The sequence below is a fragment of the Vitis riparia genome, chromosome 6, assembly GCF_004353265.1.
Source record: "Vitis riparia cultivar Riparia Gloire de Montpellier isolate 1030 chromosome 6, EGFV_Vit.rip_1.0, whole genome shotgun sequence".
Classification (NCBI taxonomy): domain Eukaryota; kingdom Viridiplantae; phylum Streptophyta; class Magnoliopsida; order Vitales; family Vitaceae; genus Vitis; species Vitis riparia.
In genome coordinates, this window is record NC_048436.1 from 15,975,262 (window position 1) to 16,091,734 (window position 116,473).

General features: G+C 35.7%; 12 protein-coding genes and 1 pseudogene across 19 annotated transcripts; 6 read left to right on the forward strand and 7 right to left on the reverse strand.

Annotated features, from left to right (window-relative positions):
• Window positions 1–7,352: 7,352 nt before the first annotated feature.
• LOC117917039 lies at window positions 7,353–8,490 on the reverse strand (annotated as a pseudogene).
• Window positions 8,491–17,832: 9,342 nt separating this feature from the next.
• Window positions 17,833–18,371, forward strand: LOC117915766. Its single transcript, XM_034831444.1, has one exon. It carries the CDS (start codon window positions 17,927–17,929, stop codon window positions 18,191–18,193), a length of 267 nt encoding a protein of 88 aa, XP_034687335.1. The 5' UTR covers window positions 17,833–17,926; the 3' UTR covers window positions 18,194–18,371.
• A 3,712-nt stretch (window positions 18,372–22,083) lies between these two features.
• LOC117917040 (josephin-like protein) lies at window positions 22,084–26,961 on the reverse strand. The gene is made up of 4 exons (XM_034833267.1): window positions 26,734–26,961; window positions 25,837–26,297; window positions 24,791–24,914; window positions 22,084–23,338 (listed from the first exon to the last, which is right to left on the reverse strand). Exons 1-4 carry the CDS (start codon window positions 26,821–26,823, stop codon window positions 22,889–22,891), a joined length of 1,125 nt encoding a protein of 374 aa, XP_034689158.1. The 5' UTR covers window positions 26,824–26,961; the 3' UTR covers window positions 22,084–22,888.
• Window positions 26,962–29,510: 2,549 nt separating this feature from the next.
• LOC117916177 (protein SRC2-like) lies at window positions 29,511–30,783 on the reverse strand. Its single transcript, XM_034832074.1, has one exon. The coding sequence runs from the start codon at window positions 30,718–30,720 to the stop codon at window positions 29,773–29,775; it is 948 nt and encodes a 315-aa protein (XP_034687965.1). The 5' UTR covers window positions 30,721–30,783; the 3' UTR covers window positions 29,511–29,772.
• A 298-nt stretch (window positions 30,784–31,081) lies between these two features.
• LOC117916179 (50S ribosomal protein L4, chloroplastic) lies at window positions 31,082–34,628 on the forward strand. Of its 2 annotated transcripts, none has more exons than XM_034832075.1 (2): window positions 31,082–31,980; window positions 34,277–34,628. In XM_034832075.1, the coding sequence occupies exons 1-2, from the start codon at window positions 31,149–31,151 to the stop codon at window positions 34,348–34,350; spliced, it is 906 nt and encodes a 301-aa protein (XP_034687966.1). In that variant the 5' UTR covers window positions 31,082–31,148; the 3' UTR covers window positions 34,351–34,628. The 2 variants fall into 2 exon arrangements, with proteins under 2 accessions (XP_034687966.1, XP_034687967.1); XM_034832076.1 differs by lacking the exon at window positions 34,277–34,628 and adding an exon at window positions 32,478–32,862 and having other exon boundaries at window positions 31,084–31,980.
• Window positions 34,629–36,241: 1,613 nt separating this feature from the next.
• LOC117916212 (phosphomethylpyrimidine synthase, chloroplastic) lies at window positions 36,242–43,441 on the reverse strand. 4 transcript variants are annotated; one of them, XR_004651534.1, is made up of 8 exons: window positions 43,357–43,441; window positions 41,259–41,562; window positions 40,928–41,055; window positions 39,522–40,348; window positions 38,498–39,174; window positions 36,844–37,002; window positions 36,425–36,743; window positions 36,242–36,347 (listed from the first exon to the last, which is right to left on the reverse strand). XR_004651534.1 is itself a non-coding variant. In XM_034832130.1 (6 exons), exons 2-6 carry the CDS (start codon window positions 41,558–41,560, stop codon window positions 36,993–36,995), a joined length of 1,944 nt encoding a protein of 647 aa, XP_034688021.1. In that variant the 5' UTR covers window positions 41,561–41,562; window positions 43,357–43,441; the 3' UTR covers window positions 36,793–36,992. The 4 variants fall into 4 exon arrangements, 1 of the variants encoding a protein (XP_034688021.1); XR_004651533.1 differs by having other exon boundaries at window positions 36,244–36,743; XR_004651535.1 differs by having other exon boundaries at window positions 36,244–36,743; window positions 38,492–39,174.
• Window positions 43,442–45,862: 2,421 nt separating this feature from the next.
• On the reverse strand, window positions 45,863–65,811 carry LOC117916211 (ATP-dependent zinc metalloprotease FTSH 7, chloroplastic). Its single transcript, XM_034832129.1, has 13 exons — window positions 64,740–65,811; window positions 62,227–62,292; window positions 62,005–62,139; window positions 61,820–61,885; window positions 61,220–61,405; window positions 61,045–61,131; window positions 60,843–60,956; window positions 60,641–60,765; window positions 60,316–60,424; window positions 53,337–53,462; window positions 51,899–52,222; window positions 51,693–51,816; window positions 45,863–46,339 (listed from the first exon to the last, which is right to left on the reverse strand). Exons 1-13 carry the CDS (start codon window positions 65,604–65,606, stop codon window positions 46,212–46,214), a joined length of 2,457 nt encoding a protein of 818 aa, XP_034688020.1. The 5' UTR covers window positions 65,607–65,811; the 3' UTR covers window positions 45,863–46,211.
• Window positions 65,812–68,261: 2,450 nt separating this feature from the next.
• Window positions 68,262–73,849, forward strand: LOC117915915. 2 transcript variants are annotated; one of them, XM_034831661.1, is made up of 8 exons: window positions 68,262–69,677; window positions 69,793–70,352; window positions 70,457–70,873; window positions 71,127–71,444; window positions 71,570–71,896; window positions 72,079–72,546; window positions 72,875–73,057; window positions 73,135–73,849. In XM_034831661.1, the coding sequence occupies exons 1-8, from the start codon at window positions 68,495–68,497 to the stop codon at window positions 73,147–73,149; spliced, it is 3,471 nt and encodes a 1,156-aa protein (XP_034687552.1). In that variant the 5' UTR covers window positions 68,262–68,494; the 3' UTR covers window positions 73,150–73,849. The 2 variants fall into 2 exon arrangements, with proteins under 2 accessions (XP_034687552.1, XP_034687551.1); XM_034831660.1 differs by having other exon boundaries at window positions 72,875–73,849.
• Window positions 73,850–76,363: 2,514 nt separating this feature from the next.
• LOC117916062 (beta-glucosidase BoGH3B-like) lies at window positions 76,364–81,917 on the forward strand. Its single transcript, XM_034831873.1, has 9 exons — window positions 76,364–76,815; window positions 76,909–77,113; window positions 77,521–77,611; window positions 78,697–78,842; window positions 79,141–79,384; window positions 79,648–79,758; window positions 79,844–80,026; window positions 80,630–80,831; window positions 81,088–81,917. The coding sequence occupies exons 1-9, from the start codon at window positions 76,665–76,667 to the stop codon at window positions 81,579–81,581; spliced, it is 1,827 nt and encodes a 608-aa protein (XP_034687764.1). The 5' UTR covers window positions 76,364–76,664; the 3' UTR covers window positions 81,582–81,917.
• Window positions 81,918–84,296: 2,379 nt separating this feature from the next.
• LOC117916063 (transcription factor DIVARICATA-like) lies at window positions 84,297–86,825 on the reverse strand. Its single transcript, XM_034831874.1, has 2 exons — window positions 85,434–86,825; window positions 84,297–85,078 (listed from the first exon to the last, which is right to left on the reverse strand). Exons 1-2 carry the CDS (start codon window positions 85,856–85,858, stop codon window positions 84,583–84,585), a joined length of 921 nt encoding a protein of 306 aa, XP_034687765.1. The 5' UTR covers window positions 85,859–86,825; the 3' UTR covers window positions 84,297–84,582.
• Window positions 86,826–96,188: 9,363 nt separating this feature from the next.
• On the reverse strand, window positions 96,189–99,502 carry LOC117915743 (laccase-4-like). Its single transcript, XM_034831420.1, has 6 exons — window positions 99,377–99,502; window positions 98,349–98,500; window positions 98,008–98,252; window positions 97,773–97,901; window positions 96,768–97,688; window positions 96,189–96,673 (listed from the first exon to the last, which is right to left on the reverse strand). The coding sequence occupies exons 1-6, from the start codon at window positions 99,461–99,463 to the stop codon at window positions 96,543–96,545; spliced, it is 1,665 nt and encodes a 554-aa protein (XP_034687311.1). The 5' UTR covers window positions 99,464–99,502; the 3' UTR covers window positions 96,189–96,542.
• A 6,678-nt stretch (window positions 99,503–106,180) lies between these two features.
• Window positions 106,181–110,627, forward strand: LOC117916630 (protein NRT1/ PTR FAMILY 8.1-like). 3 transcript variants are annotated; one of them, XM_034832756.1, is made up of 5 exons: window positions 106,181–106,398; window positions 108,122–108,359; window positions 108,455–108,672; window positions 108,926–109,479; window positions 109,564–110,627. In XM_034832756.1, the coding sequence occupies exons 2-5, from the start codon at window positions 108,215–108,217 to the stop codon at window positions 110,393–110,395; spliced, it is 1,749 nt and encodes a 582-aa protein (XP_034688647.1). In that variant the 5' UTR covers window positions 106,181–106,398; window positions 108,122–108,214; the 3' UTR covers window positions 110,396–110,627. The 3 variants fall into 3 exon arrangements, with proteins under 3 accessions (XP_034688647.1, XP_034688646.1, XP_034688648.1); XM_034832755.1 differs by lacking the exon at window positions 106,181–106,398 and adding an exon at window positions 107,174–107,450; XM_034832757.1 differs by lacking the exon at window positions 106,181–106,398 and adding an exon at window positions 107,174–107,423.
• Window positions 110,628–111,167: 540 nt separating this feature from the next.
• LOC117916497 lies at window positions 111,168–112,315 on the forward strand. Its single transcript, XM_034832564.1, has 2 exons — window positions 111,168–111,278; window positions 111,664–112,315. The coding sequence occupies exons 1-2, from the start codon at window positions 111,248–111,250 to the stop codon at window positions 112,104–112,106; spliced, it is 474 nt and encodes a 157-aa protein (XP_034688455.1). The 5' UTR covers window positions 111,168–111,247; the 3' UTR covers window positions 112,107–112,315.
• The last annotated feature ends 4,158 nt before the right edge of the window (window positions 112,316–116,473 follow it).

The window sequence follows — 116,473 nt, forward strand, 5'->3', positions numbered from 1 at the left end:
ATGGTATATGGCTAACCGAAATGATGGCCACCCATTCTACGACCATGGTCTCAAACATAGTACATTTTTAGCTGATCCACGTTGGTCGGCTTTGAGAATTGGTTTCCATCTAGATCCATTAACCATGCAGCGCCCTCTAGGGTTAACTCCCTGATGAAATAAGGTCTGCTCCATTTGAGTCTGAACTTCCCTATAGGATCTCCAATCAATCCTCTGATAACTCTCAAGACTAAGTTTCCTCTTTGTAATGGTCTAGGTTTGACTAGCTTCTTGAAAGCACGAGCCATCTTCTTCTAGTAGGCACGAACATGGTCTACTGTCCTCAATCTTCTTTCATCTAGGAGATTGAGCTGATCTAATCGAGCCTGAACCCAATATGCCTTTGAAATCTACTGCTTCAATGATACCCTTAATGAACCTATTTCAATCTCAATTGGTAGCACTACCTCCATACCATACACCAAGGAGTAAGGTGTGACTCTTGTAGAGGTACGAAAAGAAGTTCGATAAGCCCACAATGCAAAAGGAAGCTTCTCTAACCAATCCTGAGAAGTCTTTACCATTCTCTATAAGATCCTCTTAATATTCTTCTTTGCGGCTTCTACTGCCCCATTAGTCTGCGACTTGTATGCAGACGATCTATGATGTTGGATACTGTATTTCTGTAATAAAGTGTCAACATCTGCTCTGAAATGTACTCCTCTATCTGAAATCAGCTCATGAGGGACTCCATAGCGACAGATAATGTGTGATATGATGAAACTAGTGACCCTAGATGATGTCAATATCACATATGAGGCGGCCTCCATCCACTTGGTGAAATAATGAATGGCGACCAAGATGAACTCATGACCACTAGAAGACTTTGGCGAAATCTTCCTAATGATGTCTATACCCCATATTGAAAATGGCCATGGTGAAGTCAGTGCATGTAACTCTGAAGGTGGCACATGGATGAGGTTCCCATGTATCTGACACTCTGGACATATTTGAACAAACTGGCAACAATTTGTTTCCATGGTCAACCAAAAATAGTCAGTCCTCATGATCTTACGGGCTAACATATGCCCTCCCATATGTGGTCCACAGACTTTTGCATGAAGCTCTCTTATCACTTGGTCGGCAAAGGCGCGCTCTAGACACAATAATAACATCCCATTAGCTGATCATCTGTACAATATCTCGTCAAAAATCAGAAATCGGGTGGCCAATTGTCTTAATGCTCTCTTATCTTTGGTCGTGGTGACCTCCGAATATGCACCAAGTCTCAAAAACTGGTATATGTCATGGTACCAAGGCAAACCATCATCTAACTCTGCTTCATCAATCAAACAATAGTAAACAGAAAAAAATCTCGACCCAATCAGTAAAGGGTGAACAATGGTATCGATAGGAATATCAATCATGGAAGCTAGAGTAGCTAAGGCATCAACAAACTGGTTTTGCGCTCTAGACAGATGTGTATAGCTCAAATCATCAAATCTCCCAACCAGCAACTCCAAGTGTGCATGATAAGGTTTAAGCTTCACATCTCTAGTCTTCCATCCGCCCTGAATTTGTCTCAATACCAAATTGAAGTCACCAAACACCTTCATCTGTCTAATCCTGAGCTCAAAAGTTGTCTTTAATCCTAAGATGCAAGCCTCATACTCAACAATATTGTTCGTGGTAGGGGGTCAATCAAAGAATGCCAAACAAACAAAACTAGGAATGTGGTCGCCATGAGGAGATATCAACAAGACACTTATCCCGTATCCAGAATTGTTGGTTGCACCATCAAAGTACATGTGCCAACCTAACAGACTAGTCACAATAGCAACATCTTCATCTAAGAAATCATCGTCAATAGTCCTACCATCGAAAACTCGAAATGAGTCTTAGTGATCTGCAACAATGCTCTATCTGATAGACTTCTGAGTAATATAATGGATATCAAACTTGGTTAGAAGTACCAACCATCTCATGAGTCGATCGACCAAAGTGGGTCTATCAAACAAATATCTCAAGGGATCTAAACGGGATATTAAGTGCATCGAATACTCGATCATGTAATGTCTCAATCTTTGAGTGGCCCAGACCAATGCCAAACAGAAGTACTCAATCATGACATATCTCGTCTCATAATCTAACACCCTCTTACTCAAATAATAAATAATCTGCACATTTCTTGAATCATCGAGTTGTGCCAACATGTAACCCAAAACTATGTCTGAAATTGACAGGTATAGGAGTAAGGGACAACCTGGTGTAGGAGACACCAAGAATGAAGGTGACAACAAGTATTCTCTGATCCTCTCAAATGCACGTTGGCACTGATCATCCCAAACGGGAGGTTGACTCTTCCTCAAAAGTTGAAAAATGGGCACACAGATGTGTGTCAATCTGACAATGAATCTACTGATGTACTGAAGTTTACCCAAGAAACCTCTTATCTCTCTCTCAATCCTCTGTATAGACATGTCAAATATGGCTCTGATCTTATCTAGATCTACTTCTATGCCTCTCTCACTGACCATGTATCCCAGTAGCTTCCCAGAAGTCACTCTAAAAGTGCACTTATTGGGATTCAGTCTCAATCTGAATTGTTTGATCCTCTCAAAGAATCTCTCCAAAGTCGCTAGGTGATCTACTCTATTTCAAGATTTCACTATCATGTCGTCTACATAAACCTCGACATCCTGATGCATCATGTCATGGAAGAGGGTAGTCGTTGCTCTCTGATAGGTAGTTCCTGTATTCTTCAACCCAAATGGCATGACTCTGTAGTAGTAAGTACCCCACTCGGTAATGAAAGACGTCTTCTCCATGTCCTCTAGAGCTATCAGAATTTGATTGTAGCCGAAAAACTTGTCCATTAAGGACAACATTGAATGACATGCCGTACTATCAATTAACATGTCAATGTGTGGGAGAGGAAAATCATCCTTAGGACCGACCTTGTTGAAATCTCGAAAATCAACACAAACTCTCACATTGCCATCATTTTTAGGAACAAGGGTGACATTGGCCAACCACTTGGGATACTCGACCACTGATAAAAAAATCCCACACTGATCTACTTCTAAATCTCCTCATTCACCTACAAACTTCAACAAGGGTGCAATCGTCTCAACTTCTGCTTAACCGGTTTGGCATGAGGTAGAAGTGGTAAACGATGCTGGACGATAGATGGATTAAGGTCCGACATGTCCTCATAAGACCATGCGAAAACATCCAGATATGATCTGAGTTATTGGTCGAGGCTATCCTTCTCATATGTAGATAAATCCAATCCGATCCTCAGCTCCCTAGGTTGATCTACTGTCCAAAATCAACAACATTCGTGTCTCTTGTAGCAGGTGAAACTTTCTGATCAATGGAACTCGAATTAGGAGCAGAAGATGAGTCATCATCTTAATCATGCTGTACAATCTCATCATCTATATCAAATATATGTGATGTGGGTGAAGAGAGTACAGATAAAGTGATATCACAAGAGACATACAGATACTTGAAAAATGCTCAAATCCATAAATGAAGAGTCATGAACATCGTTAGAACGGGAGACAAATCCCGATAAAACATCAAATGAAAGAGATGGGTCCACAAAGTCAAACGCTTTCTCAACTGGGCTAACAATGCCCTCAAACAAGTCATCTATAACCATAACATTCTCTGAAAACTCCAGAGCATGAGCAGTCTGGATCTCCTCAGCAACCTCGATGGCAGACACCCCAAAGAGATCAAATGGCGAAGCAAGCTCAGGCTGAAATATCCTGTCAATCTAACTCATACTCATCGCGAGCATCTCATCAATGTACTCATCATGTGGAACAACTTCATATATCATGTCGTGAATCTCAGCAAATATCTCATGCTCATCTATTTTATTCGAAAAATAGAGTGTCATAAGGCTCATATGATCTAGAGATGATAGGGCGGCCAATGCAGATGCGGAAGTGCCAGGAGCTCCATCACTCAACTACAATTGATGGACAAGACACTGAAGCTCAGCCTCCTTAACAGTGCTAAATCCATCAATAATCCCATCTGACTGCATCTATAGCTATGGTGCCCTCACAAAGTAGTCAGTTAAGCTCATGTTGTATGAGCGAACATGATAGTCAAATGATGTGTGAGTCAATCAGGTATTCACTCTCTCTTCTTGCGCAATCGAGCCATATATTGATAATCGACCTCAGTAGGAATGAACCCGAGTCCAAATGGTACATCATGATCAGGGATAGTTATAAACTCACTGGGCCCATACTAACGTCACCCTAATCCCATGCCAGGAAAATAAGACATGCTCTTCATCATGTCAAGTATCATTGTGTTATCGTGCTGATCAAAAGACATAGCCACGAAGTCTTTGCAAAAGTCTTCAATCTCAAGAGTCTGTACCTCATCAAATGTGAACCCAGTCAGAAACGGGTCATCTTCATTGTGACTGATCTGAAGCACTAGCCCGTAATAAACAAACATATCTCCAATAGACCACACTATGGTGACCTGACTATCATGAATGAATTTCACTTCCTAGGTCGTTGCCTCAGCCCGTCCCATTATAGTTCAAGATGGATTTACATTGCGCATATCAACAAGGACCAGAGCATGAGACTAGCCATTGCACCGCCTTGAGACATGTCATTCAGGACTTGATTGATCAAGGTTTGGTTCACTTAGGTCAGTCGAGTGTAACCACTAACCCATTACCGGCCCATACTACACACGTGGTTCCTTCTTCGACCGATGACATACATTTCATTGAGTTTATTGAGCTTGATTATCATATCCACATGTTGAGTTTGGATGAGTAAAAGTTGGAGCCTATAGTATCAGATGGGATTTATGAAGTAGGTGGAGTGACTTTAGGCCCACGGATGCCCACACCATTCAGATTGGTTCCCAATGTGACACCAGTACGGTTGACCACAACTGAGTCATTGATTTTCCCATGTTATAGTGTTTAGACTCCCTTTGTTTTGATTCCAGATATTGATGAGATGCATACTCTGTATGTTGATGATGTTTATATTCTAGATATACAGTATGTTATTCGCGAAGATAGGGTAGTACGAAAACAACCCCTCACAGTCGCTAGACCCTTGGAGGGTACATCATCTCATGAGGAGCTCATGAGAGATAATGATGAGATCCTGAGACAGTTACAGATCACCCAGGCTCGTATATCTATTTAGAGCTTATTGACATCTTCTAGCACTCATAGAGATGCATCGATTCGATCTTAGAGTTAGATCAGGGTCGAGACTACCACTACTCCTGAGGAATTGATTCACATGATGACGGCTGGAAAAACCACTTAGATTGTGTTTTCTGATGATGATTTTCCACCCAAGGGTTTAGACCATCAGTCTGCTCAGGGTTCCAAACTCAACGGTGGCAACTAAACATGAGGGTTGCGCTTGTTGTGGGACTTAACCCAACACCTTACGGCATGAGCTGACGAAAACCATCTAATGGAGGGAAGAAGGAATGACTCCGACTCTATGAATATAAGGTCGGCCTAATAACAGGTTAAAGGATGTAGGAATCCTTAAAACTTGGAACATAGTAGGAAATGTGGTCAGACCTATCAATAGCTCAATCTCCAAAGTGCTTATTACCTCCCTCTTAGTGCTATCATATGCTTTGACTATTTGAATAAAGAGACCAAAATCTGAGGACGCATAACCGAGGGCGATGGTAGTAGCTAACGGGCAGATGTTCAAGGCCGAGCCATTGTCCAAAAGGACAGATGGGACTCGGTGGCCTAAACAACCAATTGAGATGTACAGAGGAAACTAAAGCAGAAGAGAAAGCATATTGGTTGCACAAATATCCATGAAACCTAGCTTTGGGCTATACAGGTCTTCAAAGATTAGACTCCAGTCAGCATCAATGTGTCGGCCTCCTCTAGAATGCTCCCAAACATTGATATAGCACGTTGCTAGACCCTACTCTTAACCTCTAACTAGGTAAAAAAAATAAGCACACACAAGGCCTCATACCTGCAAAAGTAAGAGCCGAAATGAAGGAAATGATCGAAACCAGAGGGTTGGAGGTAAGTGGATTGATGTGATACTCACACGAACAAGCAACATGCAATCAAACAGAAGAAGAACAGTCATGCAACAGACAATCAAGCGGAATGCAGATATATCACCCATGTTCACACATAAGCCATGACAATCAAGATGAATAGTGACAAATACAACATGCTCAAAGATGATCAAGATAATATACAAGCTAAAGAATCAACACATCAAGTCAAAAAATATACAACAATGAGTCTATACATGTGAGGTGAGCAGAAAAATCATGGCAAGATCGAAGTCACTATGCTAAGATAGGCAAGATAATCAATCAACATAATTAACATGTCAATGTCTTAAAATGAATATAATAACCAAGCATGCATCAAGGATAATGATATCAAGAGCTCTCAATGTGCAATCAACAGTCAAACAAACAAAAACACAAAGAGAGGTGAGTGCCCACTGATTGACCAATCAAACGCCACATTTGCCTCATCTTAAGTTCGAGCTTGACCTTTTTGAGACTTTCCAGTGGAGTCGCCATTTTGTGGACCCCACATTTCTACACATGCGCTTCCACTCGATGGCGAACTCGCTTTTTATTTGAAAAAGATTTATTTTTTAGAAAATGACTTAGAGTCACCACTTACTTTTGTTTTATTTTTAAAGGGAAAAAAAAAAACCCTAAGTGTGACTCCTTATTTGGAAAAGATGGCGTGTGAAAAACCAAATTGGGCTCAGGGATCAGGTTACTTATTGGGAATGTACGATAAAGACTGTAATACCCCTCTAAGCCCTAAAATAGGTCTCTACTAAATAAAATGAAACAAGTATGACAATTGATTGATTAAACATAGATACCAAAAGAACATCAATCTAAAAATAATCGAATGAACAAAAGAGACAAAAAGTGTATCTGATTGATGAACTGATTGTTTCATGGAAAACAAAGGTTAGTAAACGAACATAGAATAATCGCATGTGTCACAAAGCAAATCAATCAAGCATGACAATCAATCAATCAATGAAAAAAACATCACTGATGTTGGGCCCCCACCAAAACCCAATTTATTTTTGCTTGAATCAATTCCATAAATTCCATCATTTGGAATTACAGAATTAAATTCAGGCTTATTTTAAAACATTTTAAAAAAATCAAGGAAAATGCGAAATAATGCTTGTCGGAAAGAAAATGACAACAAATTTTATTGGAAAATGGATTTGTGGGACCTAAAAAAAATCTAAGAATGAAAAATTGAAGAGATGAAATTATTTGAAAAACTAGAATTTGGAAAAATTATTTGCAAACTAAGGTTTGGAAAATTATTTTCAAAATCAGAGAGGAAGAAATGGAAGAATGACACGTGGCCCAAATGTTGTATGCAAAAGGTGGTCATGCATGGAACATTTTCTTCTAGGTGCATTCTGGAGAAGTACTCCTTCTGTTGTTTCTTTTTTCAGTGCAGTGAGCCTAATTTGAAAAGCTGATTCAACTTCTGATCCAGGTCGCCTTGAGGAAAATATCACAATTTGTTTCCCTTTAAATTTTGCCAAAGAGTACCGTGCCTTTGTCAGTAGTTTCAATTCTATTTTGTCTTCACACTCTTCTTTTATAAGTGGTTCCGAGATGGGGTAAACATCAAGCTAGAAATTATTATATACGAAGTTTGACCTCTTCCAATGTGATACGGAGCCAAATGTACATGTGGATTTAAAACTACTTAAACTTTTATAAAAACACCAACTCTAATAATTCCCACACCTACAACATCACCTGTAAATTTTTTATTTATGAGGTAACAAAATGCAATGCGCTCAGTTGACCGGAATGACATTGTTTTTTCACAACCTACATGAACACCATCAAAGCTTGCAATCACGCCCCCTCCTTCAAGACATTGTTTGCATCAGAAGTGGGCTTAACTCTCCACACGAGTACATCCTCATTCGACTGAACTTTTAAGCAAGAACACAATGCAGGATTCTCCAACTTTTGCAACAATATTCCAAGGCAAGGGAAACCAGTGTACTTCCTATTTCTCTTGTAGTCAACCAAAAAAATGAGACACAATTGTAGTTGGAATCACATATCCAATATTCTCAACATTTTTAGATCTGAAAACTTGAAATGCAACTCTAATGCACTCCCCTTGGTCATTTAACGCATGACCACCACTATTACCAGGATTTATTACTGCATCAATTTGAATGCCCAACAAATAAGATGAACCATGAGCATAAGATTTAACCTCTATGCGCGATACCATCCATTTTGTAACCAAAATAGTATCTCCTTCAAGCGGATATCCCACTACAGTTACTGCAACCTGAAGACGTGGCCAGTTTCCTAAATTGAGTGGTTCAGCTCATTCTAGAATTCTTCACTTTCTACTGAAAGTAAAGCTATATCACATTCAATACCTCGTGCTAAAACCTTAGCCACATATTTTATATCATCTCCCATTCTCTTCATTGCCTCATGCTTGACACTGAAGGTGAGTCCCCATTTTTATGAGACGTGGCGATGGATATTCCATTTGTGCCAATGTAACCTGTGAAGCTGCTTCATGTGTGGCTACTCGCTCATTAAAGATATCAAGGATAAGGATAGGGCGGTCACAGACTCTAACATCTCCACCAAAAGCCTTTTCCAAATCACGCAACTGCCTCGCTGAAAACTCATCATAAAATGTTACAGTCTCAACATCCAATGCATGGATTGCACTTTTAATTTATGCAACCTTGCCAGATTCAATATATGTCCTTGGATTTGGAACACTAAGTTTTTGAGATGTAGAACGAACAACCATAAGTCCAACAATGTCAGCTAATTGGGCCAGTTCCTTAAGTGATTCTTCTATGCCAAAGGAATACTCCATGTCACCTTTGTACTCAACGACAACTAGGTATGTTTTTTCCTATAAAAAAAAACCTCTCTTCTATTACATAACTTGAACCCATTATCATCTCTCTCATTCACCTTTATTTTTCTTAACTCTAGTGGGGGCCTTTAAGGTTTTCTCTTCCGCTTTGGTGCCTGTGACTCCATCAACCACTACAAACACCTCTTCTTCTTTCACATCAACCACAGGCTTCGGTAGAGATAGGTCGTCAGAGACACGACTCCAACTCTTTGTTGGAGAACTCTGAAGAGTCCAAAAGAAGTAATGGTATGCATTCTAAAAGTAATAGCGGGATTTGGACAAATACGAACTGGAGGGAATGAAGAGTGAGGCTCGTGGACTAGAGATGAGGAGGTGATGATGGAAAAATGGGTATGGTGACAATTTCAATGGGTATGAATGTTTGGAGGATGGTAAGTTGGTTATGACGTTTCAGACGGGAGTGGTTTGGCCTGAGATTCAGGTTTGATGGAATGGGGTTTCGGTGGAGGGTTTACAAAGGTTTTGGGTTGTCATTGGTGAAATGAATGATGAAGTTTAGTGAGAGAAGTGGGCTTACATGGTATTGAAAGATAGAGATATGGGTATGGTGGTGAGTATGATGGGTATGTGGTGAATATGGAAGGAATAAGTTGAAGGTGGTGATCAAATGAGAAGTGAGTAATGGTATGGATATAGAAGATGACTTAACAACAAATTGTAATGGGGTTTTGCCACACCCATGCATGATGATCACATACGTGTGGGGTTCATGACTTATGATGTGGCAGAAAACAAAGGATGAGGTTCTGGTGGTATTAGGCAGCGAGATGCATCATTCATATGACTTCTCATTCCCAAATCCTGTGTTTCCATGAAACATGAATCACTTTTTCTAGTCTCTCCAGAACTCAATTGACATGATGAACTTGATTTATTGATTTCTGGACCCGTGGAAGCAAAATATGCAAAACTGCTATCCTTAATTGAACTATTACATACTGAAATAGGTTTTTTTGGCAATCTCTCCAAATTTTTGAACTTCTTTTTCTAGTGCTTCCTGAACAGACTGGAGTGTGAGGATGGAGTCGACCAATGGGTCTTGATCTATCAAGGGCTGATCAGTTTCACTTTTTTCTTTTTTAATCTCCCAAGGCAGGTCAACAACTAAATCATCTTGTGAAAGATCTTCAACTTCTCCTACAATTTCTTTACTATAATTCGTTTGAAGTTCCTCACCAAAAAGTCAGCATCTCAATTGCACAAGACCCAATATTATTGATCTTAGTGTCCTCAACAAGTGAAATTCCATTAGGAGCCCAATTGACACTTGTGATAGGGTCGATTTCGTCTTCAAGCATAACAACTTCTGAGGTAGAACCATTTGAAGCATCCCATAGATATTCAGTGACTCCAAGAGCAATTGCTAGAACGTTGCTGCTACCCCAGTCCAGTAAATTCAAGTGATAATCATCTACCAAGTCAGGAACATTCAATATTCTCTCAGATGGTGATACACATACCAGGGCATTCCACAACTAGATATACAGGAGCAGGGAAATACGGAGAATGAAATTGCTAAAAACAGAGCAAAAACGAGAGATCCGAGGAGTTATTAGGCAAAGCCTCATTTCATGAGTGATAAACAGGCTGAAAACTGGTGGGACAAACTGAGGGCAACAATATGACTATCAAATACCCAACCCCAAACCCAAAGAGGAATCCAACTATTTATAGGGGAAAATCAAGAATATGAGAGGAAACTAAAATAAGACATTATATGCAAACAAATCAGATTCAACCAAAATAACCAAGAAACTTTTGATATCCAAACTGAACAACAAAATAATGCTCATAGGTCAGCAGAGAATGAAATAGAACATTAAGAAATGGAAACGTGCCAAGCTCAAAGTGTCCTAACCTAGAAGTCCACAGTACAACCTTCTTCCGCTTATCCTCTTTCAGTTCCTCTATAAGACCATTTTTTTTTCTCAGTCGGTTTCCCCTCAAGCTCCCTTCACTATGCTTCTTTAACCTCAGCTCACCATTTTCACTCACACAAGAAATGATTCCTTCCGTTTCCCCAAAATCTCAGCTCACCATTCTTCTCTTTGTTCTCCTAAGCTTTCTCTTAGTTGATTCCTTCTAGCTTCTTTTCTTCCTAGTCTTTTTTTTTTCTCCCCAGTTATCTCTTTTTTTGCATGCAACCACCACGCACCCTAAGCAACTACTCTTTTAAGCAACCAAAAACACTCTCATCTCTGTAACAGCCTGCTCTCTCTCAAATCTTCAAAAACCGTTTTTGAATATTCCCATAACACGTGTCGTTCTCTCATTGCACCTTCAACCCACTACTGTGATTCCCTAATGGCCTCTCCAAAGGTGACACGTGGACCTCTAAGATTCCACCATATGGCAAAATAAACATCTGCAAAAACAAACCCTGAAATGGGGGTCTACAAAAAGCTTCAAAAATAAAAATTGTCCCTCAAAAAAACTATTTCAACTTTTGTAATAATATTTTTAATTAACTATATATAATTATAATAATAAAACTATTTAAAATATATGTATTATAAATTTAATTAATTCTATGTAACAAATTTAATGCAAAAATAATTATTAATTATTAATTATTATGGTCATATTATTTATAAATAATAATATTATCAATTAATTATTATATATTGTTTTGAATTTAATTAAAGGTTAATTTAATTTTGTTCAATAAGAAGATTAATGATTTGGTTAGTGAATTGATTGATTAATAAATAAAAAAAGTTGATTAGTTTGTTGAAGAAGTCACTCCTAGATATACAAATATAAATTATTAAGGACTTCACTTACTTGGTTATTGGATAGATTCTTTAGATTAACACCGGATTCTGACAAGGAGTCATTGTGATATTATCATATGACTTATATATTACAATTCATTGTTTTTTTTTTTTTTTTTTTAGTCAGAAGTCTAATAGTAAAGTCTATTTCATGTTTTTGCCTTGCCCGTCTATATAGAGAGATATGTCGAGCATCTCAAATCAACATACATGATATATTAGGCCCAATTGTAATGCTATAGCTATAGCGCATGAGATAGACACATGATATTTTCAATACCATATAATAGATAATTACCACCATCCCGTTACGGATATGGGGTATATGCAATACCAACACATCATATGTAAACATCTATACATGCTATATATATTATAATTTTTTTTTTTGAAAACATTTATCAAATATGACCCTAATACCTAAAAAAAGTAGTTGACAAGAAATTCTATCTATATCGTGTCTTAAAGACACAATTTTATTATTTTATACTAAAATCATGTCCTAGAGACATGATTTTATTATTTTACATTGAAATCTTATTATTTTATACTAAAATCATGTCCTAGAGACATGATTTTATTATTTTACATTGAAATCGTGCTTTGAAGATATGAATTTTCTATTTTTAAACTAAAATTATGTTTTTGAAACACAATTTTAATAAAATGCACCACGGTCAGGGGATAATAGTTTCAAAATGCACTACACTAAAGTCGTGTTTTTAAACATAATTTTAATAAAGTACACTAAAATTGTGCCTTCAAAATACAATTTAAGTATTTTACATTGTTTTACAATAGAGTTGTGGCTTGAAGACATGATTTCAATATTTGAAACTCAATATTTGAAACTAAAATTATGTTTACAAAACAAATTTTAATAAAATGCACTGCTTCACATTAAGGTCGTATGTTTGGGACATGATTTTAACAAAACGAACTAACATAGTGTTTTCAAAACATGATATCTATGTGATACTTTATTAACACTAAGTGACATAGATTTGGAAATATTTTTGAAAATATTGTATTTTGAAAAATACTTTTTAAAAGTAAAAGCTTTTCACCTCCTCAAATTTTTAGAGTTTTGAAAATCATTTTAAAAAATACAATACAAATGATTTCATTTTGTATAAATATTCTTATTTCTATGCAAGAGTTGTTATATTTTGTATAGAAGTTTCTATTTTGAAAATAAAAAATCCGTCCACATACATCAAACCTACTTGGTTTGGCATCAATTTAGTTAGGTTCATTAGACTTGGATCAAAATTATTCATATATTTATTTTAAAATGATAATCAAATATTAAATGATTATATGCAAGTTATATAAAATAATTCAAAATTATGATCATTTGTATCAAATATAAAGAAATAATAATTTATAAAAATAAAATAAAAAACTTGTTGAAAAAGGGTGAGATAGAAGCCCACTAAGGTGACCAGTTGATAAGGATTAATGCTGAGATATATTGTAGTAGCATACAATCCCGATATCCGTTGTTGCCATTGGTTGAATGTGTTGGATTACCTCGATGTTGGCCTGGATTACACGTTATTTGGTTATGAAGCGAACCCAAGGTTTGAAATATTTTTTATATTATATAAAATTATATCAAATATAAAAATTAATTACAAAATATATGATATGGATGCATTTATATTTTTATTATTTTTAAAATAAAACATAAATATTTTTAATTTTCAAATATGTTTTTTATTTTATAAATATTACATATGTTTGGAAGTTGTAACTTGTAACATTAAAGTAGCTTACGAGCGCAGGGAACGTAACGGGCGGGGGTCCTGTATCGCCGACGGTGGGGCCGGAAACGGGATTTCCGGCGAAGGTACATCGATGATGATATTCGAATCTGCCGTGTTACTTGAGCACCTGTACTAAGCTGATGGAGTCATTGGAGCACTTCTTATCTCGATCTCTCCGACCGCACCGTCGATATTCGGAACTCCAACCGCTGTGATTCCAAAGATGAGGTACTAAGATTTATGGTTTCTTTTCAAATTGTTCAGAAATGAGAGAGTTAGGGTTTGTCCTGGAACATATTCAATGGAGATCACTTTTGAAGTCATTCAACTTCCCAGGAAAAGTATATTCTATGGAGTTGCATTATGAATTTCTGACTCATCTCTAATCTTTTGTGGAGTTTTATTTTGTTACCATCATTATTTTGTGATGAAAGTTTGCCACAAAATTAAACAGAATATTGTGAAGTATTCTTCACTTGATTGCTTGACATTGATTACTATCATACTATGTTGTTGGCAATTTGGAAGGTGAATCTGAACGAGGTCATCCTTCAGTGATAATGCCTGACTTCTCTAAAATTGCATATTCATTTTTTATTCTATACTATTGATTCAGTCTTTGTGAAAGCCATTTGTATGAGGTTTTGATTAATGCTGTAAATTGGAGCGTTCTTCATGCATATAAGAAACTTATGTGGGATTTAATGGGGCTGCAGACATTAGGAGTTCTTAACTAATGGCCTGCACACACACTGAACATATGTCACATCAATGGTTCAAAATACTTATCTTGTCCTAGTTTTCTTGAGCTAGATTTTTGTGATAGTCCAAATGTTGTTTTGCTAAAAAAATAGGCACAATTTGGAGAAAGAGAAGTGGGTTTTTGTGAAATTTTTGAAGGATTGTGAGTGTGGGGGAGAAATATTGTTTCTGGAGGAATACTTGGTGTTTTTTAGGTGGTCAATAAAGATACAGGGGTAAGGATTGTGTGCTCTGGGTTGGGGCAAAAATGACATGGACTAAGGAGTTTTTTGGAACTCTTCAAGACTAGGAGCTTGAAGGGGCTCTGTCCATGTTTGAGAAGCTCCATAAAGTTAAAATAGCTACACAGATGGAGGTTTAAGTCTGGAAGAAATGCTTAACTTGTCCATCCTTGGTTGTTTACTTTTCTTAGTTGTGGCAAATTTTGGTGAGTAGGTGCCATCTACTGTGGGGTTTTTGTCACGGAAGAACAAGAATAGGCAATAAGAAACAAAACAGAATAAGAGCATACAGATTTACGTGGAAAACCTAAGATGAGAAAAACCACAGGTAGAGGAGAAGAAAAATCCACTATGTCAAAAATTGGTACAGGAGGGAAGAGATGCAACCATATACGTGGGAGAGTAATAAATAAAGCACCATATATGTGGTAGCCCAATCCCCCGCTACCACCACAAACCTCCCAAAAAATCTGATAACTTTTCTTCATCGCATATGTCGCACTGCAAGCTTTTCGGGTCTAACCAAGTAGAATTCGGGTCACCAAACTCTAATAGTTTCTTATATGGATGATGACAATAGATAAGTGTTTCATGATGGATCAGTTTATTGATCGAAAGTGAATGCTTGTGAATACATGTATAATGCCTAAGAAGGTTGTTAGACTGTTAATCACCTATTTTTGTATTGTAAAGTAGCTAGAAATCTTTGGGCTTTTGTCTTCCCCTTTTTGGGGTCCATTTAGTGGTTCCATACTCAGTGTTAGATTTGTTGGTTAAAGTCAGAGACAAGGACATTATGAAATTTTGGTGCATTGTGCCACTGGCCATTTTCTATTGGGAGCATTTTGAAATAGAGGAATTTGAAAATTTTTAATGACATTGAACTTTCTAGTGTGAAGATAAAAGGCATTATAGCATCACAAATCTTTTGTTAAGAGATTTGAAACCTTGGGATCTCAGTCCGTTTCTCAGTGATTTTAAATTTCTCTTGCATTATAAGTTATTGTTTTATTTCCTTTAGTGTATGCTTCATGTCTATGTGACTTTCATTGCTTTTCTTGAATTGATCATATAAGGAATTTGTGTTGCTAATAAGATGATCTAATGCAATTAAGTAAATAAGGAAGATGCTGCTCCTTTTTTTTTTTTTATAGAGATTTTGGCATCCAAATTCAAGAATATTCATATGTAGGGTTGTTTGTCACCAGGCCTCGGTATCTAGATTTGTAACAGGCAGTGTTGGATGTAGATCAGATGGTTAAATACAGGTAGATGAATACTTGAGCTCATTTGTCATTGCTGGCCTTCCTGGTCTGCATTTTAGAGTAAACTTTTGAGATCTTAGAGATTAGCTCCAAGCTTATATGGAATGCACTGCATCCAAACCCTGATATACTTCAGAAATTGGCTAAGCTGTTCAAGTAACTCCTTTTGTTTCTTTGGTTATAAGGCATCAGTTGAATCACATATCTTGATCTTAGAGCATCAGACATGAACAAGTCAAAGATGATGTTCAAGGTTCTGTGTATTAATCAATGTTGTATTTTCATTAGATTCACACTGTTCTTGATTGAATGCACTTTTTTGCTTCATTATGTAGTGCACTTGGTTGGATTCTTCTGGTATTGTTAAGAAGAAACATTTCCCTTAATATTTCATCGGACAACTCCTTCATAAAACATTTAATGAGTTTATCAGGTGAAAATGTCATAAAACTAGTTTTTTATTACACCCTCTTTCCCTTATATCCAAGGTCTACTCATTTCCCCAATCTACTGAGCTAAAAATTAAGCAATACTGGCTATTGTTCTCAGCTTTACTCTTCATTATTTACCACCGAAAACACCCGTTCCCAACCCACCTGCCCCCAAGGTAGCCCCCTTCCCCCACACACAGATAGACATATGTCCGTAAAAATTATCAACTATTTTTCCAAGGAGCTTTCCGAACTTAGTGCATGATACATTGCTGGAGGGCCAGGACCCTGTATCCTATTGGTCTTCTTGATTCCCATCTGTAAAGAAAAGGACAAGAATATGCTATGAACCTGGGCAGAAAAGTTTTGAAAAAGAAAATGAAGGTTTTGTTCAGGATCTGCTTACATCTATTTTCCATTTTTTTATGTGCTCATAACTATTTGCTACTGATCTATCTGTTGAAAATCACAAGGACACAGCTCAGTGTGTAGCAAAAAAGTTAAACACAGCCGCTCAGTTCTTAGCTAAGAAACAGTAAAAAGGTGCACTTTTGGTCTGTTTGGTGGCTGCTGTTGCCGTAGTTTTTGACCAAATGCAAGAGACTTGTTGTTATGTTCTTGAGACAGGTGGTAGTTCTTCACATGATTTTAGAACGCTCGCTGGATACTTGGTATTTATTTAGATGCTATAGCTCTCTAATGTTTAAAGAGATAATCCATTGTATGAATGATTTGCCCTTTGCCAAACGCTAACACTTTCTGACGTTAAGTGGATTCCAAAAGTAGAAGCGTTTTTGCTTCGTTTCTTTGAATTGTTAATTGCAATTTCTTCTACACTCAAATATTTTTAGACACTCTTGGGTGTCGTGTGAAAATTAAACTGTTTCAGTTTTTTTTCATAGCATTTGAAAGCATGGATTCATCCTTCAGAGATGGAAATTGATGAGGATGTCCACATACTGTTCTCAACTGATTCTGCATTAGCTAATTTATGCTGCATGAACTTTGCTCACTTAAGACTAACGTAAGTTGGTTGGTTCTGCTGCAGGAGATCAAAACATTAAGACCCGGTCCATGGCATCACTGGAAGCTGGAATTCACTTCTCACAGCAAAAGTAGTGCTGAACCCTGTTTCTAATTTCCTTCCTGACACCAAATCTCAGTCTTGTGTGGTATTCTTACCTGCTATTTGAACACGAAACGCTATTTCATTTTAGACTCCTCGCCAATTATCCTACAGCTAATATACATACAAAATAATTCCCTCCTGGAGATTTTTAATGAACAGTTTGAATTGTATTTAGGTCCAAAGCCAAGGAGATTTTGATGATTCAAGCAGCTCTACATGAGATGGTTAGTCCTCTGTTCAGATATGGTACACATATTGATCCCTGAGGTAGAGTATACTCCAACTATATTGTCCAGATAAGTGGTTGGGCTAGAATGGTGCCACGTGTTGAATTCGTAGCCATGCCTGCCGAGGATGAGCCCTCATCTTCATTTTATTGTTCCTCCTTGTAAAATAAACATACCAATAGAAAGGATAAGCCACTTGTGGAGAACTCGTGTTATAAACACTCTTGTAATTCCCTCATCTCAGTCTCCAACCCATCCAACGGCTCACATTCATGCAATAGACCCAGTAAGGATATATTATCTTGGGCCGTATTGTTTTCTCCTTCAATTCCCACATTCCCAAGCTTCACACTAGGATAGAGAGAGATATAACATTGATAGCTAAGATGGCTTCTCTAACCATAGCTTTTGCTCCTGCAGCTGGGCGGGTGTTTGCAGCAACCGCAGAAAAGAGCTCTGGTGGAAGCGGGGAGAAGAGTATTCTTGACTGGATCCTTGGAGGGTTACAGAAGGAGGATCAGATGCTTGAGACAGACCCAATTCTGAAGAAGGTTGAGGAGAAAAATGGTGGCAGCAACGGCGGCCGGAAGAATTCTGTGGTGGTTCCACCAAAGAAGAAGGGTGGCTTTGGAGGCCTTTTTGCCAAGAAATGACTGATGCCCATCAATGTAATGATGCTCAGAATTGGTCTGTTCTATGTTGTTTGGAATCTTTGATCATAATGATTTCTCAATTCTTAAGCCGTGTTACCTTATTTCATCATTTCTTCCATAACCATGGACTCTCAATTCATTTCTGATATCATATCATCAGGTTATCTGAACTCAGTTATCTTCTGTCTGCTGTTGTGTGGTTTTCTCTTTTGGGTTATTGATTGTCTGAAAGTTAAAATGTAACAATAGAACTACCTAGTAGAGGGAAGGGGAAAAAAATGTAGAAAAGGATTTGGAACTTTTTATTTACTATGTTCTTTTATGTTGATTTAAAAAACTGTTTTAAGTTAAAAAAAAATAGATATTTTTTTTATATTTTATAAAAATAAAAGTGTTTAGCAATTTGTTTTTAAAAACAATTTCTCAAAAAAAAAAAAAAATTGTTTGAATAAATTGTTTTTAAAAATAAATTTATATTTTGATTTTGTAAAAACATTATAAATTTAATTTATATAATATTAATTAAATTTGATTCAAGTCTTATTAAAAATGAAAATAGTTTTGTAATTATAAATAAATTAAAAATAAATAGTTTTTAGTAAAATATGAATAGTAATATTATAATAAAATCATAAATTATATTTTTATAAAAAATTAGAAAAATATGGATATTAACATCTTCTATAATTATTTTAAAAAAATAATAATAATAAGTTAAAATAATAATTATTAACAATATTTATTTAGAATGAATTAAAAAATAAATAATTTTTTTTTTTTCATATGTAAATGAGTCAAGTTTTTCATTACATACACACATTTGATACTCAACATAAGATTTAAAATGCTTTGATAAGTAATTAATTAGATTTTTTTTAATTATTAAATCATTCTTACAAATTAGAAGATTTATTAATGAATTTAAAGTATTAATGATGTCTTGCTTAATTTAGAATCTATTTATCTAATAAAAAAATTAGAAAATATATATAATTGTATTTATAGGAGAAATAATAAATTCATGACTTACAATGTATCGGTTTTCATCTATTATTTTTTTATTTTAAAAAATTACCAAAGTCATTAATAAATCAAATACAAAGTATCACTTAATTTGAAGCTCATTTTCTAATAAGAAAATTTATATAAAAAAAATACAATTATTAAAGAAAATAAATAATAGAGTCATTGTAAACCAATTTTTATTTATAAATTTCTACCATTAATTATATCATTATTTGTGTTTCAAATTATTTAAAAAAAAATATTAGGCTTGTTAATAAATTTAAGGCGTCAAGTATTATTTTATTTGGAATTTATTTATTTAGGGAAAAATTGGAAAATATAGTTTCATGTATTATTTTATACCCATTTTTATTCATAAATTTTTTGTATTAATTGGACCATTGTTTAAGTTTTGGGTTATTTTTATATATTATCAGATTTATTCACAAATCAAAAGCATTAAGTATTGTTTAATTTAAAATTTATTTGTCTAATAAAAAAAATATAATTTTATATATAAGAGAATAGAGTCATTCAAGACCATTAAGTTTTACTATTTTCGGTATGAAAAAAAAAATACAAAAATATGACTACACTCAAATGATTTTCCTTATGTGAAATTGGTGAGTTTATTTTTAATTTATTTATTTATATTAAATATAGGATCTTAATGCCTAAATTTATTTGGAAAATAGATAATTATAAAGAATAGAATTGATATGGTAAAAAAAAAAAAAAGCTTTTATCATTAATAAAATAAGGAAAAAAAATGATATCTTAAACATTATAATTGTTAACAAAAGAAAATAACATAAAATTTAATATTATTTATATACATAATTTGAAAATTTTATAGAACTCATTATTATCATTTTACAAAATAAAACTTTCTAAAAATATATTAAAATTAAAAATACTATGACATTCAAAGAAAATTAACAAAAACATTAGGATAAAAAAAGGAAACAAAAATAGTATGATCAAACATAGAAAAAAATGGCTTTTTAAGTTATAATAATAATAGTAATAAATGACTAATATAATACTAATTAAATTATTAATCAAAACCATGTATACATAAATAAAAAATAAAGAAAGAGATAAGATTTTTAATATGATTCGATCATAAATATGATTTCTATGTCCACGAAATACACCAATATTAAATAATTAATAAATTAAAACAAATTTAGAAAAAAAAAATCTCTTAATTACGATGGCATATTTGTCAATCAAACATGTCGACCCCAGAAGCTAATGGGTAGGTCAACCGTTGGTATCCTAATCGATGCACAATAATACTAATTCAGGGTCACAATCCAACATAAATTAATGGGAGTGTTATATTTATAATGACTTTTTAATTATAAAAATATGAGATAGTATCCAATGAGATGTACTCTATGACATTAGGGTATGTGCCAGAAATGTTTTAGGATCAGATATTGTCACTCACGTGACATGGTAAATACCTAAATTTTCACTAAAAAAAATTAAAAATAAATAAAAAATGTAAAAATAAAAATGATAAATTATCTGCTGCAACTGTAGGCTAGCTGTTGGATGGTGGACCAGTCTGTGGATTGCATCCTCCACACCCCACGTGGTTCTGAGATCTGATGAAACTGCCCCATTTTCCTACAATACCTTCAATTTCCTCTTGTACCTTTGAATTTTAAATTACTATTTTCTTAAACACCCAGAGTACAATCCATGCAGCACGGATTTCACGGATGGGATAAAATCAACCACTCAGTGCTGTCAGTGCCATAGATAGATCATATATATATACATATTTAATTTTTTATTTATTTTTATTTTTTTGTGGTAGGTTTATAAACATATGGTGTGCATCCCACCGTACTTTCACATGGACTGTATTAATGAATTAAATATGAATGTCCAACCCAAAGAATTTCTACAAATTTGATCCTAAAATAGAAAGCTAAAATGACAAAAATAGACTCATCTGTTAATATTTAAATTATAAAATATTAACAAATTTATTCCCTTTTACATGTGCATGGAAAAGGAAGGTAGTCTTGGTCTCTCCTCAATTCTATTAAAATTTATTTATATTATTATTATTACTTTTTAAAATTTACCAAGAAAATTATAATATTTAATAATTTCCTTCATTTCATTTAAAATATTTTTTAAATCATAAGTTCTATAAATAAAATTAACCAAAACAATTTTAAAAAGGTTATTTGATTTAAAAATCAATAAAAGTCCAATTTTTGAAATATAATCTTTTGTCTTTTTTTAATCTTATTTTGATAAAAATACCCTTATTATTTTCTTATAAAAATAAATTTTTATTTAAAAACATATATGTAAATATTTGAAATAGTAAAAGATATTTATATTAAAAATGGATTACTCATCCCTTCTAACTAAATATTTCAAAAAAAAAAAAAAATCAATTAAAACAGGCCTCAATTGATATATTGAGAAATTTTCTCTTTCCTTATGTTGTGGTTATTCCTAAAATAGTAATAATTAATTAAGGATATTAAAGTTATTAAAAATATCAAATACTAAAATTGATTCTATTAATTAATTTTCTGTCTTATTTATTGTATGTTTTGTGTTTATCTTTAAAAAAATGACTTTAAATCACAAATCTCCTGTGTCCATTCCATGAGAAGAGAGGACTTAATCTACAAGTACAAATCTTTTCCATATATATGCATCTTACCATCCATAATCATTCAGATATGATTGAATTGGTGTGGCCTAGAGTGGAAACTTGGTCTCCCTGACTCTCTAACACTAAAAACCCAAATGTATACTGACAAGGCTTATATAAAATGACCTACAAAACTCTCAAAAAAATCAATAAAATTTGCATCTTTCTTGGGTTTTTCTTCCTTTGGCTGAAATTAAAGGCATAGATCAATAATTTCTCATAAGCTCAACCTTGAGAAGTATAAAATATGAATCTCCCTCTCATCCAAAAGGAATAAAGGATCACTAGAATCTAGCAAGAAAGTAGATCAAAGACTAGCAAGAGGTTGGGCACATGCCCGAGAAGCTTAGAGAGCGATTAGAAACAGGAGAAGCATGATGTAGAAGAAGACTCAAAATTTTCAAACCAATCCTCTTTTGCTAGGCCCTGAATCACTTGAGAGCTTTTGTTGGTTGCAGACCCAGATCCAAAAGGTGGGTGACCCTCAAGGAAACACAAAAGGACCAGGCAGATGGGGGCCGTGCCTTCCAAAATTATGGCACAGCACAATCACACTATTGTCTTCGCCCTACATGGTACCTAAAAAGCTATGCTTACAGTGTCTGCACCTTTTCAACATTCAGAAACAACCCCATGTGGCTGCTTAATTTGCAGAAGTTTGGAATAGTAATCTTCCCCATGAATTCTTCTTCATTGAGAATTCCAGATTTGTTGCAGTAGGAATCAGTTCATGTGTACAGATAACAAGAAGGTTAGAGTCAAACACTGATCATGGCATGATTGTAAAGAAAAACAGAGAAAAAGAAAAGCTCGTATCAGACAAGTTGTATATCTGCTTATTCAATGATGCAACCAACTGAAACATGAGTGTTCCGAAGTAAAATTATGCCTAGCCTCACTGCAAAGAAACAATGATGGATGCATGTTTTTAATTTTGTCTTTTATCTAAAGAAACAGAGAAAAAAAAATGCTATGGTTGGTGACTTTGCAGTGAGAATCTAGTGAGAATTTGCAGAAACAGAGTTTGATCTGTTGAGAGCGGAGGAGTTGATGAACTCGATGCAATCAGCTATGGCTTCACTTCTGTGAGAATCATCAGGGGCGATGAATTTCTTGGATTTCCCTGATGAAGCAGTCCTGGCTGAAAGCCTCTTCTTCTTCTTCTTCGTGAACACAAACCGAAAGGCTGCGGCCATCTTATCACCAAGGCGCTTGAGAAGTCCCATGGGTGAGAGTACTGGTGTTTTGAACAGCCTGAGTCTGTTATTCCCAGAAGCCCCTTTGGCCTCCTCAGCAGCTCTCTTACAATCCAAGGCAGACCCTCTTTTAGAAGCAGACCCTTTTGGCTTCTCACCTCTCTCACCGAAGAGTCGTCTTTGGTATGTGATGATGGTGTGGTGACTAACAACTGGGCTGTAACTCACTCGTTTGCCTATTATAGCCGACATCTAAAAACTCCTTCGTGTGTGTATGAGAGAGAGAGAGAGAGAGAGAGAGAGAGAGAGATTTGGATGTAGAAAATGTAAGGGGTCTTAACACAGATATTGAGCAATGAATTTGTAGAGGTATTAATGGGAAAGGGAATGAGGTTGATACGGATATAGACAGACAGATATTGAGTTTGCGGGTTTATCAACTCTAAGTTTATTGCACAAAAATAGAGTTTAACCAAAGAGAAGGGTGGGGGGGAAGGTAAAATGAATTTATGAGTGTATTAAATGCCATATTTGACCCAGATACAAAGGGATCACCAAAAGGGGGGAGTGCATAAATGTATTTGTCAATGTATTAAATTTGAGGACACCCAAAACCAAAGAGAATACCCAAAGGGGACCAGATGGGCTCCACCTTTTTTATGCATGCATTCTTTTGGATCATAGATTCAAAGGCAGATGGAGTGTGTGGGAATAAAAAAAGGAAAAATGGGAAAAGAAAAAGGGGAGAAAAGATGAGGGAGGAGTCTGATTTGATGGATTTTGCAGCAATCATTCATGGATTATGGAAAGAGACTTGAACAGAGAAGGAATGAGTGGCTCAAAACAAGGTTAGCAGACTAGGTCTTTGTATGCTATGTAGTCTAAATCTCAACTACTCTTGGGAGATTACAATTGGCATTTGGAGTAATGACCCTAAACAGAGACCTCTTATACATGTGGAAATGTCATTGGAGACAGGGGCTCAAACACACCAGTACCAGACACATTAAAGGCCCTGCAAGAAACAAATGGCAATCCTCTCCTCTCGATTTCATTGACTTATATCATCACTAGAAACAGCTAACACCATTAAATTTGTCTCTCACTCCCTCCAAAGCAGGGCTTGAAAACCAACCTCCGCAACAGTACAAAATTCATAGTAATGACCTCTGAACGTATAGGAGTCTGTTGATCTCTTTTTGTTTGTTTCTTTAGCAGTAAAACAGAAACAATGACAACCCTTTTTGCTCCCAATTAAACATCCAGAGCTGAAGCCTTTTCTTTTGAGAAAAATACTTAAAAGTGACAAAAGAAATCAAGGAGCTTCTCTGCAAGATCACGGATGAGAGAAAGACGGCTATTATTGTACGTTGTTGTGGGGAACAATGGACTGCCGAGTAAGGTGCAAGTTTGAACAAATTTGGAGGAATGGGCCTATCTGAGGATTATTAACTGAATCAAACAAATGTATCCAGAAGAAAAAAAAATCCAAAAGAAATAAGAGTTGGTTCAAGAAAGGAAAGTAGGAAGGATCCATTAGAAGACAAGGAGGTAAAAGGTAGACGACAAACCTGTCCAACCTTCTGTTTGTGTTCATTGCTTTTTCCTTGCTCTTGATTCCCAATTAGATACCAGAGGTGGATGGTCCACCCAGAGATGAGGTGAATATTTTAGGGAATCGATCTCTTTCCTTGAGTAAGTTACCTTTTCCTTTAGCAAAAGGGGGGTTGTAAGTGAATCATCTTTGCAGTAATCTGTTTCAGAGATAACCCAAATGCATATAAAATCTACTGTATCTGGATCTTCCACGCTTAAAGTCATGTATCTCCTGAAATCTCTATGCAAAAACTCTTCACCTAGGCTAACTTATTGGTACAACTACATCACTATCAATGGAAATTCCAAACAAGAAAAGGGGGAAAAGGACAATATAGCAGTAATTGAGCTAGGATGAAATACTTCTGATTGTGCCTTTTGAGCTTCAAATGTTAAACTGTAAAGCATAATGGTATGGGCTTTCTTCCAACATGTTTCATACAGATCAAGAGAACTAAAGGAAGTAAAAGGCCATCTTAAACCAATTTACTTCGGAGACTATACACATAATAAATCCTATACAACACCATATGAAAATTGAAGTCAAAACACAGCAAGTAGAGTCTAATTGAAACAAAATTGTAAGGACCAGAACTGTACCAAAACTAGAAGCCTTGTCATGGTGGCTCGGAAAGAGGACAACAGGAGCCAGTTTCATTTTTAATTTGGCGGAGGAAAGAGGAGGTGTCAGCAGTACTCTTCTGGAAGAGCTTCTTTACATCATGTGCAACATTGAGGATGCCAGAGTAATTGATGAGATATGGCCTTCCACATTGGAGTTTCACCTTCTTCTTCTTCACCCAGTCATTATTTGCTTGCAATTTCTACCTGCACCAAAGTTCTAGTAGAGGACAAACTATAATTGCACGATTGTTACACAACATCACCACTCCCACCCCCCAACCAACTCAAAGAACTTTACTCATTTCAAAGCAATGCAAAACCCACAGAATTGCTTCCTAATAGTGCTTCATGAATTTCAAGTATCTCAATAAAAATCAGAAGTATGAGTAAGCAGAGAACAAATGAATGAAACTGAATTCTCTAGAAACTTCTTCATTCCTGTATACTATGGTTACTTTTACAAGCCAAGTATATAAGATACAAATTTGAAAGTTCATCATAGCCCACATCTTAAAGAAACTAAAACTCACTCTTTACAATTCATGACAAGAAAAATCTCTCCACCACCATCAATGATGCAATCCAAGAATTTCTTAACTTCTTCAACATCTTTAAAGGATTGAGGAGACTTCAGATCACTATCCAAATTATACCAAACCCCACCCATCTTTCTCAATGTAAACCAATGCCTACCATTCCAAATCCCACCAAACCGTCTAACTGAGATGTTAAGCATAATACCCATTAAAGTATCTTCAGCACCATCAAGATCAATCGAAGAAGCACCATTACGGCGATCATGCCAAATCACACTTTTCCCTTTCCCTTCCAAGGCTGCAGTTAGAACGTTTATGTCGTAGTTTCCAGTGATCATATTGTGATGAGGCTTGAATAACACAGATAATGGTGTCCATGTTTCCTTATTTGGGTCATCAAGACTGAGCTTTTCGGCTATGGCATTCAGCTTTGCTCTAGTGAATATGTCCTTCTCCTAAAGTACCATGCATTTGTTAGAACCATGTAAAATCATGAAACGAATAAGGACAAGCTAATACAAATTTGATTGAGAATTTTGATTTTGTGGCAGTAAGAAAATATCTCCTTTACTGTTCATTTCATCTGTCTAAAATTTTGGGTTCATGCAATTTCAATTCAGTATGAATTCTTGGTATATAAAGCAATAAAACAGTGGAATTGGGAACTCCAAGACTTCAATTCTGTACTAACACGACCTATGTTTGGTTTCTGAGAAGAATGGAGGAAGTAAAGAAAAAAATAATTATGAATACAATCAGTAGGGTGGGTTCAGTGGAGGGTTTTTGTTTTAATTCCCCAAATTTTTGTTATTATGCTTCATTCCCCACTGTTTTCCCTGCAGCCAAACGGACCAAGGAAAAAAATTAACAGAAATAGGTTTGAAAAAACACCTGAAACAGGTTATTGAGAGCATGCAAGAGGCAGTACTGTAATCTTTGCCTTTCGTGATAGATCTGCGTCGTGTCCTCTGCCGCCGCCATTTTCAATTTCCTTTGAACAAATCGCCGAGAAAATCGGGAATTTGGATAACACCGAGAAAATTAAGAAATTTCCAGTCGTTCAAAACTGGTCCTCAGGGAAAAATCACCATTTTCTAGGGCTCTAGGGTTTGGGTGGGTCCGAGGAGCGATGATGGAGTCCTCCAGAGTTTGCAGAACTCAGGCCTGTCTTAGCTGATGGGCCCAATTCAGAATAAGCCCAAAATTCGGCCCAACATTTTTGCCTACATAGTTAGCATAGCCCAATTGAGAATCCTATGACCCACTAAGGAACACTTCCTTTTTAACATCTTTAACTCTTTATTTATTTATTTATTATTTTTATTATTAAAAGAATTATAACTGGAATTTTTTTTGAAAATTACAATGACACCACCTTACCAGCATTATCACCATTGTGAATTCAACTTAGGACCATTCTGCTTGTCATCATTGCGACGGGGAGTAGAAAACTTTTCTAAACCCTATATCACCATGATTCATCACAGAGAGCAGCTCTCAAGGGAGAGTCAAATGGAAAACCCACTTGTTGGGGGACCCACAAGGTAGTTGTGTTTCAACTTACACTACGCCATAATTAGAAGGTTGATTGGAGTTATGTTTGTTTTAGGAGCTACGTTTGTTTTCAAATGAATAGATGTCATCCACTGCAGTCTGCACCACACTCATCAACTTTTCTTCACGTTCACTTTACCTTGTCAGTACAATTGTCATATCTGTTCCCAAATCTTCCACATTCAAGACAAATGAATTGAAATCCTCCATACTCCATCACTGCCAGCCATGTGGTTTGAATAATTTCACTATGGAGAATGCTATCTGCTGACAGCTACCCAAGGAAAAGTTCAAATATATATTAAAGCAGAGAGAAAGAGAGAGAGAGAGATGCAAGCGTAGCCGTGTAGGAGAGGATTTGGGCATGTTTCAAAATTGTGAAATCTGATTTTCTTCATGACAATGATCCCCTCCCTTGCTTCCAGAGAAAGAAAGGGAAAAAAAAAAACATTAGCTCTCCTTGTTGTGGAAAACCTTAACCAGTGCTATCCAATGGATTACAAGTCCATTTGAGCAAAAGTTTTTAAGTAATATGATCAAATAAAGAAGCCCAAGCTTCTATGATGCAGATATGATGCAACATCTCTCTTTGCTTCCAAGTAGGTTCCTATTTGTTGTTACTTCAGGTTTAGGCGAAATTCCAAAATAGAAAAGTTTTCCAAGGTCGAATGACAGGAGTGAAATCATATATTTTCATCTTAGTGCTCTTATCTCAGGCCCAGCACCTTCAACCCAAGCTACAGGGGCTGTTCTATCCCCAAGTTATCAGGTATTAATCTTAACCACTAAGAAAAAACAATTGTCTTACACCAGCATAATTTTCAACCCATCTAAAAGGGTCCTCTTCTATCATTCAATCATTCAACCCTTCCCCACCCAAGCCTTTATGATGCCTAACTATTGCAATTTCTGGATTATTATATGATGATTTTTTAACTTTTCATATATAGAAATAGATAAACTAAAAACGACATCTCTTGTGCCTCCCCACCCAAACCTTTATGATGCCTAACTATTGCAATTTCTGGATTATTATATGATGATTTTTTAACTTTTCATATATAGAAATAGATAAACTAGAAACGACATCTCTTGTGCCAATGACACCGAAGGAATACCAAATGAATGGAATTGGGATATGGATGAAATATAATAAAATAGCGTCACTTTAAGGTTCCTATGAAAGGGGGAATGGAATGGAGCCGCTACAAGGAAGCTCTGGGAGTTGGCTCCATGAGAATTGCTTCTGCACTTGAAAATCACGGCTCTTATGAGCTAATCACCAGTATCCTGTCCAGCCATTGACAAACAAAATCCAAATTTGTCAAAACAAACTTGTTAGAAGCCAAAAATTCACTTTTTTTTCATCATTCTTCCATTCATAACTCCTTTATCAACCCCAACCAGCACCAAGTTCATCTTCTAAACACCATCCTCTTTTTTTTTTTTGTTAGAAAGGACCATCATCTTTCTTCCTTGAGCATGTCTAAACCTTATCTTATATACTTGCTACTGATCACAAGCTATGAACAAAAAAGGAATGTGCAAAACAATCTAAAGCACATTGGATGGAGTGGAAAGGAAAGCTTATGATACAAGGTCTCCTTTTAGCATCTTCCAATAGCCACTGGCTCCAGAGAATCTTAAAAACCACAAGAGAATCAACTACGAGTGAAATTCTAAGAACACAGATTGTAGCTCTAAGGGAATAAATTTGACCTAGACAAGGTGGAAAATGTTCTCATAAACTTAAAATGAACAACCAAAAGGCTAAACTTTCACATACCAAACCTGAAGTTAATTCATCAGAAGCCTTCTCCTAAGCTGCAAATCATGAGAAAATCTCCAGTCTCTTGCTCACTCCTCCAGCTCCAAGGACATAAGAGAAATGTTTGATCGGGCATTGATCCATCCAACAATAAACCAATCCTATTAATTTGATCATAAAAAACTCCGAGCATTGACCCACTCAAACAATAAGATTACTTCTGCATACTGCATAGACAATTGACTGGCGATCACTGACAACAGACGGCACCCCAAATTCAAAGTAAATGCGTGTCAATCACAAAATTCTCCATGAACAATTCAAGAAACTAAAAAACATAACGAAATACAATCAAAGCAGGAAATTTTAGTAAACCAAATTCATTCCTCTTAGAACATGAAACACGCACATTGCAGAGGTTCTCAGAAGGCCCAAATTCTCCAACATCCATTAGAAGAATAAAGGATAACCGACAAGAAGATAGATAATCATAGATTATGTACAAATATATATTCAGTAAAAGCCACAAACCCAACACTGTCAACCAATCATTTGCAATTTATCATCTCATCAGAGTCCAAAACCCGATAATTCAGTTCCTCCTTCCTTCAATACTCACTGCGATGATAATCACTGTAATCATCCCTTGCCGCCAAGTCATTTTCCACTCTATCTGCAGCCTTCTCCTCCTCGTACTTGATCCCTTCCTCCAAAGCTAGCCCCCCGAGTGCACCGGCAACAGCGCCGACGGCCAAACCAGTGCCGAGACCCATCTTCCCACTAGCCTTTGGCTTGTGTTCGTACGCCGAGTAATCCACCGGCGCCGATGGCCCACCTGGAACGCCGTAATTGGACGGTCGATCGAAGAACGGCCTAGGCGGCGGTACGGGTGGCTGCTGCGAATAATAACCATAGTACCCAGAATATGGGTCGGAGTACCCGCCGTACGAGTACGGCGCAGCGGAGGATGGGGCCGGCGCCGGAGGGGGAGGATGGGTGGTGTAGGGCGAGGACGAGAATCCCCTGTAGTCGCGCGCAGGAGGGGGAGGGGGAGGGGCACTGGAGTAATAATAGCTCGATTGGGGGGCAATATGGTAATCTGGCGTCGGTGGCGGCCTCTCACGGAGGGCGAGCTTTATCCGGATCTTGCCGTTGGGACGGCCGGAAGGACGTCGAAGTTCAAGCGTCCTTATGGAGTTGGCTGACTCGTCCGAGTCAACCAGGTCCTTGATCGGAAATCGAAGAACACCCACAAGCGGTTTGGGGGTTTCGGAGGGCTTGGAGTGAAAAATCTCGAGAGTGAAGACGGAGTCATAGGGAGGGGTGTTGATGGGGATGGAGAAGTGCTCATTCCAAACCGGCCGAGTTGATCCACAGTCGTCGGGTTTGGTAGCAAATCGGCGTTCCGGGTCAACCCAGAAGATGGCGTAGGGTTTGAGGTCCCCGTTGCGCCAGTTGACGTTTTTGAGATGCTTTGCGGAGACGATGGTGACATCGAGGTCCATAAGCTTCGACTGCGGCGGCGGCGGCGGAGGCTGAATTCTTGAGGTGGCCATGGCGGGATTTGGTGGTGGCGCTGTGGTGATTAATTCGGAGAGATTAGGAGAGAAAATCCGAGTAAAAGCTGAAGCAATATAGCCTTATAGGTTCAGAAACATGGTAAAGTTTTTCACCCTCTGAGGCATGTAATATCGGTGCCTTTATTTTTTGTGACGACGCGTGGAAGTCCGTAGGGTAGTTTTGGTTTATTGTAGTTGTTTACAACAGAAAAGGATAATTCAGTTTATTCACAAACCATATTGGGCCGAAAACCTATAACTGGACTGACCATCTTATCAATAGTAGCTGGATGGGCCTATCAGAAAGAAAATAGATTATTTTTATTTTTCAAAAACAAAAAAACAAAAATATTTCGTTAGTGCCTTTTGGAACGGATAACAATCGTCTACACCTCTCACTCTCAGTCTCTCACACATCTGTAAAAATGGCGACCACGGCAACGTCGCCGTCGATTTCATTCTTCTCATCCTCAATCTTCGGAAGCTCCTCTCGCCAGAACCCTAATTTCCTCTCTACATTCAAACCTAATTCTTTTCTCAAACCCCTCAAACCTCTCTCTGTTCGCTCCGACCTCGTCGCCATTCCCATACTCTCTTTCACAGGAGAAAAAGTTGGCGAGACTCAACTCAATCTCAAATCTGCTCCTCTCGACACTGCCCGCGCCGTCGTCCACCGTGGCATCATCACCGACCTGCAAAACCGCCGCCGCGGCACCGCCTCCACCCTCACCCGCGGAGAGGTCCGGGGAGGCGGCAAAAAGCCCTACCCCCAGAAGAAGACCGGCCGCGCCCGTCGTGGGTCCCAGAGGACCCCGCTCCGGCCCGGTGGTGGGGTTGTCTTCGGCCCCAAGCCGAGGGATTGGAGCATCAAGATTAATCGGAAGGAAAAGCGGCTGGCGATATCGACAGCGATGTCGAGTGCGGCAGTGAACACGATTGTAGTTGAAGATTTCTCAGATAAGTTCGATAAACCGAAGACCAAGGAGTTCATTTCTGCTATGAAAAGGTGGGGGATCGATCCGAAAGAGAAATCAATGTTTCTGATGACAGAAGTTCCGGATAATGTGAGGTTATCGAGTAGAAACATCGGAACTTTAAAGATGTTGACGCCAAGGACTTTGAATTTGTTCGATATATTGAATTCAGACAAGCTGGTGCTGACGCAGGAGACAGTGGATTATTTGAATAGAATGTATGCGGTTGAAGCCATCGGTGAAGAAGCTGATGATGAAGAAGAATATGAAGATGGTGATGAAGGTTAGTCTTTTTCAATTTAGTATGCAATTATATCTGCTTCACCTATATATTTTGGGGTATATGATCACATTGCCTGTTTGAGATTCAAAATTTGTTCGAATTTTTTCTTCTGTAATTGGATGCAGAATGCTACGAACTGTGAATTTTGAACTTGTGAGTCTTCTGTACTGAACTTGAGAATTTATATGAGAATCCAATAAAAAGAGACATGGAAGCATTTTTGGTTGAACTATAGATGTGAACCTGCATTGCTGCAGACATTACAGACTGATTTCGAGTCATTTTTTGAGCATCTAACTCCATGTTATTTAAGCATTCTTGTCACTACTCTGGGGTTGGCATTGTGTTTGCCATTAAAGATTGTAGATTGGCCCTAGCTGTTTATTTCTTCATATAACCTTGAAATTAAAGAGTAGTTGCTGTTTCTTGGAAGGGAATACCCTCTTTATGATTGGCTATGGTTGATTTCCTTCATTTTCATGCGGTTCGATGTACAGGGTTGGAGGCAGCAGATGAGAATTCTGATGTAACAGAGTGATGCTGTAAAGTCCCATGCCTTCCTTTTGCTTGATTCTCTTTGGAATTCATTTTAATCCAGATAATCCTGAAGAGGGTCTTGTCCTGGGAGCTAGTTTTGGCAGTCTTCTGCACATTATCATCATCTTTGTATGAATTGCAAATTATTTTCCATGAAAATGCTGCCATTTGTATGTCCTTCTTGTGCTCATGAGCACTGCTTTTTTTTTTTTTTGTACTCTTCTTTTTTCAGAATATTGCAGGTTATTGTTCTGTTATAATTATAGTGTAGCTTATGTTGAGAAAATTGTATCGTAGCACTTTTCTCTTCTACTCAACAAACAAATTCTCCCTTCCCCCTCTATCTGTATATTTGTGTGTGAAAAATGCTAGTTGACATTAATGAGTGCATAGTTTAGAACCAGTAAGCAAGTTTATCGATCAGAATGCTAGCAGTCTGGGTTTGAGATTATCATACTGCCATAAATTCATGTTAAATCCTTGGGAGGGCAGTTGGTGGCTTGAAGGATATCATTTTATTTGGTTAGAAATGACTATAGAATGGATATAACCTGGTAGATTGAGGTGTTGGTGATGATGCTGAGAAGAAGGTATATGTAGTTGATGTGTTGGTGATGATGCTGGGAAGATGGAAGATGTAGAGTTTTGAAAAAAAGGGTGTGGACATGGCTTCGTGTTAAAGTGTTATGCATTTCTTAGGCGACTAAATTTACAGCTCAGGCAGCAGGTATACAAGGTAATGTTAAGGGAGGGAATGGAAATGTCATTGCAAAAAATTGGTAAATTTAATATGGGAAATTGGTCCCTGATGACAAAAGCCCTGAAAATAAAAGTATCAACACAGAAGCGTTATTATCTGCTTTATTGTTACCCTGCATCAATGTTAAGAGCCTGGGACTCTGAGAATGTATCACAGATGTTTTGTTTAAATTTTGGAAGCAAATCACCATGAAAATACAATAGTTTTCCTCAGAATTTGGTTATGGAAGTCTAGGACAATGCACCCCCCACCCCCCTTTTTCTGGTTCTTTGGAGCATTTTAAGTCCTGCAACTTGCTTCTTTTTTTTAATTATTATTATTTTATTTTTAAGCTGGTTTTGGTAGTCCTTTTACTCTTCATCACTTTTTTCCTTTTTGGTGGCTCATAGATTCACTGATCATGATGGGATTCAATTCAGGTATTTAATGTGATCTCCAAACACCTATTGACTGGCTAGCAGGCATTTTCATATCTCTGCATAGTCTTCTCATTATCATCTTCCACTTTAGCTATTTCACAAGTTTCATGCAATGAATTTGACTTCCTCAGTTGCTCTCATCTCCTCTCCTTCTCGGGGTTTTTGTTTGTCCCTTCTTTTTTTTTTTTAGTTCCAGCTAGACCAGATTTGTGGTTATTGATTGTAGTGATAACCCAAAACTTCACCATCTGAATACTTAGCCTTGCATTCAACGGTGAGAATGCATACACCAGGACCATGACGGAGTTCAATATCTGTGGCTATGGGTTTGTCAATCATTGCGATGCAGAAACTATACTGCAGGATGACGTTAAGTGGAGAGATCCCTCTGACTAAAAATGCCACTGTTCTTCTATCACTTTAACAGTGGTGTTTTGTTCTTGATGTTAAAATTTATGATTTTAGAATGCGTTTTTTTTTTTTTTTTTTTTTTTCCAGGAATGAAATTAACAGTGTCAATGTTTAGAAGCGTCATTTATAAGCCAATAACACATTTCTTTTCCCAATGATTGCATTGCAGTTGGTCAATGCGGATTATTTGCTGCTACTGGAACCTGCAATTCTGCACATTATCTTGGACCAATACAATTCTAAGGGGACTAATGTTACAGCTCAGGCAGCAGGTCTAGAAGGGAATGTTAAGGGTTAGGGAATGGAAATGCCATTGCAAGGAATTGGTAGATTTAATATGGGAAATTGGTCCCTGATCACAAAAGCCCTGAAAATAAAAGCATTGACACAGAATTGGATGTCTGCTTTATTGTTTATCCTGCGTCAATGTTGTGAGCCGGGTACTCTGCAAATGGATTACAGATGTGTTGCGTAAGTTTTGGAAGCAAGTCACCCTGAAGATATACAATAGTTTTACACAATTTGGTTATGGAAGTCTAGGACAATGCCCCCTTTTTTTCCTGGTTCTTTCAAGCATTTTAAGTCCTGCAATTTGGTCGGGTTTTTTTTTGCTTTTTTCTCTGAAGCTAGTTTTATTAGAGTGCGTTTCATAGGAATTATGAAAAGTGTTTTTCGTCTTTTTAATATTTAAAATTTTTTATTTAATAGTGATTATGAAAATTATTTTTAATATTTTAGTCTTTCTAACATTTGAAAATTTTTATTTTTTGAATATTAAAAATACTATAAATATTTCTGAAAATCATTACCAAACACTTTCTTTGTCTCCTTACTAACACTTTTCTTACTGATCATGGTGATGTTGGGATTCGATTCAGATATTTAATGCGATCTCCAAACAAACTGTTGACTGGCTAGCAGGCACTTTCATTTCTATGCATTGTCTTCTAATTATCATCTTCCAATTAGAACTTGTTTATTAGTAAGCATTTTTACCCTTTTTAATACTTGAAATAACTCTATTATAAAAAAAATTTAAGTATTAAAAAGGTTAAAAGTGCTTCTTAAAAATACTATCAAATGGATTCTTGAACTATTTCACTAGTCCCATGCAATGAATTTGACTTCCTCAGCTGCTCTCAACTCCTCTCCTTCCCTAGGATGTTTTTGTTTGTCCTCTTTTCAATAGGTTCAGGAATACCGGATTTTGCTGTTATTGCTCACAGTGATAACCCAAAACTTCAGCATCTGTAATACCTTGGCGTGTATTCAACCTCGAGCATGTATATACCAGGGCTATGACCATGATCATTACCATTACGATGATGGAGTTCAATATCTAAGCCTATGGATTTGTCAAGCATTGCGATGCAGAAGCTATATATTGCAGGGTGGAGCTAAATGGAGATCATCAAGATACCTCTTACTAAATGCTACCGTTCTAGAAATTGAACAGTGGTGTTTTGTTCTTGATGTTAAAATTATGATTTTAGAATACGGAAATTCAATATCTAAGCCTATAGATTTGTCAATCGTTGCGATGCAGAAGCTATATATTGCAGGGTGGAGTTTAATGGGGACCGTCAGGATCTCTCTTGCTAAATGCCGCCGTTCTAGCACTTGAGCAGTAGCGTTTTGTTCTTGATGTTAAAATTATGATTTTAGTATGCATTTTTTTCTCTTCAGGACTGGGATTAACCCAACATTGTCAATGTCCAGTAGCATCAATTATAAGGGAGGAACACATTTCTTTTCCGAAGAATTGCATGGCAGTTGGTCAATGCCGATCACTTACCACTTTTGGAATCTGCAATTCTGCATTTTCTTGTACCAAGACAATAATTCTGTCGCACTGTTGCTGCTTATTATTGATCCGAAGGTAAATCTGAACAAAAAGAGAAAATGACACTAAAAGCTCACTTTGTGGATGTTGTTCTCAATCTAAGATAATGCATCAATAAAGGATACTAGGTACTCAGGTGATTAATCAAAAACCAAATATGAAGCCTTGCATTCCTGCATTGTTAGGTGCTGTTCCACACCCAACACTCTGATCTCCGTGGATGAAATCCAAAAATTTGAGGATGTCATCATCTTCATAATCCAGCAGTAACAATTTCCAAAAAAAAAAAAAAAAAAAAAAACCAAATCTCTTTAACCAGTGAATCACAATCTCATGATTTATGAAAGATGACCTTGGTAACAGTGGGTTCAAATAGGATTTTCCAAGAAAAGGGATGCTGTATAAAGATTACAGGATAGTTCAGTACCATATGGAAAGGATTCCATTGATGTAGGAGTAACTAAGTTATGTTACCTCGATATATATGCACACTTGGTCAATAAGTGGCTGCTGATTAGTGAAGCAATCATGATTAATAAAATTGTCAGTTCTAGTATTTCCAAGGCTCGCGATAAATATGCCTGGTCATGAGCTCGAATCTGCCCTGACATGGAACAGGTAGCCTGAAACATGGATGGATTCTCCCTCCCTGCGCAAGCACAGAAAAAAATGGGAAAAGAAAAGCACACTCCCTACGCAGGCATTATCCTGTTCAGGTTCGAAGGGACTTTCTCAGCCTGATCTGCTTGCATCCTTGGCCAAATTGCCAGTGCAAAAGCAGATGCAGACACCCCTGGTGCGTTTCTTATGTCAATCGCTAGATTCAAAAGGAAAACTTGATATACAAGAACATGAAGAAAAAGAGCTTTTATTATTGAGACTGACATACTAACAAGAAGCAAAATAAAGAGATGTCTCTATTTATTTGACACTGCAAAACTAAGCACTCGCCAACAGCTAAAAATGATTGACTTCAAATCACCATTCTTGACCAGCCAATATCACACTGAGCCCCCGAGAATTTCAAACAGGTTCTTCAAATTCACGAGTTCCTGCAAGAACATTCCCAGAAAGTATTTTCCGTTTTAACTATGATAAGGTGATCTGTGATGAAATTGAGTGTCATGTGTCTAAATAACAAAATCCATTTACCAAGGGGCACATTGTAAGAATGAAAAAGAAATAGAATTAAAACCTTTCTACCTGCTCTTATATTCAAAATATAGTCATATATTCATCTGTTAACCCTAAATCATGGTTATACAACAGGATTTGCTTTCGATTGATGTGTATTTATTATGCTGATTTATTGACCTTGTTCCTTCATTTTGTCTTTTTTTTTTTCTTCTTATTTCCTTTTTTCTATGACTACATTTCAATTCTTAGATTATTAACAGTACATCAAAGTTTTCATCTGCTTCAACATTTGTTCAACAAAATAGTGTAGAGGACATTAGCATTTCCCTAAGGCTACATCTGGTTTCATGAAAGTTCGAGAAAAAGAAAATAGGAAGGAAAAACATAAGAAAAAGGAAAAGAAAATTTACAATATTTTTACGTTGTTTGGTTGTCTGGCAAAAAGTTTTAGGAAAACAAAATTAAGGTTATATTTGGTTTCTGGAAAGTATTAAGGAAAAAAAATGTTAAGAAAAATGATTTTTTCATATTCGATCGCATTATTGAATAAATGAAAGAAAATCAAATATCATTAAAATTAATTAGAAACTTTACACATATCCAAATTATTTAATCTTTATAAATAATAGTTATAATAAGTGAAATCGGTTTGAAGTAGAATATAAAAATAATTTATTAACTTCAAATCTATTTTTTATTTTTTTTTTCACTTTTTTCTTTCATTTACTTTTCATCTTTATTTTCTTTCCCCCCACATTTTCCTTCAAATTTTTCAGGAACCAAACACAACCTAAATTTTTGAAGAATTTACTTTCCCCCAACTTTCTTCACCTTTCCCTAAGGAAAATCTTTTATGCTATGGTAGGTCCTAGGAAAGTACAAAAGAAGAAAAAAACATATTAAGAAAAATGATTTTTTTCATGTTTAATTTTACTATAGAAAATATAAATATATATGTGTAATGAGTTAAAAACTTTTGAATTTTGAATTTTCCTTTTTAAAACCAAAGAACCTCCCATGATCGAGCCTTTTGAATTCTCCATGGGGCCCAAATTTTACAGCGCCGACTACACAGGCCACAACCAACACTGGGTAATCCAAGACATTCAAATAAGTGAAATGAGTTCAAAGTAGTATATAAAAATAATTTATTAACTTTGAACCTATTTTTTGTTTTCCTTCTACTTTTCCTCTTTATTTTCTTATTCTCGCATTTTCCTTCAAATTTTCCAAGAACCAAACATGGAATTACGATTTCCCTTTTTTCCTTAAATATTTTTTTCCTCACCTTTTTCCATGGCATCCAAACATACAAAAATCACTTTCCTTAGCATTTTTTTTTTCCTTTTATTAGTACTTTCTAAGAACCATACATTATCTAGGAAAAAATCCAATATCACTAACCTTTACCTCTGCGAGGAGCTATTTGCACTTGTTGGCAAGTAGATTTCTCCACCAATTTCACCATATTGTTCCCCACTGACAGTTTTCTTAGCAGCAAGAAATTCAGCACTCATAGCATCCATTCCTTGCTGCACAGCTTCCTCAGCACTTCCATAGCCATGCTCCTCAGCATATTTGCGCACATCCTCTGTTATCTTCATTGAACAGAACTTAGGCCCACACATAGAGCAAAAATGTGCCACTTTGGCACCTTCTGATGGCAGGGTTTCATCATGGAAGGCCATAGCTGTCATGGGGTCCAATGACAAAGCAAACTGGTCCATCCATCGGAACTCAAATCTTGCTTTGCTTAGAGCATCATCCCAGGCTTGAGCATGGGGGTGACCTTTGGCTAAATCAGCTGCATGAGCAGCTATCTTATAAGCTATGACCCCAGCCTTGACATCATCCCGGTTTGGCAACCCAAGGTGTTCTTTTGGTGTTACATAACAGAGAAGTGCAGTACCAAGAGCCCCTATGTTGGCAGCACCAATGGCAGAGGTGATATGATCATATCCTGGAGCAATATCAGTTGTTAAAGGGCCAAGAGTGTAGAAAGGTGCTTCGTTACACCACTCCAGCTGTTTTTGCATGTTTTCTGGGATTTTATGCATTGGAATATGTCCAGGCCCTTCATTCATCACCTGAGATGTACAATATACAGCATGTCAAAATGATAAGTCAAAAGCAAGCATTAACTCAAATGAGTTTCCAAGAAAAAAGAAGAGCAGTGGATGCAACTGATGATGCTAAGTGATGAACACATCTGCTAACCCTACACAATTTTTCTTTTGGTTTTGTTCTAATACTATGTGCATTGTTTTGATTTGACAAAAAATTAAGTACTAAATCAAGAAGTTACTGTTGCCAAGGCCTCTATGGCAGTTCCAACTGGCTAACATTAATAACAGCTAACATACTAAATTAAGAAGTTTGGGGAAGTTTCCCTATATTGTACAAGCACCATGCTACTAGCATTTAATGTAATTACCTGTACATCCTTTTCCCATGCTCTGCGAGTTAGTTCTCCTTGAGTTAAAAGCTCTGCAAACTGAGCAGGATCGTTGGCATCATAAATGGACCCGGGTCTGAGCCCATCACCTATTGACAATGAGATGTCATATTGATTACAGATGTCAAGTATTTCATCCCAGTGCTCATATGCAAAGTTCTCCTTATGATAAGCTAAGCACCATTTTGCATGAATTGATCCTCCACGAGAGACAATTCCAGTCATGCGATTTGCTGTTAATGGAATATAACGAAGCAGAACTCCAGCATGTATTGTGAAGTAATCAACCCCCTGCTCAGCTTGTTCAATCAGGGTGTCTCTGAATACTTCCCAAGTAAGATCTTCAGCAATTCCATTCACTTTTTCAAGTGCTTGATAGATGGGAACTGTCCCCACTGGTACAGCAGAGTTACGTAGGATCCACTCACGGGTCTCATGGATGTGGCGCCCAGTAGAAAGATCCATAACAGTGTCGGCACCCCATGTTGTGGCCCATTGAACCTTGTAAACTTCTTCCTCAATGGAGCTAGCAACAGCAGAGTTTCCAATATTTGCATTAACTTTGACCAAGAAATTTCTTCCAACTATCATAGGCTCCAACTCCAAGTGCTTTTTGTTGGACGGGATGATTGCCCGCCCACGGGCAACCTCAGATCTCACAAACTCTGGCTCAAGCTTCTCACGGGCAGCGCAGAACAACATTTCCTCGGTTATAATTCCTTGCTTAGCATAGTACATCTGTGTGTATCGTGGTCCACCCAATTTCTCTCGCCTGTCAATCCATTCTTTTCGCAATTTAGGGAGTCCTGTTTAACAATGCCAATTGTTAAACTAGGCAAGCCAAGTGGTGGACAAGTAACATAATCTCAAGGAACAAGCAGCAGAAGGCACCAAAATATCAATCTGAATTCATCTAACAACCATCAAGAAGAGTCAGGAAATGTTCTACACAAAGAAAATAAACCATAAGCCAAAAGAGGTGTTTCAGAAGCTTCCTAGACATTTTTTCCCCAGTTTTAGAAGCAATATTAACTAAGGAATATGAATTGCTGTTTAAACATGGACTTCTAAAATACTGAAAATGAATTACATCACCAATAATTTGAACTAGCTGGAGTCAACTAGCAGGTTGCAGAGTACTAAAATCTATGGGATCAAACTGAAGTTCCTAAACACCAGCCAAAATTATACATAAAAAAATAATAAAAAATTAAAAAATCTTCTATAAGTAAAAAATAAAATAAAATAAAATCATGGAATACGTTTCAACATACAAGTGTTTAAGATATAAATAAGCATGATAAATAAAAAATCATGACACCAAGAGGAAAGAAACTATAGTCTTCAAAACAGTGTATGTAAAAATAAAAACTTGATGTGCATACCAGCACGTGGACTAATGTCTTGAGGACCACTTGTGTCATAGGTGTCAAAGTTTGGTTCATCCCCACTCAAATGAATTCGTCGAAAGGGAACTTTGAGTACATGTCCAGATGGTTCATGAATAACCTCCCTGCAAATTAGATCAACTGTCAAACTGTTGAAAAGTTGCAAACAAATGTATCTCAGTGCATGTCCGTCTTTGCATGCTTGGACAGGATGAGCATTGGTGTCCTCATGCACCTAGCCAATGAAGAATATATGACAAGCTATATCCATGTCAACAGAGAACCACAACAAACATATAAAGAAGTAGAAGACGACCCAACAGCACACCTGTATTCTTTGGAACTCCTTGGAAAACATTGCTCAAAGGTTGGATGAGGCTCAAAGTCAGGAGCCGAAGGATCAACTGTGCCCTTCCTTTGTTTGGTTTTCTCTGAATTGGTTTTTGGGGGATCAGATGTTAAAGTAGCCCTAGGGCCAGAGCTCATGAAAGTGAGGCATAGTCCTTTCTTTGAAACATGCCCAACCCCATCAAACCCAGGCAAGAAGGCAGTGCCTGGAAATTTTGCAGGAGCAGAATGGTTTCCATTCTTGCACAAAAGTGATGTCAAGGTAGTATGCACCGATGCCATATCTAAAATGAGTTAACACAGAGTAATGTATTAGAAAAAGGTAAACTCCTATTAACCCATACAAGCCCTAGCATTTATAACTAGCAGAAATTAAAACATTTGACAGCAGAAGATTAGCATACAATGAGAATACAGTTTCTTGTTTCCTACTGGAGAAAAAGATTAGAGTATTGGAACAGGACTGCATGACTTCACAAAATGGCAAGAATAAGATGTTCCATTTAGCAGCCATTGTTTGGACCGAAAATTCAGTTCACTACTTATCCTAGCTTCCTAGTGATCTGAAGAATCATCAAACAAGATTAACCAATGTTATTGGCTATCCAAAATAAAACCAAAAATATATGTTGACAAAAGTGTAACCTTCATCCAACAGAATTTTACTCATACCCATAATAGAATATGTAAAATTAACAGTTTAACAACATAACCAAGGTGAAATCTCGAACTAGTTTTTCCATAGCTTGGCATGTCAACAAACCTTTAGATGATGGTATTTAATTTGAACTTTCTAATCAATTGATTAAAAAGGTTTTATTTTTGTAATAAGAAAACTACATAAATCTCATAAAAAATTAAGAAAAAAACATTTTCCCTTTCCATCTCAAAATTAGATGACCATCAAGGTCTCATTATTTAGAAAGTCTACACAACCACAAACTACATAATAAATTGTTAGAAGCAGAATTTCCTATGCACTTATGACACGGAACCAGATTTAATTTTGATCACAGAATTCAAACAAAAGCTGCAACTGCAGAAGCAATTTAATTTAAATCACAAAAAGTGACAACATAATTCAAAATTATACAAACATGCACAAATACTTGAGAAGATTTAATTTTGAAAGCATAAATCAAACCCACTAGTTTGCTTTCTCTGATGCAGAAACAAATTAATTTTAATTGCACAAAAGAAACAAACAAATCCAAAATAACACACATATACTGTGACGTAAAATCTAGTCAAAACCATCCTTGAGTCAGCTTATGAACAAGGCTAAATTCACGACTTCAGCATAATATTTCTGCAACCACCCAAAAATATGGTTAAGAAAATGACTTAACGCTCACGACAGTCAAATTAAAAAAATTCTTTATAAGTGAGCTTATGATCCCATTGGTAGCTGAGATAATGCTGAACGCACATCTCAAAAATTCATAAGAAATGTTTTAGGGAATGAGATAAAGCTCAAAGCAACCAAATTGCATATAATTAAAACAACTAAACAAAAAGAAGAACATTCAAAACAAAACTATTATGATCCGTTGGATATCAGCGAAAATGTAGGAACCGAAGGAAATGAAACTAAGTTTTAAAACCAACCAAATTAAGTACAGCCATTCAGCTTACTAGAAAAAATATTTCCATTTTTCGCTCTTCAAATCGATACCAAAATTTCAAAAAGTTCACGAAATCAAGCTTGAGACAACGAGATAAAGCTCACACGTCACAGCAACCAAATTACACACTGATTCAGAAAAACACAAAATTCAACAGACAACAAGCCTTATGATCCCTTTGGCAACACAGAAAACCGAACACAACCATTCGGCTCGCTTGAGAAACAGATTTTCATTCTTCGGACTCAAAATCACATTTTCCTTTCATGCCTCCTGATTTTTCTTGGTAACTAAACGGAAGGCTATGATTCGACCGTAAAAAATCTTTTTCTCAAGAACCAAACGGAAGGCCATGTTTGCACGGACCGCGAAAATGAAAAGTTTCCGTAAATGCAAGACGCTAGGGTTTGTAGATCTTAGAGAGAGAAATAGAAGTGAGAAAGGAGAGAGAACCTGGTCTTATCCCTTCGCTGAATCGCTCACTGAACTGAAAGCACAGCCCAAGATTACGTTCACAGGCTCTAATTTATAGCGGATGTGTCACAGGCTTTCACTCTGGAAAAGCGAGTGCTTACGTGGCGCTCTCGTCATTGCTTGGACAGATATTTCTGAACAGTTTATACACAGTAGTTATTGTCTGAAATGGGCCTAACCCATGTGTTGCCACGGGACTCTCCTGAGTCGTGACAGGGTCAAGATTCTTTTCGGTGATGAGCTTGGTCTTCTTGATGTGCGGCTGAGATGTCGTCATCAGCTTTGAGATCCATGTGGGACCCGTCGAAAAGGTGGACTGAACCCTTGTAACAAATAAGATAATTCATATCTCACAGTATAACATTATTGTTTGAATTTTAAATATTTGGAAAAAATATTTTTTTTCATTTATTTCTTTTTTTCCCCCTTTATTATTATTACCTTTTTTTTTTTAATTTTTTCTAATTTCTTCACTTTGTTCCTTATCTCTCAAAACATCCAATCACAAATATACCTTTTTTAGTATTTACCAAAAATAACATGCTTTAATTTTTTTTAATTATTTTATATTTATCTGATTTGTTTTTTAATTTAATTTTTTAAAATAGTTTCTCAATAATAAGTTATTTTTAAAAAAATGAGTTTTGACCTACTAATATAAAAATATATAATAAAAAAACTCCAAATTTATAAAATTAGTATTATTTCATCCATTCAAGAATAATTTAAAATATAAACACTTTTCAATGAGTTATCTAATTATTTTATAAAATATTCCTTTTATTTATCATATCATTAATATCAATTGACAATTAAAATCATCTACATAAATATTTTCCTTATTATTATTATTTAATTATTTAAGATTTTTTTCCTAAAAATAAATGCTTTTGGAAAAAGTTAAAATGAAGTACTTTGAAAGAGCATGAACATTATAAGTAGTGAAAAAATCCCAAATAAAATAATAATAATAATAATAAAAGAAAAAAAAAAGAGTTTAGTTATTAATTAATATTAATTATATAACAAGTAAAAAAATAATAAAATATATATATATATATATATTTAAAATTATTTTTAAATAAATAAAATAATATTGATTTTAAAATTTTAAGATTATTTTAATATATTTTTATATTAATGAATCAAAACTCTTTTTTTTTTTCTTTTATGGAATGGCCTTCTTTTCAATACCATTAAAGAAACTCTTTTGTGAAGGGGGTGGGGGGTGGGGTGGGGATGAATGAAAAAAAAAATATATGTGAAATAATGTGACAGTGGATAGCGCACTAGGATGGTACCGATATGATGATGGTTGGAAGGAAGAATGGTCCTGGAATAAGACATGTGGCAGCGGTATGGCCCCAAAGGGCAAAGCGACATTTTTACCCGCCACAAAGAGACAAAAAGGAGTTGTCATTTTCTGAAGGCAACAGTGATATTTTGGTCTCCATAATTTCGAAACATCAAACCGTTACATCATCCACCCCCACCCCCACCCCAAGTGTGAAAATACAGATATTTTATGAATAAAGTTGGGGGATTTTCAAGCAAATTTACCGATTAAGGTAAAAAAATTATTCTAGCTATCTTTTTTTGGTCAAATGTTTATAACTTTGAACAACCTCAAATTTAGTATTACTTATGATCTCCAAAAATAATTAAAATATATTCACGAGTTTAATCTATTTTGAAAAAAAATTTCTCAATCTAAACTTATATTAAAAATATCTATCAAAGTAGTGCATTCTTACAGCAATAAATTCTATTTTTTTTTTTAAAACTATAATTAATAATTATGATTTTAATTCTAAATTTAAGGATGATTTTTAAAACCAATGTTAATAATTATGGTTTTATTTTTTATTTTTTAAAAGTCAAACAAAGATTAGATTAGTAAATATTTTGAAGGGGATGTATTTTGATTTTTTTTTTCTTTAAAAACACCATTTTGGCATTGTGTGGTGCTTTTCTAAAAGCAATCTCCGTAATTGCCCAAACATCAAAACCTTACATCAACAAGGTCTCCACACCCACACCCCAACTAAAAGTATGAAAATAAAGATATTTTGCGAGTACAGCAAGGGATTTTCAAGCAAATTTACAAACTAAGATAAAATTTCTTATACTTGCTATCTTTTTTTGTATTATGTTTATGAATTTGAACAACACCAAATTTAGTACATTTTTCGATTTTCTTATAATCTCCAAACATAATTAAAATATATTCACGGTAAAAGCTATTTTTAGAATCCGTGTTAAAAACTATGATATTTAAAATAATTACTAAATGAGTTTCCAAAATAAAGTAACTTGTTCTGTATGTAACATCAAATTCAATTTTATTATTATTATTATTTTTTTTTTTTAAAACCATAATAAGTAACATTGATTTTAGTTTTAAATTTAATGATGGATTTTAAAACCATGGTAATTGTGGTTTTTTTGCAAAAAAAAAAAAAATTCATGAGATGACAAATACTAGTTGGGTAAAGTAGTATTGACTTTCATTAGATGTTAAAATGGTGGGAGACTTGACAAAGCTCACGTAGTATTGACTCTAGAGCTGTTCCTCCCCTTCTTTCCTTTTTTTTTTTTTTTTTCTTTTCTTTTTTCAGGTTTTAAACCTTTGTATTACGAGGAAGAAGAGAGAACCGGGTGGCAGATGTTAAGACAAACCCCAACATCTCCTTTGATGGAATATACATTGATAAGGGTATGTTGGAGTGAATGAGAAGTTCATCTTTCAAAACAGTGTGGAGATACTGACTAAAATGGAACTCCATACCCCACCGATGTTTCAATGCACACTGAAAGTAATGTATGCAGTAGCATCATCCAGATCCTATTTGCAGTGGGTGAATAGGTTCTTGCTTGCCTCTAATGAAGATTGTAAGCTCTGCAGGTGCAACAACCATCTTCAACCATTCTTGTAGCTCCTCACCTTCCACTTTCTCATTTTCTGAATCAAAAGCATAGTTAGGATAATGTGAAAGTAAACTTTATGATTAGAACAACCCCCATTTTTATATCTCAAGTTCTATATAAGCCGTTTAATGTAAAGATATTTGAATCCAAAGGCCTTGCCCTGTTGGGATGGGAATGAAATCACTTCATTTGAACCAAGCCTTCCAAGACTTGTCAGCTCATTGATTAAACATAAGTTTTGATGACAATAAAATAAAGGCTTGTATTTAACATTCAACTTGAAATGCCATACGCAAGAAGATCACCTTGGATCAATCAAGAAGAATCGATGCAACTTAATGCAATGAAGCTAAAAAGGAAATTTATAGAATGGTTTTTTCAAGATTATATTATATAGAATGAGTTCTCCCATAAGACTAGGTCAAGGTGCTACTCAAAGAGGATAAAATATAGTTTCACATTGACCTTTAAAAGCTAAACCTTTTGAATAAAAAAGAACCGCACCTCTATGAAGGTTTTTAAAAAGGAAAAAGAATTAAACTGCTATGAAGGTTTTTAAAAGAACTCATTTATGCATTATTGATGATTTTTATGAAAAAATAAGGTGGATTCATGCAAGATTAAAAACTCATGCTTGACAAACTTTTTGATGATGTGGTGGATTGAGTATATAGTTACAGGCACTAGTAGTCATTGCCTTGCCAAGAAGTTGAAGGCTCTTAAAAATGATCTAAGAAAGTGGAATACAAAAGTTTTTGGCAATGTCCCTGTTAGCAGATCAGAAGCCTTTGCTCGCATTTAGTTCTAGGATTCGAAGGAGAGGGGCAACCCTCTTTCTCTTGAGGTAAAGGCCAAAAAAAGGGCTCTGGAGGATTACAAGAAATGGGCTTTGTTGGAAAAAACTTCGTGGAGACAAAAGTCTAAGAAAATTTGGTTAAAGGAGGGAGACAAGAACACCAGATTTTTTCATAAGATGGCTCATGCCCGTGCGAGGAGGAATTTATTAACCAAAGTGAAAATCAAAGGGGTTACACTGACCGATGAAAATAAGATTTGGGCTGGGGTATGCAGGGCTTACCAATCTTTGTTGTCAGAATCAGGGAATTGGAGACCAAGTGTAAGGGGTTTACAATTTGGAGTGTTGGGGGAAGAAAAGTCAAGAAAGTTAAGAGTTGCCTTTTATGGAAAATGAAGTTTTTGAAGCCCTTTGCAGTCTCTCAGGCCACAAAGCACCAGGCCCAGACGGATTCATTTTGGCCTTTTGGTAGTTTTGCTGGGAGTTCACCAAATTTGAGATTATGACCTTTTTTGGGGAGTTCTGTAGTCGTGGAACTTTCCAGAGAAGCCTAAATTCTACTTTCCTGGTTTTGATTCCAAAAAGTGGGGGAATTGTGGATCTAAAAGATTTCAGACCAATTAGTTTGGTTGGGGGTTTGCACAAGTTGTTAGCCAAGGTGTTGGCAAATAGGTTGAAGACGGTTGTGGGGAAGGTGGTTCGGAGTTTCAGCAAGCCTTTCTTCAGCGTAGACTAATATTCAATGTAGTCCTCATTGCCAGTGAGGCCGTTCACTCAAGATTAAAGAGCAATATCCCCGGTTTCCTCCCAAAAATGGACATTGAGAAGGCATACGACCATGTCAATGGGATTTCCTCCTTTTTGTTATGTCTAAAATAGGGTTTGAGGAAAAGTGGATTAGTTGGATCAAGTGGAACATTTCCACAGCTAGTTTTTCAGTTCTAATCAATGGCACTCCTTCAGGCTTCTTCCATAGCTCAAGGGGTTTGAGACAAGGCGACCCGTTGTCTCCCTACCTATTCATTTTGGTCATGGAGGTGCTTAGCTAGCTGCTGCTCAAAGCCAGAAGTGGGGGTTTTATTTCGTGGTTTGAGGCGGGAGAAGAGATGGAGAAGGGCGGGATGTGTCCCACCTGTTGTTTGTCGACGACACCTTAATTTTTGGTGAGGCCAATAGTTACCAACTGAAATATTTAAGTTGTGTGTTTGCATGGTTTGAGGCACTTTCTGGTTTAAAAGTGAATATAGATAAAAACGAGATTATTCTCGTCGAAAGGGTAGAGAATATGGAGGAGTTAGCTGTGGGGTTAGGAAGCTTCCCACTTCTTATCTGGGTCTTCCTTTGAGTGCCTCTTTCAAATCCCTAAGGGTATGGGACATAGTGGAAGAAAGATTTAAAAAAAGATTATCTATGTGGAAGAGACAATATCTCTCTACGGGGTGGGAGGCTTACCTTGATCAAAAGCACCCTTTCTAGCCTTCCGATTTTTTTCATGTCCATCTTTGTCATTCCTCGGAAGGTGAGTGCAAGACTTGAAAAGATACAAAAGGACTTTCTTTGGGGAGATGGAGCCTTGGAGAAAAGGCATCATTTGGTGAAGTGGAAAGTTTGTTGTGCTAATAAGAAAGAGGGAGGACTAGGAATTCGTAGCCTTGTGGGGGTGTGGAAAGCCATTAGAAGAGAATGAGAAGGCATACGAGGTAGTTTCCGCTTCCTAGTACGAAATTGGAAAAATGTTGAGTTTTGCAAAGATTTGTGGTGTGAGGATCAAACGCTGTAAAAAAGTTTTTCCAAATTTATTTCTCTTGGTTGTTGATAAAGATGGTTGGGTGTTAGATGCTTGGGAGGAGGGTGGGGAGTTGGGTTGTTGGAGTCCTCGCTTCTCAAGACGCCTTAATGATTGGGAGATGGGAGAGGTGGAGTTTGTTTCAGAAGCTTCATTCTTTGGTTGTTAGAAAAGATGTGAAGGACACTTTGAGCTGGAGAAAAAGTGGGAATGACTATTTTTTTTGTTAGTTCTCTCTAGCATTCCTACACAAGGGCTTCTAGTGACCCTTTCCCTTGGTGCATTATTTAGAGGTCTTGGGCTCCAGTGAGAGAGTTTTTTTGCTTGGGAAGCGTTTTGGAATGGAGTCTTGACTACTGACCAGCTGAAAAGAAGGGGATGAAACATGCCAAATAGATGTTTCTTGTGTAAAGAAGAAGAGGAAACTAATGACCATCTTGTTTTGTTTTGTAACAAGGCCAGCATGTTGTGGAATCTGATCTTCTTCTCCCTTTTCGGTGTGCATTGGGTTTTGCATTCCACCGTGAGGGGGAACTTGCTTGGGTGGAAGGTAAAAGAAGAGCAAAAGCGTGGAAAGCTGCACCTTTATGCCTAATGTGGGCTTAATGGAAAGAAAGGAATGGGAAAGCATACAACAACGTCGAACGGACTGACCAAGCTATTAAATATTCTTTTGTGTATTATTTTTTGAATTGGGCTATGGTGTATATAGAGGATCACACTTTGTATTTGGTTGACTTTATAGATTGGTTGTTCGTTAAGGGGTAGACTCTTTTGTCTATGTGATACCTAGTTTTTTGGGCATTTAGTGTATACTTCGTGTGTACTGTTTTTGTCATTTCTAGGTGTTCCTAATACATGCTATTATTTACCTATAAAAAAAAAAGAACCAAATTGAGGCATTGCAATTTGTCACTAGTGCACTTTTTTGCATTTCCAATTTTGATGGTTGACCAAGTGATCAAATCAGTGATTGATAGTTCATTAGGACTAAGTGGTTAACCAATTCACCAGGGTTGGATGCTTAAGTAGTATATTTTTTGTAGTGTCTAGCAACTGACTAACTAACTAAGCAACCGGGGTCAATCGACTGAGAAATGTGAGTCTCAATGGCCACCTACAATGAAATTAATACACAACAAAAAATATGGCTAACGACTATATTGAATAAAAATCTCATATAGAAGACTTTTAAACCTTATTTATTAATGAACTACCACTTACAAATCATTATATTGATCAAATCTTAACTCTTTAGTACACTTTTAAGTGCAATTATTTCTCAACTTGTAAACCACATTTATTGCACCTTAGGACTAGCTATCTTTCTAATTGTACTCATACTTGTTAAGCTAATTCTTATGTTTTTTTTTTTTTTTTTTTTATTCCAAATTCATTGTACTTGGTTAGAGAGCAATTCTAAGTGTTAGAAGAACACTAGTGGAGTTTTAGAAGCCCATTGAAACCTAAAAACCAAGTGTAAAGTTGAAGGATTTCTTAATTTGGATGGTCCTTAGTATAATGGATTACCTCAAGGTTTGGATTAAAGCTTAAGGCCATTGACATAGACGAGATTGTGCCAAACCAAGTTAAAATCATTATTTACCTTTTCTAACCCTTGCTCTTAATCGCTTACTTATTCTCATTATTCATTATTGTATCTTATTGTAATTCTAGTTAAATATATTATATATTGGGAAAAAAAATGGAAAGTACCATCACCCCATTCTCTTGGGTGATTACCTAGGTTTGCTAATTAAATTGACTTCACAAGATTAAGTCTATGGTCTTGGAAAGATAACCACATGGCTTTCATCCACTATGTTGAGAAGGAAAAGAGGAAAAGTAAGACCATACCAAACATCCGATTCAAGATTGGAAGTACATTGAGAAGCAAAAACGTTGAATTTACTAAAAATCTTTCCCACTCCACACCACCCCCTCAACACCAAACCAGCCCAAACCCAAATCAAATCAACGCCCTCCACCCTCTTCACCAAACATAATAAATAAATAAATAAAATAAAACAAAAGCATCATAAAACGAATATCACTATTTTTTTTAAAAATGACCATCACCCCATTCTCGTGGGTGATTCCCTAGGCTTGCTAGTTAGATTGACTTCATAGGACTAAGTCTATGGTCTAGGAAAAGATAACCACATGGCTTTCGTATACTATATTGAGGAGGAAAAGAGGAATAGTAAGACCATACAAAACATTTGATTCAAGTTTGGAAGTACCTTGAAGCGATAATGTTGAATAGACTCAAAATCTTTCCCCACTCCACACCACACACAACACCAATCCAGCCCAAACCAAAATCAAACCAACACCCCTCCACCCTCTTCATCAAACATAAAAAAATAAAATAAATAAATACATACATAAATAAATAAATCATAAAAGGACTTCACCATCTCTCAAAGCTATTGCAGAGAATATCAATGCTTTGTACTTGGAGAGTAAAATATATTTATACCAAAATATCAATGTTCTTGTGCTCCAAATCCAAGGGCAGTGACTCTTCTCTAAAAGGTTTCAGGTGTCTAATTTTCGAGGTTCTATCAGACAAAATATTCTAACCTACAAACTAGAAACTTTAAATATAAGTAGGGCAACCAACTCAATTTTGATGCATTTCAAGGCAGCTTGGAAGATTAAACTCTCCTGTCCATGCAACTTTACTAGTAATTTGTCTGCCCATCCAATTAAATAGTCCTAGATAAATCCTTGAAAGAATTATAGTACCATATAGATGCACTGAAACATAATTTAAAAAATAAGAAAGCAGTAATTTAGTACCTTCCAAATGAGCTCCAAGCCCCTCCAAAACAGTAGGGTTAGCACGCACAACAGAGAGTGCTACATCAAGTGCAGATTGCAGCAGTACTTTCACCTCTCTTTGAACAAGATCAACAAGATGCCCCTGTTGTGTAATCCAGGATCAAACTTCGCAGTAAATGGTAGAAAGAAGAAAATGTCCACTAGAAAAAAGAAAACAGGATGACCTGATCCCTTCCCCAAGGCATGGACCCCCCTGACTCATCGATCCCACCCCCAGAAAGTGTTGCTAAGGACACTGGGCCTATGGTCTGATTAAGACCATATTCAGCTACTGCTTTGTATGCCATGTCAGTTGCTCGCCGGATATCATCAAGTGCACCTGTCGATACACGGCCAGAATATACAACTTCTTCTGCAGCACGTCCTCCAAGAAGAGTAACCAAGCGCCCACGTAACTCATCAATGAACAGCAAATATCGATCCTCATTGGTGGGAGGAGTATATGTAAAACCCAATGCCCCTCCTGATCTTGGCAATATGCTCAACTTCTGTGAACACAAAATACAGATAGCATTGGACCATCTAATGTTATGTGGACGATTTAAAATGACAAAGCATGTATGCATGTGATGGACTCACATCCTAGTATAATACTTCTACTAAATTTTTTTCTGCACAGTAGTGGTTGAAATTTCCCATATATTTTTGGTACCAAATATTTATCACATAAAATACCTAACTTCATAACTTCTCTAAGCCATTAAAACATATGGAACTCATCAAACCTTTACGAACACAAAGATGACTGAATCCTCAGATGAAGGATTTCTTGACATAAGGGTCTGTCACAGCCCACAAATATGACAAGCAAACGTGCCCAACATAAGAGTAAAAGCCAAACCAGTGGGGAAATTGACCATCTAATGAGTGGATTTTTCCAAGACCCCTGTCGCATTATTTGATTTCAGAAAGAAATCTAAAGATCTGGTACTACCTATGTTGCATGGATTTGGTATAAGTGTCAGACATGAGTATGTGTCAAAGTGTCAAAGTGTCAAATCCTTCACAACTCAAATTTTAGATAATGGAAACTTAGCTAAAAAGGATCCAAAAAAAGGGCATGAGTACTTGGATATGGCTTAATAAAAAAAAGGCAATTAAAAATAAATCGGAAGCAAAGATATCATTTTTAAAGGCTCTTATCTTTTCCCTCTAATCCCCTTTTTTTCCTCATATCTCTGTGTTTACAAAAATTCACTTTTCAGCTAACTCTTCGTATCTTTTAATGTAATTATTACTGAGAAAGTTGAAAAAACAAAAGGATATTAATGAAAAAATCAAACAGCCACACCGAAAGGAAAATAGGAGTATCGAACAAGGATCCCATACCTACACCCAAGTTATGTTGTGCCAATACAGATACATTAGATGAAATTGAAGGATCTGGGTAGCATAGGCTACTACTATTATTAACCAGAAAGAATGATTTTAAGCACCAATTATCTCCTAGATGGAATTTTTTGGGCCTAACACTTTTTGCACATCTGGCATAAGAATTAGTATCTCACGTGTCTTCCAAATTCTCCAGGGAGGTTAAATAATTTGAAACTTGTTAAGCAGTAAAGGAAAATATTTATTGTAAATAAGGTCCTAATAACTTACCTCAACACGTGGCTGTCCACAAAGAAGATTAGCAACAGCAGTTCCCACTACTGCATGACCAGCTTCATGCCGTGCAACAACAGCCTTCTCACTTCCCTGCAACTTGGTGGTCTTCTTTTCTATGCCCTATAACAAGACAGTTGGTTGAGCTATGCAGTCAGTCTAACAAGGATTCAAGACATGATAATTGTATTAAGAAAGCTTCGCTATGACTTAAAACTTGTCTGCAGAACAAAATCAGAATCAAGAATGAAACAGCAATGCACTAATAGTAAAATGAAAACAACCACAAACATTCTTATAACTACAAAACAACAAGGGAAAAGGCATTTTAGATCACAAGAACACTCAAGCAAGCGTGTAGTTTTAGGAAGTTCAAATAGTAAACCCCCTACTAAAAACGCATGGATAAGGCAAGTGCAGGAGAAACCACACAAAACAGAGATAGGAACATTGCTTAAGCATTCTGCTAAAAAATTGGGGTGGATTGTTGTTGGAATTTGGCATTCAAAGTTAGGGTTTTTTAATTTAGGAAAGTATTTTAGGAATAAAGAAGGAGAGATCATTTAGGATGATTCAGTTTCCTAATTTTAGGAGAGAATCAAGCTAGATTGATTTTTCTTATTCAATCAGTTGTGTATATATATGTGTATGGTGTGTACCTAAAGAATCAATAAAGGAATTCAGAAATTCTTCATGGTATCAGAGCCAGTTTTCTGAAACCCTAATCCCTTCTGGCCACCTCGTATTCAGGCCATCATTCATTCCGGCCAAATCTCTCTGGCCATCTCTCAATCCGACCATCTCTCATTCCGGTCATCAGTCCCTGTTCTCAGAGCCAAGGGAGAAAACGCTTTCCAATCGGTAATCGTCGTCAGAAAAACATTCACCGCCGGCGAACTTTTCCGGCGAACTTTTCCGGCGAACTTTCCGGCGACGGTTTTTTTTCACACCGCAAGGAGCGTCTGGAGGAGATCTACAACTTTTCCAAAAACACCGGAGCCAGAAAACCATCCACGCGCCGCCCATTTGCGTTTTTCCGGCCGGCGACTGCATCTCACGCGCCGGCGCGTGAGGGCGCGTGAGCCACTTTCCGGCGACGCGCTTCCTACTCCAAGCTCGCCTGACGCCGACCAGCCACCCTACGTACCTGTTTCTGCCATCCAAGCCCTGCACGTGCCTCTTTTGGGGTCTTTTTGCCTCCGCGAGCCCTCCGATCAGCTTTTCCGACGTCCTCCGGCTATTTTTCCTCAACTCCAATCCCTGCACGTGCCTTGGGAAGTGTTCTTCTACCTTTCCGGTCCATGACGAAATACGGAATGGCATCATCACAAGTATCCAGCGTCACGTCACCAGAATTAGGAGGCAGATCTGAAATTCCAAACCTTGGTGGTAGTGATTCCTCTCCTATTCTCATCACAGGACACAAATTAAATGGCCATAACTACTTACAGTGGTCACAATCTGTGTTGCTGTTCATTTGCGGTAAAGGAAAGGATGAGTACCTCACTGGAGAAGCAGTCATGCCAGAAACTACAGAACCGGGTTTCAGGAAGTGGAAGATTGAAAACAGCATGATCATGTCATGGCTTATCAATTCCATGAATAATGACATAGGTGAAAATTTCTTGCTGTTTAGGACTGCAAAGGACATATGGGATGCAGCCAAAGAAACTTACTCAAGTTCTGAAAATATTTCAGAACTTTTTCAGGTTGAATCAGCCCTACATGACTTTCGCCAAGGAGAGCAGACAGTTACTCAGTATTACAACACACTCACAAGGTATTGGCAGCACCTTGACTTATTCGAGACTCACTCATGGAAATGTCCTGATGATGCAGCAACATACAGGAAAATTGTGGAACAAAAGAGACTGTTCAAGTTTTTCCTAGGACTAAACAGGGAATTGGATGATGTTAGAGGCCGAATCATGGGCATTAAACCCCTGCCAAGTCTCAGGGAGGCTTTTTCAGAGGTTAGGCGTGAAGAAAGTAGAAAGAAAGTGATGATGGGATCCAAAGAGCAACCTGCCCCAACATTGGATGCCTCTGCCCTTGCGACTCGGTCATTTAATAGTAGTGGTGGAGATCGTCAGAAACGGGATAGGCCTTGGTGTGATTATTGTAAGAAACCAGGCCATTATAAGGAGACTTGCTGGAAGCTTCATGGCAAACCAGCTGATTGGAAACCAAAGCCACGGTCTGACAGAGATGGCAGAGCACACGTGGCTGCCAACTCTGAGAGCACCTCTGTTCCCGAGCCGAGTCCATTCAACAAAGAGCAGATGGAGATGCTACAGAAACTATTAAGCCAGGTTGGCAGTGGCAGTACTACCGGTGTAGCCTTCACTGCTAATCGAGGAGGAATGAAGTCGTGGATAGTGGACACAGGTGCTTCTGATCACATGACAGGAGATGCTACCATTCTTCAAAATTACAAGCCAAGTAATGGTCATTCATCCGTCCATATTGCTGATGGTTCAAAGTCAAAAATTGCCGGGACAGGTTCTATAAAACTTACTAAAGACTTGTATCTTGACTCTGTTCTCCATGTTCCAAACTTGGATTGTAATCTTTTGTCCATTAGCAAATTGGCCCGTGATCTCCAATGTGTTACTAAATTTTATCCAAACTTGTGTGTTTTTCAGGACTTGAAATCGGGGAAGATGATTGGCAGTGCTGAACTGTGTTCCGGGCTCTACCTCCTCTCATGTGGTCAATTCTCAAACCAAGTTTCTCAAGCAAGTTGCGTACAGTCTCAGAGTATGTTAGAGTCTTTCAATTCTGTGTCAAATTCTAAGGTCAATAAAGATAGTGAGATTATAATGTTACACTATCGCCTTGGTCATCCTAGCTTTGTTTACCTTGCAAAATTGTTTCCCAAATTATTTATCAATAAAAATCCAGCATCTTATCACTGTGAAATTTGTCAGTTTGCAAAGCATACTCGAACAGTCTATCCTCAAATCCCATACAAACCTTCGACTGTTTTCTCTCTAGTACATAGTGATGTGTGGGGTCCCTCCCGGATAAAAAATATTTCTGGCACTCGATGGTTTGTGACATTCGTTGATGATCATACACGGGTAACATGGGTTTTCCTTATGAAAGAAAAGTCAGAGGTCGGGCACATTTTTCAAACCTTCCATCTTATGGTTCAAAATCAATTCAATTCCAAAATTCAAGTCCTCAAGTCAGATAATGCAAAGGAATACTTTACTAGTAGTCTCAGTACTTATCTTCAAAATCACGGCATTATCCACATAAGTTCTTGCGTTGACACCCCACAACAAAATGGGGTGGCTGAACGCAAGAATAGACATCTCTTGGAGGTTGCCCGGTGCCTTATGTTTTCCTCTAATGTTCCAAACTATTTCTGGGGGGAAGCTATTCTCACAGCTACTTATTTGATTAACCGTATGCCATCCAGAGTGCTTACCTTTCAATCCCCACGTCAACTTTTCTTAAAACAATTTCCTCACACCCGTGTAGCCTCTTCTGATTTACCACTCAAAGTATTTGGTTGCACGGCATTCATTCATGTGTATCCTCAAAATCGTAGCAAATTTGCTCCTCGAGCGAATAAGTGCATTTTCCTAGGGTATTCTCCAACCCAAAAAGGGTACAAATGCTATTCTCCAACCAACAAAAGATTTTACACCACCATGGACGTCTCTTTCTTTGAACATGTATTCTTCTATCCCAAATCTCATGTTCAGGGGGAGAGCATGAATGAACATCAAGTTTGGGAGTCTCTTCTTGAGGGTGTACCTTCTTTTCACTCAGAGTCACCAAATCCTTTTCAATTCGCGCCCACTGAGTTGTCCACACCCATACCGTCATCAGTCCAGCCATCTCCTATGACCATCCAGTCTCCCATGCCTATTCAACCTATAGCCCCACAACTTGCTAATGAGAACTTACAAGTTTACATCAGGAGGAGGAAAAGACAGGAATTAGAGCACGGATCACAGTCAACATGTGGTCAATATATTGACTCCAATTCAAGTCTTCCTGAAGAGAACATAGGTGAGGATAGGGCTGGAGAGGTGTTAATTCCCAGCATTGATGATTCTACTCTGCCGATTGCATTGAGGAAGGGTGTTAGGAGATGTACAGATCACCCAATTGGGAATTATGTTACATATGAAGGGCTATCACCATCTTACAGAGCATTTGCTACTTCTCTTGATGATACTCAGGTTCCCAACACAATACAAGAGGCATTAAAAATTTCAGAATGGAAGAAGGCAGTACAAGATGAGATTGATGCACTTGAGAAGAATGGGACGTGGACTATCACAGATTTGCCGGTTGGGAAGAGGCCCGTGGGTGCAAGTGGATTTTCACCATAAAATACAAAGCAGATGGATCAGTCGAGAGATTCAAGGCTCGTTTGGTAGCTAGAGGGTTTACGCAATCCTATGGGATAGACTATCAGGAGACTTTTGCTCCTGTTGCAAAACTGAACACTATCAGGATTCTTCTCTCATTGGCTGTCAATCAAGATTGGTGCTTGCAACAACTGGACATAAAAAATGCGTTTCTAAATGGTGACCTAGAAGAGGAAGTCTACATGGAAATACCACCTGGTTTCGAAGGAAGTATGGCAAAGAATCAGGTTTGCAAACTCCAAAAATCCTTGTACGGCCTTAAACAATCTCCCCGAGCCTGGTTTGATAGATTCACAAAAGCAGTCCTGAAGCTGGGCTACAAACAAGGTCAGGCTGATCATACTCTATTTGTCAAGAAGTCTCATGCCGGGAAAATGGCCATATTGATAGTCTATGTTGATGATATTATTCTATCTGGGAATGATATGGAGGAATTACAGAATTTGAAGAAGTATTTGTCAGAGGAGTTTGAAGTTAAAGACCTTGGAAATTTGAAATATTTCCTTGGTATGGAAGTGGCTAGATCAAGGAAGGGAATTGTAGTCTCTCAAAGAAAATACATACTCGATCTTCTTAAGGAGACCGGTATGCTTGGATGCAAACCAATTGATACTCCTATGGATAGTCAGAAGAAACTTGGTATCGAGAAAGAAAGTACACCGGTAGATAGGGGGAGATATCAGCGGCTCGTCGGGCGCTTGATTTATCTCTCACACACTCGGCCAGATATTGGCTTTGCAGTGAGTGCTGTAAGTCAATTCATGCACAGCCCCACTGAGGAACACATGGAAGCAGTCTACAGGATTCTTAGATATTTAAAAATGACACCAGGGAAAGGTCTATTCTTCAGAAAGACAGAGAACCGTGACACTGAAGTATACTCAGATGCGGATTGGGCAGGAAACATCATTGACAGGCGGTCCACTTCTGGATATTGTTCTTTTGTTTGGGGAAATCTTGTTACCTGGAGGAGTAAGAAGCAATCCGTTGTAGCCAGAAGTAGTGCAGAAGCTGAGTACAGAGCTCTTGCACAGGGAATCTATGAAGGGATTTGGATAAAAAGGGTTCTTAGTGAACTGGGGCAAACGAGTTCATCTCCAATTCTGATGATGTGTGATAATCAGGCAGCTATAAGCATAGCAAAGAACCCCGTGCATCATGACAGGACCAAGCACGTTGAGATTGACAGACACTTCATCACAGAGAAGGTGACTAGTGAGACGGTTAGATTGAACTATGTTCCTACCAAGCACCAAACCGCAGACATCCTCACCAAAGCTTTACCTAGGCCTAACTTTGAAGACTTAACTTGCAAGCTGGGATTATATGATATATATTCTCCAGCTTGAGGGGGAGTGTTGGAATTTGGCATTCAAAGTTAGGGTTTTTTAATTTAGGAAAGTATTTTAGGAATAAAGAAGGAGAGATCATTTAGGATGATTCAGTTTCCTAATTTTAGGAGAGAATCAAGCTAGATTGATTTTTCTTATTCAATCAGTTGTGTATATATATGTGTATGGTGTGTACCTAAAGAATCAATAAAGGAATTCAGAAATTCTTCAATTGTGTATGAATCAAGTCCATTCTATGTCAAGCACAGGATTTAGTGAACAACTCTTTTTATTTTCAATATCTGTTTCTCCAAAAAGTAAATCAAACTGAGGTTATATGAATTTATCAATAGCTTCAATGAAATGTCCTCAATTTTCAATGAAAGAAACCCTTGCAATCACATCTACATCGCACCATCATTACCTCGTATTAGACTGCTAAAAGCAAAAGCTGCTATACGCCTATAACAGAATCAAAAGGTTGAAAGGCAGATGGTGCCTTTTATATATATATATATATATATATATTGTTCAGTATACCCCCTGTATACATGCGGCTTCTTAGCCTTTTCTAATATATTTGATTGTTCATCCATCAAAAAAAAAAAAAATATATATATATATATATATATCCTACAATTGACTACTAAAAAGAATGAAAGAAAGAAAGAAAGAAGGATTGTAAGACAGACCATAGAGGTGAGATAGTAGAATTTACTACACACATAAGAAAAGTCCATTCTAAGGAAAGAACTTCCTTGCTGCCTCAAATATGACATATGTTTAGTCCCTAAAACAAAGAGATAATAGAGATATACACAACAAATGCGTCTACACATATTTATGGCTGGGGGGTACCCACTAGGGTAGCCCAATTGGTAAGGGCAAACACTAGGAAGTGTTGTCCCAGTAAGTGACACATGGTTTTGGGTTCGAATCCTACCCCTAATGATACCCTGAATTTACTTGGTGCCGGTTGTTGCGGGGCGGTCAACACCACAAGATTTGGGTCCCTATGGAGAGTCCTAAGGGCTTGGTCATAAAAGGTTCCTCAGTCATCACCAAAAAAAAAAAAAATTAAATTTAAAAAAAAAAGGGGGTGGGGGGGGGGCGTATTTTCTTCAAAAATCAAGCATTGTAACTTGTGATAGAATAAGGATTAATACACTTCAAATTAATTATCACCAAGAATAAATAAATAAATCCATCAGGAACAATAGAAGAGTGAGGGGGTGGCTGGGATTAGAGAGTTACAGCTATTGACCGCTCTACTGCATGAACAAAATCAATTTTCTCCACGACAACTTTATTTTGTCTTCCAGCTAACAAAGCAGCTTCATTCACTAAATTTGCTAGGTCTGCCCTGCACAGCATCCAAAATCAACAAAAAATTCTCTATGTTAGCTAGAAATTAGGAAAACACACACACGCACACACATATATACATATATAGAACCTGAATGGGATTAGAAAAGAAAGCTATTACCCAGTGAAGCCAGTGGTCATAGAACACACACACACACACACACATATACAGCAGTCATAGATCCTGAATGGGATCAGAAAAGGAGGCTATTACCCGGTGAAGCTAGTGGTCATAGATGCAATATCACTGAGATTAACATCTTCTCCTAGAGGAAGTTCTTTCTTGGAAACATGAACTTTTAGAATGGCTTCTCTTCCGATCCTATCAGGTGTTTCCACCTAAAAACCCACAAGGGAAAAATTATTCCAAAGAAAACTGTAGTGCAGAAACCTGCTCAATGAACCAGAATACAAACCATAACTACACGATCAAATCTCCCAGGGCGGCGAAGTGCAGGATCTAAGACATCTGAGCGATTAGTTGCTCCAAGAACAATAACAGCAGAGTTGCTATCAAATCCATCCATTTCCTGCAGCCCAATTTCAATCACATTAAACTAACAAGGAAATGGTTAAAACATTTCAGAAGCTGAAAGATAACTTCCAGGAGAAACCTACAGTAAGCAACTGGTTCAAGGTTTGCTCTCGCTCATCATTGCTAACAATGCGAAATCTACCATCACGGCTTTTTGCTACAGCATCTATCTGCGAAGAAGAAAAACATGACTAACAATGCACCAGGAAGCTCAAAATGCTGAACATGAATACACAACAAAAATTCCACGGTTCTAACCTCATCAATGAAGATTATTGATGGTGCTTCTTTCTTTGCCCTTGCAAAGAGATCTCTCACGCGGGAAGCTCCCATGCCAACATACAATTCTACAAACTCACTTGCAGAACAACTTATAAAAGGCACTTCAGCCTCCCCAGCCACAGCCTTTGCTAGGAGAGTCTTACCTGTCCCAGGAAGACCCACCTGTAAGATAGCCAAAGCCGTACTTACAAATCAAAGCCATACATAAAAACTTACATCCAAGAGCAAATTATGGAAACCACTTGTATCTGTTCTTTGGTAGATCATTTTAAGGTGTGGTATAGAGGAAGAAACTAGTCCATTGTTTTGATGAAAATCATCTCAAAAGGCTTCTGGATTCTCCTTTAGTAACCATAAAATGGTTAACAGATTGGGCAGAAGTCACCCAATATATTAATGTAATTTCTGGAGCAGGTGTCTCCTTCAAGGTAAAGATTTAGAATAGTTGATAACATCCCTGCGTGCAACTCAGATGCCAAAATGTATCTGATTGACCAGCATGCCTCAGTGAGACATGAACGACACTTTGTTTTTTTCATGTGGTAGCTTTTATCCCCAATCTTTGCTTAAACTCACCAGGAGAACACCTCGAGGAGGGCGAGCACCAACTCGTACATACCTGTCCGGATTTCTGAGGAATTCCTGGCCAATAAACATCAGTGCATAAAGACCGTTTCATGGAAGAGTAGAAATCCTTTATGATTCCCCAGAAATTTAATGATCCAAGAAGTAAAATTAATATTGAGGAATGTCTAACATACTACAATTTCTTCTAGCTCCTCCTTAGCCTCATCAACACCTGCAACATCAGCAAAGGTAACTGTTTCCCCTTGTTCATTGACTTTAGTTCCACCAGAAGCACCAGACTTGCGGCTCCTAAGCTGACCAGCTGTATGCTGTGTAGGTAGGCATTCACTCACTCAGAATTCCTTGCAAATTAGCATTAGTTTCAAGGTAAATGAAAGCAACACACTCATACACACCTGAGAAAAGCTTACAGGAAATCGGTGGAGAAGACCTGCAAGCACAGCAACATAGAACAATGCAATCTGCAAAGACGAGTGTCAAGATAAGCAACAGTGGGCAAGGTTGATGCATGATCCAGATAGAGCTGATTGTTCAAAACTCCCCAGATAAACAATTTCCTTCTGACAACCAAAATATTCCTTATTACTAAATTTATAAATTTCATTTAATTTGCAAAAGCTGATCTAGGTAGTTGAAAAACACATCATTTGAATATTGTCAGACATTTCCTGATAGAGACATGTCATGTGATTCACTGCCCCATGTTGTGTTGTGGTTCACACATCCAATGGTGTGTCACTGATGAAATCCAACTGAGCCTCAGATCATCCTAATGGACCTATCCCTAAAGGATTGTGGGATCTCATCCTGCTTAGATGGATTTTTGGGACTACCTCATTGATGGAAGCCCACCATGGTGATTGTGGTTGTCACCATCAAAGCACTCCTAGTTGTGCCTAAGGCACACACCCTAATGCTGGTGCAAAACTCTGTATTAAAGTTCAATAAATTCGGTATATCTCTGTTTTACGGTTCTACCTTCCTCTCTACCCAGTTGCATGTACCTCACATGCCTTGCCTTTAGAGGAAAGGAAGACCCACTCTTAGGGCAGTGTATCATGTGCCAACATGGGCTAAATTGGTATTGTGCTGATCACAACTGTAGACCAAGGCTCCAAGCTCATGCGATGTGCAGACTACAAGGGCTGATATTAGCCCTAGCCCTATAATAAATTCTTTCTTTATAAGACTTGAACTTTTGAGGTCAAAATCATGACATGAGCCTGGTTAAAAACTCAATCCAACCCAAATCAAAACTAATGGAAATTAAATCTAATCTAGTGGTAAGTAGAGTAGATCTAGGAATGGTATAGCAGAGGATCTCTGGGTAAAAGAGGCAAGTCAGCATCATTGGAGTCCTTGTTATAGAGAACTGTTTTACAATTAGGAGGTGCACTGGGTGGTTGTTTAGTGGAATGTATTCGCTTTTGCTTAGTAATAAACACATTGAGGGTAGAATGGAATGCAGGTGTGCAAAGACTAGGAGCTTTCTGTTAAAATCTTTGTACTATTCCTTGTCCTCGAGGTGCACCTTCACTTTCCCTGCCAATGAGGTGTGGAATTCCAGGGTGTCTCTTAAGGTGTCTTTCTCTGTTTGAAAGCTAAATAGGAGAAAATTCCGGCTATTAATCAACTAAGGGAGAGGGGTAGTTGTTGGCCAACAGATGATGTTTGTGTAAGAACTAGGAGAACTCGACAAATCATATTATTGGTTCATTATAGTAAGGTTTGCTGGCATGTTCCCATGATCGGTTCAAAAGTAACTGTTAGGGTGAGAAGACAAAGGAGTGGACAAGTGGAGGAGGAAATTATGGAAGTTAGCCCCCTTTATAGGGGCTCATTCACATGGATCTAGGAATGACATGTGTACAAACCAGTGTTAAAAAAACTAAAATCCTTGGTAAACAGTAAGTTTCATTGTGAATTGCAAACATTATCAACATTGTTAAATATGCTTTTCTTTTCTCCCCTTTTTTTTTTTATACCTAATGTAGCAAAGCACCAAAAAAGAAGTCTTCTTTTTCCATATCCAATCAGGGTTCTAATAAAATTATAGAAATAATATCCCAATATCAATATCCTCTAATCATAGTTCAAAAGGATGAGAATCTCAAGTGCATATGGAGAATATATGTAATTCATGAGTATGCCTTGAAATTCAGACTCTTGGGATCCATTGCCAGCACCTTCAACCCTGAATTTTTCGTCAACAGCTACACTACCTTGGGCTAAAACAATTTAACAATGGTGTGGCAGACCTCTAAATGAAACCTAAAGTAAACAATATTTATTTGGAATTCCATGGTTACATTGAAAAATAGAGAAAATATATTTCGGTTTTGTTTATATTTGATAATAAGTTTATTATTAATCTGTTAAATGAGTACTTTGAGACTTTTCCCCCTATTTGAGTTTAATCTAAGGCTTGGTGAACATTATACATATTTGAATTCTTTGGCTTAAAAAGTGGCTCCTGCTTTTATTTACTATTCAAAATAAATAACTCAACCTTTCACTTAATAAACTTTAAAATTAACTATTAGCATTCCCAATCTTTAATCAAGGCTAACATACTACAAGCATTGGAGGAGTAATATACTGGTTTGCTAAAACTTGTCAGAATCCAGTTTTAGGGTTCCATTTTAGAAGCTTTGGCATGAAGAAATAGAGTTTTTTAGCTGATAAAAAAAAAACACAAAAACAAAACAAAACCCCAAGTACAAAGCCAAGTATCTCGAATTGCTAGAACTTTCTTTGTAATAAGAACCAAAAACCACATTTTTCTTGGTCTTGAATTCAATGTTCAAACTTCAGAAGCAAATAGAAATACGCAGAATGCAGAAAATTACATTTCCCAATATTGCTCTTTTCATGAAAGACCTTATCTAGAAAAAGGAAGAAAACTCACTAGTGCGGAGTTTAAGAAGCCCCCGGACCGCTTATCCGGAGAACCGAACTCGACCTCATTCTCGAGCATCTTCTCGTACGGCGTCTTTATATCACTCGGCCTAGTTGTGGTATAAACAATCCTCTTTGTCGGAGCCACACTCCTAATCAACGACTCCGATTCCTGCAATTTACTCATCCCTCCCACTTCACTCTCTTGACTACCCTGTTCCGATTTCAATCTAAACATAATATGCACTCCATCAACCTCAACTTTCTGCACCTGATTACTATTAATCTTACTCAAAAAATCACTGTATGGAACGCTAACAAATGACGTCGGCGTCCTCGGTTCAGACCCCGGCAACGGAATCCCAGGCCTGAGCAGCCTCATGACGAGCATAACAATTCCCAATTGCAAAAGCAATATTCCAATTTCCTGCGCCTGAATAATCGGCTGCCACCGCCACTTGCCTCCCTTCCACCACCCACCTTTTCCTTGCTTCTCCCTCCGCGGCGTTTTCGAATTTGAATTGGACGAGCTCTTAGAACCCTCACTCGTTTTCGCTTCGCTTTTTTCGTTCGAACTTGCCTTTGAATCACTGTCCTGGCAATTCGCTCTGATTCTACTCTCTCTCCGCCATTCCTGATTCCTCAGAAAGCTTCTCCGAATATCGAACCAATCCAGATTCCTCGAAACCCTAACTGGTACATACGTATTGGTTGAACGGCACGAAACCGAATTCCATATAATCCGACTGAATTTGTAGTGAAAAACCCTAGATTGACCATGAAACAAGCTCAATCCGCAACAGTCCTTTGGGTTATGATTCAAATTTGAAGCGAATTTTCTCGGAATTATTGGTTTCAGAGGTTCAATTGTCGCCATATATTGAAACCCTAGAAATGAAATGAAACCGAAATGGGAAAAGCACGAACCGTACGTTTGAGACTTGAGCACATGGGCTGTGTTAGAGGTGAGACCAGAGAGATAGAGCCATAGAGGAAGAAAAAAGTGGAAGGGAAGGTAAGGAGAGATTCAACTGGGAATATGGAGCGTTGGATTCGGCAGGGTGTGTGTGGATCCTGGCCGTTTGTTTTTCACACAAGTGTTTCTGCTTTATCCGGTTTTCTATCATCCACAGTCTTGGGTTGCGATAGAAATTCGAGGAGAGATTCTGTGTTCCTGTCTCCACGTGGGCGTCTATTGTGCGACTGTGGTACTCGACACGTGTCACGACGTTCATTAGGTCCCACATTTTACTTTGGGCCCGCCAGGCCCTTCAATGCTTGTGGGCTTGGGCTTAAATTTGCTAACTTTACATTCCGTTTGATAAATAACTCCCAAAAATATCTCTTTATACCTTGAAAATCTTTAATATGTCTCTCCATTTCTTTAATATGCTTAAAATGCTATTTTATATATTCAAAATTCCTAATATGTTCTATTCGTTATCGATTTTTATAGAATATTGTTTCATCTATTAATATTTTTTAATATATTTTGTATATTATATAACCTTCAATTTCTTCATTTTAAAGTTTCAAGGGGTGTTTGATACACGAGAATATGGAATAAAAACGAATTTGGTGATTTCATTTTTAGCATTTGGATGAACCTAAATGATTATTTATTTCTATTCTAATATTTGGTAATAATATGAATGAGAATTAAAAATAAATAAATTAACAATAATACCTTTACATATAATTTGAAATTGAGATTTTTTTTGTTATTAAATAATAAGACTAAAAATAATAATTTTGTTATGATATAAAGAGGTATCAGGGATTGATGAATAAAATGTAGGGTAAAATAGTAATTTTAAACTATTTTATATTTTCTTAGAAGATTAATGAATCAAAATATCACCTACTTGCGATAAATTGAAATCTCACTTTCATCGAATTCCTACTTATAAATGGGATTTGATTTCTGTATAAATCATTTTTTATTTCATTCGTATATTTATAAAATTTATCAAAATATGGAAATGAGTGAGGGAAGAAATGAATGTCTATTCCTACTCCTTATTCCCACATGTCAAACATCCTCTAAGAGTATGTTTGAAAGTGAACGGGTGTTTGACAAATCAACTTAATAATTTTATTTAAGTCATTAAATAAGTTAAGTAAATTTGGTAAAATAACTTAAGGATACAAACAACTTTAAGTAATTAGTATAAATAATTAACTTATTCTTATATTCACATTTTTATTTTATTTTTGTACCTCTATTTATCTTATTTACCTCTATAATCTCTTTTATTACTCCACGAGACTTCCATTATTACTTGATCTCCTTTATTATAATTATAATATATAAGAAATTAAAATAAAGGTTTTGTTTGCAAAGTGTTTTTGAAAAATATTTTTTGAGAATTTTTTTTTTAAATATGTTTTTTCTATTTAAAATTTGGCTTTAATACCATTGATATTATCAGTTTCATATCATAATTTAGTAAAATTAGGATAAAATAATACTTTTGATTATAAAATAAATTTTTATCTTAACGAGATTTTTATTTTATCAATAGATAAATTATCAATAAATAAATATTTATTAACTTATAAACAATATTATGTTTTTAATCATAAAAAATATAAAGGCTACTAAATTGAAGAGATGTAGTGTTAAATAAAAATTTATTTAAAATTATGTTATGAATTTTAATAATAAGGATTTCTAAAAATATTATTATTTTATACATTTAATAAGATTATTAATTCAATACCTAGACTTGAGTTGGGATCAGAAGATTTATTTATTTATTTTTATTTAAATAAGATTATTAATTTATTGAACATTCATTTATTAAGATTTTGTTGTACTATATAATACGGATAATAACGAAAAATAATAATAATGACGAACAGGAAACCTACACACCTACACGCTATATTTGGTTCTCAAAGATGAAGAGAAAAAAAAGTGAAAAAAATAAAAATAAAAATAAAAATAATTATAAAAATTAAATAATTTAAAAATATATAAGTTTTTAATTAATTTTAATTATATTTAATTTTTTAAAAATATATTTTATTAGATAATCAAACATAAAAAAATTAATATTTTTTTTATTTCATAATTTTCAGGAACCAAACATAACCTAAATCCCGAATTCTTCGGGACATTATTTATACTTTGATGATGTTAGTTTTTTTTTTATTAAATCTTATTTATTTGCACTTTAATCCATTATTTTTAGAAGGTTGACCACACGAGAAAGGGTACTTGAAGGGTCAAATGTAAAACCATGTCTTCCCAAGTAGAAATAAAGAGAAGCGTGGGAGGAGAAGCTAAATTTAACGGTAATAACTACCGCATCCTCTGAAGAGACCAATATTCAAACAATAGAAGAAATGTCCTGAATTCCAGGATCTAACAAAGCTATCGGCCAAGCAAAAAATTTCCAAAAATGAAAACCCAAATCCACACACAGAAACCAGAGAATTTATCGGTAAAGCTCTTCTCTCTCTCTCTCTCTTCAATCTCCCTCTTCATTTCCTTTTCGCAAACTCTTCAATCATTCTAATTATCAAGTAAAAAACCCTCTTCATTTCTGAAATTATTGTTTTCTTCAATGATCTCTGCATCTGGGTTTGCTGAATTTCTTCATACTAGTCTCATTTTCTAGCTCTTCATTGGATTCCCATTGATAGAAAATGAATGTTTGCGTTTGAATGAGCTTTATGTATGGTTGGTCTGTTATGTTATTTTCTGGTTAAGAAGTAAAAATCAGTACATGAAGGATTAGATTATTTGAAGAAGTTGAGATGGGGCTTGATGCAAAAAATACTCGAGTTTGTATATGTAAAACCCTTAAATTTTGTTCAAACACTTGTGTATTTATAAGAAACAATCCATTTATTTTGGGTGTTTCTCTGTTCGTCTTCCTTGTATATAAATACTTTCCTTCAGTTTTCAGTGTTTTGATTTACTCTTCGCCTGTTCTTGCCTGCACAATAGTTCTTATTAAATTTCTTTTGTGTTTGGAACCCTCCAAAGACCAAAATCCAAAGAGGAATGAGTCCGTGTCTGTTCAAGATGATGATGCCAAAAGAAATGAGAAATCCTCATTGCACACACAGACAAGTAAACGACGAAATGCCAATGAGAAGAGCAGAGAATGGGATAACGATAATTTGATTGGTAGAAGTGTTCCCAGAGGGGGAAAGCTGAATGAAATTCAAGAGGGGAAAGGGGAATCTAGTTTGGATGGAGGAGACAGCTCCTCTCTCAGTAGTTATGATGCAGAAAAAGTCCAGAGAGTTGATGAGAAGCCTGATTCTGAATTGGGTAATGGCTTTGATGAACGGTGTCGCAAGTTTAACGATGGTGGCGGCAGTGAGTTGGAGGCTGAAAGTCCAGAAGAAGCAGAAGATGAAGATGAAGAAGGACATGAATATGGGCATAAGGCTGTTGAGTGGACAGAGGATGATCAGAAGAATCTCATGGATCTTGGGACTTCCGAGATAGAAAGGAACAAAAGGCTAGAGAGTTTGATTGCAAAAAGAAGAGCGAGGAAATTAATGAAAATGCGGGTTGAGAAGGATCTGATTGACTTAAACAGCAAAGAGCAAGTGGGTCAAATTGCTCCCATTTTGATTGCAAGAAACAACCTTTTGCATCTTCCCAATGATTCGGGCGAGGCTGAAGATTTACCTGTTCCTGGCTCAGCTCCCTCTGTACTGTTACCTGGACGGAACCCATTTGACCTTCCCTACGACCCGCAAGAAGAAAAGCCAAATCTCCTGGGAGATAGCTTCCAACAAGAATTCACGATGCCTCACCAAAAGGAAATGTTCTTCTGCAGGCATGAGAGCTTCACTTTAGGGTCCTTTTACTCGGGTGAAAACAAGCAAGAACCACACAGCTCTAAGCGGTGTCCTGATTTTATTGGTACCAAGACACGGGCATTGGAGGGGTCAGGATTCTCCAGATTTAAATGGTCACCAAGTAAGATTAAACTTTCTAAATTTTTGTTACTTTCAAGTTCTTCTCTCTGTTTAGATGAGGATGTAAGGCACGTTCTGTTCCTAGAAATGAATCAATGTATTACTTTCCCCTGCAGATAATGAGGATAAAGAAAAGATTTTTGAAGAAAAGTCATCCCAACATGATGAATCCAAGTCCCATATTGAAAGTGATCAACAAGGTGGCGAAGTTCCCAAACCAGCTGTAGACTCGGTAGGAACCTTCCATGAAAAGGATAGAGAAACTGACCTCAGCATGATCAAGACTGAAGGGAAGGACGAAGCAAATACCGGTGATATGGAGTCAGAGCCATCTGAGAGAAATGATACTCCCATGAAACCAGAATCAGTTGAAGACAAAAATGATGAGTCAAGCTCATCATCTTTGTCAGCAGCGAAAGAGCACAGTGGTCAAGAAAATGAAGTTTCACCGCATTCCAACCCTTCTCCAAATGATGGAGACATGAACAACGAAGTCACTTCTGGCAGTGAAGAAACATGGGTGGCCTCATCTCATCTGTCTGGTGTAGAGGAAAACGAATCAAGCTTGAGAAAAGTTGATGAGATCAATGAAGAGGATATTATTATACAAGTAGGATTCTCAGGAGTTGACCAGGATTCTGAAGACTCCATTCCCTTGGCTGTGCATCCTGGACAGGTAGTTAAACTAGAGTCAATCCACAAAAGTTCATTTCATCTCCCAACACTTCTTGTTCCCCAAATAGTTGGACTTACTGTTGCACCCCTTGTATCCTTGAACAGGAAGCATCTAGTCCTACCGAGAAGTCTGCCAGGGAGGCAAGCAGCATTTACAATGTGAGTGATCCAGCACTGCATGCAAGTGATGGCATGGAAGACCTAAAGTCCATCAAAGGCATAGATGATGAACCCCTGGCTGACAAAACTAATCCAAAATCCATTGCAAATATTGAAGATGAACCTGAAAAGCTGGCTGTTGAGGAAAATGATAATTCAACAACTATTGAAGATCTTGTGCAAAAGCCTGGAAAATTAACTACACAGGAGAGCAATGTGGAGGAGGCAGAGCCAATTGAGGACAAGGACAACTTGAAATCAATTCAAGATAGTGAAGGTGACCAAGGAAATGTAGAAGCTGGATCTTTTGGTGGTGACCAGAGTTCTGATGCTTTTTCTTCATCAGCTCTGGAGCCAGAAAGGGTAATTGAACAATCCGTTGCTGGGTTGAGTTCATCATTTTCTCATCCTAAGCCTGTATTACCAGAAAGGGTCCCAGTTGATCAAGTCTCATCAAATTTTTATCAAAATTTACATATCTAACATTCTCAAATGGATAATAATTTTTCAAATGATTTATGGATTGAAAATTTAAATATAACTGTTCTTGAAAATGCAGTGCTTGATTGAGGATTCAGTAACTTCTCATCTAACAGTAGATTTTGAAATATTACAGGTGTTTAACCAGGGATCTGGTGATCTCATTGCATCAGCTGTGCAGCCAGAATCGGCAGTCGAACAAATTTCTAACAATTCAAGTTTATCCTCATCTCCAAAGTCTGTATTACCAGAAAAGGTCCCAGTGGATCAAGTTTCTTCATGGAGTTTTAATCCAGAGGTACATGTAACTGTCCAACAAACTGACATGGAGGATAATTCATTGCATGAATTGCTGCCTCAAAATTTTAGTCTGACTATGCCTCCAAATGCCCAGCATTTGATGGAGGATTCAGTTGCTCACTCATCTAATAATAGTGATTATGAAGGGCAGCAGGTTAGTAAATACCTCTCTGTCTCTCTCTCTCATACACACACACACATCTTTGTTTCGATTTTTTGGTTTTTGTTTCATTTGGAGTACCAACATCAGGACTTATGGTTGCACCTCTTATTGGATAGGAACCATCCAATCCTTCAGAGAAAACTTCAGGAGCCAACATAAGCTACAACGTCAATGAATCTGTAGTCCATGACAAGGAAGGCGAGGAGAAAAAATCTATTGAAGACAATGAAGGCGAATCACAATCAGTGACATCAATCAGTCAAGAGGCTGCTGCAGAATCTTCAAGACCAGATGAGGAAATAAGTTCCAAATCTATTGAAGATAATGACGATGGGATGGAAAGAACTTCTGCACATGGAACCAATATTGGTCCATCATATGATTCATATCCAGCTGAGGAAAATGCTAATTCAGACATACCTGCAACCATGGCAAACGAAAAGGTACTGTTTTGTCAGATAATAATCTTACCCAAATAGAAAATCATATGTATTTTGGTTAATTTGCATGCATTCATACTATTGTTGACCATATCTGCATGTTTTTTATGATATAAAGGAAAAGAAAATAGAGAAAAATTGTATACAGAATGACTTCAAATTCACACCTTGGTGACGTTGAACAGGAGCTATCCAATCTTCCAATGAAGTCCACTGAAGAAGCCAATATCATTCACAACTTGAACAGGTTAGAGATCAGTGGGAATGCAACATTAGCAAGTGAGGAGGGAGACAAGGCTCTAGAGGGGGTGCCCAAATCACATGAGACAACTAGTTCTAGGTTTATCACAGATATTGAAGCTGAATCCAATACAGTGACTGAAGACAAAGCTATTAATGGCGCATCAAAAGCTATGGGGGAGAATGAGAATTCAATCTCAACTCCAGATACTGAAGATATAACAACATCAATGGAACATGGGGTCACTATATTCCCAACAAAACCAGACAACGTCAAAGATAATTCAGAATCCATTACAGATGTTGAGGGTGACTCCAAAAATTCGATGGGATATGAAGCTACCATTTGCTCACCAGAACCAGGAAACCTGAATGACAATTGGAACATCCCCATAACTGTTCCAGAAGGAGAGGTAATATTAAAAAGTATTTTTCCTAATGCTCCCTTTGGCTGCTGAGAAAACAATGTAAATGAGGAAGACTTGGAATCTTAAAACTAACAATGCAGCCTCAACTAGTTAAGAATCCAAACTTCATTTCTTTTCCTTCATCTTCTTGGAAACCAAATGAAGCATTAAATTCTTAGATAGTAGGGCACTTCACTTATGTTCTCTTTTTCTCTTACTCATAAAGTGAATGTGTATAACTCAATTGCCATCAGAGCCATCAGCAATCACATATGGTTAACTCTTTCATTTAATTTCTCTTGTAGTTTTCAAATTTTTTTATGACATTGAGCAGGAACTATCAGATCTTCCTCCAGAGAAGTCTATGGAAGAAGCCAACATCATTCTGAGTGAGAATGAAGCAGAAGCAGGTCAGATGGACATAAAACAAACTTCAGAATCTGTTGGAGACGGTGAAGGTGATTCCCAAAGTTCCATCAGACAATTTGCTGTTGTTGAACCATCTGAAACTACTGAGGTAACTAATCCAGTAACCACCCAAGATACTGAAGGCAAATCTGGAAACTTGATACATGATAATAATGTTATGGACACACCAGAGCCAGTTAAGGACAATGCTACTTTAGACACCAATGGAGATGTCAAGGAAACAAAGGTGAAACTGCAGATTTGAGTCAAGATGATATTGGAACAAACAAATAGGTCAACCACAATATTGTGTGGAACTCTCAAAATCAGGGATTTAAACTCTAGTTTTCCAACAACATGAAATGACTTACGTAAGGAAGTCTTGAAGCCATCCAATTAGAAGAATATAGTTCTTTACTGTGCAACTTCATATAAGGGAAGATGAAAAGCCCATCTTTCTTGCTTTGGGGTGAATTACAACAGAAGAAGTGGAACATAAGTTCAAGGTGACTAGCCTAGAGTACATTTTTGGATAGAGTGGTCTACAGAACTGCTGAGCTAAGGAGCTACATTTTTCAATCCGGCAAACAGCTGGACAATGAGCATCAGGGATTCTCGGTTTTGGTTTGTGAATGGTAGCCAGAGAGCTTTACACTATTGGATGGTGGGTTGAACAGCAGTTTGAAGAGTTCATTTTCCCTGTTTACCTTTTTTGTTCTTTGATATATCACTTTGTCTATAGTAGGAAAAAGAAAATTCGGCATTGTTATCCAAAGGCTCCTTCTGAAAATGATATCGTTTAGAGGAAGGAGGGTGGATATACCATGTCTAAACTGTAAATGTGATGTTGTGTGCTATGTAATCAAAGTATTTGCATAATAAGAGATGAAATTGAGGTGTACCACTAGTTAAATTCTTTCATTCTGAAAATTCATATTATTTGTTTTATCATCAAAGTAACAATTTGCTGTTGCTGCAAACTGCATGATCCCTCTGACTAATATGAAGTGAACCATTTTAGGACCAAATTTAGTTTTCCCCACTGCCAAACAGAATCAATTATGCCATAAAATGGGATAAATGATTACCCTTCTAGGAAACTTGTTCCAGAATAGTGGAAATTCTGTAGGGTACTTCCATGCATGTTTTATGAAACTTCATAATACAATTGCAGAAAGAAAACATAATGGAAAAAACATGGTCATGGGGTCCCTTGGGTTGGTTGATAGAAAGTGAGATCTTCCCACTGGAGACCCAAAACACAGGTTATTTCTTTGCCTCAAGCATTCTTCAATATGCTATGCCACCTGAAGTCAGGATCTTCTTTTTCTTTACTGTTTGGCTTATTACAATATGCTCTTTCACCATGTTCATGCTGCCTCAAACAAAGGGAATCCTGATCAATGAAACATATGAAGGAGAACAGAAGAAACACTGGCTCTGGAAGAAGTATTATGATCATGATCCTGTGAAAGACATCAAAGCCCCAGCTAAGCAAAGTTCAGAGTAATTTGATAAACTTTCGTTGTTTGTTTTTTGACTATACTAGTTTCATTCCAGGGCAATCTTTCACTGTCCATATGTTTAACTAGATCCGTTGACTTTGTAAAGAAATTGCTCATTCTAGTTCGAGCCTTTCTGGTGATTTTTTCCCTAATTTTTTTGCTTTTGGGTAATGAATATTTCGATTGATTGTCAACGGTATTGAAGGGCTACTCTTATCTTGCTCCCTCTTTTTCCCTCTCCAGTTATAGTTACCAACTCCACAGTATAAGGTTTGATCTGAAGTTATAGAAAGAGAAACTGCTGTTTGTGTTAAAGCTTACGATACGACACATTAGGAAATTACTGGTATCAAAGCAGTGTTAGTAAAATGACTACACAAATGGAAAGGTTTGACAACCCAGTGGTTATTACTAGTTGAGCTCAACTGGATTATAAGCTGGTGGCTCTCACCTCATCCTTACTCTACAATGATTAACGACGCATACTAAAAAAATTAAATGAAAAATAATAAAAATAAGGGTTTATTACAATTTACCCCCTCAACATATAGCGAGTTTTACACATTGTCCCTCGAGTTCAAAATCGAGCAATGTATCCTCCGAACTTTATAATTGTATGCAATGTGCATTTTCTAAGTCATGACGTTACATTTTTTTTATAGAATGACATGTGCTCTCCATGTGACTGAAGGCAAAATGATTATTTTTTTAAATAAGTGAGGACAAAAGAGTCATTTCATTTTAAACCCTAACAACCCTCCTTCTTCCTTCCTTCATTTTCCAGAAACCACATTTTATCAACAACCAAATACATTTGCGGTGTCTTAAAAAAACAGATAAATTCACAAAAAGAAAACATTACCAAACAAGTTGTTTTACCTAAAACCCTAACAACCCTCCTCCTTCCTTCCTTCGTTTTCCAAAAACCACATTTTCTCGGCAACCAAACATATTTGTAGTGTCTTAAAAAATAAACAGATTTACAAAAATAACATAACCAAACAAGTTATTTTACCAAGCAATTAAAGCACTGAATCGAAACACCTTTACGATCCAAAATAACCAAATTCAAATTGTTAAACAAAAAATAATTGAAAAACAATATAAAAATCCAAAAAGAAATCAATTCAAAATTCAAATGATAGCCTTACCAAATCCAATGAAAATGTTTGAAAGAAATTTTTGGGATTTAAAGAAATTGGAAAATACAGGATTTGGCTAACTTGAAGCAATTGGTAGCTTTATCGTGGCAAAGTAGGTTTCATAATTATGGGCAAAATTGGGGTGGAATTTGTCTGACCTAGTTGAATATTTGGAGGGTGAGGTTGAGGTCAAGGTTTTGCTAGCAATTGATCATCAAAATGATGCATTTGGAGAGTGATGGTGTAGGATTTGAGGAGGGTAGAGTCACGATGGCAAAGTGGTGGTGTGATGGGTGGTCAGTGAAGAAATCCACGACGGCGCCGACAACGGCTAAGGGAGGACAATTAGGGTTTTTAAAATGAAATGACCATTTTGTCCTCATTCAAATAGGTCACTTGAAGGACACATGCATCTTTCGTTTAATTAAGTAACATTGTCATTCTAAAAATACACATTGTATGTAATTATAAAGTATAAATGGTACATTAGACGATTTTGAACTTGATGAGACAATGTGTAAAATATGCTATAGATTAAGGGGTAAAGTGTAATAAACCCTAAAAATAAAAAAAATAAAAATGTTGGTTGAGACTTTTTGGGCAATTATTTTTTCGAGAGCTGACAGGAGATGAGCAGATTTTAATAATAAACTATTTATGAGAATCCAACGACCTAGGTAAGATGTCACATTATTTGTATAATTGTATATGCTCCTCTCACTCAGTGCTTTTTCAACAGTTCATTTTCCCATCCAAAACTCTCCAATGTTTTTCACTGCAAAATCACTAAATGAGTGTTAGGTTCAAGATTATGGGTGGTGAACATAAGATAAGATAAATGTATGGTTCCTAATTCCAGTGAAAGTTAGCTTTGACTGGGATGGCAATTCATTAGGTGAGAACCAACAATCAGGTGACCACCTAAGCATCAATCCCTTCAATTTTCCGGCTATTTAAAGGCCCTGCAACTGCCCCTTTCTCCCAAAGATCAAGAAAGGTAAGCAGGGTAGAAGTGAAAATTTTGAGGCATTTATCAGTCTGTGTAGTTGCTGAGAGCAAAGTACAGGACATGGATTGCATATACAAAGATCCGAATCAGCCCATTGAAGTAAGAATCAAAGACCTTCTGTCAAGGATGACTTTGAAAGAAAAGGCTGGACAAATGACCCAGATCGAGCGACGTGCTGCCACTCCCTCTGTCCTTAAGGATCTCTCCATAGGTACCATCTATCTGATTATGCAGTATGCACTTCTGGATTGTGTTCTTTTGTGCATCTTTTTCATTCAGTTGGTGGTGCTGATACTTTTTTCAGGAAGTATACTTAGTGCTGGTGGGAGTGGACCTTTTGACAAGGCATTATCAGCTGATTGGGCTGATATGGTGGATGGGTTTCAGAAGTCTGCGCTCGAATCGCGACTTGGGATTCCCCTTCTTTACGGGATTGATGCTGTTCATGGCAACAATAGTATCTATGGTGCCACTATATTTCCCCACAATGTTGGACTTGGAGCCACCAGGTTGGTTTGGTTTGTTGTTGTTCCTAATATCTTTCTTGGTGAATATTATTGCTCTGTTTGGTTGCTTAGAAAAGGGAGGAAATAAGAAAAACAATTACAGTTTAGAATGCTTTTGTTCTCAAGTACTCGTTACTGATGAAAGGAAAATGCATCCTCAAACTGCTTGAATATATGCGTCAATGGCAGCTTTGAAATAAAATTTGTTGTTCAGGCTGTTTTTTAGCACGATACTTCTCTCAAGGAAAACTAGAACATTCTATCAAGTGAGTTATTATACTTTCTGAAGCCAAAATGACAAGAACCATAGGAATCAATTTTGTTTAGATATTCTCAGCAACCAAATGGAGAGTGAGGGTTAGGAGTTCTATATTCGCTGCAGGACCCTAATTATCTAAAATGTGTGATAGAGATGCAGATTTGGCTCAAAGAATTGGGGTTGCAACAGCTCTTGAAGTTAGGGCAAGTGGCATTCACTATACTTTTGCTCCTTGTGTGGCTGTAAGTGATTGATTGTCAATGTAAACATTCCCTCCATATAAAAATATATTCATCTTAGCTTTCTTTTATAGTTATCGCATTATTTGAATTGATCATTGATATAACCAGTAAACTTAACAAGAGAAGGCTCAGAAAATTACAGTAGCTTCTTATTTTAGTAATATCATGCTAAATTCAAGGTTTCTTCTAGTTTGCAAGTGTTTAAAATTTTGGAAGAGCAGTGCAAATTTTCAGTTATGTGGAAACTCTCTGTTGGTGTATAAGCAGGGTTTTGTGAATTATTCTTCAAAATTCTCCAAGTGCTGTGATTTCTGGATAATCTTAATATGACATAGATAGAGAATTGTTTATATCTTGAAGCTTTTTCTTGGCACAAAGAGATGGAAAAAACAGAAACTGGGGTTCTTCAGAGAAAAAAATTCACATTTGATCTATTTGACCAAAATATTTTATTCTTTTTTCCTTCATGTTTGTTAAGGTTATTTAACTACCCATGGGATCCTATGTATTTAGCAACAACATCAAATAGGATTTTGGGGTTAAAACTCTGTTCATGGGAAGTGAACAACTTCTAACACCTCCTAAGCAGTCTAAGGATTTGGAGAAAAACCCCTGTTCACAGGGAGAGCACCTGAGTTCCAACCTTCAACTGCTAACTTGACAGGCTTCTTGACTGCTATGGGTGAGTAGTTTTGCTCCAATCACTTCAAAAGGGACCAAGAATAGGATTGACTCGAGTAAACTATATGCTAAAATGGAGTGTCTGTAGTCCTGATACAACAATTGAATTCTTATGGAGAGGATAAAATATTAAATGCTTGCATAATCTTAATGGTTAGTATGGGATAATTGATGAGCTTGTTAGACAATTTTATTGATTATCTAGGTACATATTACCTTCAAGTTTTCATGTTGCTACTAAGGTTTCTCTTGTTTAAATGGAAGATGGGTCCATTTGTTCATACTGGTCTTGTTGATGGCTTTTATTTTTGGTTTTTTATTTTATTTTCCATTCTTTTTCCCAACATTCCTTTTGTCTTGTAGAATTAGTGTCTCAAGCAATTCATTCAGATTGGTTCTGACAGGTCTGCAGAGATCCCAGATGGGGAAGATGCTATGAAAGTTACGGCTCAGACACCGACATTGTTAGAAAGATGACTTCTGTTATTACAGGTTTGCAGGGAAAGCCACCCCCAGGACACCCAAAGGGCTACCCCTTTGTAGCAGGAAGGTAAAGAGATTGGATCTATTTCTGTTCACTCTGCTCTCACATTTAAACCAATTGCATCTTTAATTAAGCTTAAAAATCCAATCTCCATTTCACATCTTCACAACAAGAAATTCATACTGATTGGAGGAAAATGAATCTCACATATTACTACTTCTTGGAAAGGGTTGTCTCCATGGTTTAGTCCTGTACGATACATCTGAAAATGTAATTCTCTTCTGTTTGTATCTTCTGATACTTACAAGTTGCTTGTTCTTATTCCTAAGAAATTGTATTCATTGATTTATTTATCTGATGGCAGACACAATGTTGTTGCCTGCGCCAAGCATTTTGTTGGAGATGGAGGAACTGACAAAGGTAAAAATGAGGGCAATACCATATTGTCCTACGAAGATTTAGAAAGGATTCATATGACGCCTTATCCAGACTGCATTTCTCAGGGAGTTGCCACTGTCATGGCTTCTTATTCTAGCTGGAATGGAACACAACTGCACGCTCATCGTTTTCTCTTGTCAGATGTTTTGAAAGATAAGCTGGGCTTCAAGGTAAACAACCATGATCTTACTCATTACATTGCGTTTAAATAATGATCAATGTTCCTCATAATGCATTCAGTAGGTGAAACTTTTCCCAGCAGTACAGTGATTCAGAAATCTTCTGCTTGTGTTCTCTTTCTTTATTCATGGGTACTATACTAAGATCAGCTCATGGTGGCACACCTGTTGATTTTTTTGTTAGTTTTTGGAAATTTGCAATGGCTGCAACACTAGCACATCTAGCTGAATTCCTATGAAATCTTCTGCTGCAGGGCTTTTTGATTTCTGACTGGGAAGGACTTGACCGGCTTTCCAAACCCAATCCTCATGGTTCAAACTACCGCACCAGCATATGTACTGCTGTTAATGCAGGCATTGACATGGTAGAGCTTAAAATCAAACTCCCTGAAGCTTAAGCTTTAGATTACATAATTTGTATCTCCCTTTCCCTGACTCAGAAAAATGCAGGTGATGGTGCCTTTTAGATATGCCAAGTTTTTGGAGGATTTGATAGACTTGGTGGAATCAGGGGAGATACCAATGACTAGGATTGACGATGCTGTGGAACGGATCCTGAGAGTGAAATTTGTTGCTGGGCTTTTCGAATATCCCTATAGCGATAGATCTTTGCTAGATACGGTTGGTTGCAAAGTAAGTGTACAGAACTCAAGACATATCTGATAGGCCTTATAGCAAGCTTTTGATGCATGTCACTGGAAAACACCAAAGGGTCCCCATTTCTCACTGAGCTGAATTGATTTGGCCATTTATTTTTAGGATCTTAAGATTGATATTCACTTTTTCAAAGTTCTATCTCAATATTTTTGTGAAATCCTTTATGTCATTATCTTATGATTGATGAATTTAGAGTAAGGTTCTCATCTTGCTTTAGACTAGGATATTCTTTGTTTTGCCATTGCCGGAAAACTTCAATTATCAATAGCATCACCAGATCATACATTCATAAAATCACCATTACCAGCAATCTGATTACCATTCAGGCTGTATATACACATGGGAGACCTTTTGTTAGGGGCATCCATGACTGAAATCTCCCAACATGATGACACAAGGTAAAGAAATAGCCTGTCTTAGAATGAGGAATCCTAACCAAGAGCTAGAAAGTAGTGCTTCTAGTATCATTTTTATAATGCATTCTACCTTGTGGCACGATTATAGAAACTGTTATTTGTCAATAATCCAACTCCAGTTATGACTTGAGATGAAGTTTTACCCATCACAATGTTTCTTCAGCTGCATAGAGACCTAGCACGTGAAGCCGTTTGCAAGTCTTTAGTTCTGTTAAAGAATGGAAAGGATAAAAAGAAACCATTTCTTCCGTTAGACAGAAAGGCCAAAAGAGTTCTTGTTGCTGGATCACATGCTGATGATCTTGGATATCAGTGTGGAGGATGGACAGCTACTTGGCATGGAGCCAGTGGAAGAATAACAATTGGTATGTACTTTATGTTACAATTTGCCCCAAAGCTGAATGACTAATAGCCATATCTCAATATTCAAGTGCCAATCAATAATTAGAATGGCTTCAGTGGATATGATAATCCAAAAAAAATAAAAATAAAAATGAAGAAACAAAAAAAATCAGTGTCTCATGATTTCTTGCCATACATTTGTAGATCTCAAATATCATTATTGTACTGATATCTGCCCTGTTTTTGGACATCAAACTGATTGGATCACTTGTATTTTAGGCACGACAGTCTTGGACGCCATTAGAGAAGCAGTGGGGGACAAAACAGAAGTGATCTATGAGCAGAACCCATCACCAGCCACCTTTGAAGGTCAAGATTTCTCCTATGCCATTGTAGTTGTGGGTGAGGATCCATATGCAGAACACACCGGCGACAATTCAGAACTCATAATCCCCTTTAATGCCAATGATGTGATAAGTCTAGTTGCTGACAGAATTCCCACATTGGTAATTCTCATCTCTGGAAGGCCCTTAGTTTTAGAGCCATGGATCTTGGAAAAGATGGATGCTTTGATTGCTGCTTGGTTGCCTGGAAGTGAAGGAGGAGGAATTACTGATGTTGTCTTTGGGGATTACGATTTTGAAGGCCGCCTCCCTGTGACATGGTTCAAAAGTGTTGAACAACTGCCAATGCACCCTGAAGATAATTCATATGATCCTTTGTTTCCATTTGGTTTTGGATTGACATACAATAAGAAAGGGCCTCTGAACTGATTAGATCAGATGATAAGGATGGCCAAAGGTCTAATTTTCTTGACCTAATGCAGAAACAGCCTGGATCATTGTCTGCATTCCTCAGTGTAAGAATTCACCCCATGTTGTTACTTATTCCCTGGAATTCCCATGCCCACTGGTTCCTAATTGTAATGATTTCAGAGGCCCATGTCTCCTTTTTCCAGGAAGTTGATTGATAATTTGTTGAATAAGTGCAATCAATTTGACAATAATCATCTGTCTATTTATGATATTTGGTCTGAAAATGATTAGAAAGAGACTGCAGAAGTTCACAGTAAATATTATTAGATATGATATGTCCCTTCTGTTTAACCATTTTCTCTTGTCCAAATATGCCTAAGAATTCTGCTATCATAGTATCAGCTGTTTCACTCGTGAAGGTGTAATCATTTCAGTTGATGGAACTGTGATATATAATACATCTTCCCAACTCCAAGCCTCTATATTCTTCCATCTGATAGAGAACAAAAGCTCCCACAAGAGATTCTACTTAGATCTCTCTGTGGGCCAGTTACGAGCATACAGAATAGAACTTCCACATACATAGCCCCTCATAAGCTTCTTTCATCTGTTCCTTTCTAGAGCAGCAGCACATACAAACATCATCTCAGATATGAACTAAAAGAATTTTCGAGAGAAAAGAATCAGAATATCTTTGAAAAACAGAGAGGAAACGAGGTGACCGAAAGCATGAAGTTGTGATATTATGTATGTGGTGGTAGCTGGTTAAGGGATTGATCAAAATTAGAATAAAGCGGACAAGGTGCTTTCTTATGCAACTTGAAGAAAGGTTTCTCCTTTTGATAAAGAAAGTGGTTAGTTTTGTCACTTACCGAAAAAGCTAATTGGAATGCCAATGGTACTGCTCATATTGGTTTTGAATGCTTTGCTTGATGGAGTGGGACTGAATATACTATATGCAAGTGACATGGGTGGTTACCAGGCTTTTCATGATAGTTGCTGCAACAACAACAACAATACTAGCAGAAAGACGATATCAGAAACAACAAAGAGGGAATAAGTTAACAGTACCACCACCCTACAAATTAAAGTTTGTTTTTATTTACCTTTTGTCATTATTCTTTGGGATACCAACTCTTGAGGATGTGATCCAACTGAACCCCCAAGTAGAGCCAAATGCAAATGCAAATGAAAATGAAAAAAGGGACAAAAATTATAGTTCATGTTCAGCAATCGGCCATGGTGGAAGAGTTCGTTTAACTATTAAGTATTAAGTATTAAGTATACGAGAGAGACGGGAGAAAGAAGTGACCATGGAGTTAGTAAATCATTAGTCTAGCGGCAAAGGAATGGAGTAGGAAGAAGATTCTTGTTGGTGAGACTGGAACTTTATGGGGTTGTCATTCATCATTGTTTCATTGTCTTATTGGATAATGAAATAATTAGTTCAACCGGCACTTGATTAGGAAGGAGATTCTTGTTCTGAAAGGGTTGAATGAAACTTCCCCACCAAAGGCGGGAATCTCAAAGCCTGCTCAGGGGGTATAAATTTATAATCCACAACGACTAAGAAAAGGTCAAGAGCTCTTTCTGCCTAATGAAAAGTTACCTAGATGGTGCTTGTCTCCATGAACAGGGTCACACATTGTGCCCCCTGATATAAAAGAAAAGCAAAGAAAACTTTTTTGATATTTCATTCGGCTGTTGCTACCGTACACCTACAATTACAAAACAATGATGCTTTCATGGACTCACAAAGCGATAGCGTGCTTCTGCAACAGTTCCACCAGCTCCCCTGTGTGGTTAACAACATCTTAAACAAAAAGAAAACATAAATCACATAGATAATTTGTCGTGAATCTTACTTTGTTCCAATCCTCTTAGTTTAATCATTAATTAATTCATTCACATACGAGGGATCTTCTTCTTTGTCAAAAGGATCTCTTGCAAAAGATCCTGTAACCAAGAAAGCTTATCAAAGGGGCAAAAGGGAAAGGTACTGAAGCATATGATACTTCACATAGTGGAATGTAGACTCATCCTCGACTAAGCCTTCTAGGTCAAGCCTAGTCAATTAGGCCATTTTGGATGTGTGAGTAATGGATACAAGGTCAAAAAAACAAAGAAACGTCACAATTACATACCTAGGAATTCAGAGGAAAGTGCTCTATGACTCCATCTCTCTGAAGTTAGCATCCAATGCTTAGGCCTAATCTGCAGAAACTGGGTCTAAGTGAATTTTAACTTCTGTTATTGTTTTCAGCAGTGCTTTTTTCGTGTCCCACCTCATAGTTATGGATGAAGTACAGAAAGTAGAAGGAGTAACAGTTTGAGAACAAGCAAAGCTCAAAGGGGCATATGCATTTTTGAGATCAAATATGAAAGGGGTCATGTTTCACGAGTGGCGTGCTAACAAGCTTATTGCCAGCTATTTAAGTAAAGCCCCTGCCCCGAAAAATGCTAAGCTTTCAACTCATTATTGAAGATGCTTAGCTCACTCATTGTTGCATTTCCGTCCTCCACGTGAACTTGGAATCTCAATATGCGTGCATCACTTTCTGCCATCCTAATCTTCATGGTGGAGGAAACTTTTCCTAAGGTGTGAAACTATGTAGTCTACTATGTTGTCCCAAAGCCATTTCTGGAATTCTAACAACAACAATGCCCATATGTAAATTCCCTTTGGATAAACCTCAACAGTCCCACCTTAGCCATGTATAATATGGTATCTGATCCGGGGGAGAAAGTCTCAAGAACTCCATTGAAGCTGCAGAATCTTAAATACAAGGAAAATCCAAGTATGAGAACCTTCCTATTTGGTTTCACATTTCATGATTTTGAGATCTCAAGAAGAAACATAATCCCGTCACCCTCAAAGTTCAAATACTATGGACTAGCAAAAGTCTCGAATAACATATTCACATAAAACGGGGAAAAAAAACACAAACACAGCTATTCTAGTGAACTGAAAAGAAGATGTGGCATTCTAAGCCATGTTGAATTCAAAACAACTGCTACCTCATCCATGAGGAAAGTGCGGGGTGGATTGCATCTGAAAAACCATACTTTGAGGTCCAATGTAGGATTCATTAAAGGCTCTATGCAGATTTTGGCCCTGCATTTTAAGCCCATATGAGTTCATTCCATAAGGAGAGGACATGAAAATATTTCCATGCGTCGGATTGAATGCCATGGGTGCTCCACTATTTGGTTGACTCCATTGAAAAGTTGTTCTATTCATGGGAGCAGAATTGGGCTGCTTGGGAACCCCAATGGACTGATCTGGCGAAGGAGGTCTTTTATTTTCTGGTGAAGGTGTTCGAGTGTCGGTGAGATTGACTGTTGTTATGTCATGGATGCTGGCTCTTCTCTTATCTTTCCCTCCTGAAAGCTGCCTGATAAAGTACTTTTGAGCATGACTAGCCACTTGAGTTGGCGTTCTGGAGATAACGAAATTGCGCGAGATATTTCTCCAGTCCCCTTTGCCATATTTTTTAAGGCCCAACAGAAACAGCCTGAAGCAAATAGTTGAAAACCCAAGTCAAAAAACCAGCAGAAAGGCTAAATTAAAGCATGAAAAACTAGAGAATCTCCTAACAAACAGAAAGGAAATCATCACAACAAAGCTCTAGCAGCAGGCACATTTATAACACAAGCTCCTAACAAAACCAAAGGTGGATTGATTTGAAGAACCATCCCAGATACCCTTATCCATAAACTACATGGAAAACAATTCCCTTTTGGATCAAAACATCCTCTACAAATGAAAATCCTAGTTCAGGCACAAATTTTTGGTTTATTCAAAATAATTCCAACAGTCGCAGACAGTAAAATTAAGAAAGCAAATGAATTATAATCGAAAAAGCTTACTTATGCTCCTCTTCTGTCCATGGAACCCCTTTCTTCCTTTCCTGATCAGTTGGCCTGGTGGATGAAGGTCTCTTTCCACCAAGTCCATAGGGCTGCTTCAACCCTTCATATCCATGATTGGTAGTCCACTCCAATGTGAAAGGAGAGGTGCTATAACCAGGAATTGGGACCAGCCCAGCTTCTATTTTCCCAACATCAAGCTCCAGTTCTTTGTACTGCTTGAAAACATCTCCAACAGTCTTTCCTGGGATCATGGCAGCCACCTTCTGCCATCGATCCGGTGTGTCCCTATCGTAGACTGCAAGAGCATTCTCAAACGTCTTGTTCTCTTCTGGAGTCCATCTTGGGCTCTTGCTCTCTTCTAGGAGGCAATTGGAGTTGGAAAGATAGGATGCTGGGGAGAGAATTTCCATTTCCCACTTCATTGCATGGAATTGAGAGAGGAAACTACAAAAGCATACCAAATTCACAACTTTCTCTTATCCCTTTCCTCTGCTATTTTTCTTATGGAAGATTTTGCTGGATTTGGGAATGATGAAAACAGAGAAAATACAGAGAACCCAGATGGGAAATGGAGAGGTGGAGGGTTTACAAGGACAAAACCAGCGTTAAATTGAGAAGCATTTGTAAGGAATCAGAATACCTTTTTTCACACAGGCATAGGCCTGAGGAATCTAGAAAAGACCCACCTTCCAAAATCTTTGAAATAAAAAAGAAAAAAGAAAAAAATCACCCCAACAAAAAAATAAAAATAAAAATGTAAAACAAAATCCCACTGCTCCAAGACAGAACCCTAGTAACCCAACTGAGATCTGAACTTTCCAGGAAAACAGAGTCCAAGAAAATGGAACAGAAACCTTCCAGAATTTTCACAACTGAGAAGCAACACTTGAGTATGCAACTGCCGACGTCTTCAAATCCCAATTAGGAAAAGAGAAAAAAGGAGCAGAGAATTCAAGAATACCTGAAGAGCTCAAGCAATCCAAAAAGGCCGAAAATGGAAAGCCCAAGTGAGAAAACAGGGGAAAGTCTGAATTCTGAGAAATTGTGGCAGTGAAAAAAAGTGGGAAAGATCTGTTCTTTCCTTCCTTTTCCTTGCGCCCTCAGCAACAAAGAAAAGAAAAGAAAAAGTATCCACTGAATAGCCAACAAAATAAAAAAGATAAGTCGAAAAGAAAGTGAGGGCTCAAGGAATGAATCTCCAATTTGAATACCAAATTCAAAAAAAAAAAAAAAAGAAAAAAAAATCCCCCCAAAAAAAGGAAAAAAAAAAACAGAGCAGAAACAGAGTTGAGAAAGAAAAAAAGATAAATAGAGAAACAGAGCAGAAACAGAGAAAGAGGTTGAAGGTGGTGGGTTGTGATTGGTGGGTATGGTGTTTGTGGATACTGCAACTTATTAAAAAGTTAGCTTCTTATTATAATACTAGGCACACTCTGTTCTCTCTCTATCTCTCTCTATCTATCCATCTATAATTTTAAAAATAACTACAAACAATAAAATAGGAATAAAAAAACCAACACTATTAAATGAATTTCATTATTATTTTTTTTGGTTTTGAATTATGGAAAGCAGGGGACGGCAGCTGATGATGAATGATAGAAGCTCAACTGTGCAGCACTACTGAGGTGGGTCCCATCATTTATCTGGACCGTTGGATGGGGTGTTTTAAAACACTATCATATGGGGTCTTTAATGACCGATGATCAGAGAATGATCATTTTTTATTTTTTTGACCAGTAGCCGCCAAAGTAACGGTCCAGATCAATGGTAAATCCCATTTTGCAACTTGCCGTGGTGGGCCCACCGCACGGTTACAGAGCTCCCATTGGGCAGTCTCCCACATAATTGCACGCGTCGTAATCCGACGCGGTACTGTCCTTTATAAAAAGCCTGGTTCTGCACACATGTTGGAATTCGATTGGAAAAGATCAGCTGCCGATGGTGTAGTCCAACACGCTAGGAACCAATAATTACTCAACACCAATTACACAGCTCCACGTAAGGGGTTCAGGCTCTTTGTTCAGTGAGACCAGCCGTAGATAATTGCAGCCCTCTCGCCAGCCAACCACCGCCTCTCACATCTCTCCTCTTTCCTTTTTTACAATGTTGGTTAGTGGAATTGAGTTGGAGAATAATTCCACACTCACCCTCTTCTTAGCGCGTGGGATACACTCTCCAGCGGATAACCACTTCTAGTTTTCGATTTTTTTTCTTTTTTCTTTTTTTTAAAAAAAAGAATATTCTCTTTTAGGCTGTCCCATATTCCCCATTTTGGGAAATCCCATTCTGAAACTGTTTTTCAAAAAGCAATTCTAAAAATTTTTTATCTGACACTCACCTAGAATTTGAGGCTTATTTGGATTCATACCTTAAAAAATCAATAAATTTTAGGTGAAAATTTTAAAAAATCAAATTTTTTATCCCAAACTATTTTTTAATAATCATAGTGCAGCTCCCCTAAAATTTTCTATTTAGTGGATGAATGAAAAAAAATAAGATATCATTTTTAAAATAATAATATTTTTATTTAAAAATATTTTTAGTAAAAATATTTGATTTGGAAGTGTTTTTAAACTCTAAAATATTATAAGTAATTTTTTAAAATTACAATGATAAAAATATTATCTAAATTTTCCAATATTTTTAATAAATAGTTGTTGGATAAAAATACTTCTAAAATATTTTCGAATGGAATCTAAATGCTGATAAGTGATAACAACAGGAACATAACTTTTTCCAAGACCCAAAAGTCCAAACTAAAATCAAACAGACAGAGCCGGGTTATTTTCCACTGGCCGTGGAGCGTGGCCACCACGCGCCGCCGTATTTGGGGGAGGCAACCACCCCTCTCAGAACCCAAAAAACAGCCAAAAAGACGGTCCCCCAGGGTGATGTGACCAACTGCTCCACTGCATTTGTCACTGTCCCTTCTCGCCATTTTCTTTCTCTCTCCCATTGGAAATCTACACGTCTAGGGCTCCCCGCAACCGCCCACCTCAATCGCCACTCGCCCCCTCCCCCCCTCCCCCTTTAATTCTCATTTTTATTTGTTTCTTGCTTTTTCACCCTACCCTAGTCCTGGAAAATATGCGATTCGCAAGGGCATTTGGGGTATTTCCTCAGAGTGAATTTGGACTGACCCCCTATTTAATGCTTTTTACCTTTTCACCCTACCTCGCTTCTAGAAAACATACGCTTCAGAAGGGCATTTTGGGTATCTGTGATACTGAAGTCGGGCTCACATGGGCAGTCTCAACTAAAGTCACCCATGGAGCCCATCCTCTTTGCGTAGAGTTAGCCTTTTGTGGGCCTGTATTTGGTCTCTTTCTATTATAGGTAAAGTACCTTCCCTAGTCTCTAACACTCTTTCCATTATTATTATTTTTTATTTTTTATACTATACCAAAGTCAGGACACGTGGCACCTTAAGATTCAACCAACCAAAATTGATTAAATTAATTTGATTTTCAATACATTATATTCGGATTTGAGAATTTTAAAAATCGATCTTATCCATTCAATTACCACTAATTGGCATGTGCTTTTAATTTGAAAAAAAAATTGAAATCAAGATAAATTTGTTTTGGAAGACTGGAAATCAATTTATTTGGTAATAAAAACAAATACACTCATTTCAAAAATGTCTTTATTCTCAAATTCAATTGTGTGAATTTATATAAAATATTTGTTCACTAATATTATAATATTTTCTAAAATGACCAATTTTCAGAAAGTGCTTTTAAAAATATTTATTTTTATATTTTTCAACGACAAAATACAATTCAAAAAATAGAAAAAGGAAAATTTAAAATAAAAATTCCGTAGACCATTCATTTCCGACCTTTTTCATGCAAGTCAACGCCGTGAATGGGAATCCACACATCCAACGGTCCTCCCGAAACCATCCACCGTCTAGACAGCGTGTGGGCCTAACGGGATGGGCTTGGACAGCTATGAGGCCCGGCCCAAGCAGAGAAGCTTTGGATCACATATAACATGTTGCAATGTTGAATGGGAGGGCCACCAATCCTCTTTATTGAGGCCGCCTCGACTCTCGCACCCCTATTCAATGGGACAACGTGTCCATTAATTGGCTCAATTTGCAACCTAAATTACCAATTTGCCCCTTCTCTATTCAACATTTTCCATATCACAGCTATCCTTTATGGGGATGTTTTTAAAATAAATAAACATAATAGAGTAAGGCTTCAGCTCGATGAAAGACAAATGCACATGTGGGAGTTATTTATTTATTTATTTATTATTTTTAAAATAATTATATTTGAAAAATCAGCCTTATAATTTTGAATGTCCTCTCTGGCTCTTGAGTTTGTTGGAGCGGCATGTTTGGCAGAATATTATTATATTTTTGTAATTAGTTGTTTAAATGCGTTTTTCGTCTTTTTTTGACCTTTGCATAATTTATAAATATAAAACTATTTTTTAATACAAATTTTAGTTGAATGTTGACGTAGAATTGAGAAACCATTGAGAATCAACTATGATAATAAAACTGTAGAATTGTATTCTAAGAACAACCGAAGTTCGTCAAAGTTCAAACACATTAACATCAAGTTCTTGATTATGAAAGAAAGAGTTCAAAGTCTTCAAGTATCGATTGAACACATAAGTACAAACTCCATGATTGCGGATCCACTCACTAAGAGTTTGCCACCTAAAGTATATCATGAGCATGTCATACATATGGGTGTTGTACACATTGATGATGTGCTAGTATAGTGGAAGTTTGTATTTAGATTTTGTATTTGTTTTCTTGATGTGATATTATGTTATGTTATCTGTATAGACTTTGTTTTTAAAAGACTATTGTGTTTGAATACTCTGAATTAAAATGATGACTTTCAGAAGTAGTTTAGTATCAAGTGTTGAAAGTGGAATTTGATTATTTTTAGTCATAAAGTAAGACCAATTGGAAATAGACATATTAAAGATCACATTCTATGTAATTTCCATGCTACACATCCATACTTGATCCATGTTGCTAATTTTTGTTAATGTTGTGATCATTGATGGGTCTAGTTAAATTATGATTAACGAAGGCTGCTTTAATCCTATGTTAACATAATTAGTAGATCGGATTGTTTAAGGATATTAAGATAGAACAGCAAGATGAGCTCAATAAAGTACTATCATGAACATTGTTTTGTAATATATGTGGTCCAAGTGCGAGATTGTTAAGATATGGACTCACATATCTAACAATAATTCATGACTAAGCTATTCACCTCTTGTATTTGTTTTCTGTTCATTCAAAAGTATGGGCCACCTATCTGTAGAGCCCAAACGTCATCACGAACCTTAGATGATGGGTCTAAGACTCGTGAGACCCAATAGCCTAATGGGTATGGTCCATAAGGTAGGAGGGTATAAAAGGTTAAGGGTCTATTCATTTTGTAATATCACATCTTTGAATAGAACATAACCCTAATCTCTCCCGCTTCCCATTGCCAGAGAGAATCCAGTGATGATGGTTCCCCTCCTCAACCTTAGAAAATCCATACATCTTCAACCAAAATTCAAAAATGGATTCGGGTATTTTCCATGTGAATAAATGCATGTTCTAAATGAATTGATAAATATATCCTGCATATGTTTTTGTGATAATGAAGATCAAAGATAAATAACAAGAATAACTTTTAAATAAAATTTAAGTCATATTTGATAGCTAAAAATGAGGATTAAGAATAAACATTTAATTTATTTTTTCATTTATTTTCGTATTTGGATAATTGAAATGACGATAAGAATGAAATCATGAATAATTTCAAAGGAAATGAAATCCTATTTATAATCGAATATTTAGATTTCTTAGAACAACTTATTTTTAAAAAACATCTTTTAAACATTTAAAAAAAAAAAGTGGAGAAGTTATTTTTAAAAACAATTTTTTATTTTGATTTTGTAAAAAGAAAATTGTAAATTCAATTTAAATAATACAAATAAATTTAATTCAAGTATTATTAAACATAAAATAATTTTGTAATTATAAATAAATTAAAATTTTAAATAGTTTTTAATAAAATATGAATAGTAATATTATAATAAAATCATAAATTATATTTTTTTATAAATATTATAAAAATATGAATATTAACATCTTATAAACGTATAATTGATTTATTTTGTTAAAAATAATTAATAATTACTAATATTATTTTTAAAAATCATTAAACTTATGACTTTGTTCTTAAAAATCATTTACCAACCAAACAAAAATAATTTTATTTTTAAATCATAAGCCCGAAGAGTCTTTTATTCTTTAGCTAAAAAAAAAAAATAAAAAAAAATGAAACATTTCAAAGACGTTTTTCTTTTCTTAAATGAAAATAAAAATTATTTAAACTGAGATTTAAAAAAATAAAAATAAAATATTAGTTTAAATTTTAAGAATGAATATTGTTAATTTATTTCTTTTTTTTTTTTCTCACTCTCGTTTCTGTTATTAGTTAACATTGAAATATAAATAAATAATTTATTTTAATCTTGCATCATTATATGCATCAAAATATAATAATTAAAATCACCAAATTCATTATCAAGGAGAAATAGGAATATAAAGAAAATTTTGATTTTGATTCCTTATTTCTATGTACCAAACATGTCATAAGTTCTTTTAAAATTATCAAAACTTATGAAAACCTTTATGCTATATTTGGTTTCAGGAAATTTGAGGAAAAGTGTGAGAGAATGATAATATAGAAAAATACATGAAAGGTAAAAAAGTGAAGAAAAATAAAAAAAATAAATTTAAAATTATAAGACATAAGATGCTATCAACTTTCTTAAAAACAATTACTGTTAAGAAAGATATATATTCTAACTTTATAATGCATTTATTCAAACGCATACTTTATAATACATTCACTCAAATATCCACGACATTCGAATATAAAAGAGTTAATGGACACGATTAACCTCCTATTTGCCAATAAAACTTAATAAATTATTTTTATATACTATTTCAAACTCATTTAACTTGTTTTAACCTTTTATATAAATATTTTAAAAATATATAAAATTTTTATTAATCTTAATTATATTTGATTTTTTTTATGATATTTTAACATTTTTTTTTATTTCTTCGATACTCATTTAGGAATTAAATATAACATTAATTTAATGCATTAAGGGGATTTGGTTTTTATTTATCAAATTTAATCGTAACGCAAAAAAATAAATGAAATCGATATTTTAAGGATAAGGATTTAAGGTAGTACGACCAAAATATTTCTCGGAAAGAAACAAACAAAGCCTTTGTTTTTAATGCACTGCGCATGTCATTCTTCAAAGGTCAAGATTTTTTTTATGTAATTAATTAAAGTGAAAAAATTTTATTTAAAAGCCCTAAGTGACATAGAAATTTATAAGGGCGTGTTATTTATTAACTTTAAGATAAAAGTTCTATAATTGGTGATTGTACTTAAGACTTAAAAGGATAGGTGGATCAATGATTTAGGATATTGGTTATTTAAGAACATGTCTCAATGTTTCCAACGTGTGATCCCACATCGGGAATTTAAAGTTTTAAAAAGACATTTAAATATAGATATGATAGAGGACTATTATTTAATTTATTTGAATAATATTTTTTCTAAGTTGAAAACACACCTAAGAGGAGAGAGAGAAAAAAAATTAAAATTAAAAAAAAACGGAAGTAGGTATGTAGAGAGGTCAAAGTTAAATAAGTTTAAGTTATATTGAAAACTATTATTATAAATAAATTTTTAATTTAGACATAAAAAAATTTAGAAATTTTTATATCATATCTCATAGGTAATTAGTGAAACAAAATGTTTTTTATGTTTAAGTTTTTAAATAAGTTAGAATCTTATTCATTGTGTAATTCAAAAACAGTTTTCTCTTTTTAAAAAATAGAAAATTGTTTTTAAAAATTTAAACTGTTATTCACTTAAAAGAATTTTACAAAATAAAAAATAAAATAGATAAAAAATTTTAGATAATAAGAAGAAGTTGTTTTTATTAATTTTTAAGAACAAAAGAAAAATATGGACTCGATTATTTATATTTTCCAAAACTAATTTTAAGTAAAGAATTAAAAATAAATTTTAGAAAATACTATCAAACCCTATGGTTAAAAATAATTAAAATTTGTTTTTAAGAATGGTTGATTTGTTTGTTACTGTTTTCCATGCAAGGATTCTGTCGTGGAAAAAAAAAAACAAATTGAAATCAAATTTCAAATTAGCCCCATTGTTTTCTTTGTCTTTTTCTATATATAAACGTAGAAGAAGGTGGGCAATGGCCATTAACGGTATTTCTTGGATGGGTGTATTGACTCTTGGTGCATCTAAGGGGCTAGGAGTGGAGGTGGTGTTGTTGGGAATGATGGTGACTGCACATTAATCATAAAAAAATATTAAAAAAATAAAAAAATAAAAAATTAGAAGCATGAAAGCTAATAGTAGAAAGGGGAGTGGCACTACCACCGATTTATTTCCATTAAAGGAAAGATTCCTTTAATTTGGTTCTTTCTTTATCAAAAGGTCAAAAAGTCAGGCAATTGTTTGATTATGATTTGCGGGCACTCCGATAAGCGTGTGCATCAACTCATGTGCGGGCGTGCATTTTCTCATTACATGTCGTCACCCACAAAAATAAATACCACTTTTTTTATTAAAAAAATATTTTTTTTATTATTTTTACATAAATGGGCGAGATTCTCCTCCTCTTCCAGCTATCATGTCTAATAAAAAAACAAAAAAAAATGCCACGTAAAAAGAGGAAAAAGGGTCATGATTGGCTCCATTTTATTAGTATTTTTGGTTGTTAAAAATTTAAAATAAATTTTTGGAGATTTGTTTGACTTATTATTGGTAAATAATTAATTTTAAAAGTAGAAATAAATATGTAATGTTAAAAGGACAAAATTTATCATTGGATTAGTAAAATGGAGATTGACTTTGATTTAATTATTTAAGATTAAAATTAGGGAACACAATCATGAGTTGCTAATAAGTTCATTTTTAGCCCCTTTTTAAGTTGAATTATACATTCCTTAGTGAGGATCATGATATGTGATTATATTTATTTTTAAAAAAAAAATTATTTGTTTAATAATGATTATACTAAAATGAGGATACAGGGTTTATATTTTTTTTTATATTAACATTTAAGGCATCATTAAGCTAGCATTTAGCCCTAATAGAAAAGGGAAATTTTACAATATGGGGTTTTAATATCAAACATTATTAGGGGTATAATTCAGATGAGTTGACCCATCCAACTTAAACCTAACCCGATATTTAGATTTGAACAATCATTTTCAATATTTGGGTTGGACTTAAAGTTAGATTTTTTCAACTTAAACTCAATTTAGGTTAAACTTGAATTATGTTTTTTCAACATGAGCTCAATTTAAGTTAGACTTGGGTTAAAGTTTCGATAACTGTGTTTAACCCAACCCGATTTAATGTTTTTATAATATTTATAATGCATTTTATCATATTTAATAATGTTTATTTTATTTTTCTAGTTTTAAGAAAAAATATTAAATTATATTATATCATATGTTTTTCATTATTTTTAGAAAATATATAAATTTATGTTTATTCTTTTGTTGTTATTTTGAAAATTTGTCTTATTTATTATTTAAATTTTCATATAAATACATTGAAATAATATTATAAATAGATTTTGAATTATACAATCCGACCAACCCCAATTTAACTTGAATAACCCGAGTTTAGAAAAATGAGATTGGGTTATGCTTGAGTTGAGTTGAGTATCTTAGTTTAAAGTTGAGGTTGATTATTTCTTAATTTGAGTTAGGCTCCAACTAATCATCAACTAGACCAACCAGTTCAAGTTGTAGCCTTAATAATCATGGAATTTTTTAAAATTCTTCTTTTTTTAGACTTTTTTTTTTCCTTTTCAACTCCTAGAAAAAAAAAAAGGAATATTCTTTGTGAAATTTGAGATAAATAGAACATAAATTTTCAAAATGTTGACTTGCTGCAAATTGGCCATATTCTCTGCAACTTGAATATTGGTTGATTCATTTGGGCCCAGCCCTGAACTTTGGGCCTAAAAAGGCACAAGTTGCTACTAGATTAGGAGAAAATGTACCCATTTGGCCATTTATAGATGCGAAACGTTTTTTTTTAAGAAAACGTTTTTTTGTTTATGTTACACTTTCTAAAAGAATTGTCAAATAAACTCTCAATATATTACCATAAAACACTTTTAAGTAGCAAATGTTGAGAGGGCTTTTGATAAAACTTAATATTAATTATTTAATGATTGAAGTTTAAATTATTCTTTTAAGTTGTTGAATTAAAACTTATTAAGTATTACTTAAGTTTTACTTTAAGTATAAGGTTATTTGATAAAATTAATTTATTTTTTTTAAATTATCAAATTAACATATTTATTCTCATTGGTTTTTATTAATATTTACCTTTATTACTCTTTAATTATAAACTTGTTTATTAAATATTTATATTAAAAATATTGCAAACATATAAAATACTACAAAATATTTACGGTAAAAATTAAGTCATAAATATGGAGTTATAGACATACAAAATAATTACTAAATGTGGATAAATAAAATAAAAGAGATTTATAATTAATAATAAGTTAATCATTTTAATTTAATATTTAATATTTAATATTATGGTATTAAGTTATCTTAACGAATATGCTTAATCTATTTAATGAATTAAATAAATTATCAAGTAAATAAATTCTTCACCAAAGTTGGAGAAGCACTTCAAAAGAGAATGGCCCATTATTTTTCCTACACCCAATTTACACCAAGGCAAAAATTTCAGCTAAAACTTGTGCTCATACACTGCGAAATAACCACAATTTAAGTTCAATACATTGGAATTTTAATGGGCATTATATGCATAATTACATGTCCCCAAACGTACATGATACCAGCCCATGAAAAGAGCAACACTGTATAAACTAAAAAGAAGCTTGGTCTGTTTTATCCAACCCTGAGCAGAGCTTGGCTTGCTCAAAAATAAACTCTCTTTATTATCTAGATTTGTCTTTCTTTCTTTCTTTCTATTCTCTTTTTTCCTCTGATGTTAAGCTTCTTGTTTTGAAGTCTTTGTATTAGCATTTGGGAAGGTCACTTGGAGGTGGTAGAACTGATTCATTGGGGCCTTTTCCATTGTCAACCACAAAGGCCATTTTCAGACCCCATGTTGTGTGGACTTCCAAATGGCAGTGCATGAACCAGACCCCTACAAAACACAAAGTGAATCAAGTTTAGGCATGTGAATTAAGCTATAAACTTGTATGAAAGTTCAGTGATAATCAGGCTTTTTCGGGATTTACCTGGGTTATCTGCTCTGAATCTGATGGCAGTCCATCCACCAGAGGGGACTCCAACTGTGTTCCTCTCAACAGGGTCAACCAGGTTGAATTTTTTTGGGTCCTTCTTTGGGTTATAGTTCCCTAAACCACTTCCAATGACGAAGAAATTGAAGCCATGGAGATGGACTGGATGTCTTTCGGGCGCTATCATACCGGTGTCTTGTAGGACTAACTGAACGGTAGAGTTGTATGCCAGTCTATAAAGCCTTGTCCCATTCATGGTCTGGAAGTTTGTAGGCTGTGTGCCTGTATAGTTGAATGCAATTGGGGGGTTTCCAGGGAAATCATCAGTGAAAACTCCCTTCATTTTGAAGTAATGGGCTTGAAGAAGAGCAGTAGTGGGCATTACAAAAGTGACATTGTTGATATTAGCCACCACTTTGCTGCCATTAACGCAAGTAGCACAGGGGTTAATCCCAAGTCCAACAGTGAACAGAAGGGAGTGATCGATGGCCAATGGAACTCTGGCTGGGTACTTTTTCGAGTTCAGGCTTCTGAGGGAATCTGTGAACTTTGTGGCTACTGAGGTGGCGTTTTGGGGAGGTGGGTTGGTGATAGTAGTCGGAGTACTGGAAAGGGGGCCGGAGTATTGAACGGTGGCTGTTGCAGTCATGTTGTCGACTGCAATGGGGGAATCCATGAAAGAAGACGCTGTAACCAAGTAATTTCCAACACCGAGTCCTGCTGTTAGGAGTACATTGGTGGTCTGCCCCGGAGCGATGAGGATGGTGTCAGTTGAAAAGGGTTTAGTGTAAGTGGCGTCGACCTCAACCACAGTCAGATGATGGCCTGCAATCTTAAAGAAGAGCTCTTCATTCAGCGCAGCGTTGATGATTCTCAGCATGTATGTCTTGCCTGGCTCTACTGGCAGTGTAAACCCACCTGGACAAAAACCCGAAAACAAGAACAATCAATCCAACTCTGCAAAAAAAGTAGCGTAATTTCATGTTTGTGATGTGCTTGTACCCTGTAAGGAGCAGCTTGAGAATGGCCCAGGATGGCCATTAATGGTGTGAGCATCAGACACATTTGGGGCCAGGCCAGACTTCATAGCTTCATTGATCACTGCTTCCACATCTGATTTCCACCATTCACCTGCAAAGAATTCAACCAAAGGTTGCTTAATTCCTTCAGATGAAAAATGACCAAACATGAGACTTGGATCATCATTTTTCATGCTTATGAACTTGAATATTCTCACCCAAAATAACAACAGCTTCCTTATGGGGAGTGGGAAATGGATAAGGAACACCAAGCTTGGGCAAGATGACGAGGGCGCCATGGACGGTAGCCCTGAGCCAGAGGATGTGTGCATGCCATAGAAGTGTTCCCCTTTGGCCTGTAATGGTGAAATTGTATATATAGCTTTGCCCCGGCTGAATCGGACACTGTGTTATATATGCCGGCCCATCCGCCCAACCTGTCCTAAGCTGCCTGATCCCATGCCTGCACACCAAAATTTAAGTACCCCCTCAAAAAACCTCCATTCTAACAATGGGGTATGCTGAAAATGGGGCCAATTCGCAAAAGTGCTGAACTCACCAGTGAATGCTGACATTATACTTGACATGGTTCACAACCTTGATCAGCACTGTATCATCCTCCCTAGCATAAATGGTAGGCCCAGGGAAGTTCCCATTCACAGTGACTATAGGTTTACTTGAACATAACCTTGTGGCCTTTCTCAAAACCACCTGCATTCATTGCAAGAAATCCAACTTCATATTTTCTTTTCATTATTTAACTCCAACCACTTTCTTAATAAAAACCCACAAAAATTGTATCCCACAATGACTTCAAGATTAAGCAAGAATGATGGTAATAGTAGATGGTTTTTAGTTTTCAATATGAAAGCTGTTGTTGTCTTGGAGAAGATTTTCAGTTGGGCAGTCACCATATACATCCGAAGACTCCATCATATAATATATCTGCACTTTTCTTGCCAAGTACAGCAAGCACAACCGCAAGGACAAAGCAGAAGCAGCAAAAATGGAGAAAGCGACGCGTGCATGCATGGCCCAACAATTTGGGATTCCAGCTATTGGAAGAAATTAATAAGCTGATAGCAACCATTTACCAAAATTATATGTATGGAAGGCCAACTGACTTCCACTAGGGAAATTTTCTAGCTGAAACCAATCAACTAAGTAGTCTGGTTACTTCTCCCAAATGCTTCTTCTGAGTCTATGAAAAGCAATCCTAATAAGGATTTCAAAAAAGGCAAATCATTCTTCTAGTAGAAGTAACTGAGTAGCAGCTGCAGCATGCCAACTTCAGAGCCAGAAACCAGGTTTTTTCTATCCTAAGAATGCAGCCCAGAACTAGCTTTTGGAACCTGAAAGGTTGAAAAAAAACTCAATGCAGAAATCATATACAAGGAATTTTTTTGGTCATGAACGGCTCCTAATAGTCTGCAGATCTGGTTCTAGCTGCTGTGCAGGCCTTAAGGCCATGTTTCCTGTATCGGTTTATCAATAAAATGATGAATGAAGCTGTTCTCTTATACTGCAACTTCAACAAATATTAGCTAGCAACAAGGGACTAATGATCAAGAAAAATGTTGTACTTACATTGAACTTGTAGTGACGAGTCCGGCAATCGACTAAAATCGGAAACAGAGAAGCCACCAGAAGCAAGACCCGAATCCACTGCGCCATCTCTCTGTGTCTCCGTCCCAGAAAATCTGGTCTAGGCACTTCTTTTCTGTGTACTGAGGTATGACGGACCAAGTCAAGCTTAAATAAACAACAGGGGTCTCTGCTGCCATGTCGTTGTAATTGGTTAGGTGGTGGAATTGAAGGATACTTGAGAGGCAAGATCTACGTATAAAATCGAAAGCAAAACTCCTGGGTTATCTTGTATATTACATAAAGTAGTATCTATCAACCGAAGCCCGTTCAACCCACTTTCAATTTACTAGCCCCATTTCAGACCAGGGTTGGTCCAACCGTACCAGTTAAAGCTACAACGAACCCGAGCTAACATGACCAACACAGTGGATAGTTTTTCCACCCGGTTAAGGTCAAGAAGATGACATACACACATTCATCTGCAGTTAGTGAAACAGAACCACCCATCCTCACTTTACTCATAATTTATTGCAATTGGGATTAGTATCAAGCACTTGAGTAGTAGTTGGTTGCAAAGGAAATTTTCATTTAGTGTATGGGCCTTCTGGTCTCAGTTTCATTGGAAAGACCTTCACTTTAAGGCTCTTTTAATGGTTAAGGAAAAGGGTTTTAATTTGTGCCTTCAAAATTTTAGGCTGCACCAAACAGGGGACTTCATGGTTACAAATCCAAGTTGTTTGACTGCCATTGTAGACCCTCAATCAAGCAATATGTGGATTAGATTTTTTATGCCAAAACAAGGGTATGCGTTAATTGTTTTCTTCATCAGTGATGTGGGGTTTGTTTCTTTTTTTCGTTTTTGTATTTATATTTCTTGCATGGAGAATGATCCTTCCAGAAGAGTATGTATCGAGCAGATATGGTGGGTAGAGGGTATATACAGAGGATGTTGACCGAATGAAACCTTGTAGTTGAGGGATGCTTTTCATGGGGTGGGTTACGGCACAAGACATCTCCCAATTAGCCCATTTTTATTATGGGTGTATTTTCTTCCTCATGGCGGCAGCGACCCCTGTTAGGTGACAATACGAACTCAAGAAGGAAGCATTGTTTACGAAAATAATTTTGAAAATCAGTTTTTGAAATTTGTGCTCTAATTTTCTTAATCTATTTTTTATGTTTTTAAATATGTTTTTTATACGAAGTGTTATATTTTTAATCATGTCCTGTAATTCTATAATTACTTCTTGAAATAATACCTAGAAAATGAGTGAAAATAACCCAAAAATTTATCTAAAAAAGTTTTTTATTTTTTAGTTGTCAAACTATTTCCTTACTTTTTATAATTATAAAACATAAAATTGTTTTAAAAAATAATTAGAATGCTATGACCCTGTTTGGTAACTATTTTTATAAACAGTTCTAAAAAAATGGTTTTTGAGAACTATTTTTAAAAACTATTCTTATTTATTTTGTAAAACAAAATTCTATTAGGAAACTTTGAATGCTTTTAACTTATTTTTAATATTTTTAAAATAATTTTTATATATAATGTTTTATTTTTAATCATTTCTATAATTATTTTTTAAATAAAAAAAAGTGAAAACAAGTAAAGTCAAACTCTTTATTCTTAAAATCATAAAATAGAATACAGTTTTTAAAATGTCAAATGTGTATTTTTATTTTTATTTTTTTGTTTTGAAAAGTGGAAAAGTATTCTCCAAAAAAGCTCTATGATTGGTTTTTAAGTTTTGATGATTTAGTAGAAAAGAACAAGCGGAGGCGACTTCAGGCTCCATCCAAACTGTTGTTGGTCTTACGATGATCAGGACATGCATGGCGCTTTTTTCTTTCACCGATTAAAAGGGTTAAGTTGTTAATTGGCCAGCACCGGATCAATAATCCACTTCATGGCTATTCTTCTTGTAACTTAGAAAAGGACATTGGATTCCTGCAAACTCTTATCAAATTGTTAGATAAGGAGTCAATATATATTAGTAATCTTAGAAAATATAAGAGAAAAAGTATGTTTTGGAATTTACTTTAAAAAAAAAATAGAAAAAAAATCTTAAAAGTAATTAAAATTTTATACAATTATGAGCTTAAAAATAGCATTATTTCGAGTTAAGATTGATATTGATATCATTTAAAGGTAATATTTTCGTTGCTTCCCATGACCTAAAAGTGTATAAATTTATAATTTTGAATTTTTCTTTGGGATGATTGTGTTTTGGACCTAGTTGGGTCCAAAAATTAAGATTTGACTCATAAAAGTTGCATAATTGATAATAATGATATAAAATGTGAAAAGACCAATATACCCTTCAAAACTATTTTGAGTATTTTCTGCCATAATATTTGACAAATTTTTTTATCTTAATTTTTTTAATAATTACTCTGAAAATTTATTATTTTTAAAAAACTAATTTAAAAAAAATATATATTCTAAAAATATGTTATTTAAAAAAAATAATTTTGACATATTTTTAGTTATTTTTTATATACATAATTTTAAAAATATATATTTTCCAAGATGTTTGATTTTTAAATAATAATAATAATAATTTATTTTTATTTTTTTTGGAAAAATGTGTATTTTTTTCCAAATCACTAAATTAAATTAAATTTTATTGAAGTTTACAAAAGAAATAAAATTTAAATTAATCTTTTTTTACTCTTTTTTTTCATAGTCAATCAATGTCATTTTTGAAAAGATAAAATTTTTTTATCTTTCTTCTCAATTTTCACAATTCCTCTAAGTCTTGGCTTAAATAGTGAACTTATATGGACCAAAACTTAATTTTTGGACCCAACTAAGTCCAAAACACGATTGTCTCTTTTTCTTTTTAAAAATATGTACCAAAATATATTTTTTCCAACTAATTAGAGTTTTTTGTTGTAGTTTAAAAAACGTTTTTGAAAGAAATTAAACACTTTAGCAAAATTTTAAAAATAATTTTAAAATTTAAAAAATCACTTATAATATTTTTTTTAAAAACATATATATACGATGCTGATAAAAACATTTTGAGAGACTACATTTCCAAGTGATGTTTGTTTTTTATACTTAAATTTAAATAGAACCTAAAACTAAAGCAATGCTGAATAGTGTTGATTGTTTTTTAATATTTTATTTTTATTAAATATTAAAAAAATAAAAAAAATCAATATATTATTTTTGGTATTTAGAAAAAGTTATAGGTGTATTTGGTAATTGTTTTTTAAAATAGTTTTGTATTATTCATAACAAGAAAATTAGAAAATATGTTTGATAATTAAAAATTATTTTTTGTTTACGAACATGGTACTTTCATAACATCTTTTAATTGTTTTTTTTTTTCACTTGTTTTTTAGGACTATTTAAAAAAATAATTATACAAATAGGTAGAAAATTAAAAATAAAACACTAGATATAAAATTTATTTTTAAAGCATATGGAAAAACATTAAAAATAGATTAAAAATATTTTAGGTTTTTAAATAGATTTTTATTCTATAAAATATAAAAAACAATTTTCAAAAATTATTTATAAAAATTATTTTTTAAAACTGTTTTAAAAAATAGTTACCTAACAAGCCTAAATATTTTGAAATTTTTTTATTAAATTTAAAAAATTTTAAAAAAATAATAAATTGATAAAAGATAAATAAAAAAACAAATAATTAAAAAAAAACAAACAAACAAACAAACAAGGATATTCGTGGGTCACTATCCAGTATCCAAATGGGAGGCACCACGGTCCGTACAGGACAAATCTAATGACAACATTTAGATAATACTTAACTTTTAAAGAAGGCGGCAATTGATGTTCGATAATTTATTAATCGGTGTTGAAAGCCCAGAAATCCATATCCTATTGTTAGTAGCCCCATAAAATTTGACTCTTTGTCTCATCTGGATATGTCTGTTTCATCACATATCTCAAACTTCATGTCAGCATGCATGTATCAGTATAACATTGTATGAATCTGGTGTTTGAAAATTTTAATCTTACTTAATTCTCATGATAAAATTAGATTTTTATTGATTCCAAAAAATAATATAGATATAATATTAATTGAGGATTAGAATAAATTTGATCTTTATACGAGTCTTTGGGTTAGAGTGCTTTTATTCTTAAACCTTCTTTCAATCCTTCCTCCAAGTAATGTCACACTTGGCAAAAAAATTGGCATCATCTTTTCCATTTGTATACCATAGAAACAAAAATAAAAATGCTAAAAGGTTTTTCTCTTCTATTTTCTAATATATATTTTTTTTTAAATGGAAATATTTAGGAATTGTTTTTTAAAATTATCTTATAAGCTCTTGATAAATTTTAACTAAAAATAATATTTTAAAAACAATTAAAAATACAAAGAATATTTCAAAAAATATTATATTATATATAAAATGATATCATCGTCATCGAATAAAAGGAAAGTTTTTAAAATTATACTGAATTCTTCTTAATATTGTAAAAGTCTTTTGAGTTCATAAGGGATAATATTTACACTTTTAAGCTCATAAGCGATAATATTTACACGATTCTCAACCCGAGATTTATTTAACTCATAATAGATATTTATTTATTTGATTTCGTGATTTTGTATTATACAACGACATATTTGTGGAAGTATTGTTATAACATCACCTACCCTTATTTTTTACTCCTTCCTCGTAATAATGATTGAGAACAACCACCCATGTGGATTTAAAAGAAAAAGAAGTGCAAAAATATATATTATATATAACTGGTCACGAGTGGAAGGGAAAGTGGAATGATGGCTATCATTGCCGAGCTTCTACGTTAGGGTTGAAACTTGAAAGAGACCGGTAGAGAAAAGCCACCTCATGTCCTTAGCGCACTTTTCCCAAATCAAAACTTTAGTGGGGAAAAATTAAAATAAAATAAAATATATTATTAAATAAGATTCTCCTCACTTTCAAGAAAAAATTAAAAATTAAAAAAAAATTGTCCTATTGGAAAAGATTTCAAGGTGGATTAGCTGGCATTATTTTTGTTCACACTTCCACGCTGTGATCATAACGTCCACGCTAGTGCCTCCAAGCGTGTTCACACTTCCTATTGGCCCCAACCGGTTCCTCCCCATGATAGGGATTTTTTATTTATTTAAATTTTTTAGTTATGATTGAATATAATCTCCATTTTTCTTTCTTTCAAAATATTTTTTTTATATATAAAAATAGAAGATTATATATATAAAAAAACAGATTTATTTTATGTTTTTTTAAAATTCAAATTTAAGACGGTAAAACATTTTTTTTTATATACTTTTATTTTTTAAATAGCTTTAAAAATAATTACAAACAATTTTTGTATCTTATATAAAATTTATTATCATTTTTTATTTTAAAAACAAGAAAAGAAAAATTATCCAAAAAGTCACAAAGCATTGGATTGGATAAAATTTCTATTTTTTATTTTTTTAAATATAAAATAACAATAAGTTGTATATAAAATATAACACTTATTCAATAAAAAAAAGTATAGACTTACTTTATATCTTAAAAATGATTTTTAAAATTTTAAAATTAGAGGATAATTTTTTTTTAATACCTCAATTTTTGAGCAATTTTTTAAAAGTTATTATTTTTTTTTAAGGTAAGTTTCAAAGAGTTCCTAGATTTCACTTCAAGTGTTTTTTTAGGGAAGCACTTGGGAAATGTTTTTTTTTTTTTTTTTTAAAAAAAAAAAAAACTTCAAAATTATCAAATATTTTAAAAATGCCTAAAGCGTTTCCCGCTACCCTTCTTTCATTGCTTGCTACCCTTTTTTCCCTTCCACTCTCTTCAATTTTTTATGAAAATTTATCACTAACAACCAAAGAACTAATATTCAAAAAATAATTTTGAGACTTTTTACAATTTCATCGGAAATCTCACTATAGGCTTATCATGTAATAAGCTCAATGATATCAATTTCTAATTTTTCGTGTACTCTATATTGTTTCTATTTTCATAATCATAAAAATATATTTTTTGAGCTTTTTTAAAATAATATAAATGTTTATATATTTTTTTAATAAAAGTTTTTGATTTATTATAATATTTTTTATTTTGTAATAAATGTCCTTTTTAGTAATTTATTAATATTAAAAATAATTTTATACTTAATAAAAAATACTATTAAAATTACTTTTTCAAATTCTCGAGTTTTTCACAAAAGTATTAAAAAAAACACACTACCAAACAGATTATTTGTTTATTGAATCTTCAAATAATTTTATACTTAATTTCACATTTGTTTTATTTTTGTTAATACATTACTTTTTTAAATAGATTTTAAAATTTATTTTTTATTTTTAAAAATAAAAAAATATTGAATTTTTTATTACTGAAAAAAGTTTTAATTTTTTAACGAAAACGACCTTATGTTGAACTTTTATTTTGTTTATAATTTTAAAACATTATGAAAGTTAGAATCAGGGGTTTATATTATTTAATTAATATTTGACAAAGGACAAAGAGATGAAAATATTTATTTATTTTCTCTTCTCGCTTCAGAATATTTCAAGATTTTTAAAATAAGAAGAGGTCGGCCGGCGTTACATGTCACGATCTGCTTCCATGATTTCATGTGCAAGGTGAATCTCTTCTCTTAGTTTTGAAATTATAGTTTTAATATTTTTAAAATATGATTTTAAATTAATTAAAAATAAAAAAAATTCATACATTTATCACCATCCCTCTGACTGTATTTTTGATGTAGAATTGGATCCTCGGGGCTTTGGAAAGGACAGCAATGACCGAAAGCCAACGCCACCAAGATGTAATAACCAATAACTCTTGAGTGTCTCTTGAGCGCTTCCCGCGGGCCACTCTAAGCTCCAAAGCATGTGTATAACAACAAAGAAACCACCCTTGAACTTGACGTCCTCAGATTTTGGAACCCAAACATAACCTTCTCTACTCTCTCCGTCCATATGGATAGATAAAGACTGCTAGTTGGCTTCCCTCAGAACCAGAGATTTCAATTCAGAGGCAAGCCTTCTCCCAGCACTTCTCCCATTGGATTTGAGGTGGGAATTTTCGGATTTTTACACACCCTTTTTGGGTCTTTTAAGTTTCTTGCTTTTCTCATACTTCTATCTTTTCCTTTTTGCCAAACTTTTTTTCATACCAGAAGTATGCGAGATTAGACACACTGTTTTGTATTGCATCTCCTTTTCATACTGTTGGATTCTTGATTCTCACTTTTGTTGACCTTTCCGCACAAATTTTGGGTGGCTACGTTGGAAACCCTTTTTCCTATTTGCCCTTATCTTCGTATTTTCAACTTTAGCTTTGGTATATTTGTTTGTTGTAGGACGAAAAAAGGGACCAAGGAAAAAGAAAAAAGACTTACCTCTTCACACCTTTAGTTTTTCAGGAACTTCTGCAAGTGAGGATTCATAAATGTAACCTATGTGATTTGTTGGGGTTGTTTTGGATATAGAAGTTGATGATCATAGTAGAAGTGTTTGTTGAAAAATCTGTTTTTTCTACTTTCCGTTCGGGGTTGGGAATCAAGTTTCTCAAATGTGGAGGTGGGAATCCAAATCCGGAGACACAATATTTGACCTTGTTCGCTGGGATTTTTTTCTTGTGAAAGACTGAAAATCCAGCAATCCAGTCAAAGAAACAAAAAAAAAGTTCGACCCGTTTGCTTACTTTTGATCTATATCTTTATCTCCTGATATTCTAATTTCTATAGTTAGAATTTTTTGAAGTAAGCATGTTTCCATAGAAAGTGTGAACTGTCTTAGAAAAGTAACCCTCTTGGTGCCCTGTGGCCCATAGTTTTGTTGACTTCGACAGTACTTCAAAGTCTTTGCTTGAGAATCTTTTAGTATATTGAGAGCATAGGCGGCCACCCACACTCTTATCTCATAAATATCGGTGCATAGTCAAAGAATCATATGTGCCTTGTATTTTTATATAGGATCAGGCCATCATCATTTAGATACTATCTTTTGAGCAGCTTGTGCTGCTTGACTACACTTCTGGATTAGGGTTGTATGCATGGGTCAATTCTCAAATCCGCAAAGGCATATTGTTCTTCCGGGTAATGCATAGATTTGTGGATTATCAGGTTTGGATCTTTTTTTTTTTTTTTCTCTTTCAATTCTAGTTTCCAAATGGATTTTAGGGGCAATCGGAATTTTTATGTTAGTGTACTTGTTCTTTAGTTTTAAGTTGGATTTCGTTATCTTGTATTTGTTCAGATCTTTCCAACCCATATGTTGAAAAACATTTCTCAGGAGATTTTCTTAAACGGTTTGATTTCCTTGACTCTCTGAGATGATCGTTTTTGCTTATGAGCATTCTGTCTTTGGGGTAATGCTGTCAACATTGTTCCTAAGCCCAGATCTTTGAAATAAGCTTTTTGGGTTGTTGTTTTGTGTTTGAGAACATTTGGTTGCTGAAGAGGAAAATGAAAGAAAATCTTGGAAAATTTTCTCAGTGACTATAAACTTCTCTCAGCAATCAAATGGCACCAAGATCTCTAGTTATTTTCTTCATTGTTTCATTGGGATTTGTCGATTGGAATTCCAGGAGCAGAGTACTCGTGATGCATTGATAGCCCATGTGTCTTCAGTCTCCTATGTACAGAACATAATTTTCTTTCCCATGAATCAAATGCCTAATATACCTTTCTATCGTGGACTGGCTTTAATTCCCCATCTCACTACTGATGGTAGTTCCGTATTTCTCATCTATATAAAGTAATTTCATGCTTCTATGCTTTTCTGTTTGTTGCAGTTTCAGCACATCCTCAAGTTCTGTGTTCTTCGGCCTCTGAGCCAATCATCAAACATTTGAGTAAACTAAGCAAATACCAACCTCCAGGAATCCATGGCAGAAGCAGATAATTATACAAAAGATGGGACAACCATGGCAGAAGAAGATAATTATACAAAAGATGGGACAATAAATTACCAGGGAAATCCCGCCAACAAGAAGAAAACTGGAACTTGGACAGCCTGCCCTTATATCCTGGGTACTTTTTTTCCCAATCTCTATCCCAGATGATGGGATCTGTTTGTGGAGGGATGAAACTGATAGCCTTTTCTTTTTTGGCCTTTTTGAACACAGGAAATGAATTCTGTGAAAGATTGGCATACTATGGGATGAGCTCCAATCTGGTGCTTTATTTCAAGCATAAACTCCACCAGGATAGCGCCACAGCTTCTAAAAATGTGTTGAATTGGTCTGGAACCTGCTACATCACACCATTCATTGGAGCATTTCTGGCTGATGCCTACTTAGGACGATACTGGACAATTGCCAGTTTCTCAATTATCTACGTCATTGTAAGTTCTGTTCTCCAAGAAATCTTATACTCTGTATACTCTGAAGTTTATCTTGCTAGAAATCATCTGGGTTAATTGTGGATTGAATCCAATTAGATCCAGTATGAGGCAACTTCTATGGGAGCTGCAGTTTGTACCTTGACTCATGAACTCAACCCAAGTTCTCCCAATGCTTGACCCATTTCAGAAACATGATTTTATTTGAAATATTTTGGCTTTGATTGGGAAACTGAGAGGCCTTAATTTTATGCAGGGGATGACTCTGTTGACAGTTACAGCATCGGTTCCTGGACTAAAGCCGAACTGTTCTCCCAGTGGAGCTTGTGACCCAACAGAGACACAAACTGCAGTGTGCTTTTTGGCACTTTACCTTGTAGCTCTAGGCACCGGAGGAATTAAGCCTTGTGTCTCATCTTATGGAGCAGACCAATTTGATGATACTGATGAGCATGAAAAGACGCACAAAAGCTCTTTTTTCAATTGGTTCTATCTTTCAATCAACGTTGGCGCTCTCATTGCTGGTTCTATCCTGGTCTGGATACAAGAAAATATTGGCTGGGGAGTGGGTTTTGGCATCCCTGCAGCAGCAATGGCCATTGCTGTAGTCAGTTTCTTTTCGGGCACTCGGTTGTACAGGAACCAGAAGCCTGGCGGCAGCCCCTTGACGCGAATGTCTCAGGTGGTGGTGGCATCCTTGAAGAAATATAGAGTCCAAGTGCCTGCTGACAAGTCTCTTTTGTATGAGATTGCAGATGGAGAGTCTGGCATCCAAGGAAGCCGAAAGCTTGATCACACAAAAGATTTAAGGTGAGCTTCTCAACTGGGCTAGCTGATCTTTTCCCAGTTTTCATTTTCTGTGGATTCCCTTTCACCAAATATTGTGATTTCCAGTTTCTTTGACAAGGCAGCAGTGGAGATACAATCAGATCATATAAAGGACTCACCAGACCCATGGAAGCTTTGTACAGTCACCCAAGTTGAGGAGCTCAAAGCTATCATCCGCTTGCTTCCTGTATGGGCCACTGGCATCATCTTCTCCGCTGTGTACAGTCAGATGGGCTCATTGTTTGTGGTGCAAGGCGAGTCCATGGATCCCCACATGGGTAGACACTTTGAGATCCCGTCAGCATCATTATCAATCTTCGACACCATCAGTGTCATTTTCTGGGTGCCCATTTACGATCGAATCATCGTCCCGGTAGCCAGAAAATTCACAGGCCGCAGCAATGGAATCACGCAGCTCCAGCGCATGGGCATCGGCCTCTTCATATCCATTTTTGCTATGCTCTCTGCAGGCATCTTGGAGGTAGTTAGGCTCGGCATAGTTAAAAGACACAACTACTATGATCATGATAGAATTCCCTTGTCCATCTTTTATCAAGTTCCGCAGTACTTCATCATAGGATGTGCGGAAGTCTTCACATTCATTGGGCAGCTAGAGTTCTTCTATGAGCAGGCTCCGGACGCCATGAGGAGCTTCTGCTCGGCCCTCTCGCTCACCACTGTGGCCCTTGGAAATTACTTGAGCTCTCTGCTTGTGACCATAGTTACAGATGTGAGTACTAGAGGTGGGAAGCGTGGATGGATACCGGACAATTTGAATCTTGGTCACCTCCATTACTTCTTCTTCCTCTTGGCCATCCTCAGTGTTCTGAACTTGGTAGCTTTTCTCTTCGTGGCCAAGTGGTACACGTATAAGAGGGCGGTGGGGACTCTCCGCTAATTGAGAGTATATAGCAGTGGTTTCAGCTTCTACCATATGTGGTGGTTCCAAGAAGCTGTAAATTTGGTATGCTGCAATAATGGCGTCTCCTCATATCTAGGAATGCAGTACAGCAAATGCAATACAGTTAGAGGTGAAAAAGATGGAGTCTTTGTATTTTGTGTTCTTGAATAATGTAACAGAGAATCAAATTGGGTGAAATGAAAGTGAACGAAAGTTTGGTGGAAGCTAAGTTTACGTTTGGAAAAGGAACCGGAAGCGTGATTAAAAAATAGATTTTTTTGGTAACTGTTTATTCAAAACAGCTTTAAATAATTATTTTGAGATTAATTTTTAAAAACTGTTCTTTAATCTATATTGAATACGGGACTCTGTTTGAAAGAAGCGGAGTTTATTTTTAATAATTTTTCATGTTTGTATCATGAAACAAAATATTATCTAAAAATTTATAATATAAAAGTTTGTTAAATATTCTTTATATTTTTTTAATTGATGGTTAGATTTTATAAAAATTAATTAAAAAAGTTTTTTTTTTTTTTTTTTTTTTTTTTTTTTTTTAATTTAGGGATTATTTTTATTTTTAAAATCAAATTTTAGTTTAACTCTGTTTTTCATTTTTTTTCCTCAATTTTTAATAAATTGAATCCAAACTTTAATTTTCATATAATTTAATAATTTATTGTTCACATTATTTAATCATTAATTTAAATAAAATAAAAACTTGCATACACTAAATTAGAAAAAGCAATTAGATATCGCTACACGAGCTGATCACCAGTCACCACTCACATACCATTTCATTTTTGTCTGACCTTTCAAAGGTCGCCGCGGGTTCGCACCTTCTTTCTCTCGATGGTTCGCAAAAGCCAACAAGTAGCCAAAGGTATTTTCTGAAACCTCAACCTCTTGCTCTGGAATTTTCCCAGAAACAAAGGAAAGGATGAATAAAAAAAATTTCTTCCCAATTTATGCCTCAAACTATTTTAGCAGTTTTCTTTTTCTTCTTCCTCTTTTTTTTTTTCGCTTCAGATAGAAACGAATTTCTGAACCCTAATCGGGGCCTATATTTTCGTTCTCTGAATGGGAAAATTTTGGCCCCCAAAAAGAAAATCTCAGCCACTTGGTGAAATTTTCTGACGAAAGGAATGGATGCAACGTTTAGGTTGGGGAAGCCTTCCAAGTGTTCGATAAAATGTTTCATTGAACCAATTTCTTCACTTTTCTTTTACTTACTTTTTTCCAACCTTCTGTCTTTTCATCGTCTTAAGGCTTCCAATGGGCCAAGGCTCAGAAGTTTCTCGCGAAAGTGGGATTTGTAAAAGAAGATTACGTCCTGTGGAAGCACGTTGGGAAATGTTTGCTATATGCCTACACGCTGTGCGGCCTCGTGTGGCTCTACAACGAGACGTCCCCGCTCGGTTGGTTTCAATTAAGGCATCGGCCGAAAGAAGAGAAAGAGCTGGCCCACCTCTATGAGCGAAGGCAGTTTCCATACCCGGGCGACAAAGAAGCCATGGAAGAGTTCATTGCCAAAGGAGGCATGATCGGCACGACGATTGGTCCCAAAGGTGATATTGAATCCGATGGTTCGGATGATTATCATGCGCAGTTACAGAGGCAGAAGTTGGGACAAGAGGCACTGAAGCTGTGGATGAGGATGAGGAACGAAGTCATCTCAGAGCTTCAGGAGAAAGGGTACGATGTTGAGTGAATGTTGTTCATTAATTTTGTTGTTTGATGGAGTTTGGGTTTCGTTTGGTCGTTGAGAAAGCTTAGGAAAATAAGGGAAAGAAACTTCTGAACCTTATATTTTTATGATACTGTTTCTAATAAATTGCTCTGTGATTTTCGTGAAAATAGGCAAACTCATGTTTGTACTGTTCAATATTTTGTTTGATAAGGAAATAGGTTATTTAGACATCCAATTATCTATCAAATTGTAAAATTAATCACTCCTTTAATTTCATCAGCAAACGACCCTCTTTGGATCCCATCGGAGCTATATTTAAAGTACGTGAGAGTGATTTTAAAGACCCTCTTTGGATTTCCATTGGAGCTATATTTAAAGTACGTTTGAGAGTGATTTTAAAAAGCGTTTTTAGTAGTATTAAAAACGTTTTTTTATAATTACTATATAAAAAAATCTTGAAATAATTTTTAATAATAATGATAATTTAAACTATATTATAATTAAGTTTTATTTATACATTTTCATTTAATTAAAAAAAGCATTTGGATATGAGTGATAAGAGATAAATTAAAATTGAGAAAAATAAATTGGGAAGGAAATAAAGAAGGATGGAAACATTTAAAATGAGCATTCAAGTAAGAAATGGGACTCATTCTCTCGTATTTAAATCTTTTAATCAAATATTTATAAGAAAATTTAAACAAACGTTTCTGAATAATGTCCTTATTTTTTATATTTTTAATTTTAATTATTTTAAATCATTAAAATATCGAAATCTAGCAAATTGAAAACAATTTTTTTAACTTAAAAAACATGTTTTCATTTTTCTGAAAAAAAAAAAGTCTTAATTTTTTTTAGTGCAAATTGGTGGCATTTTCAATTATTTTTAGAATATTTTAAAAAGTGATTAAAAATATAGAAAAATATATATATATTTTAAAAATTACTCTATATGGAGGAGAAAATTGTTTGTTATCTTTGAGCTTTCAAACAATTAAAAAAAAAAAAGAAAGTTATAAAACACTAAAAAAAATTCAATGAGAACATGTTTCTAAAGATCTACATAGTCCTTTTTTATGCTCAAAATTTAAATTTTCATCCTTTATTTTCTCATGACTTGAGATATTCCAATAATAATGCAAATAACAAACAAGGCCATAGGGAATTTCCAAATATATTACAACTTCCTGGCCCGGCCTCAACTATCCCCGTATCAGCCCGATTACCTCCTTATAGGCCCAAGAATACCCTGAGAGAAAGCAACTGAGCTTGGGCATGGTTCGGCCCTTGGATCATTTTCTCAACTCAATTTTACAAACAAACAAAGGATTTTATAAATTTTTTAATTGAAATATTATTTATTAAATTAATTTAAAACCATTATTAAAAAAATAGAATAAAAAAATAAAGTTACTCTCTAAGATCTAGATTTCGGGTCCTACATTTTTGTTGATAAGTATTTTTATTTTACATTAGGGTATATGATTTTATTTTAAATTAGTGTTTAATTCAAAAAATACATATAAGATTTGAGATTTTTCTGATAAATAATTATTACCCTTATAGTTCGTTAATTAATCTAGTTTTGTCACAATTTTTTTTTTTTTTTTTTTTTGTAAAATAGAGAGAAGAATTATAAAGTTTAATTTTGAGATTAATTTTTGTCCCAAAATGCTTGGAATCATGGTAATGTTTCTCAACCAATTTAATTGCGTAACTTCAGGATGAAAATTAATATCAATACAATTAAATGAAATTAAAAAAAAAAATCCAACCAATCACAAAAATAACCAGAAAAATAAAAATTCTATATTACAAGGAATATCAGTTGGTTTCAAATTAGACTACTCCTTGACCTCGAGTCATACTCGTATGATATTGTATCTTTCAAAGAAGGAGACGACAGAGAAGAGAAAACTCAAACTCAACCTCAGTCTCAGTCTCAGTCTCAAGAAAATGTATCTTTCAGTACCTGGTGAGGGTATAAGTCTACAGACAGTAGAAGGAAAAGTAGAAGAAGTGCACAACAATCATGGTAAAGATGCAGAGTTTTTTTTATCTTAATTCTTTGCCACCAGGGTATAGATTTAATCCTACAGATGCAGAGATAATAGTTTATTACTTGAAGAAGAAGGTTGATCATCAGCCATTGCCACCGAACAAGATAATAGAAGTTAATCTCTATGCTTATGATCCTGAGGAACTTGCAGGTTCTTCTTCTCTTCAGTATTATTTGCGGATATGAATTGCTTTTTATTTTCAAGTTTAAATGGCCTGCAAAGATGTTTTGAACTAGGGTTTTAGTAGAGTTTTACTTCTCTTTAGTATTATTTGCAGATATGAATTGATTTTACTCAGCGAGATACGAGCCGTCCGGGAAGGATGAATGGTTCTACTTCACTCCAATGGACAGGAAATATCAAAAGATATTGGAAGGCCACTGGAGCTGATAAAGAAATCATATTTGAGGATCGAAAAGTGGGGTACTGGAAGCCTTTAGTCTTCCATCGACGAAACCCTCCTCGCGGAGTCAAAACCAACTGGATGATGCATGAATTCAAAGTTGCTGAACCTCCAGAGCCTCTAAGAAGAACTGGTGTCAATGAAATGAGGGTATATATTAAGCCCTTTTTTTATTTATTCTATATTGTATGTAAGGAAGCTCCTGCAGATTAATATATATCATGATGTTTCTTGTTTGTTTGTTGCAGTTGGATGACTGTGTTCTATGCAGGGTCTATAGGAAAGATGATAGTAGAGATAGAGACTGCAAAAGATCACGAGATAAATCTGTGATTGATGAATCAAGCTCAAGCTCCAAGATTCCTAGACTTGAGCTTAACCCCAACAAGGCCAATAATCAGATCACAGTTGGTGGTGGAATGGAATCTGTACAAGAGAGGATTAATCACCAATATAATCCGTATATTAATAGTCACCAAGCTCTCCAAAATCAACAGCACCGCAGCAGCCCATCATTCAAATTCCTGAATTTGCAAATTCTGTGTTTCCCCAGTTTCCCCAGGACAACCTTCAAGTTCTTCATCCGGCTGGAACTGATGTTTCTTTCCATGGCCAGAACAACAACTTGATGCAATCCATGGACTTCACATATTCCGATCATTCATGGGACAGAGAGTTTCGCAGCAGCAATATTGGCAGTGCCGTGTTCGTTTCACCCATGGATTTGAACCCAGGCTATATACCAAGACGTAATATGGGCAATACGGGCTTAGCCATGAATGATGCCAGAAAATTTGAGTCACTCCTTCGACTTGGCTTTTCACGCTCTCGGGAGAACGCAGGGCCGGACGGAGAGCGGGTGAAAAAAATAAATTAGGGTTTAAGATCAAGATCATGTGGGATTAGAGCCAAGAGCCTCTTGCTTACATAATGTTACTGGCTCTGTTTGAGAATTCTCAAACACTAAAAATTATCTTTGAAGATTACAAACACAAGTTTTCAAACTTTATTCAAGTTTTGAAGAAGCTGTGAGGGATGTAATTTTGAACTTTTAGTTAATTAAAAAATTTTTAAATATTATAATTATTTTTAATAAAAATGATTTTAAAAAACATCTCTTAGACATAAAATTGAAAGGTTCCTATAAAACAATCACCCAATGAATAATGACGGATTATGCAGAAAACATGACCATCCATCCATAATTTGACTAACAATACCATATCTAGATTTGTACCCATAATTTGGATAGATTGTAACATACCGAAGTTTGTCCGAAATTTGTAGCCTCATCCAAGGACCTAATTTTGCCATATGTTTTCAATGGCTAAGGTAGACATTGAATCTATATTGTTAACTTGTATTTATTTTTCTATATTTTCTAGAAATATTTGGTTAAAATGGAAGAAATAATCCCCAAATTCGGAAATCTAACCTTTCTCATGTTTTTAATTAATTTTTGACATAAATACTCTTTTCTATTTTAAGTATTTATATGTAGGTTTTAAAAGAAATTGTTATTTTTACAATAAAATAATAAAAATATTTTTGTCCAAATGATGCCAAAAAAGGGTGGGAGGTTAAATTTCAAAATTTGGGTTTTGAAAGCCGTTTTAATCAAATAACCCTAAAATAGCCCTATTTTCTACTACTAAATTTAGATGTTAACCTTTCTACCAAACAAGGCTTATATTGCTATTGCTTTTCAATTCCCGTTGCCAAAAATATTGCATTGTATCTTTCCGACAGACAAGAGAAAACTCAGTCTCAAAGAAAATCAATCTTTCAGAACTTGGAGAGAATATTAGTCTACAAATTCCAGCAGCAGAGGGAAAAGCAGAAGAAGTGCAGACTAATGGTAGTGAAGATGGAAAGCTTTTTAATTTTAATTCTTTACCACCAGGGTATAGATTTAATCCCACAGA

Bases quoted from the DNA above. Each gene is read 5' to 3' on its own strand.
- LOC117915766 (XM_034831444.1), top strand. From the start codon at position 17,927: ATGGCTTCTCTAACCATAGCTTTTGCTCCTGCAGCTGGGCGGGTGTTT.
- LOC117917040 (XM_034833267.1), bottom strand. From the start codon at position 26,823: ATGGCGGCGGCAGAGGACACGACGCAGATCTATCACGAAAGGCAAAGA. The intron at 26,298-26,733 runs GTGTTTTTTCAA...ATGGTACTTTAG, and splicing joins CTCTCAATAACCTGTTTCAG to GAGAAGGACATATTCACTAG. The intron at 24,915-25,836 runs GTGAGTTTTAGT...TAGAGATTTCAG, and splicing joins CTTGTCATGAATTGTAAAGA to GAGATACATGACTTTAAGCG.
- LOC117916177 (XM_034832074.1), bottom strand. From the start codon at position 30,720: ATGGCCACCTCAAGAATTCAGCCTCCGCCGCCGCCGCCGCAGTCGAAG.
- LOC117916179 (XM_034832075.1), top strand. From the start codon at position 31,149: ATGGCGACCACGGCAACGTCGCCGTCGATTTCATTCTTCTCATCCTCA. The intron at 31,981-34,276 runs GTTAGTCTTTTT...ATTGCATTGCAG, and splicing joins ATATGAAGATGGTGATGAAG to TTGGTCAATGCGGATTATTT.
- LOC117916212 (XM_034832130.1), bottom strand. From the start codon at position 41,560: ATGGCATCGGTGCATACTACCTTGACATCACTTTTGTGCAAGAATGGA. The intron at 40,349-40,927 runs GTATGCACATCA...ATTGTTAAACAG, and splicing joins AGACATTAGTCCACGTGCTG to GACTCCCTAAATTGCGAAAA. The intron at 39,175-39,521 runs GTAATTACATTA...TGTACATCTCAG, and splicing joins CATGGGAAAAGGATGTACAG to GTGATGAATGAAGGGCCTGG.
- LOC117916211 (XM_034832129.1), bottom strand. From the start codon at position 65,606: ATGGCGACAATTGAACCTCTGAAACCAATAATTCCGAGAAAATTCGCT. The intron at 51,817-51,898 runs GTCATCCTGTTT...ATTACACAACAG, and splicing joins TGCCTTGGGGAAGGGATCAG to GGGCATCTTGTTGATCTTGT. The intron at 46,340-51,692 runs GTACTAAATTAC...CTTTTGATTCAG, and splicing joins GCTTGGAGCTCATTTGGAAG to AAAATGAGAAAGTGGAAGGT.
- LOC117915915 (XM_034831660.1), top strand. From the start codon at position 68,495: ATGGGGCTTGATGCAAAAAATACTCGAGTTTGTATATGTAAAACCCTT. The intron at 70,874-71,126 runs GTAATTGAACAA...GAAATATTACAG, and splicing joins CAGCTCTGGAGCCAGAAAGG to GTGTTTAACCAGGGATCTGG. The intron at 71,897-72,078 runs GTACTGTTTTGT...GACGTTGAACAG, and splicing joins CAACCATGGCAAACGAAAAG to GAGCTATCCAATCTTCCAAT.
- LOC117916062 (XM_034831873.1), top strand. From the start codon at position 76,665: ATGGATTGCATATACAAAGATCCGAATCAGCCCATTGAAGTAAGAATC. The intron at 77,612-78,696 runs GTAAGTGATTGA...TGGTTCTGACAG, and splicing joins CTTTTGCTCCTTGTGTGGCT to GTCTGCAGAGATCCCAGATG. The intron at 79,385-79,647 runs GTAAACAACCAT...CTTCTGCTGCAG, and splicing joins AAGATAAGCTGGGCTTCAAG to GGCTTTTTGATTTCTGACTG.
- LOC117916063 (XM_034831874.1), bottom strand. From the start codon at position 85,858: ATGAAGTGGGAAATGGAAATTCTCTCCCCAGCATCCTATCTTTCCAAC. The intron at 85,079-85,433 runs GTAAGCTTTTTC...TATTTGCTTCAG, and splicing joins TGGACAGAAGAGGAGCATAA to GCTGTTTCTGTTGGGCCTTA.
- LOC117915743 (XM_034831420.1), bottom strand. From the start codon at position 99,463: ATGGCGCAGTGGATTCGGGTCTTGCTTCTGGTGGCTTCTCTGTTTCCG. The intron at 98,253-98,348 runs GTGAGTTCAGCA...TTTGGTGTGCAG, and splicing joins TATAATGTCAGCATTCACTG to GCATGGGATCAGGCAGCTTA. The intron at 97,902-98,007 runs GTGAGAATATTC...AATTCTTTGCAG, and splicing joins GGAAGCTGTTGTTATTTTGG to GTGAATGGTGGAAATCAGAT.
- LOC117916630 (XM_034832756.1), top strand. From the start codon at position 108,215: ATGGCAGAAGCAGATAATTATACAAAAGATGGGACAACCATGGCAGAA. The intron at 108,360-108,454 runs GTACTTTTTTTC...TTTTGAACACAG, and splicing joins AGCCTGCCCTTATATCCTGG to GAAATGAATTCTGTGAAAGA. The intron at 109,480-109,563 runs GTGAGCTTCTCA...TGTGATTTCCAG, and splicing joins GATCACACAAAAGATTTAAG to TTTCTTTGACAAGGCAGCAG.
- LOC117916497 (XM_034832564.1), top strand. From the start codon at position 111,248: ATGGTTCGCAAAAGCCAACAAGTAGCCAAAG. The intron at 111,279-111,663 runs GTATTTTCTGAA...CATCGTCTTAAG, and splicing joins AAGCCAACAAGTAGCCAAAG to GCTTCCAATGGGCCAAGGCT.